The sequence below is a fragment of the Choloepus didactylus genome, chromosome 8, assembly GCF_015220235.1.
Source record: "Choloepus didactylus isolate mChoDid1 chromosome 8, mChoDid1.pri, whole genome shotgun sequence".
NCBI classification, from domain to species: Eukaryota; Metazoa; Chordata; class Mammalia; order Pilosa; family Megalonychidae; genus Choloepus; species Choloepus didactylus.
In genome coordinates this window covers 11,278,334-11,422,512 of record NC_051314.1, presented here as the reverse complement: position 1 = coordinate 11,422,512, position 144,179 = coordinate 11,278,334, and the positions used below count along the sequence as shown (strand labels likewise).

At 41.7% G+C, this 144,179-nt stretch overlaps 1 protein-coding gene and 2 pseudogenes across 4 annotated transcripts; 1 reads left to right on the top strand and 2 right to left on the bottom strand.

The window, feature by feature from the left end:
* Window positions 1–30,802: 30,802 nt before the first annotated feature.
* LOC119541892 lies at window positions 30,803–36,722 on the bottom strand (annotated as a pseudogene).
* An 11,311-nt stretch (window positions 36,723–48,033) lies between these two features.
* LOC119541891 (cytochrome P450 2D17-like) lies at window positions 48,034–130,467 on the bottom strand. 4 transcript variants are annotated; one of them, XM_037846242.1, is made up of 10 exons: window positions 130,133–130,467; window positions 125,757–125,928; window positions 125,244–125,396; window positions 125,021–125,178; window positions 124,599–124,775; window positions 124,282–124,423; window positions 123,850–124,037; window positions 123,494–123,635; window positions 120,894–121,013; window positions 48,034–48,125 (listed from the first exon to the last, which is right to left on the bottom strand). In XM_037846242.1, exons 1-10 carry the CDS (start codon window positions 130,319–130,321, stop codon window positions 48,049–48,051), a joined length of 1,518 nt encoding a protein of 505 aa, XP_037702170.1. In that variant the 5' UTR covers window positions 130,322–130,467; the 3' UTR covers window positions 48,034–48,048. The 4 variants fall into 4 exon arrangements, with proteins under 4 accessions (XP_037702170.1, XP_037702172.1, XP_037702168.1 ...); XM_037846244.1 differs by lacking the exon at window positions 48,034–48,125 and adding an exon at window positions 112,626–112,680; XM_037846240.1 differs by lacking the exon at window positions 48,034–48,125 and having other exon boundaries at window positions 120,770–121,013.
* On the top strand, window positions 65,950–67,032 carry LOC119541893 (annotated as a pseudogene).
* Window positions 130,468–144,179: the final 13,712 nt, after the last annotated feature.

Below are 144,179 nucleotides of genomic sequence, written 5' to 3'. Positions count from 1 at the left end.
TTTTGTGGTGTGTGCCTGTTATTTGAAGCACTTCCGTCACACTGGGTTGTCTGGGGCAGCTCTGGGCTATGGGACTGGTGATGGGCAGGAGTGTTTCCTGTCCACCAGGATGATGGCTGTGAGCGGACACCCCCCTTTTCTTGGGAAGTTGTGGTGTTTAGTGAATTTTGTCAGCCACTGGATTATTGCCTTTTGTCTCAGAGCTCTCTTAGTTGTGCTCTTGACTTGACCTGCCCAAATTGCAAGTCTTTGAAGCTTTCTGTATTGGGCTTCTTAGAGTAATTGTTTTAGAAAAAGAAAAAAGGATTAAAAAAAAAAAAAAGGGCCCTCCTCAGAGATCTAATGGGCCATTGAAATGCTAAGAGACAAAGCAACCAGGGCCATTAAGGAAAGGTCCACAGGGCAGAGAGATCAGCTTTTCTTCGGGATTTGCATATGTACCTCAGGGCCTGGGCTCTGCCCTTCCCCTTTCTATGTTCACCAGAACTCCAAAAATCCTCTGCTTTTATTTTGGAGTTTTTCGTGTTGTTTTTTTCTATGCCTGTCTCCTCTCTGCTGGGCTGGCTGCTCTCAGATTCTCTGGTGTCTGGTCTCAGTCTATCTATGGTTGGAGTTTGGATCAGTAGAATGAGTTTCTGATAAGGGCTGCCACTGCAGTTCTCCCTTCTCCTTCCCGGAGCTGACAGCCCCTCCTCCCACAGGACTGAGCCTGGCAGGGAGGGGCATGGGTCCCCTGGCCACAAAAACTTACAGATTTCGCTGATCTCAGCAGTTCCACGTTTTCATGAGTGTTGTATGAAGTATGCCCAAAGTCAGATTGCTCTGTGGTGTCCAGTCCACGCAGTTCCTGGCTTTCTACCTATTTTCCTGGGGGAGTAACTAAAACATACAGCTCACCAGTCCGCCATCTTGCCCCGCCTCCATTATTGGTTTTTAAAGCATGGGGCAAGCCCATAGAGGCAAAACAGGCAAAAAGGTGAGTACAAGCATGTCAAAATGTTTCACCGGTTTGTGCTGTGGCCCAAAGAAAGCCAGAGTATGTGTCAATGCTGACATGAACAGTGGCTAAGTGGCCAAAGGAAGGGATGTGAGTAACATCCATTTGCCATTAATCATTGGGGGCTAGACCATGAGGATTAACACCAGGATCCTGCAAAGGTGGAGCAGTAAGGAGCTGAAAATTAGGACAAGAAGAAACAATATGTTTAGCTTGTGTTCTAGTAAGGGAAAGTTGAGTCATGAGTCCTTGCACATTAAGATGAGTAAGCAAGTGAAAATGAGAAGCTTCTGAACTAACAGGCAGTAATAATTTATCCGCAGCAGCATTGCCAGCTGGTAAAGGTCCTGGGAAGTTGGTATGGGAATGAATATGGGTAACATAAAAAGGAGATACACGAACATGAATAGCTGATTGTAGCTCAAGAAAAAGGTTAAATAAACAAGGAGGCAACTGTTGCTTAATGGATGCTGTTTCAATTTTACTAGCTACATGAACAACATAGGCAGAATCAGATAAAATATTAACAGCCTCTGGAAAATCTGTTAAGATGGCTATTACAGCAGCCAGTTCAGCTTTCTGGGCAGAGAAATGAGGAAGATCTAAAACTTTGGACTTAGGGCCAGTATAGGCAGCTCGACCTTTAGATGACCCATCAGTAGAAACAATGGGAGCATTGATTAAAGGCTCACAAGAAGTATATTGTGTACATCGAATGAACTGGAAAAGATCAGTTTTTGAATAATGATTATCCAGCTGGCCAACATAGTCAGCTAGAGCAATTTGCCAAGCTAGATGTTGCAAAATAACTGAGTTCTTTAGCAGTTATAGGGAGCACAATTAAACGAAGGTCAAAACCATTGAGTTGTTTTGCCTTTTTACTGGCTTGAGCAACTAAAGTAGCTAAAAGATCTAGATAAGGGGAAATGGATTTTATGGAAGAATTGGGCAAGAAGATCCATTCTACAAGCTTATCGTTTTGCAAAAGCAAGCCTGTGGGGGATTTGGGAGTGGAAAAGATAAGTAGAGATAAAGTTTTTGTAGGATCAACATGGGATATCTGAGCTTGTTGAACTTTAGCTTACACTAATTGTAATTCCCTCTCTGCAGCTGAAGTTAAAGATCTAGGGCTGTTTAATTTAGAATCCCCACAAAGGAGAGAAAATAGGTTGGAGATCTCATAGTTAGCTATATCTACTTTGGGTGAAGCCAATTAATATCCCCTAGTAGTTTTTGTAAATCATTTAAGGTGGTAACAGCATCTTTGTGGAGTTGTACTTTTTGGGGTTGAATTGTAAGTCTATCGATACTAGAACCCAAATACTGTACAGGCAAAGTGTGTTGCACTTTATCAGTAGCAATATGCAATCCTACATTCTGTAAAGCTTTTTGAACAGCATAGAACAAAGCTTCTACTTCAGTCTCCTGAGGTGCAGAGCACAAAATTTCATCCATATAATGGATTTTATAAGTTTTAGGAAAATTTAAATAGACTGGCTGTAAGGCACGGTTGACATAATATTGACATATTGTAGGACTATTTAGCATACCTTGTGGTAAAAAACCTTCCACTGATATCATTTAGAAGGGGTTTTATTATTAAGGGACAAAATAGTAAAAGCAAATTTTTCCTTATCTTGACCAGCTAAAGGGATGGAAAAGAAACAGTCTTTAATATCAATGACCACTAAAGCCCAGTTTTCAGGAATCATGCTAGGATTTGGGAGCCCAGGTTGTAAAGGTCCCATAGGCTGAATAACAGCATTAACACCTCTTAGGTCAGTTAACATTCTCCATTTTCCTGATTTTTGATTTATTGGGAACACAGGAGAATTCCAAGGACTAAAAGACTCTTCGATATGCTGCAAGGACAATTGTTCTTGAACCAATTCATGTAAAGCCTCTAATTTTTCTTTTGTAAGCGGCCACTGCTCTACCCATACCGGTTTTGTTGTAGTCCATACTAATGGGACAGGTTGGGGAGGTGAATGAACAGTGGCCGCCACTAAAAAGGTTTATATCCTAAATCAAATTGATCACATTTTGGTGAGATTTGGGTGGGTGAAGGGGTACCTTGCAAATGTATGCCAAGCCCACAGCTAGAGGCATACCCCATATTTGCCATTATTTTGTGGCTTTGAACACTGTACACTCCACTAGGAGGAGGGAAATGTACAGTAGCACCCCATTGTTCAAGTAAGTCTCTGCCCCAAAGATTAAGAGGCAGAGCAGCCACATAAGGCTATAGAGTGGCCTTCTGTCCCTCAGGGCCAAGGCAAGGCAAAATATGAACACTTTGCATAAGTCCCTGAGGGGAGCCTAGGCCCACAACAGTAATTTGTGCCTCTTGCAATGTCCAATGTCGGGGCCAATGTTGTTGACTAATAATAGAGACATCTGCACCTGTATCTATAAGCCCAGTAAAGCTATGCCCATGAATTGTAAGAGTACACATAGGGTGCAGCTCCTCCAGAGCCTCTGTGAGAAAATTCCTGCCTTGTCTGTGCTACCAAAACTTCCACTTTCCCAATATTTAGAGGAGGAACCCAACAGGTACATAAGGTAATAATAAGAGTTGAGCAATTCTTTTGCCTTTATGGGCAGTCCATGGAATAGAAGAAGACATGACCACCTGAATTTCCCCAGTATAGATAGAGTCAATGACTCCAGTGTGTACACGAACACCCTTAAGATTGAGACAACTGCATCCAAGCAAAAGACCCACTGTCCCTTTAGGTAAGGGGCCATAATAGCCGGTGGGGACCTTAACATGATTATTGGGGAGAAGACATACCTCAGCATTGGCAGCGAGGTCTACTGCTGTGCTCCCTGCCGTAGCTGGGGAAAGCTCCAAGACAGAGGGCTTGGAGTTCGTGGAGGGACAGCACATGGCCTCCAGATCTCCACGCTGCCTGGATTCTGCCAGGCCCTGCTGTACACCAGAGAGGTGGGCAGGTTTAACTACCGGGGTACAGCTATGTGCAGAAAGAGGCAGCAGAGGAGGCAGAGGCCATTCCTCCCAGCAAGGCACAGAAGGAGGTTTTGGGCATTAACAAGAATAAAAAACTTTAGCAGATTTTACTGGATCTTTTTTACCCTTATCATCATCAGAAAGAAGATTGGGACCAGTATTGTCATCAGACTCATATTCTTCCTCGTCATCATCAGTTTTTAAAGGCTCAAGAACAGACTTAATTGAAGACCATGTAGACCAAATAGTAATAGGCAAATTAACTCCTTGCATATGTTTTTGTTTCAATTCCTTACCTACCCACTCCCAGTCATGCAATTCAAGGGAGCCAAGGGTAGGGAACCAAGAGCAGTATTTTTCAATAACCTGCAGCAATTCTAAGATTTGTGACTCCCCTGCCTTGACACCGCTGGCCCGCAGCAGCTGCCATAAGAGGGAAATATAGGAAACATATTTATTGTGTCCTTCAACATTACTCATTACCCTGCTTATAATGCTCGGGGTCATTCTACAAGGAACGCATACAAAAGACGGCCGTTACCTCCACCCGAGTTCCAGCGCCGCTGTGCCTCAGTCGTTCAAGCGATTCTTCTGTCAGGAACCAGGTCTGGTTCTTCGAGCCCCACGTTGGGTGCCACTTGTTGCTGACAGGGAGGCGCAGGAATGAGACACAGAGACAAAGTTAAGAATTAAGGGAGCAGGGGGCCCACTGCATCTCATGCTAAGTGGATGATAATGCACCTTTGCTCCAGTTATTTATTTCAGAAGATCAGGGAGTATATGCTAAATGTCCTCAGGCTCAGGAGAGCCCATGAGATACCTATGTTTACATCCTGTTGCATATCAGAAGGAACAATCTAGGTTTAGGACAATGGTAAACGTTGTCATCATAGTCACAAGACACATATCTTTACAGGGTGGGCCTGCACGGTGTTCCATGCAGGCCTGCGGCTTAGTGTTCCAAGCCACCACCCTAGATATGCCTAGGCAACATGGAAGACTCGGTTTCCCACATACCTTCACTAAAGGATGGTCAATGGCATCTGGAAAACCTGTTAGCTGGGAAGGCATGTGGCTGGCATCTGCTCTGGAGTTCTGGTTTCAAAATGGTTTTCTCCCAGGATTTCCTCTCTAGGCTTCAGCTTCTCTCAAATATATCACTCTCAGTTGCTCTTGGGGCATTTGTCCTCTTTTAGCTTCTCCAGAGCAAAAGTCTGCTTTCAAATGCCATCTCCAAAATGTCCCTTTAAATTTCATCTCTTCTCTCAGCTTCCATGCATTCTTCAAAGTGTCCCTCTTGGCTGTAGCAAGCTTGCTTCTTCTGTCGAGCCTATATGGTGCTCCAGTAAACTAATCAAGGCCCATGCTGAATGGGTGGGGCCACACCTCCATGGAAATTATCCAATGAAAGTTCTCACCCACAGCTGTGTGATCACATCTCCATGGAAACTTCCAATCAAAAGCCTCCAACCCAATCAACACCAATATGTTTCCTACCCACACAAGACTGTATCAAAGATAATGGCATTTTTGGGGGACATAATACATTCAAACTGGCATAGTGGGGCACTCCTCTCTTACAGATTTTTGTTTTTTGTAATTTTTATTGACTATTTTACTACCCTCCCCTTCTTCCTCCTTTGTGGATGCTTGATTGGATATGACTCAGGTGGGATCAGTTGGCTGCATCCTTCTCCCTTCTTTATAGATGCTGGTTATTCAGGTGGGATTGTTTGACCCCAGGTGATCTTTATTGCTGTTATTCTCAGCAATATCTTTCTCCTTGTGACCTGACTGCTTCTTGGAATTTATAGGTGGGGATCTGTCTCTCTGCTGTATGAGATTTTTAGTCTCTGTTCCCATTTGGAAGTGGGAGGGCTCATGGCCACTGCATCTAAGCATTTTTGGAGCTGCATGGGAATTAGTGAGGAGAATGGGAGAGGACCAGAGGGTCCAGGATGGAAGTTCCCTACCTGATATTTTCCTCATTCTTCAATTCAGCATTTGAGATCCTTCTCCAGTCTATACCTTCCTCCAGAGTTCTAAATGGATGAATTGTCCTTTTTTGGCTGAATCTCTGGGGAGAGGTTTTCAGCAACTGCCTTACAATTGGCAGGCTGATGATGTCACCCCCTACACATATTTTTATCTCTCCCTTTCATTTTCCTCATCCTTTAACCATCAATCCTCCCCTCTCCCACACATTTTCACTATGGAGACTGTGTCCATGCAAGCATCCAGTCCAACTTCTTGAGTCTTTTTTGTGTGATGTCACAGGACTGACTATGATGTAAGAATTTAGGAAGGATATGCTGTTATGGGTGAGCATGTCAGGACAGGGTGGGATGGGGGAGGTGGCTACACAGTAGGAGAATTTCCATGCCATGATGAGTGTTCACCACCTTCTCATCTCCACAGTCTCAACTGGAAGACACGAGAACAGAGCCAAGTGCTGAGACCATCCACAGGCTCTGCAGCCACAGCCCCTCCTCCACAGTGAGTCAGAGACAGCATTCTGCAGGGTTTCCATTCAGCATGGCAGCCCGAGATACCTCTGTAAAATGTGCTGCTTGTGTGGGAGACATCCATACCCAATGTTGGAGCCACTGATGGCAGACTGTGATCTGGAATATGCTTAAAGCAGTGGTGGTCTAGTCAAGTGTGATGGGCCTGATTCCACATGCCTTGCTGTGGTATGTCCTCCTGCCAAGCACAGGTAAGAGAATGGGGACTAGGAGGGAATTCCCTGACCCTCCAGCACTGGGGGGCTTCTCTGGACTAGGGCAGCTATGGATACTTTCAAGAACTGGGCTTAGTATTTTGGCAGCAGAATTCAGTCCCCTCAAAAGTGGAGAAGTCTGATGGTTAGTTCATGTGTCAGCTTGGTCAGGTGATGGTGTCCAGCTGTCTGGTCAGACAAGCACTGGCCTAGCCATTACTTCAATGATATTTGTGGCTGGTTAATAAACTAGAAGGCTGTTTATTAAATCATCAGTCAATTGGCTGCAGCTGTGACTGATTACATCAATGAAGGCTGTGTCTTCTGCAATGAGAATTTAATCAGCTGGATTTAATCCAATTAGTTGAAGACTTTTAAGTAAGAAAGTTAGAGGACCTTCACTCCTTCTTTGGCTGTCCAGTGAAGCATTTCCTGAGGAGTTCATCAAAGTTGCCAGTTTGTTTCCTGAGGATCTCATTGAACACCTTCATTGGAGTTGCCTGCCTTATGGAGTTTGGACTCATGCATACCCTCAGTTACATTAGACACTTTTATAAAATCTTGTATTTATAGATATGTCTTGTTGATTCAGTTTCCCTAGAGAACCCTAACTACTACAGCTTGGTACTGGGAGTGGTTCTTGAGAAACAGAATCTTAAAATGGGTGTTTACAATTGGTTTTGTACTCTGATTTGATTCAAAGGCACCAATGACTCCATTTCCAATAATCAAGAAGGCACTGACAGTCTATGGCATGGTTTGGCAATGGAGATACACAAAATATCATTGTTTGATTCTCCTAACTATACTCTTGTATGAAGCGAGGCTCTGGGTGACAGTGTTTTTGACAGCTTAGCAGCGTTTTGCAGAGTTAGGAGGTGTAATGATGTTGGCTGGTTGCTCTTAGATATGCTGGATAAACTTATAAGAGGAAGGGATGAGCTAAAGGCTTCAAATTTGAAACTTAAGCACCATAAGAGAGACGTAAAGGTTTCTATGTGTGCCCTAAAAGAAAATCTTATTTCCTGTGGCTGCAGACTTCAGATTTCTGAAAACCAGACCCAGAGTCTCATTGTGCAAGAAGCAGATTTACAATGTAAACTAAAATCTCAAACTTGCAGGTGCTTGCTGTTAAAATAAAGGCAGTGATTGGAAAAGAATGGGATCCTGAAACTTGGGATGGGGATGTATGGATTGATAATAATGGCAGTGAGGACATTGGAACCCTGGATGCTGCTGAGTCTTTGTTAGATATACCTGTAGTGGTCTGTCTGGAGGAAACAATCCCCACCTCCAGTCTGCCCTGAGGAGACAGCTATCCAACCTCCAGCCTACTTTGAGGAAACAGCTTCCCAACCTCTAGTGTGCTCTGAGAAGCCTGCCATCCAACCTTCACCTAAAGACATTATCCCTTCATGTCTGCTAAACCTGCAATCACCTCCCCTGAGGAAGCAACCCTCAGTCCTCTGGAGAGATTTATCTTGTTTCATGAGATGAAACTACAACAGAATGTACTCAGGTAAATGGCTTGAGGGATACTTCTAATTCTTTTCATGACCCACCCCCACCACCAGTCTTTTCTTCAAGATCTTTAAGTAAAGTCCCAACAGGCCCCAAAGGGTGAGGTACAAAGTGTGACCCATGAGGAAGTATGCTATACTCCAAGAGAACTGTATAAGTTTTCCAACTTATACAGATGGAAATCAGGGGAAAATGTGTGAGAATAGATATTAAAAGTGTGGGATAATGGTGGAAGGACTATCAAGTTGGATCAGGCTGAATTTACTGATATGGGCCCGCTAAGCAGAGATTCTGCATTCAGTGTTGTAGCTCCAGGGGCTAGAAAGGATAAGACTTTGGGAGGCTGACTGAAACATGGATCAAAAGGTGGCTGACATTACCTGAGGTTGAAATGCCAGAAATGTCCTGGTAAAATGTAGTGGGGGGGGGGAATTCAAAGGCTTAGAAAGATTGGAATGTTAGAGAGGATTTGTCTTGGAAGACCTGCTCACACACCCTGGTATGTCCAGAGGACACTCCTTTTACCAGGACTGGGAAGAATAAATTTGTGAAACTAGCTCTATCATCTCTGAAGAGCTCTGAAGTTGCCCTTCTCTGTAGGTCAGATATTACTGTGGGAACTACTGTCACTGAGCTGGAATTCTTAAACACAATGGGGATAATTGGATCCTGATTCAGTGGAAGCCACATGGCAGCAATTAACTGCCAAAAACAAGGTGGGCATGGCTACCATAATGGAAAACAGGCTCAAAACAGCAGTCAGAATAATCTGGCTTGCAGAGACTTATGGCATTGGCTAGTAGATCATGGAGTACCTAGCAGTACAATAGATGGGCAGTCTACTAAATTCTTGTTTGAACTGTATAAGCAGAAGAATTCTAGGTCAAGTGAACACAATCTACCTTGAATTACAAAAAACAGAGAGTCATGGCCTCTTAATTCCCAGAGTTGAGACAGTTTACACATCCAGAGCCCCTTGAATGAGGAGAAGGCCATGTACACTTGGGGAAGGACCCTGTTACACTGCCAAAATTTTATACTTTTAATTTTCCTCCCAGCCTTCCCCAGGGGAACCTGTGGCCTTTTGCCAGGGTACCTGTGCATTTGGGGAAAAGGAAATGATCAGATATTTTGTAGATTATTAGACACTGCTTCAGAAGTGATATTAATTCCAGGAGAGCAAAAACATCACTCTGGTCCATCAATCAGAGTTAGGGCTTATGGAGGTCAGGTGATCAATGGAGTTTTAGTTCAGGTCCATCTCATAGAGGGTCCAGTGGCTCCACAGACCCATTCTGTGGTTATTTCCCCAGTTCCAGAATGCATAATTGGAATACACTTACTTAGCAATTGGCAGAATCCTCACATTGGTTCCCTGAATCATGGAGTGAGGGCTATTATGGTGGGAAAGAGCAACTGGAAGGTGCTAGAACTGTCCCTGCCTAGCAAAATAGCAAACCAGAAGCAATACTGGATTCCTGGAGGGATTGCAGATATTAATGCTACTCTTATGGACTGAATGATGCAGGGGTGTTGATTCCTACCACATCCTCATTCAACTCTCCTATTTGGTCTGTGCAGAAAACAGATGGGTCATGGAGGATAACAGTGGATTGTCATAAGCTTAACCAGGTGGTGAATCCAATTGCAGCTGCTGTTCCAGATGGGATACCATTGCTTGAGTAAATCACACATCCCCTGGTACTTGGTGTGCAGCTATTGATTTGGAAAATGCTTTTTTCTCAATAGCTATTCATAAGGACCACCAGAAACAGTTTGTATTCTTCTGGCAAGGCCAGCAGTATACATTCACTGTACTACCTCAGGGGTATATCAACTCTCAAGCCCTATGTCATAATATTGTCCACAGAGATCTTGATCATTTCTTCCTCCACAAGACATCATACTCATCCATTTTATTGATGATATCACATTGATTGGACCTAGTGAGCAAGAAGTAGCATCTACTCTAGATTTGTTGGTAAGGTATTTGTATGTCAGAGGATAGGAGATAAATCCAACAAAAATACAGGGGCCTTCCATCTCAGTAAAATTTCTAGGTGTCCAGTGGTGTATGGCATGTCAAGATATTCTTTCTAAGGTGAAGGATAAGCTGTTGCATCTGGCCGCTCCTGTGACCAAAAAGGAGTGAAAACACTTGGTTGGCCTTTTTGGATTTTGGAGACAACATATTCCTCATTTGAGTGTGCTACTCCAGCACATTTACTGAGTGACCAGAAAAGCTTATAGTTTTGAGTGCAGACCAGAATAAGATGAGGCTCTGCCACTTGGACCATAAGATCCAGCTGATCCAATGGTGCTAGAAGTGTCAGTGGCAAATAGAGCTGCTGTTTGGAGCCTTCGGCAGTCTCCTATAGGAGAATCAGAATGCAGGTCCTTAGGATTTTGGAGTGAAGCCTTACCATCCTCTGCAGTTAACTATTCTTCATTTGAGAAACAGCTTTTGGCCTGACAGTGGGCCTTAGTAGAGACAATATGCTTAGCATGGGCCACCAAGTTATCATGAGACCTGAGTTACCTATCATGAGCTGGGTATTGTCCAACCTGCCAAGTCATAAAGTTGGACATACACAGCAGCACTACATCATAAAATGGAATGGTATATATGAGTTAGAGCTTGAGCAGATCCTGAAGGCACAAGTAAATTACATGAGGAAGTGGCCCAAATGCCCATGCTCCCCCCTTCCACCTTACCTTCTCTTTCCCAACACACAGCTATGGCATCTTGGGGAGTTCCTTAGTATCAGCTGACTGTGAAAGAGAAAACTCAGGCCTGGTTTACAGATGGTTCAGCACAATATGCAGGTGCCACCCAAAAGTGGACAGCTGCAGCACTGCAGCCCCTTTCTGGGATGTCCCTGAAGGACAGTGGTGAGGGGAAATCCTCCCAGTGAGCAGAACTTTGAGCAGCACACCTGGTTGTTCACTTTGTTTGGAAGGAGAACTGGCCCAAGGTGCATTTGTATACTGATTCATGGGTGTTGCCAATGGTTTGGCTGGATGGTCATGGACTTGGAATGAACATGATTGGAAAATTGGTGACAGAGAATCTGGGAAAGAGGTATGTGGATAGACCTTTCTGACTGGGCAAAAAACATGAAGATATTTGTGTCCCATGTGGATGCTTGCCAGAGGGTGATTCAGCAGAAGGCTATTTTAATCATCAAGTTGATAAGATGACCTGTTTGGTGGATAACAATCAACCTCTTTCTCCAGCCACTCCTGTCATTGCCCAATGGGCTCATGAGCAAAGTGGTCATGGTGGTAGGGATGGAGGTTATGCATGGACTCAGCAAGATGGACTTCCACTCACCAAGGCTGACCTGGCCACAGGCACTGCTGAGTGCCCAATCTGCCAGCAGCAGAGACCCACACTCAGTCCCCAATGTGGCACAATTCCCTGAGGTGATCAGCCTGTTACCTGGTGGCCATGAAGGAAGGGGCAGCAATATTTTTCTCACTGGAATAGACACATACTCTGGATATGGGCTTGCCTTCTTTGCTTACAATGCTTCTGCCAAAACTGCTATTCATGGACTTACAGAATGTCCTATCCACCATCATGCTATTCTGAACATTATTGCTTCTTACCAAGGAACCCACTTCATAGCAAAAGAAGTGAGGGAATGTGCACATGCTCATGGAATTCTCTGGTCTTACCATGTTCCCCATCATCCAGAGGCAGCTGGGTTGATAGAAAAGTTGAATGGTCCGTTGACTCAACTATAGCACAAAGTAGGTGGCAATACCTTGCAGGGCTGGGGCAGTGTTCTCCAGGACGCTGTGTATGCTCTGAATCAGCATCCACTCCATGGTGTTGTTTCTCCCATAGCCAGGATTCATGGGTCCAGGAATCAAGGGGTGGAAACAGAAGTGGCACCACTCAGTATCACTCTTAGTGATCCACTAGGAAAATTTTTGCTTCCCTGTCCCTGCAACATTAAGCCCTGCTGGTCTACAAGTCTTAGTTCCAAAAGGAGGAGTGCTTCCACCAGGAAACACACAATATTTCCATTGAACTTGAAGTTAAGACTGCCATCTGGCCACTTTGGGCTTCTTATGCCTCTGGATGGACAGGCAAGGAAAGGGATTACTGTACTTGCCAGGGTGATTGATCCTGACTGTCAAGGGGAAACAGCACTGCAACTACACAATGGAGGTAAAGAAGTTTTCCTGGAATATAGGAGATCCTCTAGGGTGTCACTTAGTACTTCTGTGCCTTGAAATTAAAGTCAATGGAAAACTGCAACAACCCAATCCAGGCAGGACCACCAATGGCCAAGAAACTTCAGGAATGAAGGTTTGGGTCTCCCCACCAGGCAAAGGACCATGGCCAGCTGAAGTGCTTGCTGAGGGTAAAGGGAACATGGAATGGGTAGTGGAAGAAGGTAGTGATAAATATGAACCATGACCACCTGACCAGGTACAGAAATGAGGACTATGATGGCATGAATATTTCATCCTTGTTTTTTTTTTATGAGTATGTTTTTATTTGTCTCTAAAGGAAATATCTTTGTTTTCTTCTCTATCTTATCCCCTTATCACATGACATAAGCTCTACTGTTCATTTTGCAGTATTTAAGTTAAAGGAAATCAAGTTTAAGAGTTAATGTCACCCAAGGACCTGCACCCTATTCTGGAGAGATTTAGTGTATTTCCAGTTATATGCAGAACAGTGGAGTATTTTTAGGTGAAATATATGCCTGCTGTTGTTCTCTACTTAGAGATAAAGTATGGTTTAAGGTGATGTGTATAACTGCCAAGTTGACAAGGGGTGGACTGGGACGGTTAGGTTCATGTTTCAACTTGGCCAGGTGATGGTGTCCAGGTGTCTGGTCAAGCAAGCACTGGCCTAACTGTTACTGCAAGGACATTTGTGGCTGGTTACTAAACTAGAAGGCTAGTTTATTAAATCATCAGTCAATTGGCTTCAGCTGTGACTGATTACATCAATGAAGGCTGTGTCTTCTGCAATGAGAGAATTTAATCAGCTGGATTTAATCCATATAAGTGAAGACTTTAAAGTGGAAAGTTAGAGGATCTTTACTTCTTTGGCTAACCAGCAAAGCATTTCCTGAGGAGTTCATCAAAGTTACCAGTTCATTTCCTGAGTATTTCATTGAACACCTCTATTGGAGTTGCCAGTTGGCTGCCTGTCCTACGGAATTTGGACTCATGCATACCCACAGTTGCGTGAGACACTTTTATAACATCTTATATTTATAGATATCTCTTGTTGATTCTGTTTCTGTAGAGAACCCTAACTAACACAGAGAAATCACTCAGGGTCCCACTCTTCTGGAGCCCCTAGAGGGCACCCAAAGTGTGTATGTTAACCATGGCAGGGCAGCTGTGCCTGAAACCATGAACACTAATACAATCTGTGGAGAAGCCTCCAGCTGATATGGTCACTGACACCTTACAAAGCAGGCCTTGGCTACACTGATGAAGAAGACAACTCTCATCCCTTTCTCTGCTGAGACAAGAGGCTCTCACAGAGCTGGAGCATGATCCCACTGTCTCCTAAGGAGCTCTAGGCCCTGGGGACCCACAGGCATATGTGACCTCTGGGCCTTTTTCATTTTCCAGCTTGGACTGAAGAAGGTGGGTCTGATCACTCTGTGGGGTACATGAAGTTGTACCAGGGGCCTCCTTGGAAAGCTTCATGGGCCATTACATGTTCAAACATCCAAGGGGAGGCACAGCAGTTCAGCAGTCTCCAAAAGAATACTGTTCAGAAAAATTAAACCAGAAGCCAGGAGCTGTGGTAGCTTCACCTCTTGCATGAACCTGGGGGTGGTGGTGGGTGGTGGTGACAGACTTACTATGCTTCTTCCTACAGCCCTCTTTGTGGCCCCCCAATCCCTGCAAAAAACCTCAGTAAAACCAAGGCATCTCTGTACCCTTTCTGTTTACAGAAAGCATACCAACATGAAAAAGAGGAAAGCTGATATTTGTGCACAGAGTGTGTGCAGCAAAAAATGTATTATTTAAAATCACATCTATAGAGAGTGATGTCATCAACATGGAAACATAAGACAGCTATTGAAAACCTCTCCCAAGAAAGTCAGTGAAGGAAAGGAAATTCTCCCTTGTTTGGAACTCTGGAGGAAGGCAAATGCTGGGGAAGGAGCCAATAAACACTTAATTGAAGAAAGAAAAAATCATGTAGGAAACTTGTGTCCTGGACTTGCCAGTCCTCTCTGCCCCCATGCACTTGGTCCCACAGAGCTCAGGAATTGTACAGGGGCATCAGCCAGGATCCCTCCCACCTCTCACTGGAGACACAGACTGTAAAATCTCTCATAGCAGAGAGACAGATCCCCACCTATACCCAGACACAGAGACCCAAGCCCGAAGGGACCCACAGCAAGACTCAACCTGCTGGGAAGGGTCAGCAAGTAAGGGCTTCCAAAGGGAAGACCAGGGAGGGAGCTAAAAACCTTTCCTAAAAACAGCCAGTAGCCAGGTAGAAACCCTCCAAATCAACTGTTTGTGGACATAGGGGACAGGGGAGGACATTTCAAGGCCCAATTCAGTGAAAGATGAAGAGTCTGACAAAATGTGGGCAAAGATTGTTTCCAGACCTGGGTCTTGGTGTCCATCCCAACCTTGATGGAAACAGCAGCAGGAGTTCTGATTCTTGCCTTGGGGAAGGCTTCGGACTGGGGCAGCTTGGGGAATTCTCTGCTAAAAGTATAGAGGGGGTCAAAGCCCCACATACAGCCAGATTTTGGCTGACAAAGTGAGAACAGAGCAACCCTCAGATTTCATCCCCACCAAGTTACATGCTGCTGGACTGCAGGAGGTAATTCAGCCCTGCTGGGTCAGACATCAACTGGGCTCCCTCAGGTTGTAATCCAGCCCTGCCAGCCTATACACTGCCAGAACTCAGAGGTAAACAGCTTATGAGTATGATTAAGTCACCAAAGAGTGCCATCTACTTGGCAAGCTGAAAAGTGCAAGGGGACTGCAGGACTCTTTAAAGCCTCTCCAGACCCTGTCCCAGGCACATTGGAGCTGTTCTGCACCCCCTGCATGGGAACCTGGCCCAGTTTTGGCTGAGAAATATTATGACCCAACTGCCAAAGCAGTGCCCTAATACAAACCCAGGCAACAACTAAATCCTATACTAGAGAGAGAAACCAACTTTCAGAATAGACCCATCAAGATAATAAGATAATCAGCAAAAGTTGTGAAGGCAATCTAAGATGGAAGAAAATATGACCCAAAGGAGCAATTAAAAAAGTTGGAGGAGACACATAATCTGGAACAACTAATCTAAGATATTCAAACAAATTTCATGTGTCAACGCAAAGAAATGTAGGCAATGTGTATAAAGAGATAAAGGATATTAAGAAGATACTAGAAGAGCATAAAGAAAAATTTGAAAGAATACATAGAAAAATACCTAGAAAAATAACTAAAATTTTGAAAATAAATAACACTGTAGATGAAATTAAAAGTATACTAGAGTCACACAAGAGCAGATGAAGAGGCAGAGGAAAGGTTCAGTGAGGTAGAAGACAGCACAATGGAATTCAAACAGGCAAAAGAACAAATGGAGAAAAAAATGGAAAAATTTGAGCCAGGTCTCAGGGTATGGATTGACAACACAAAGTGCACAAACATATACATCACAGGTGTCTCAGAAAGAGAAGAGAAAGGAAAAAGCCTAGGAAGGATATTTGAAGAAATATGCAAGTCCAAGAAGCCCAATGTACTCCAAAAAGAATAAATCCAAAGAGACCCACCCTGAAACACCTACTATTTAGACTGTCAAAGGCCAAAGAGGAGGAAATTCTGAAAGCAGCAAGGGAAAACCAGTTCACCACATACAAGGGAAGCCATATAGTACTAAGAGGTGATCTATCATCAGACACCATGGAGGAGACAAGGAAGTGCTGTGATATATTTAAGATACTGACAGATAAAATTGGTAGCAAATTAGTCTCTATCTAGCAAAGTTGTCCTTCAAAAATGAGGGAGAAGGCTTGCTCTTGTGAAATTTAGGACTATAAATGGGAGGCAAAGCCTTTCTTTAATTATGCTTAAGAGGCACCACCAGAAAACCTCTTTTGTTGCTCAGATGTGGACTTTCTTTGTCTGAGCCCAATACTACAAATATATTCATTAACCTCCCCCCTGCATGGAACATGACACCCAGGGAAGTGACTCTCCCTGGTGAACTGGGGCACAACTCCCAAGAATGAGCCTGGCCCTGGCACTGAGGGATTGAAAATGCCTTCTTAAACAAAAGGGGGAAAGCAAAGATAACAAAATGAGGTCACAGTGGCTAAGAGATTTCAAATAGAGTTGAGAGGCCCCTGGAGGTTCATCTTATGCAATCTCCATCTAGATATCCAAAATGGCCACAGGATATCAAGCCCTAACCTACAGTATTCCCCAAATATCTAGGTCCTTATCTGAGATTCTATAAAGGTTTCACTCACTAAGTTTACCTCTCAGCAACTTAAATCCACCAGAGTGTTCCTATGCCAGACTAGTCCTAAAATCCAGAAGCAACAGCCTCCTTAAGAACAACAACCAAATGCAGCCCCCCTCCACATAATGTTGACACTCTTTTCAATATGAACAAGTTAGGGTGGTCACTGCCTAGACACTCCTGAAAATTGGAAAGTGATTAAACAACAGGAAGGGGTAGTAGCAGAAAAGATGGTATTTAACAAAGGATTAGAAAAACTGAAACTTTATATAAATTTTTTGAGATGCTTGTATATTGTAATAGTTAGAAGGAATTAACTGAAATGGTGGAACCATAACTCATAACATACTTTGAAATTTGCTCTATATCTACTCATTAAATTGAACTTTGAAAGCTACCACATTTCTGTATATATCTTATATTTCACAATAAGGAAAGACCTGATACTGTGGAATTGTAACTGATAAAATTCTTTGAAATTACCTATATAACTACTTGTTAAATTGCACTTTGAAAGTTTTCACCTTTCTGTATATATCTGATATTTCATAATGAAAGAACTGAAATTTTGGAACTGTAACCCATAACATTCATTAAGATTACCTATATAACTACTTGTTAAATTGTTATTTGAAAGTTACCAGCTTTCTGTTATATGTTATATTTCACAATAAGGAAATAACTGAAGTTGGGGAACTGTAATTGATAATATTCTTTAAAATTTGGTCTCTAACTACTTGGTAAATTGTATTTTAAAAGTTATCACTGTTATGTATATATGTCAAGTTTAACAATAAAAAAGTATTAAAAAATGAGGAAGAGTTTTAAATATTCACAGATAAACAGAAGCTGAGAGAGTTCATTAACAGGAGACTGGCCCTACAAGAACTACTAAAGGGAGTTATGTTGGCTGAAAATAAAAGAAAGGAGTGTGAGGCTGGAGGAGGATACATAATTGAAGCATATTAGTAAGAGTAATTTAAAAGATAAAATGAGAGAAAAAATAGATCTAAGAAAAAAAGCTAATGGATCAAATGGTTGAAGGAAGCGCTGCCTTTACAGTAATAAAGTTGAATGTTAATGGATTAAGCTTCCCAATCAAAGGGCACAGATTAGCAGAATGGATTAAAAAACATGATCCATCTATATGCTCTTTATAAGAGACTTATTTTAGAACCAAAGATACAAATAGGTTGAAAGTGAAAGGATGGAAAAAGATATTCCACACAAATAGTAACTGAAAAAAAATGCAAGGGTAACTATGATAATATCAGACAAAATTGACTTTAAATGTAAAAATGTTATAAGAGACAAGGAAGAAAGGGGCAATTTGCCAAGAAGAAATAACAATCATAAACATTTATGCACCTAATAAAGTTGCACCAAAATACATGAGGCAAATACTGACAAAAGTGAAGGGAGTAATAGATGTCTATCATAATAGTTGGAGACTTCAATACACCACTTTCTTCTATGATAGAACATCTAAACTGAGGGTGAATAAGGAGACAGAGAACCTAAATAATATGATAAATGAACCAGATCTAGAAGACATCCCAAAACAGCAGGCTATACATTTTTCTCAAGTGCTCATGGAACATCTTCTAGGATAGACCAAATTTTTGGGCACAAAACAGGCCTTAATAAATTTCAAAAGACTGAAATTATGCAAAGCACTATCTCTGATCATAATGGAATGAAGCTGGACATCAATTCCAGAGAACCAGAAAATGCAGAACTAATATGGAGGTTGAACAACATGCTCTTAAACAATCAGTAGGTCAAAGAAGGAATTGCAAGAAGGAACTGCAAGAGAAATCAGTAAATATCTTGAAATGAATGAAAAGAACACAATATATGAAAACTTGTGGGATGCAGCAAAGCTCACAGTTAACATCATACTCAATGGTGAGAGACAGAAAGCCTTCCCTCTAAGATTGAGAACAAGACAAGAATGCCCACTATCATCACTGTTATTCAACTCTGTACTAGAAGTTCTAACTAGAATTAGGCAAGAAACAGAAATTAAAAGCATTCAAATCAGAATGGAAGAAATAAAACTGTCATTATTTGTAGATGACATGATCCTATATTTAGAATATCCTGAAAAAAACTTGACAGAATGACTTGAGCTAATAAATGAGTTCAGTGAAGTGGTGGGATACAAGATCAACATAAAAAAATGGCATTTCTCTACACTATGAATGAGCTATCTGAGGAAGTCATCAAAAAAATCCATTTCCAATAACAACTGAAAGAATACAATGTCTAGGATAAACTTAATCAAGAATGTAAAGAACATACACACAGAAAACTACAAAAGATTGCTATAAGAAATCAAGGAAGACCTTAATAAATGGAAAGACATTCCATGTCTTTCCTGAATGTCATCAAGATGTCAATTCTGCCCAAATTGATCTGCAGATTCAATGCAATACCAATCAAAATTCCAACAGCCTACTTTGCAGAAATGGAAAAGATAATTATCAATTTTATTTGGTAACTGTGCTGGTGTGGATATATTGTGTCCCCCAGAAAACCCATGATCTTTTAACCCAATCTTGTTGGGTGGAAATGTTTAATTGAATGTTTTCATGGGGATGTGACCACTTAACTGTGGGTGAGAATTCTGAATTGTTTCTACAGGAGTATTAAACCTGCCCATTCAGGGTGTGTGCTGGTTTGAATGTATTATGTCCCCACAAATGACATTATCTTTGATGCAATCTTGTGTGGGTAGATGTATTAGTGTTGATTAGATTGTAATTCTTTGAGTGTTTCCATGGAGATGTGACCCACCCAACAGTAGGTGATAACTCTGATTAGATACTTTCCATGGAGGCATGGCCCCACCCATTCAGCGTGGCCTTGATTAGTTCACTGGTGCCCTATAAAAGCTCATACAGGAGTGAGATTGCTACAGCCAAGAGGGACACTTTGAAGAATGCACAGGGGCTGAGAGAGGAGCTTCAGCTTACAGAGACATTTTGGAGACAGCCTTTGAAAGCAGACTTTTGCTCTGGAGAAGATAAGAGAAGACAAACACCCCAAGAGCAACTAAGAGTGACATTTTTGAGGAGCTGAAGCCTAGGGAAGAACATCCTGGGAGAAAGCCATTTTGGAACCAGAACTTCAGAGCAGATGCCAGTGATCTGCCTTCCCAGCTAACAGAGGTTCTCCAGAGCCATTGGCCATCCTCCACTGAAGGTACATGACTCTTGATGTGTTACCTTGGACACTTTGTGGCCTTAAGACGGTCACTGTGTAACCAAATAAACCCCCTTTTATAAAAGCCAATCCATTTCTGTTGTTTTGCATTCTGGCAGCATTAGCAAACTGGAACAGATGGGTCTGGTTAGTTCACTGGACTACTTAAGGGAGCTCAAGAGCAACACAGACACTTATGCACAGAGCTGTTTAGAGATACAGACAGAAGAACATTTGGAAATGCTAAGCTAAGAGATGAAGCCCAGAGTTTGCCCCAGAGAAGCAAAGAGAGGACCCCCAGATGCTTACAAAGAAACACCCTGGGAGAAAGAAGGAAGGATGCATAGGAGCTAAGAGAGAGGAGTGAAGACAGAAGACAGAAGGGGGTTTATTTGGAGAAAGCCATTTTGAAACAGAACCCAAGAACAAAGGACTAGCAGATGCCAGCCACTTGCCTTCCCAGCTGACAGAGGTGTTCCAGATGCCATTGGCAGTTCTTCAGGGAAGATATGCTTTTGTTGATTCCTTAGCCTGAACATTTTTATGGCCTTAGAACTGAAAATTTTTAACCTAATAAATCCCCCTTTATAAAAGCCAATCCTTGCCTGTAATTTAGCATAATGGCATTTCTAGAAAACTGGAACAGAAGGGAAAGGGGCCTTGAATAGCCAAAAAACATCTTGAAAAAGAAGACTGAAGTGGGTAGACACATGCTTCCTGACTTTAAAGCATATTTTGACTGGTGAAAACAGCATGGTTCTGGCATTAAAATAGACATAGTGATCAATGGAATCAAATAGACAGTTCAGAAATAGATCCTCAGATCTATGGTCAATTGCTTTTTTTTTATGGTGGCAAAAATTAGCTTTATTCTGAGTTATTCAAAAAAATTCTTTTTACAAGACAAAAAAGCATATCACGGGTGATGTCACCAACATGCCACCATAAACAGCTACTGAAAACTTCTCTCCAGAGATTCAATGAAAAAAAAGGACAATTCTGAATTGTTTGAAACTCTGGAGGAAGTTATAGACTGGAGAAAGACCCTGCAAAAGCCAATTTGAAGAAAGAGAAGAAATAGCTGGTAGGAATCCTTAATCTTAGACTAGCCAGTCCTCTCCCCTCCACCTCACTTGGTCTCTGAGGCACAGAATCACAGACAGGAAATCTGTGACACAGATTTAAAAATCTCTCACAGCAGTGAAAAATATCCTCACTGTTTGAAGACCTGGAGACAGATGAGGACATTTCAAGGCCCAGATAAATGAGGGACAAAGAGACTGAGAAAACATGGATGGAGACTGTTTCCAGCCCTGGCTCTGAAAGCCCTTCCTCCACCCTTGAGGGAAGCAGCAGCTGGCAGCTGTTTCCTTGCATTGGAGACAGTTGGAGTACTGGGTCGACTGAGGAAGTACTTTGCCATATGTGGAGCCCCACATTGAGCCAGATATTGGCTGGCAAAGTGAAAGCATAGGAATCCCACAGTTTCAGCACCACTGGGTCAGGAAGCCTGTGCTCAGAGGCACATTCATCCTTGGGATATTCTCCTTACCCAAGAGGAGTAAATTCTATGACTGCAGGAGTTCCTGTTGCATGGATACCCCTGGGATGTTAGTGATGCAAAATCAAGCAGTAGTCTGAGAAGGCTTATTGGCCCTAGAGAAGCAAAGAGGGGAACCCCAGATGCTTACAAAGAAACACCCTGAGAGAAAGAAGGAAGGGGGTCCTCTCTTTGCTTCTCTGGGGCAAACTCTGGGCTTCATCTCTTAGCTTAGCATTTCCAAATGTTCTTCTGTCTGTATCTCTAAGTGCATAAGTGTCTGTGTTGCTCTTGAGCTCCCTTAAGCAGTCCAGTGAACTAACCAGACCCACCTGTTCCAGTTTGCTAATGCTGCCAGAATGCAAAACACCAGAAATGGATTGGCTTTTATAAAAGGGGCTTATTGGTTACACAGTTACAGCCTTGTTGGGCTTTTGTCTTAACTTCCTCTTAGGGTCTTAGAGATACCAATAAAATGTTGGTGATTCACAAGAAAATGTGGAAAGAGATAAAGATTCAAGGGGCTTATCTGGACAGGGTGGACATCTTTAAATGGCTACCAAGAAATGGGATGAGTGAAGTGGACATTGAGGGGGTGAAACAAAGTCCTCATGTAGCCAAGTTGGAGGTTGACTTGACCAGTGGGGACCCCTACTGGGCCCCAACATTAAAGGGCTCTAAACAAATTTGCTCTATTTACCCCAGCTTGGAGGAATTTAAGAAACCAGGAGGCAAAGGTGACCATGAGAAACCTGACTTCCAGTGGCCAGAGGTGATGGTCTGGGGACAGACTGGAGGGCCACAGGCTTCTGCTGCATCTCCCTAGCTGGGCAGCCGTGGCCCATCCACACGTGTGGACAGGGGTGAGGAAATGGGGAAGAGACTATTTTGGGGGACTTTGATATGAGAGCCCAGTGCACTGTGGTTCCAAACCCTGCTGGTGATGTCCTAACAGTGACTATGGTTAGATTGGGAGAGTAAAGGGATGATGGGAGGGTAAGGGGAAACAATGGTCAATGGGATCAAGGGGAAGGTATGGATGAAAATTAGAATGTTTAGACAGACTTTTCATAAAGTGACTGCATCTCTTTTATCTGACTATTTTATTGGGATGGATATTATGTCTGGGTCGGGAACATTTCCTCAGTCATCACTGTAAAACAGAAGGCATGGAAGCTTGCCCTCCAGCCAGCATTAATTGGATATGCTAAGTGGGAACCTATCAAATTGCCTGAGCTCACACAGGTCAATGTGAAAAAGTAGACACTAGCTGGTGGATGAGAAGAGATTGCCACTTTAATCAATGATATATGTGGTAGTTTGAAGCTGTCATATGTCCCAGAAAAGGCCACGTTCTTTTTTTGAAAAAAAGTCTTTATCGTGATATATTCACAGAGCATAGAAGCCATCTGAAATGTACAATCACTGGCTACAGTACCATCACATGGTTGTGCATACAGCCCCATGATCAAAGTTAGAACATTTTTATTACTCCTGAAAAGAAATAAAAATTAAAAAGAAAACCCTTATCCTCCCATACTGTTTGTCCCCCCCATATTAATGATCCTAGTCAATAGTCAATAGTATTGAGGAGCTAAGATGGTGGCATAGAGAGGAGTGGAAGACTGTTAGTCCCCCTCTGGAACAATTCATAAAAAACCAAACAACTGGAAATAACCTGGAATAACTGTGGGGAGACAAACATGACTGTCCACTCATCATCCACCAACCTGAATTGGGAGGAATGCCTGAGATCGCAGCATAAAATCTGTAAGTAAAAACTGCAGACCTGCGCCGAGAGCCAAGAGCCCCTCCCTCATGGAAGCCTCGTGGTGCTAGACAGCAGCACTTTCTCAGCCCAGCTCCAACTGGGGTTTTAATGTTAACTGCTCAATACAGACAGCAAATCCCCAACAAGCAGACAGAAGCTTTTGGTGACAACTGACCTTGGGAGAATCAGGGGACATATCTGTCTCAGGACAGGGAACACAGAGGATCAGGTGCTATCTCTGGCTGACAGGTGAATCTGGGAGCTTTCTGTCCCTTTCTCTCTCTGTGGAGAAAGCCTCAGTCATCTTCAGACTGCAGTGCTTTATGGTAAAGGAAGCCTCAGCCATTTTAAAATTGCAGCACTTTGACTAGCAGAGTCAGAAAAACAAAGAACTTATTGACATGCAGATGACCTCTTTGGAGGGGGAATAGCTTCCCAAGAGGAAAGGGAGGGGCTCAGCTCCACTGCCTGCCTTAGCAGAACCATACCCCAAAGCTTGGGGAAAGAGAGCCAAGGGCCACACCCCCTTATACCAGTCAGTGACAGGCTGACAGGTGCACCTGCCAGGCAGAAAAACACAGGGTGTGTCAATCCTCTAAGAGAAACCATCAGGGAAACTGGATACTGAATATTTCCTCCTCTGTGACCTGAGCCTGTTCTCATCTGGGAAAACCTGATGGTGGTGGCCTAGGAGGTCAGATGCCTAGATAACAGAAAACTACAACCTACACTAAGGAAAACAAAGTTATGGCCCAGTCAAAGGAACAAATGTACACTTCAACTGAGATAAAGGAATTTAAACAACTAATGCTAAATCAATTAAAAAAGTTTAGAGATAAAGTCTATAAAGAAAACACTGGGGATACATAAGGCAGAAATTGAAAGTTCAAAAAAAAACAACTAGCAAAATCTATGGAAATGAAAGGCACAACACAAGAGATGAAAGACAAAATGGAAACATACAACAGCAGATCTCAAAGGCAGAAGAAAACACTCAGCAACTGGAGAAAAAACACCCTAAAGCCTACATGCAAAGGATCAGATGGAGAAAAGAATGAAAAAATATGAGCAACATCTCCAGGAACTTAAGGATGAAACAAAGTACAAGAATGTATGTATCATCAGTGTCCCAGAAGGAGAAGAGAAGGGAAAAGGGGCAGAAGCAATAATAGAAGAAATAATCAATGAAAAATTCCCATCTCTTATGAAAGACATAAAATTACAGATCCAAGAAGTATAGCATACTCCAAACAGAATAGATGTGAATGGGCCTATGCCAAGACACTTAATAATCAGATTATCAAATGTCAAAGACAAAGAGAGAATCCTGAAAGCAGCAAGAGAAAAGCAATCCATCACATGCAAAGGAAGCTTAATAAGACTATGTGTGGATCTCTCAGCAGAAACCATGGAGGCAAGAAGGAAGTGGTGTGATATATTTAAGATACTGAAAGAGAAAAACCACCAACCAAGAATCCTATACCCAGCAAAGCTGTCTTTCAAATATGAGGGATAGCTCAAAATATTTTCCAACAAACGGACAATGAGAGACTTTGTGAACAGGACACCCGCCCTACAGGAAATACTAAAGGGAGCACTACAGAGTGGTAGGAGAAGACAGGAGTGTGTGGTTTGGAACACAATTTTGGGAGACAGTATCACCGCAATGTAAGTACACTGAACAAAGATAACTATGAATATGGTTGAGAGAGGAAGATTGGGAGCATGTGAGACATCAGAAGAAAGGAGGAAAGATAAAGACTGGGACTGGGTAACTCACTGAAATCTAGTGTTCAACAATTGTGATAAAATGTACAAATATGTTCTTTCACAAGGGAGAACAAGCAAATGTCAACCTTGCAAGGTGTTAGAAATGGGGAGGCATTGGGGGAGGATGCAATCAGCGTAAACTAGAGACCGTAACTAACAGAATCATTGTATTATGCTTCCTTTAATGTAACAAAGGTGATATACCAAGGTAAATGCAGATAAGAGTGGGGGATAGGGGAGGTGTGTTAGACACTTGACATTGGCGGTGTTGTCTAACTCTTTACTCTACTTTGATTTAAGGTTATCTTTCCTTTTGCTGCTTCCGAGCTGTCATTTTGTTTCCTCTTTCTTTTTTCTTTTTCTTTTGCCTCTCTACCTTCTTTGACTCTCCCACCTGCCTTGTGGAAGAAATGTAGATGCCCTTATGTAGATACTGGTGAAGGAGGTGAACACATAAATATGTGACCATACAGAGAACCATTGATTGTTTACTTAGGATGGAATGTATGGCATGTGAATAAAACCATCTTAAAAAAAATGGGTTGATGAAGAAACTTTGAGGGCAATATAGTGAGTGAAATAAGCCAGACACATAAGGACAAATACTGCAGGGTCTCACTGATAGGAAATAATTATAATATGTAAACTCATAGAAATGAAATATAAGGTACCAAGATATAGGACAAGGCTAAAGGATGGGGAGCAGTTGCTTAGTATAAGCAGAATGTTCAACTAGGATGAACTTAAATGTTTGGAAATGAACAGAGGTGTTGGTAGCAAGATTTGAGAATAACTAACAGTGCTGAATGGTGCGTGAATGAGGTGGAAAGGGGAAGCTCAGAGTCAGTTATCTCAGCAGAAGGAAAGTTTGAGGTCAAAAGATGGGAATGTATAAAACTGAATCCTCTGGTGGGCAATGTCCATGATTAACTGTACAAATACTACAGTTAGTAGTATTTCAACATTCTTTCATAAACAGTAACAAATGTACTATATCAACACTAAGAGTCAACAGTTGAGAGGGGTTGGTTAGGGATATGGGAGGATTCAAGTTTCCTTTTCTTTGTTTCTTCATCTGTTCTTTTATTTCTTGTCTGTAGTAATGAAAAGGTTCTAAAAATTGAACAAAAATTAATCGTGGTGATGGATGCACAGCTGTATGAGGGTACTGGGAGCAACTGATTGTACACTTTGGATCTTTGGATAATTGTATGGTATGCAAACAATCTCAATAAAAATTGAAAAAAAATAGTCAATAGTGTTGGTTCAGTACGTTTTTAATGTTGATGAAAGAGTATTAAAATATTACTGTTAACTATAGTCCACAGTTTGTGATAGGTACTTCCCCTCCCCATATACCCCTTTATTATTAACTACTTACAATAGTGTCAAACACTTGCTCTAGTTCATGAAGGAAATTTTTAATATTTGTACAGTTAATCATGGGCATTGTCCACCAAAAGATTCACTGTGTTATACATTTCCATGTTTTAACATCCAGCTTTCCTTCTGGTGATATACCTGATTCTACACTTCCCCTTTCTACCACACTCATACACCATTCAACACTATTAATTATTCTTACAACAACATGCTACCATCCCCTCTATTCATTTCCAAGCATTTTAAGTTCACCCTAGTTAAACATTCAGCACATATTAAGCAATGGCTCTGCATTCTTTAGCCTCATTTGTATCCTGGTAACATATTCCGTATTGTATGTCTATGAGTTTACATATTATATTTAATTCATATCAGTGAAATCATGAAATATTTGTCCTTTTGTATGTGACTTATTTCACTTAACATAATGTCCTCAAGATTTGTCCATGTTTTCACGTGCTTCCAGACTTCATTCCTTCTTACTGCTGAGTAATATTCCATTGTATGTATATACCACATTTTGTTTATCCATTCCTCTGTTGATGGACACTTGGGTTGTTTCCATCTTTTGGCAATTATGAATAATGCTGCTATGAACATCAGTGTGTGAATGCCTGTTTGTGCCCTGCTGTCTGGTCTTCTGGGTATATCCTGAGTAGCGGGATTGCTGGGTTATAAGGCAACTATATACTTAGCTCCCTGAGGAACCACCAAACTGTTCTCCACAGTGGCTGTACCATTTTACATTACCACCAGCAGTGAGTAAGTGTTTCACTTTCCCCACATCCCTTCAACACTTGTAGTTTCCTGTTTGCTTAATAGTGGCCATTCTGTTAGGTGTGAGATGATTTCTCACTGTGGTTTTGCTCTGTATTTCTCTAATAGCTAGGGAAGCTGAGGGTATTTCTATGTGCCTCTTAGCCCTCTGTATTTACTCCTTGGAGAAACATCTATTTATTTCCTTTGCCTATTTTTAAATCAGGTTGTCTTTTTATTACTGAGTTGTAGGATTTTTTAAATATACAGGATATCAAACCCTTATCAGATATAAGGTTTCGAAATACGTTCTTCCACTGAGTCAGTTGCCTCCAAAAAGGTAATAGTCTCTTAATCTATTTTTGTTGGTGTAGATCTATTCTAGGTGGGACCTGTTGGTTTGGTTATTTCAATTGAGATGTTCAAGGTGGGTGTTAATCCTCCTACTAGAGTCTATAAAACTAGAGAGGATAAAACACATACAGAAAGAAGGAGATTAAATTAAGAGAAGCTCACAGAGAAAAGCCCTGGAGAAGCTCAAAAAGGACTCATAGAATTCAGAGAGGAAGCCACTGAAGCCAGAAGCTGAGAGGAACAAAACTTGGGGGAGAAGGACCAGCAGATGCCAGCCATTGAGTCCAGCTATCATCCTGTTGATACCTTCAGCTGGGATATTTTTGTGGCCTAAATACTGTAAATTGCAAGTTAATAAATCCCCATTGTAAAAGCCAAGCCATTTCTTGTATGTTGCACTCAGGCAGTGTTAGCAAACTGAAGCTGGAGTGCTGTTAACAACAGCTGCTCTACACAGTAGCCCTGAGTGGCCCATGAAACAGCAGAATACTCATGGAGCATATGCCAGTAGACTGTCAGGCTTGCATAAAGTAGAGCTGCTCATGCCATCAGCAGTTCTTGGTATGGTCTTAACCAGGCAAAAAATACAGCAGGCTAAAAACTCGCATTCAAGGACTGATGTGACAAATGCTCTTTGTGATGTGTGCATGAGTCTCAGTCTCAGAAAGGAGCTGACCATTGTTTGTCATCAAGTGGGAAGGTCCTTGATTTACACTTACTGTATTGTCACAGTATTACTGGAATTCAGCTTCTTGTCATAATTTAGCTAGATTCTGAATTCATCTGAGTCCCAAGTGTAATAATACACGATACTGTGAGTCCCAATGCCCTATGAACAGCTCCCTACTTAACAAAAAAGAGCTGCTTGGCTTATGGGTGGCAGTTACAAGCTGGACAGACAGCATCCTGTTTGGAAGGCCACTGCACTGACTGATAGATAGAAAACTCTGAAGAAGGTGAGACCAAATAAGCAGAATGGGCTGAACTGCATGCTGTTTTCCTTGCAGCGATGGAAGAACTGAACAGGAGTTTGTATGTTTGGGTTCTTACCGACTCATGGGCAGAGGCCACTGGCCTGGCCATGTGGTCAGGCAGGCAGGTAAAGGACAACTAGCCTATTCAAGGGATGTGTGGGTGGAGCACAGCGCTATAGAAATTCCCATGGGAATTTAAAGGCGCATTAAATTAGGACAGATCAGTTACCATCAGAACAATCTTCCAGGATTGGACAGGGCTTGAAAGCAACAAGTGGCTCTCTGGTGTGCTTATTTGAGGTGGCCACCTGGGCCTGGAGTACGAGTGGACATGGGGGAGCTGCAGCAATGCAGAGATGAACTGATGGTTGACTCATCCCTCTTGCACCATCTGTGAGCTGTAACATTGTGCCTTCACAAAGGAATCCCTAATGGACTGTATGGGTGGACTGTGCCTTGGCCCATCTGGCAAAGTCAGGGTTGACAGTGAGAGCTGCTGTCCTGCCTCATGGTAGAGGATCCACTGGTTCTGTGCCTGCGTGACCCTATTCTATACAAAGGAAGGGGACCTTGGGGAGGCTCAGGGCCTTACTGCTCCCAACATGGACCAGCACAGTGGGCAATTCAATGTTCCTCCCAAAGGTGGACATGTGTAGATAATACTCAGTGACCAATGGAGACAAGGAGAAATAGTAGCCGAGGAGAAGGAATGACTAAATGTGTCAGGCAATGAAGGAAGTCTGGTGTTACGTTGGTGTCTTGAGAGGGGTGCAGAGGAGGAGAATAATGTTGATTCTCAGCACACTTACACAGGATGCCCCAAAGGATGAAGTCACGTTTGCCAAGCTCGCTCCTTCTTTTGGATCCTGACAAGGTTGGATGGAAGCCTGCAGACCTGTGTGGCATCATTCTGGTCACACAATACAATGTTGAGCTGGACTGACTGTTGGAAGCTGTTTGGAACTCCACTAATGTGCACATTCTTTTGACTCTTATTGTTTGGGTTACAGATACTAAAAGGGTATCATCTGGCAGGAATCCGTGGGGATTGTTGGGTCACAGTAGGCTGATCACTCTGTGACTATAAACCTTGGTGACCCTGGTGACTGATTGCTTAGAAAGGGCCCTTGTTACTCCGGACAGGCCATAGCAGCAGCACACCCAGCACGCCACAGTGCTCCATGCACAAATACAGAGCACCTGCTGGGTGGTTGGAAAGCTACTGAACAGGACAGGCTTTCTGATGGGATGAGAGCAGGAAGGTGGTCTGAAGTCCCCTGGGGCACTGGCCAATCCTGAGACTCAACTGCCATGCGTGACTCTGCAGCCCCCTCCAATGAAATCACATCTGTGTGCAACTAGCACATATCTACTCCAGTATGGAGGCCCCAAAGATTATGGGTGCAAAGCATGTGTGCTAACTGGCTCAGGCCCTGAGGACAAAATGGCCACAGCATGCTATGGAACCACATGAGTATGGGGTTATGAGACATGAGTATAGCAGCTTTCCTAGTTCTGTAAGTGCTTCCAGCCAAGTGCTGAGTTCATGTGTTCTTGGGGACCATTGGTGCAGCCCCTCCACAGTCCCAGCCAGCAATTATGCCTGTCTTCTCAGCAGCACATTCCTGTCCCTACCCAGCCTGACATTCCAGGAGCAGAGACCGCTGTATCGATGTTGTCATCAACACTGGCAGCCAATATTGGGACTCAGTGGGTGATGTGGGAAGGAATGGAAGGGAAGCCAGGCACCCTCTGAGCCTCAGTATACCCTTCTGTCAAATAGAGTCACTTGGAAAGGGAGATGGAACAAATACTTGGGCAGGCAGCTGAGACCCCAGCAAAGCCAGTATCTGGATGAAAAATGAAATGGGAGATGCCAGATTGGTTTATTGTAGCTCAGGGACTCTGGGTGGGGTTGGGGGTTTTGGTCGTGGTGACCCATTCTAGCAGGGCAAGGCACAGAGCTGGTGGGGGATGAGGCCACCAAGGTGGAAGGGGGGCCCTGGTCGCTGGGCTGGGGCTGCCCAGCGGGCACCAAGAAGCTGAAGCGCTGCAGGAGGCAGGTGAAGAAAAGGAAGAGCTCCATGTGGGCCAGGGGCTCCCCGAGGCATGCACAGTGGCCTGTGGGTGGGCATGGGGGCTTGGTGAGGAGGGATGGCCAGGGAATTTCCCATCCCAGACCCTTTAGGAAGAGGGCAGGACCCAGCACCCCACAGGCACCTGCTGAGAAAGGTATAAAGGCCTCTGGCTTCACGAAGCGGCTCTGGGCATCCAGGAAGTGTTCTGGGTGGAAGCGGAAGGGCTTCTCCCAGACGGTCTCATCCTTCAGCACCGATGACAGGTTGAGGATGAGTTGCGTCCCCTGTGCAGGACATGCCAGGCCAGGGGTAAAAGTCCAGGTTTGGGGGATGTTGTGCCCTCTGCCACTGCATGTGCACAGGCACACGCACCATCTGCCTGGCACATACCTGGACTCATTCAAGACACGCTCCACCCAGGAAGTGTCCCTGAACTCTGTTCCCAGGCTGGGCAGGGTGGCCAAGCTCTACCTTGGGGATGAGGAAGCCTTGGATCTCGGTGTCACGAGAGGTCATGTGTGACAGGCCCAGGGGAATGATGTCCCCAAAGTGCTGCACCTTGTGAATCACGACTGTGGTGAAGGGCATGCGCCCCTGATCCGCCATCTCCGGCCGCCGCTCCTGCCCTATCACCTCATCGATCTCCCTGTGGATGCGGCCTGGCAGAGAAGCACCCCAAGTGGGTCAGAGCTCAAGATATTGGGCACTGAGCTTGCCTTGGCCACCCCTGACCCCCTCTGTAGGGGGCAGTGTCCCCATGGAGGAGGCACCACTGTTACAGGAGGCTGGGCCCAGCTCTGGGCAGTGTCCCTGGTGTCCAGAGGAAGCTCAGAAACCCCAGCTTGACACTGTCCACCCAAGCACTCCAGGCCCTACCCCCACCACGTTCCAGGCAGGGCTCACGCTGCACGTCCGGGTGCAGGATCATGAGCAGGAGGGCCCAGGCCAGTGTGATCGAGGTGGTCACTATCCCTGCGGTGAACAGGTCGGCCACCACCACGCGCAGGTTGGCATCACTGAAGCTGCTCTCGGGGTTCCCCTTGGCCTGGGCCAGGCAGAGAGGGCCAGCTCAGAGACAGAGGGCGGGTGCTCCCAGACAGGCCCCCATCCTGTGCCACTCAGCCTGGCTGCCTGTCCGCTGGGCAATGCCTGGGCCCACCATCCTGGCCCCTCTGGGCCCTCATGCCCACCCCCCGTGTGCTCCTGCCTCTCACCTTCTCCACTTCGCCCAGGAAGGTATCCGTCAGGTCGCGGGGAGGTTGGGCCAGATCCCAGCCCTGCCTGTGCTCGGTGAGCAGCTCGTCCAGCAGGTCCATGAGGGCAATCTGCTCCGGGAAGGCCCTGTCGACCATCCCAGGGATGTGCAGGAGCACTGGGAACGCGTTCACCAACTGTGTGGGGTGCAGAGCAGGGCCTTGGGTCCTCCATGCCCTCAACCCACTCCTTGGCCAGGCTCTGTCCCAGGCACGAGGGGCCCTGTCTCCTGCTCTGAGCTCTGGGCCTGTACTCTGGCTCTGCTGCTCCCACACGTGCCCTTCCTCCCCTGGCCCCCAGGCACAAATCCCCCTCCCCGGAGTGCCAGGGGCAGGGCAGCGGCCTCTTCCAGGACCGCGCGGGACTCCGAGGCCCGCCCCCTACCTCTGGGAGGAAGCCCGAATCCTCCTTAAGTGTGGCCTCCACCAGCCCCAAGAGCTTGCAGAATGTGGGGTCTGTGTACTCGAAGCGGCGCCCGTGGGTGAGGGAGGCGATCACGTTGCACGCGGCTTGGTTCAGGTGGCGGTTGGGACTAAAGGGGCGTCCTGGAGAGGGAGGGCTCGGGTCAGGGAGGGTCGCCCCGCGTGCCTCCGCTCCCTCAGCCCGGCAATCACCGTCATGGTCGGCGAAGGCAGCGCAGAGACAGGCGGCCTCCTCGGTCACCCACTGCTCCAGCGACTTCTTGCCCAGGCCGAAGTCCCGCATGGTAGACACGGAGAAGCGCCACTGCTCGCGCCACCCGGGTCCATAGCGCGCAAAGAGCACGCCTGGGGCAGGGCGAGTACTTGGGCGCATGAGTGGGTGGGCCCCCAACCTGATGCTTCTCCTTCTTGCTCTGGGAGACCCCAACTCTGCCTTCTGTTTCTGGGTATCCTATGTTGACCACCCCACCCACCCCTCTCAGGCCTCGCCTAGTGCCCCGCCTTCACTGAAGCCCCCCCCCCCCAGTCACGACTTGCTGACCCCTCCAGCTGCCTCTCACCACATGGGTGAGCTTTTTCCTTCCCCAGCTATGCCCTCTCCGCCCTGCCGACCCAGGGTCACTGCATTCTGTGGTCTTGCTGGGATGGGATCTTTGCCACTGCCAGCTTACCTTGTGCCCGCAGCCCGAAGCCCAGCCGCTCATTCATGGGCAAGGGTGGGCGATCTGAGGTGTCCTCACTGCGATGTACCAGAGCCTCGCGCACGGCCGCCAGCCCGCTGAACACGACCACGGGCGTCCAGCCCAGCTGCAGGCCGAACACGTCCCTGAAGCAGCTCCGCAGCTGCAGGCCCAGGGCAGAGGGTGACGTCAAGCCTGGGACCTGGCAGGCTGCTGGCCCCAGTGTCACTGTGCCAGCCTAGGGGACCACTAGGACATCTGGCCTCCCTTGGGGTCTCACCCTCCTCAGGAGTAGGACCTCACCTTGAAGTCCACCCTCCAGAGACAACTTTGCAAGAGTCACCAAAATTGTAGTAGGAATGAAAATGAGAATGTGACATATGAAAACCTGTGGTATGCAGCAAAGGTGGTACTGAGAGGGAAATTTATAGCTCTAAACACCCACTTTAAAAAGAAGAAAAGAGCTAAGACCAAAGACCTAACTGAAGAACTGAAGAAAGTAGAGAAAGTGCAGCAAATTAAACCTAAAGCAAGTAGAAGAACAGAAATAACAAAGCACAAGTACATGGATTGGAGAACAATAAAATGAGAGAATCAATAAAACCAAAAGTTGGTTCTTTGAGAAGATCAACAAGATTGAGAAACTCTTGACTAGTCTGAAAAAATGAAAAAGAGAGGACACAAATAAAATCAGAAATTAGAGAGGGGTCATTACCATGGACCTTCATTCTATGAAGCAAACATCACTTAATGCCAAAACCTGATAAAGATACTACTAGAAAAGGAAACCTCAGACCAATCTCTCTAATGTATATGTGTGTAAAAATCCTCAACAAACTACTTGCAAATCTAATCCAATGGCAATTGAAAGAATTACACACCATGACCAAGTGGGATTTATTCCAGGAATGCAAGGGAAGTTCAACACAAGAAAATCGACATAATACAACACATTAACAAATTGAAGGGGGAAAACCACATGATCATCTCAATTGATACAGAAAAGGCATTTGCCAAATTCACCATCTTTCTTGCTAAAAACACTTCAAAATGTAGGAATCGAAGGCAACTTCCTCAACATGACTAAGGGCATATATGAAAAAACTACAGCCAGCATTGTACTCAATGGTGCAAGACTGAAAGCCTTCCCCTCTAAGATTGGGAACGAGATAAAGGTGCCTACTGTCACAACTATTATTCATCATTGTGTTAGAAGCCCCAGCAAGAGCAATTAGGCAAGACAAAGAAATAAAGGGCATGCAAATTGGAAAGTTAGATATGAAACTCTCATTGTTTGCAGATGACGTGATTCCATATTGGGAAAATCCTGAGAAATCTACAACATAGCTTCTTGAACTAATAAACAAATTCAGCGAAGTGACGGGATACAAGATCATCACACAAAAATCAGTGGTATTTCTATGTACTAGTAATGACCTAATTGGTAGGAATTAAGAAAAGAATCCATCCACAGTAACAACTAAAAGAATGAAGTATCTAGGAATAAACTTAACCAAGGGTGTAAAGGACTTTTACATAGAAACTGTAAAACATTGCTAAAAGAAACCAAAGAAGACCTAAATAGGCAGAAAGATAATGGATAGGAAGGCTAAATGTCATTAAGATGTCATTTCTACCCAGATTGATCTACAGATTCAATACCAATCAAAATTACAACAACCTACATTGCAGACTTGAATAAGTTAATTATTACATTTATTTGGAAGGGAAAGGGGCCTCAACATCCTAAAAATGAAGGAAGTGGGAGGACATACACTTCCTGACTTTAAAGCTTATTATAAATACTAATAATACCAATACCACAATAGTAAAACAGCATGGTACTGGCACAAAGAAACACATTGATCAGTGGAGTTGAATTGAGAGTTCAGAAATAGTTTCTCAGATCTATGGTCAATTGATTTTTGACAAGGCCTCCAAATCCACGGAACTGGGCCACAATAGTCTCTTCAACAAATGGGGCTGCAAGAACTGGATATCCATATCCAGAGGAGTGAAAGAGGACCCCTACCTCACACCCTATAAAAAAATTAACTGAAAGTGAACAAAAGACCAAAATATAAGAGCCAGTACCATAAAACTCCTAGAAGATAATATAAGGAAACATCTTCAAGACTTAGTGATAGGAAGTAGCTTCTTAGACTTTACACCCAAAGCACAAGCAATGAAAGAAAAAAGTAGATAAATGGGAACTCCTTAAGACTGAACATTTCTGTGCTTCAAAGGACTTTGTCAAAAAGATTAAGAAGCAGACAATTCAATGGGAGAGAATATTTTGTAACCATATGTGGTATATACATATGATAGAATATTATGCAGCAGTAAGAAGGAATGAGGTCCTGAAGCATGAAACAACAAGGATGAAACTTGAGGACATAATACTGAGTGAAATAAGCCAGATATTGTATCATTTCACTAATATGAACTAACTAGAACAGGTAAACTCAGAGTCTTCAAGGGTAGAAGAGACCCTTGAGGGGACCTAGAGATAGACAGAAGCTAGTGAAGGGGAAGAGGTTGCCTGATATGTAAATAATTGTTAACAAGGTTGAACTTAAATGTTTGGGAATGGATGGAGGTTATGGTAGTTCAGTATTGGGATTATAAATATGATAGTGATGTATTGTAGGTGAATTTGATTGAAAGTGGTTGTTTAAAGTCATGTATGTAAATAAGTTCTTGCAGGAGCTACTACAAATCTAAAATAACATAATAGGGAGTATATGGGAAAAAACATAGCTATTGCAAATGATGGACTATAGTTAATTTTATGGATTATAGTAATATTTCAATATTCTTTCATCAACAGTAACAAATTAACTACACCAATACTATGGGAATCAGGGGTATAGGAGGATTTGGGTTTTATCTTTTATTCTTAGATCTGTTCTTGAGTAATGAAAGTGTTATAAAATTGATCATGGGCATGTATGCTCAACTATGTGATGATATTGTGAGCCACTGATTGTATAATTTAGATGGTTTGTGTGGTTTGTGAATATATCTCACTACAATTGAAAAAAAATTGTCAGTAGGCCTCAGTCAGTATCACATTTCACTGATGAGGAAAGAAGTTCAATGAGGTGAGCAGGGAGGCCACAGGCCCCGCAGTGGGGACAGATTGGAGCCCAGTCACTGAACCCCTCTACATCATGATTTCTTGATTTAAATGGAGCTCCCCAGTAGGAAACCCCTCCCACCACCTCTCCTACCCCCATTCCCAAGGCCATGTCTTTGGTTGTCATCGGGGGACTGACACAGCTGGATTTTCCATAAACCATGTGCCATCCAACTTGACCCCAAACCTGCTGCTGAGCCCCAACCACTTGCAGGCTTTGTTCTCTCCACACTTTGCTTTCCCAGCAAAGGTCCCTCCCCTGGGAGCCTCTGACCAGCTGCTTCTGCTGGACCTGCTTCTTGTGCAGCCTGTGGCTCTACCTTCCACCTCGTGACTGGTGCTAGGAGGGTGCCCAGGACTCCTGCTGTCCCTCAGCCCACCACCTCCCTCACCTTGTTGAAGCTGCGTGGCATGTCCTTGATGTTCATCTGCAGGAAGTTGCCCAGTCCTGTGGCAGTGCACAGTGGGCAGTGGCAGGGGGCCAGGTGGGTAGCGTGGGGCCCAGCGTACGTGCCGGTGCATCAGGTCCACCAGGAGCAGGAAGATGGCCATAGCCACGGCCAGGGGTGCCAGTGCCTCCCCTGTCAGCAGCCCCATGGCTGCCTCACTGCCCACCAGAATCCTGGGCAGGGGAGGAGGTGGGCATGCAGACAGCTGTCCTCACCTGGGACCCCAATAACACCTGGCACATGGGATCAGATCAGGAACTCACAGCACATAGATTGTGCCCTGCCCTAACAAGGAGATAAGGCCTGACCTATGCCCTCTGCCATTACCCAACCTGTTTGGAGCAATGATTGTGTAAGCAGGGAGGAGTCGTCCAAGTCAGTGTGGGGGAGCTCAATGTTGTTGCTCCTTCTGTCCTTCTCTGGATACCTGCCCAGGTGGAGTAGGAACTGGGGATCTGGAGGGGAAGCAGCATCCTCCCCCAGCTCTATGCAGACTGCTTGTAGGTCTGAGAGCTAATGCAACCTGGTAGAGCCTGAACTGACCCTGTCGCCTCCTGATGTGTTTACAACCTGGCCCTCAGAACATGCCCTCGCCCTTTGTCCCCTCTCACCTGCACCTCCTGGAGTGACATTCACTACCAAGGTGTGTCATCCATGCTTGGGGCATAGGGAGGCCAAGCTGGGCAACAGGGCTCTGGGTGGCAGGGGGACAGGGGAGAATGAGGTTCTCCAGTTGATCCCCACCTCACATGTGCACAATCAGTGTGCACAGACACCAACACATAGAACCAACCACCATGCATCCAGCCCTCAGCCTGGTTGTCCGGGCACTGGGGGAGGCCCAGGCCCCACCTGTCCTGGCCTCTCTGCCCCTTGCTCTGAGTGTCACCTCCTTGACAGGGTGGGGCCTCAGCCTCCTTCTTCCACAGCAAAAGGACTGGGATTTGGGCCAAGTTTTAAAATCAGTTAAGTTGATTAAGTCCCAGAGGCTGAGACCCAGTCAAAGGGGAAGGTGGGGGAGCCAAGAGGCAGGGCAGAAGCATTTCCCAGAACAAGGGGGCAGGGAGGGCCTGTCATGGCTGCTCCACCACAGGCCCTCTTGCTCCACCTGGGGGTGTATGAGGCAAACTCACTCTCTGTTCTGGAAAGAGCAGGAGTATTCAACTTGGGAGTTGGGAGGTGCTCTTCCCAGACTGAGCAGAGCCTGGAGCAGACCCCTGCCCCCAGCCCATTCCTGAACAGTAATGGACCAGACCTTTCCCAAGGTTCCCAAACAGCTAGTAGGCAGGTTACAGGGATTTATCATTTTAGAAAGTCATCGCATCTCAGCCTGCTCTCCATGGGGCTTCTGCTTTAGCAAAGCTTCTGGGGTTTCAGGGGTGAGTAGGATCCTCTGGCAACCAAGGGATTACCTGTGTCAGGGTAAAGTGCCTTGTGAAGTGAAGGGGCCTCTTCTCACTGCTTAATGAGATGTAAAAGTACATCAAGGAAGCAGGCAAGATGGTGGCATAGAGAGGTGTGGAATTTAGTTAGTCCTTTAGAGCAACTAGTAAATAGCCAGAAACAACTAGTAAATAGTCTGGAATAACAGTTGGGGGACATCCATGACTGGACATACACCATACACCAGCATAGAATGGGTGGAATGGCTGAGATAGCAGCATAGAACTGTAAGTAAAGCTCCCCAAACTGCAGAGATGGTGCCCCTCCCCCATCAGGACAGCAGGCTGAGTTCAAGAACTTCACCTTGGAAAAAAGAAGCCAGCCAACTTGGGAGAGGGACAGGAACTCAACCAAGCTTCAACCGCAGTTTTAATTAACAAATTTGGACTACTGAATACAAGCTACAGGCACAGATAAACCCAGAAGAAGCAGGAAAGGAAACTTGAGGTTGCTCCTGGCAGAGAGGAGGTGGGGCTGATGGAAAATAAATAATAAAAAAAAAAAAAAATGGAAGCCTTTGGAGATGGCTGAGCTCAGGAGACTGGAAAATGACTATGTCCCAAGAAAAGGGACACAAGGAACTGGGTACCAACACCAGTTGTCCAGTGAAACTGGGAGGCTGGGGACTGGCTCTGAAAAGGGGCTTTCTTTCTTCTTCCTTTTTCCCCCTCCCATTCCAAGTAGCTCATTTGAGAAAGCCTCAGGCAATTTCAATTGTCAGCCCTGACCCAGTGTGGAGTTAAGAGTCAGAGAGACAAAGGAAGAAATCAAGTGTATCAGATAACTACCTAAAGGGCGTATCTTCCCTAAGAAAAGGTTGCAGGGCCCAGCTCACATGGCTGCCCTGCCTCATGAAATTCAGACCCTAGGGCCTGGGGGTGGGGGGAGAGGACAAGAAACAGCTTAAGTTTGGCTTCTGACACCCTCTGCCCCTGGCTAGGACAGGGTCTGCTGAGAATTAAAGGCACCACACCTCTTTGCACCAGTGGGGAGCTATGGTCTGACAAGCACCACCTGCTGGACATAATAGGAAAAGCGCAGAGTCTAGAGATCTCACAGGAAAGTCTGACAACTTCCTCTTCAGGGAAACTTGATACTGAATACAACCTCTTCATGAGACCTGGGCCTGTCTGGTCTGGGAAAATCTGATTGGGGTAATCAAGGAAGCCAGATGCGTAGACAAAAAAATTACAAAAATATTGAAAATATTACATTAGGAAAAATGAACATATGGCCAGCTCAAAGGAACAAACTTACACTTCAACTGAGATACAGGAATTGAAACAACTAATTATTAATCAAACAAATCTCCTAAATCAATAAAAAAATCAAATCAATGAGTTGAGGGAAGATATGGCAAAAGAGATGAAGGATATATAGAAGACATTGGGCAAACATAAGGAAGAATCTGAAAGTTTGAAAAAACAATTGGAAGAACTTATGTGAATGAGAGGCACAACAGAAGACATGAAAAACACAATGGAGACATACAACATGAGATTTGAAGAGGCAGAAGAAAGGATTCATGAACTGGAGGACAGCACAGCTGAAATCCTACACATAAAAGAACAGATAGGGAAAAGAATGGAAAAGTATGAGTGGGGTCTCAGAGAGTTGAGTGACAATATCAAGTGCATGAATATATGTGTCATGGGTGTCTGAGAAGAAGAAAAGGGAAAAGGGGCAGAAATAATAATGGAGGAAATAATCACTGAAAATTTCTCATCTCTTATGAAAGACTTCAAATTAAAGATCCAAGAAGTGAAGCTTACCCCAAACAGAATAGATCCAAGTAGACCAACTCCAAGACACTTAATAATCAGATTATCAAATGTCAAAGACAAAGAGAGAATTCTGAAAGCAGCAAGAGAAAAGTGATCCATCACATACAAAGGAAGCTTGATAAGACTATGTGTGGTTTCTCAGTAGAAACCATGCATCTGAGAAGGCAATGGCATGATATATTTAAGATACTGAAAGAGAAAATTGCAAACCAAGAGTTCTATATCCAGCAAAACTGCCCTTCAAAAATGAGGGAGTGTTTAAATATTTTCAGGCAAACAGACACTGAGACAGTTTGTGAGCAAGATACCTGCTCTGCAAGAAATACTAGAAGGAGCACTACTGGCAGATAGGAAAAGAAAGGAGAAAGAGGTTTGGAAGAGTATAAAAATGAAGACTATTAGTAAGGGTAAAGAGAGAGAGAGGAAAAAATAAAAATAAAATAAGACATGACATATAAAATCCAAATGACAAAATGGTTGACAGTAGACATTATGTTGAGTGAAATTAGCCAGAAACAATAGGACAGATACTATATGGTCTCACTAATATTGACTAACATTGATGACTGAAATTTGAGATAGAGATTAGAGATCAGGCATTTGATGCTGAAGGAGTACAGAAGATTCAACAGGATTGATTGTATAGATACAGAAATGGAATGGATAGCATAATAGTGTGTGATGATAACACAATATTGTAAGTACTCTGAACAAAGATGAGTGTGAGTATGGTTGAAAGAGGAAGGCTAAAGGCAGGTATGATGCCAGATGGAAAGATAGAAGATAAAGACTGGGATTATGTAATTTAGCTAAACCTAGAGTAGTCAATGATGGTGATTAAATGTACAAATATAAGAATGCTTTTAAATCAGGGAGAACAAATGAATGACAACATTGCAAGGTGTTGAAAATTGGATGGTTTTGGGGAAATATGCAATCCATGTAACTAGAGTCTATAGTTAATGGCAATGTTGTAAGATGCTTCCATTAATTTTAACAAAGCCAGTATACCAAAGCTAAGTGTCTATAAGAGGGGGATATAAGGGAATGGTATGGGATTCTTGGCAATGCTGTCTGACCTTTTCATTGTATTTATTTTCATTTTTCTTCTGACATTGGTATATCTATTTTTCAATTTTTCCTCCTTTTCCTCTTTGGGGAAGAGATGGAAATGTCCTAATATAGATTGTGGTGTGAATGCAGAATTATGTGATTATACTGGGAATCACTGTTTACTTAGGCTGAATTGTATGGTATGTGAATAAAACTGTTAAAAAAAGCAGAGGGATAAAAGTGCTGGTGAAAATGTGGAGAGAGGGATGTACCTATTCCCTGTAGGTAGGGAAGCAGAATGGTGCAGCCCAGCTGGAGGGCAGTGTGATGGTTTGACAGGAAGCTAACTGTGGGGTTGCCATATAGTACTGCAACCCAGTTATTGGGTGTATATTTGGAAGAACTGAGAGCAGGGGCATGAGTGGACATTTCACAGAGGTGTTTATGGCAGCCATATGTATGATTTGCAATGGGTGATGGTGGTCTAAGGGTACTTTGGTAAACAGAGTGGTGAACTCTGGTGTATACACACAATGGAATACTGAGTTGCAACAAGAAGAAATGAAGTATTAGGTATGCACCTAGGTGAATGGACCTTGAAGACAGTATGTTGAGTGAAATAAGCCAGAATTGAAAACACAAACATTATAATGCCCCACTGCTATGAACTAACTATAATGTGCAAACTCTGAGAATTGAATCTGAGAGCATAGGTTATCAGGGGAGGCTTATGGTAAAGATTCCTAGATTGTAAGCTCTTGCAGCAGTCACATCTATTCATGAGTTGTAATGGATATCTCTAAATCCTGAGATGCTGAGCTGGTTGGTCCCTGTAAATTCAAGTATATATGTGACAACTGAGACACAAAGCCACAGTTTGGGAGCTGTGAATATCAGCACTACACAAAACAGCAAATGTTAAAAAAGCTGAAAAAGATCAGACTTCAATTAGAGACATGAATGAAATGGACTTGATTAGAACTAAGGTAAACCAGACTAAAGGGAAATGGATGATATTGAGTGCATTTTAAAACCTCAACTTCTATGTGAGACCAATGGAAGAGATGTTTATTTGGTACAAAATCTACACTTTCTGTAGCATGCTATATAATTTAACTTGTATGGTCAGTTTATTCAAACACCACAATTATTACATGGAACCTTGAAAAGGGGGTGATATCTGGTTGTTTTGTACAGGTTAGCATGAAGCCCTGATACATCCCAGAGTAATTTGGACAGAGAATAAAAAGTATTTGCAAAGCTCACTTGAGGGCCTGAGGGAAAATGCAGAAACATTAAACTTCCCACCTGGGGAATTTCTGGTATTCTCACAAGCATTGGGGACTACCATTGCAATGGGCCAAGTCCGTGATCGTGGGGCTTGCCATTATGAAGCTTGTTACTATAAAGGAGAGGCTAAGCCTACCTAAAATCTTGCCTCAATTTCACCCCCAGAGAAACTCTTTTATTGCTCAAATGTGGCCTGTCTCTCTCTAAGCCCACTTGGCTGGTAAACTCACTGTCCTCCCCCCTATGTGGGACATGACACCCGGGGATGAGCCTGGACCCAGCATTGTGGAACTGAGCAAATGTTCCTGACCAAAAGGAGGAAGAGAAATTAAACAAAATAAAGTTTCAGTGGCTGAGAGATCTCAAGTGGTGTTGAGAAGTCATTCTGGATGTTATTCTTATGCATTATATAAATATCCCTTTTTAGTTTTTAGTGTACTAGAATAGCTTGAAGGAAATACCTGAAACTGTTGAACTGCAATCCAGTATCCTTGATTCTTGAAGACAATCATATAACTATATAGGTGTTATAAATAAGCACTATACCCAAAAATGCTCGCCCGATTGTGGAGGAGAAAGGAATTTATTTACAATCTTGCAAGAGTGGGTGCACCACCAAAGAAACATGGCAGGTGCACTGAACAATAGAACACAGCAACATTTTATATCTTAAGTCTAACACGCAAGTCCCTCCCCTGTTTCTCCATTGGCTGGATACTCCAGAGGCTACAGCCTATCTGAGAGAGGTAACTAGTTCACCTTTGAGATTTTAAATTGTACAGCCTATCAGAGAGAGCTAACTAGTCTGCCTTTGGGATTTTAAATTGTACAGCCTATCTGAGACAGCTCATCCAGTTTAAACTTCCCACTGAGTGTTCCTGCCTTTGATTATAAGTAGTGCCATCTCTGGGCTTATGTCAGGGGCTCTCTCTTTCCCTTTAACCATGGAGCCCATGTGAGCCAGTCTTATGTAGTTTCCATTTTCCCTACTCCATGTTGCCTTTATGTGAAAGCTAAACTTAACCCTTTCTTACAGATTCCCTCCTCTTTCTATTTAAACTCTTTAGTTTTCACATTCTAGTTTCTCAAATTTGCTAAGAGCTTTTTTTTACATTCCTTGTTACAGGGATCTTTCTCTTTAATGGGGGTATAGATTGTTCTTCTGATACTGCAACACCCAACCACTGGGAATACCATGGCTGAAATGATAAGGGAAGTTAAAACAGACATTGCAACTCCTTTTCATTTCCCAAGCCAATTTTAAGGCTGTTAAGCCTTGTAAAGCCTTGGTGATATTTCCCTCTGGTGCTGTATTGTTGGGGATGAACGTGCAACAGCTTCCCCCAGTTATGACACAGACACCTTCCTTTTTAGTTAGCATCATGTCCAGGGCTATCCTATTTTTCCATGCCATTCAGCTAGTGACATCTAACTGTCCTGCTGTTCCCTTAATGACATCCCTGGTACAGTTGATAAATCTTTGCTGATTATAATAGATATTTTTGATCTAATCCATATTTTCATTGATGGTGACCCACCAGAATAAGAATGATTCAAATCCTGCAGCCACTTGATTTCTCACTTTAAACTCATCTGGAACTCCCCAGGGAATCCCTATGTTATCTAAATAGATTTGTTCATCAAAAGAACCAGGTACATTTCATACATTTTTTAAATCTCTTTTGCTTTGGGGTGGTACTTTTTCTTTACTTTCAAATGCCAGGGTGAATGGGATAGCCAATTGAACCAGACTGCAGGTTCCCTCCCACTTTTAAGGTACTGTGGGCCAGAGGACACCCCTCCTGCAGTACCAACAGAGGTCTGCTTGGAGTATAGCTAAGCTGGAGAAGTTGCCAGTACTATCCTTACTCATGTTCCACACTCGTGTGCAGAAGGCCATGGTTCCAAGATCTTGGAGCCCTTCTTCCTATCTGGAGAGACAGGCAGAGTGGTTTCTGGGACCAAGGCAAGAAGCTGGTATGGCCTTCACACTTCCCTTCCAGACTGGAGGGAAAAGAGAGGTCAATGTATTACAACTTTTATCAGGAGTAGCATTTTGAAAGAGGAGTATCATACACAAACTCCTTTTCATGCTTTTCCATACCCAAGGGGAAGGGCACAATCTGAGCAGTGGGTTGACCTGTTGCACATATGTAGCAGTTGCTTTTATTTAGACTCTGGATGGTATATTTGACACATTCTACCCAGCCATTTGTATCTCCATAACCTGTCTTTATTTCTATAGTCTGTTTTAAGTTTCTGGCCTCAAGTACTCTAATGACCTTGGGGTCATTTTGAACTGGAGAGTTGGACTCCAGTCAAGTTTCCCTTAATGGTTTTCCCTCTAATGTGGGTGAGACCCATCCCTTATACTGTGTTGTCCACCAAACAGTGTTTCAAGAGTAACAGGGGTTAGGTGACTCATAAGTTATACTCCCAAATGTTCACCCCCGCAACAATCTGGCTATCTGGACACTCTGCACACATAAATACTTATGTTCCTCCCTCAGTTGTCCCTGGATGTTTTAAATTCCCACAGTTAATTACCTGACAAGCATCAAACTGCACAGTTTGGGATTCTAAGCCCTTGTGTATTAGTTAGGGTTCTCTAGGGAAACAGAATCAACGAGAGGTTTCTCTGATTATCAAATTGTAAAAGTGACTCACGCAACTGTGGGTATGCATGAGTCCAAATTCTGTAGAGCTGTCAACAAGCTGTCAACTCCAAGGAAGATGTCCAATGAACCCCTCAGGAAATGAACCAGCAACTTCAACGAACTCAGGAAATGCTTCACTGGGCAGCCGAAGAAGAAGTGAAGGTCCTCTATCTGTCTTGCTTATAAGTCTTCAACTGATTAATTGGATTAAATCCAGCCAATTGCATTCTCTCATTGTGGAAGGCACACCCTTTGGTGAGTTATCAGTCACAGCTGCAGTCAATTGACTGATGATTTAATAAACCAGCCTGTTGGTTTATTAACCAGCCTCAAACATCCTCACAGCAATTGTTAGGCCAGTGTTTGTTTGACCAGACAGCTGGGTCACCTGGGCAAGTTGACACATGAACTGAGCCATCACACCTTGATTACATTTACAACCAATTTGATGGAACTCATTACACTTTGAACATGGAATATTACAACCAATATAAGTAATTTCATGTTAGATTAAATGGAAGGTATATGCATGTTCTAGTTTGCTAATGCTGCGGAATGCAAAACACCAGAGATGGATAGGCTTTTATAAAAAGGGGGTTTATTTCACTACACAGTTACAGTCTTAAGGCCACAAAACGTCCAAGGTAACACATCAGTAATCGGGTACCTTCACTGGAGATGGCCAATGGCGTCCGGAAAACCTCTGTTAGCTGGGAAGGCACATGGCTGGCGTCTGCTCCAAAGTTCTGGTTTCAAAATGGCTTTCTCCTGGGATGTTCCTCTCTAGCAAGCTTGCTCCTCTTAAAAACGTCACTCATAGCTGCACTCCGTTCAGTCTCTTTGAGTCAGCATGTTTTATATGGCTCCACTGATCAAGGCCCACCCTGAATGGGTGGGGTCACACCTCCATAGGAGTATCCCACCCAAGTCACCACCCACAGTTGGGTGGGGCACATTCCAAGCAAATCTAACCAGCACCAAAACATCTGTCCCACAAGACCACAATGATAATGGCATTTGGGGGACACAATACATTCAAACCGGCACATTCCACCCCCTGGACCCCAAAATGACATTATCTTTCCAAATACAAAATACATTCATTTCATCACAATATCACAGAAACTTACATCATCTCAGTAACAATAGTCAAGTACAAAATCCCATCAAAATCAAATATAGGCGTGGTCAGTCCTAAGGCATACTATTCCTTTAGCTTGGATCTACGGACTTAGAACAAGTTATATGTTTCCAATATACAAAGGAGGGACATTCATAGGATAAACATTTCCATTGCCATAAGGAGAAAGAGTAAGGAAAACAGGGTTAACAGGACCAAAACAGTTCTTAAAACCTGCAGGACAAACTCCATTAGATTTCAAAGTCTGAGAGTCATTAACAGAATAACGTTGCATCCTTGGGGCTTGAGAGAGTGGGAGCCTAACCCTTCCTAAGGGCCTTTTCGGCAGCCCTTTCCTCTCCAAACGCTTAGGTGAGTGCTCCAACATACCCACACATTGGGGAGACCACCTTCTCGGCCCCACCCTCCTCAAACATCGGGGCTGCTCCCGGATTCCCTTCCATCTCTGGGACACACGCTCAACCCCTTCAGAACAGTGTGGTGGCAGCCAGGCTCTCCCCAATTCCCTGGGAATGTGCTCCACCCTCTTTGGGACCTCGGGTGGCAAAACTCTTCCAGAGCATCGAGGTGGAATGCCCACCCTCGACCTCCGGGGCAAACTCACCCTTTCCATGCGTGTGGGCTGCTCCGCTCTCCCAGCCCAAGGCCTCTTGACTCCAGACCTCAACCTCCATGGCTCTGTCTTTGAAGAAATTTTTCTTGCAATTTGTTCTTTGTCTGTCCCCTCCAGTCCAGACTGGTAGCGGCTCCGTCTATAAAGTTCTCACAAAAATTCTGTTGGCTTTGCATGAAGCACACAGGGGTCAAAGCCATCAGACAATAGGAGTTTCCACAAATCCTTTCTGGATAATTCCATCTCCAATCTTGGCTTGTACTGAAATGGCGGCTGGATCCATGTTTGGTTACATCCTCATGTTGGGCTGTAGTTTCTGGGATTCCACCCACTGGAAGCCTGTAATTTTCCAAGCCATCAACTTCTGGTTTCTTTGAACCAAAGAGTTCAGTTCTAAGCTTATCTCTCTCTGCTCTCATTTTACTATAAGCTGCAAGGAGAAGCCACGATACATCCTCCACACGTAGTCTGGAGATCTCCTCAGCTAAATATTCCAGGTTGTTACTTCCAGATTCTTCCTTCCATCTGACACCAGGACTCAATTTTGCCAAATTCTCTGCCACTTTAAAACAAAGATCGCCTTTCTTCCTGTTCACAACAACACATTGATCATCTCTGTTCAAGGCCTCGTCAGAAGTATCTTTAGAGTCCATATTTCCACAAACAGTCTCTTTAAAGCAGTTTTGGCCTTTTCTATCAAGCTCCTCACAATTCTTCCAGAGTCTTCCCCTTATCCATTTGAAAAGCCGTTCCAACATGTTTGGCATTTGCAAACACAGCAGCAAAAGCACCCCACTTCTCTGGTACCAAAATCTGTCTTAGTTTGCTAATGCTGCGGAATGCAAAACACCAGAGATGGATAGGCTTTTATAAAAAGGGGGTTTATTTCACTACACAGTTACAGTCTTAAGGCCACAAAACGTCCAAGGTAACACATCAGTAATCGGGTACCTTCACTGGAGATGGCCAATGGCGTCCGGAAAACCTCTGTTAGCTGGGAAGGCACATGGCTGGCGTCTGCTCCAAAGTTCTGGTTTCAAAATGGCTTTCTCCTGGGATGTTCCTCTCTAGCAAGCTTGCTCCTCTTAAAAACGTCACTCATAGCTGCACTCCGTTCAGTCTCTTTGAGTCAGCATGTTTTATATGGCTCCACTGATCAAGGCCCACCCTGAATGGGTGGGGTCACACCTCCATAGGAGTATCCCACCCAAGTCACCACCCACAGTTGGGTGGGGCACATTCCAAGCAAATCTAACCAGCACCAAAACATCTGTCCCACAAGACCACAATGATAATGGCATTTGGGGGACACAATACATTCAAACCGGCACAATGCAAGCACAAGATTCAATGTACCCCCCTTTTCTTTCACAATATGCTTTCCTAATTACTGTCCTTTTTAGAGTGATTCTCAGGGGATCTGAGGTAGGATTTACTTTCCACTATTTGGGCTGAATGATTGGGCACTTATCATCTAGTTCAGGCACTAGTCCCTTTATTCAGGTGTAATGAGTCCAGTCACTTTCTGCTGTTCAGACTGCCGTTTCAGTCTTCAGCAAGACTTGATAGGGTCCTTTCCAGATCAGTTGAAATTTGGATTCTTTCCACAACTTGATTAGGACCCAGCTGCTGGGTTGGTGTTGATGGACAGCAAATTTGAGAGGCAGGGTCTGGGCCAGCAAATCACAATGCCTGAGGGATGATAAAGTAGAAGTCAAGGCCAGTATATAATTTTTAAGGAAGATATCTCTCATGTCTAGGGAAGGGAGTTCTCCAGTCCTCCTGGGAAAAGGCAAACCAAAAAGCATTTTGTAAGGGGAAATTCCCAGTTCTTTTAAAGGGGCAGTTCTGATCCTTAATAGGGCTATAGATAAGCAATTGATACAGGGTAACTTTGTTTCCAGGACTAATTTAGAAAGATGCTTCTTTAAGGTTTGATTCATTCTCTCCACTCTCCTGGAGAATGGTGGATGCCAGGGAGTATGGAAGTCACAAGTGACACCTAGGCTTCCCATAACATTCTGCAACACACGGGAGGTAAAGTGGCTACCATTGTCAGAATCTATATTCTCCACTAACCCATAACAGGGAATGATTTGTTTAAGGATAATTTTAGAAGTTCCTAATGCTGTAGCTGAGGCTAGAGGGCAGGCTTCCACTCATTTTGTTTATGGTCTACAATTACTGAAATATACTTTAGCCAACATATTGGGGGCATTTCAGTGTAATCAACCTGAATGCTTTGGAATGGTCTGAGGCCCTGCTTTCTTCCCCCTTGTACCTGCTTTCTTAAGACCTTTTTATTAATCTTTTCACAAATTATGCACTGTTCATATATATGTTCAGTGACTGTATAAAGGCCTACACATCCAAATTGTCTAAGTACTAAATCACACATGGCTTGTACCCCCCAATGACTCTCCTGGTGTAAAACTGCTAATGCCTCCTTCAGGTACAGACACTCCTGAACTCATTTGCATGAAGAGCAGCAAGAATTTACCAACATTTAAGGCTATTTACTGGTTAAAAAGAATGGAACAGTTAGACTAATGAACACAAAAGGCTCACCATTCTTAATCACCTACTCAAAATCTAGTCTTTAGTACACCTAGTTTAGTGATGCCTGAACATACTTGATTCACATATATGTACACCTTGAACACACACACAAGTTTTGCTGTCAGATGAATAATAACCCAGTTTCCAGGGAGAGGAGGACAAGTCTTGGTGTGTGGCATTTGACAATATATGTGGTGTCTCTATTCCCATCAGAACCAATTTCAAGCTAGCAACCTGTGATCATCAAACACAGAGCTGGGAAGAGATATGCACCACTCACTGTCCTAAGTTTGTTCAATTCAGCTTTAGTGACCCTCATACCCTTTTACAGGAACATGTGCATATAATCCACTTGCAATTTGAGTATGAACCTTTTGCTTTTGCCCAAAATATATTAGCAAAACCATACTACAAATCACAAAAACACACAGCCCCTTATACATCTGGAAAACATATATACACATATAACTTATATACACACCCATTACCATACAAAACATGCACACATTATGCCCATTTACAAGCACATACAGCCAACACATTACTATTACACATATAAAGAAAACCTCTACACAAACACAGTCTTTCTCACTCTTTTAGGTAGAGTTGTCTCATTCTCCACACTGTCATGAACCTGCACAAAATTGCCCAGCTCTAGAGTACACACAAACTAGTATATGCTACAAAGAAATATCCCCAGTCTTATTCTTATCCCACATCCCTGTATAAACACACAACCCAAACATCCATTAGATACACAAATTCTCAACTCCCAGAATGCATACAAATGACTTTCTCCTACAAAATCCAAATACACAGTCCAAGAAAATGTACATACCACTTCCTGTGCACCCTGAATACACACATTAATGAAATTTAAATGCAACTTCCATGTGCCTTAAATAGACTCGATTACACAACATACTAAAATCTGCAAATGTATCCACCAATAACTATTTAGACCATCACTTAAGTATATGAATAGAGAATCACAAAAACCTCATGCCACAAATTCCCCTATTCCTTTTAAACTGGCCCCAACTACTTCTCTGTCTCACCTCTGTTTCCTCCCTGCCCTATAGACTCTCCTAATAATGCCTCCAATGGCTTATCCAGCCATTCATCCATTTTCTGAATATTAGGCCAAAATCCCTTTATATAGCTGACCTTTAGCATTCACTGGGCTACAGGATCATTAGGATCCACTCCTCAGTATTTTCTCACCTGGTCTCTTAACCTTCTCAGGTAGGCTGAGGGGGTTTCATCTTTTTCCTGATTTACCTTAAAGGCTTTACTTAGGTTTTGGGATTTGGGTATGGCCAATTTTATTCCAGGCAGCTGTTCCCTTTCCCTTTCTCTCATAGCTACCCTCTTCACCATTCCCCTTTCTTCTCCCATAAAGGGGATATTTAGTATGGACATAAATTCAGACCAGGTATATAAACTGGGGCCTAAGAATTGATTTTATTGTTTGGCTAGCCCTGCTGGGTCTTCCATTAATGATTCTCACCCTCCTTTCCTAAGGAGCTTCTGGAAATGGAAATTTTGGATATCCCTCTTACACTTTTAATTCTTTACTAAACTGTTGGTGGGTTATAGCCAGTGGAGAAGCTGGTACTGACCATCTCTCTGATTACCCAGGGGCATGGACTGGTCCCACCAAATCTCCAGACTTCAATGGTTCCTGCCCCAGTGGGGGAGGGGAAACACAAAGTGGGGAATGCCCAACAAAGTTCCCAGGCTCCAGCCTCCAAAGATTCCAGGGCTTCAACTTCCATGTGATAAAACTGGTCTCCCCTCCCCACAGTCAGCACATGGCAAGCCAGATTCCTCCCTGGAGGAAAGCCTCCTTCCATCAACATAATGCATGAAGTTGGCACAGAGCCAACCCTTATCTGCCCCATATTTTGGCCAGAATACATTGGCAGCAAAATGCTTTCTTTTTTCTAAACATAAAAACAATATTATCCTTTTATCCTTTCTCTTGGTCTGATCACTTTCAGCCCAATGTTAAAACATTCTCCCCAATGGGCTATTTAGAGGAATGTTCACAGGGGACCCTACAGGTACCCCTTCCTTTTATCCCTGGCCAGCTGGCTGCCTCTATTCCCCATTCTTAGCCTTGTCTGAGTGTCTTGCCCTTAGGATCAGCTTCAGACTCATCAGAACATCCCCATTCTGAGTCTTGTCTGGGCATCTTTCCCTTAGGATCAGCCTCAGACTCGTCAGAATATTCCAACCACCAAGGCAATATTTAATAGTCTTTTTTTTTTCTTACCTTGGTCTATGCATAGAGTTACCTGGTCACTGTGAGGCACATTTTTCCTTCCCCTTTTCTTGTCCACCATTGGCAGACCTAAGCACCTGATCATGGGTCTCACCAGGAGTCAGAGGCAGGCCCCCAATGGCAGAGCCCAAGACTGCTCAAATGGCAGGGTGTACCTTCCCTTCATCCATCCCAGGGATCCCCCTTGATGCTTCAGATCCTGGGCAAGCTCCCATGTTGTTAGAAACAACACTATACCTAAAAACACTCACCTGATTGCAGAGGAGAAAAGAATTTATTCATGATCTTGCAAGAGAGGTTGCATGACCAAAGAAATATGGCAGGTGTGCTGAACAATTGAAAACAGCAACATTTTATATCCTAAGTCTAACACACAAGTCCCTCCCCTGTTTCTCCATTGGCTGAATACTCCAGAGGGTACAGTCTATCTGAGAGAGCTAACTAGTCCACCTTTGAGATTTTAAATTGTACAGCTTATCCAAGAGAAATCATCTAGTTTAAATTTCCCATTGAGAGTTCCCAACTTTGATTATAGCTAGTGCCAACTCTGGGCTTACATCAGGGGTCTCTCCTTTCCTTTAACTGTGGAGCCTGTGTAAGCCAGTCTTGTTTAGTTTCCATTTTCCCTACTCCATGTTGCCTTTATATGAAAGCTATACTTAACCCTTTCTCACACTCAGTGTGACTGTGTGATTGTGAAAACCTTGTGACTCACACTCCCTTTATCCAGTGTATGGATAAATGAATAGAAAAAAGAGGGACAAAAAGTAAATGGCTAATAGGGGTGAAAAAAGGAGTATGAGATGTTTTGGGTGCTCTTTTTTACTTTTATTTTTATTCTTATTCTTATTTTTTTGGAGTCATGAAAATGTTAAAAGTATTTATTGTGATGATGAATGCACAACTATGTGATGATACTGTGAACAATTGATAATGAACTTTTGGATGATTGTATGACATGCCAATATAAAACAGTAAAATTGAAATTTATAAAGCACATCAAACTCATAGGGGACACATCTGGTTTATGTTCTTGAAGAAGCTATTGCTTCTGGGTTTTGGGACTTAGCTGGCCTAGAAGTTCACTGGAGGATTTAAGTTTCTGAAGAATAAACTTAGTGAGTGAAACATTTATAGAGTCTCAGATAGGGATTCAGTTATACTTTAGGGTTTTCAGGACTACTGTTGACTTGGGCTCATCATACTGTGGTCATTTGGCAAATCTAGCTGAAGCTTGCATAAGAATAAACTCCAGGACAACCTCTTGACTCTATTTGAATTCTCTTAGACACTGAAACCTTATTTTATTACTTTTCTTTCCCCCATTTCATCAAAAAGTCATCATCAACCCCTGAGAGGCTTATTCCTGGAACCCCTGTCCATGTTGCCAGGGAGACTCATTCAGCTGAGGGATCCTGTCCCATGTCAGGGGGAGGTTGATGGGTTTATTTGCAAAGTTAGGCTTAGAGAGGGAAAGGCCACATTTGAGCAACATGAGAGGTTTATACAGGTGGGCTTAGCCTCCCTTTTACAACCATAAATTTCACCAGAGCAAGCCTCAAGATTGAGGGCTTTACTTATAAAGTAGGGGGTTTCAAAGTTAACATAGCATATGTTATGTCCATAATAATCCATCCATATCTCACATTATCATCACTTAGTTTTATAATCCTCATCACTCTCCATTTTAAACAATTCTCACAACCCAGTACACCTTGTAGTTCTTTTCAACTCTTAATTATTTGTCCCTGGTATTTGTGTGGTACTAATATGGTAACCCTACTAATTATAGTCCCTTGTATATATTAGGTAGATGTTTTCCTTATACCTTTCTGTTGTCAACTCTCTGTACTATTGTCATACCTTAGAAGTATGTCAGGTAAACACCTATCTATATTTGTAGTGCTGATCTGTGGAATACATGCCTTTAAACAGTCCCTTTCAATCCTATTTGCCTTCAACACAGCTCTGACACTTGTAATCCCATTAACAATCATCACCCCTATCAATTCCCATACCTTTGAGTTCACTATCATTATCATATTTGAACATGTTAGATTTTCATTCCTCCTTCACTAAGTTCTGTCTATCACTAGGTCCCCAATATTCTACATTATAATACATTCATTTTACATTGTTCAGGGAGGTCATAGAAGTGGTAACATACAGTATCTCTCCTTTTGTGTCTGGCTTTTTTCACTCAGCATTATATCTTCAAGGTCATCCATGCTGCCATATGTTTCAGGACATTGTTCCTTCTTACTGTTGCATAGTATTCCATCATATGTATATATCACATTTTGTTTATCCACTCAGCTGTTGAAAAACGCTTGGATTGTTTCCATCTCTTGGCATTTGTGAGCAGTGCTGCTGTGGACATCAGTGTACTAATGTCTGTTCATGTCACTGCTTTCAAATCTTTGGGTCTATACTGAGAAGTGCAATTGCCAGAGTGTAAGGTAATTCAATATCTAATTTTCTGAGAAACTGTCAAACTGTCTTCCAGAGTGGTTATACCATTATACATTCCCACCAGCAATGAATAAAAGTTCCAATTTCTCCACATTCTCTCCAGCACTTATTGTTTCCTGTTTGTTTAATGGCAGCCACTTTTATTGGTGTGAAATGGTATCTCCTTGTTGTTTTGATTTGTATTTCCATAACAGCTAGTGAAGATGAATGCTTTTTCATGTGTTTTTTTTTAGCTATTTGAATTTCCTCTTTGGAAAAATATCTTTTCATATCTCTTGCCCATTTTATAATTGAGCTGTTTGTCCTACTGTTGTTGAGTTGTAGGATTTCTTTATATATGCAGGATATCAGTCTCTTTTCAGATATATGGCTTCCAAATATTTTCTCCCATTGTGTTGGCTTTCTCTTCTTTTTGAGAAAGTTTTTTGAGGCACAGAAGCTATTGATTTTGAGGAGTTCCCATTTGTCTATTTATTCTTTTGTTGCTTGTGCTTTGGGTGTAAAGACTAAGAAGCTACCTCCTATTATTAGGTCCTAAAGATGTTTTCCTCTATTATTTTCTAAGATTTTATTGTGCTGTCTCTTATATTGATGTCTTTGATCAATTTTGAGTGAATTTTTGTGCAGGGTGTGAGGTACAGGCTGTCTTTCATTCTTTTGGTTTTGGATATCCAGTTCTCCAAGCCCCATTTATTGAAGAGACTGTTCTATCCCAGTTCTGTGGACTTGGGGGGCCTTATCAAAAATCAAATGACCACAGATAATGGGGATCTATTTCTGTACTCTCAACTCAATTCCATTGATCAATATGTCCATTTTATGCCAATACCATGTTGATTTGACCACTGTGGCTTTATAGTAGGCTACAAAGTCTGGAAGTGTAAGTCTCCACCTTTGTTCTTTTTTTTAGAATGTTTTACAATGTTTTTTTTTGCAATTTGAGGCTCCCTTCCCTTCAAATACGTTTGAATTTATTTGGAATTTGATTGGAATTGCATTGAATCTGTAGATCAGTTTGGGTAGAATTGACATCTTAATGATATTTAGTCTTCCTATCCATGAAAAATGTTTTTCCACTTATTTAGGTCCTTCATTATTTCTTTTAGTAATGTTTTGTAATTTTTTGTGTAGAGGTCTTTATGTTCTTGATTAAGTTTATTCCTTGGTACTTGATTTTTTTAGATGCTATTGTGAGAGGAATTTTTTTGATTGCTTCCTCAGTTAGGTCATTACTAGTGCATAGGAACATTACTGATTTATATGCATTAGTCTTATATCCCACCACTCTGCTGAATTTTTAATTAGTTCAAGTAGCTTTTTGGTCACATTCTTAGGATTTTCTAAATATAAGATCATATCATCTGCAAATAATAATTCCCAATTTGAATGCCTTTAATCCCTTTGACTTGGTGAATAGCTCTGCCCAGAACTTCTGGCACAATGTTGAATAATAGAGGTGGCAGTGGGCATCTTTGTCTTGTTCCCCACCCTGGGGAGAAGGCTTTCAGACTTTCACAATTAACTGCTATGCTGGTTGTGGGTTTTTCATATATGCCCTTTATCATAGTGTGGAAGTTTCCCTCAATTTTTACCTTTGGAGGTGTTTTTATCAAAAAGGGATGTTGAATTTTGTCAAATACTTTTTCAGCATCTATTGAGATAAACATTTGATTTTTCTGTTTCAATTTGCTAATGTATTGTATTACATTGATTGATTTTATTATGCTTAACCATGCTTGCACGCCAGGAATGAACTCCACTGGTTGTGATGTATAATTCCTTTAATTTGTCTTTGAATTCAATTTGCAAGTATTTTGTTTAGGATTTTTGCATCTATATTCATTAGGGAGATTGGCCTATAGATTTCCTTTTTTAGAGTGTCTTTATCTGGTTTTGGTATCAGAGTGATATTAGCTTCATAAAATGAGTTAGGTAGTGTTCCTTTTTCTTCAATTGTTTGAAAGAATTTGAACAGGAATGGTGTCAAATCTTTTTGGGAAGTTTGTTATAATTCCCCTGTGAAGCCATTTGGCTCTGGGCTTTTATTGGTGGGTAGATTTTTGATGACAGATTGACTCTCTTTGCTTGTAATTGATTTGTTGAGGTCTTCTATTTCTTCTTGGGTCAGTTTAGGTTGTTCATATGTTTCCAGGTTTAGCTTGGCATATAGTTGTTCATAGTATCCTCTTATGATTTTTATTTATTTATTTGGGATACATAATAATTATTCCCTTTCATTTTGGATTCTGTTTATTTGCATCTTCTCTTGTTGACTTTGTCAGTCTGGCTATGTGTCTGTCAATCTTGTTAATCTTCACAAAGAACCAACTTTTGGTTTTACTTATTCTCTCCATTTTTTTTTGGTCTCCAGTTTATTTATTTGTGCTTTAATCTTTGTCATTTATTTTCTTCTACTTCTTTAGAGTTAGTTTGCTGATTATTCTCTAGCCTCTTCAGTAGTTCAGTTAGGTATTTGGTTTTTGCTCTTTGTTGCTTCTTGATATATGCATTTAGAGCTATAAATTTCCCTCTCAGCACTGCCTTCACTGCATCCCACAGGTTTTGATATGCTGAGTTCTTGTTTTCACTCATCTCTAGATATTTACTGATTTCTCTTACAATTTCATCTTTGACCATGGTTGTTTGAGATTGTGTTGTTTAACCTCCATATATTTGTGAAAGATTTGGTTCTTTGGAGGTTATTGATTTCTGGTTGCATTCCACTATGGTCAGAGAGTGTGCTTTGAATAATTTCAATCTTTTTAAATTTATTAAGACTTGTTTTGTGTCCCAGCATATGATCTATCCTGGAGAATATTCCATGAGTGTTAGAGAAGAATGTATATCCTGGTACTTTGGGATGTAACAATCTATATATGTCTATTAAGTCTAATTCATTCATTATATTGTTTAGGTTCTTAATTTCCTTACTGGTCCTCTGACTACTTTTTCTATCTATAGAAGAGAGGTGTATTGACATCTCCCACTATTATTGTAGACATGTCTATTGCTCCCTTCAGTTTAGGCAACGTTTCTCTCATGTATTTCTGAGCTCTTTGATTAGGTACAGAAAAATTTATGATGTTATTTCTTCTTGGTGAATTGTCCATTTTATTAATATATAGTGTCTTTCTTTGTCTCCTATGATGTCTTTGCTTTTAAAGTCTATTTTGTCTGACATTAGTATAGCTACCCCAGCTTTCTTTTTGGTTGCAGCTTGCCTAGAATAATTTTTCCATCCTGTCACTTTCAGTCTCTTTGTGTCACAGGATCTAAGATGAGTCTCTTGTAGACAGCATATCATTGGGTCAGACTTTTTAATCCATTCTACCAGTTGGTGTCTTTTAATTGGAAAGTTTAATCCATTCACATTCAAAGTTACTACTGTGATCAGAGTTCCTGAACCAGACATCTTATTCATTGGTTTTCAGTTGTTAGATCTATTTCTTCCCTCTCTTTTTCTTTTTCCTTTAAGTTACCCTTACTAATCCTCTTCAATTCTGTGCCCTTCTCCAGACCTCTCTCTTCTTTCTTTTTCTCTCAGCTGATAGAGCTCCCTTTAGTATTTCTTGCAAGGCAGGTCTATTGTTAACAAATTCTCTCAGAATTTTTTTGTCTGTGAACATTTTAAACTGTCCCTCAATTTTTAAGGAGAGCTTTGCTGGATACAGAATTCTTGGCTGGCAATTTTTCTCTTTCAAAATCTCAAATATGTCATACCACTGACATCTTGCCTCCATTGTGCCTGCTGAGTAGTCAGTAATTAGTTTTATGTTGCTTTCCTTGTATGTGGTGAATGGCTTTTCTCTTGTTGCTTTTAGAACTTTCTCTTTCTCCTCAGCATTTGACATTCTAATCAGTATATGTGTTGGAGTAGGTTTATTTGGATTTATTCTATTTGGCATTCATTGGGAATCTTTGATTTGCATGTTTATGTTGTTTAGAAGGGTTGGGAAGTTTTCCCAACTATGTCTTGAAACACTCTTCAGAGCCCTTTATACTTCTCTTTCTGGGACACCAAGAACTTCTATATTTGTTTGCTTCATGTTGTTCATCATTTATCTGAGATCCATTTCAAAGTTTTCAATTTTTTTCACCATTTGTTCTTTTGTTCATTCACATTTGATTGCCTGTCTTCTAGTTCATCTATTCTTTCTTCTGCATCTTCAAAGCTGCTATTGTATGTCTATAGTATATTTTTAATTTGATCCACAGTGTCTTTTATTTTCATAAGATGTGCTATTTTTTGTCTACTCTTTCAAATTCTTCTTTATGCTCTTCTAGAGTCTTCTTAATTTCTTTGTCTTCAGCCATCTCATTGAAATTGTTCTGGAGATTTGCTTCTACTTCTTTAATTAATTGCTCTAAATTTTGTATTGCTTCTGGCTTTTTAATTTTTTTGTTTGGTTTGTCCATATCTTCTGGATTCTTCAAGTGCTTTGTGATTTTCTGTTGGCTTTAGTGCATTTCCTTGTCTTGACATGGCTATTTTGTAAAATGCAGGATTATTTGAGCATTTCTATATAATTTAGGAGAGCTACAGCCTGCTAGCATGGTTTCCCAATACTATCAGCCACTGGTGCTCTTGAGCTACTGCTTTCTGGAGTACGAGTTTCCCTATTATACCAGCAGGTAGCACTTAAGCCATTCTTTCTGGAACTTCTCCTGTGGAGCAGGTGGAGTCCAAATCAGGTGGGGAATCAATCAGTGCACCAGTTTTTCATGTGCACTGGGGACTGTCTGTCCTGGGGTGTGATGTGGGTGCTGAGCAGTTAGGCAGGGAGTCCACTGACTGGCGCCCTGCAGAACAAACTTGCCCTTTTCCTTCCTGCCATGGGCCCACAAGTCTCTAGGGTGTGGGAGGATTTTGTTGCACTTATAAGACAGCCTCTCCTATTCCTGACTTTCATTGGTTCACCACCCAGACTTCCATTGGGAGACAGCAAATGCTCCCAGCTGGGTTCCCTTGTGGGAGCTCCCAGACACCTGGCTGTGGAGGATCACCTCCCAGCTAACCACCAAGGTAAGTGCATAGGGTTGGAGAGCCACTGCTCTTGTCCTTGCCTGGTGCCAATCTCTCTGCTGCCAGCCTGGGAGGTGGTCCTGGCCAAAATTCTCACCCCATCTCTCCAATTGCCTTCTCTCATGCTTTTGAGCACATCCCCTCCACATAATGTTGGGGACCATATATAGCTGGTCACACCACAAAACTACAGTCCCATGTATCCTCTGGCCCCTCTACAGTTTCTTTCATGGAGAAGAAGCCTGTTCTGCCTCATGTTCTCTGCCATCTTCCTGGATTGGTGTTTATTAAGGGGATTTATTGTTACACATTTTCAGTTCTAAGTCCATAGAAGTGTCCAAACTAAGGCATCAACAAGAGGATATCTTCACTGAAGAACCTTCACTGAGGAAAGACTGATGGCATCTGGAATGCCTCTGTCAGGTGGGAAGGCATGGGGCTGCTATCTGCTGGTCCTTTGCTCCTGGGTTTTGTTTCAAAGTGGCTTTCTCCAAAATGTCTCTGGGGTTCTGTCTTCACTCTTCTCTCTGCTCCTGTGCATTCTTGCTTCCTTCTCCCAGGGCATTTCTATCTAAGCATCTGGGGGTCCTCTCTTTGCTTCTCTGGAGCAAACTCTGGGCTTCATCTCTTAGCATCGCCAAATGACCTTCTGTCTGTATTTCCAAGATCTACTTTGGCTCTTGAGCTCACTTAAGTAGTCCAGTGAACTAATCAAGACCCATTCTGAATGGGTGGTGTCCACAACTCCATGGAAATAATTCAATCAGAGTTATCACCCGCAGTTGAGTGGGTCATATCTCCATGGAAACACTAATCAAAAGGTTCAGTCCTAAGATTGGGTTAAAAGATCATGGCTCTTCTGGTGTCCATAACATTTTCAAACCAGCACAGAGCCCATTTCCAAAATGCATGCTCTCAGCTGCTGCTCTGGACATAAAATTCCCAAACACCTAGCAGGCAAGTTACGACAAGTTACTGGGAATTGTAATTTTAGAAAATCACCAACTCTCAGCTTGTTTCAGTGGTGAGTGGGATCCTCTGGCAGCCCAGGACAACCCATGTCAGGGTAAACTGCTCTGTACAGTGAAAGGGCTACCACTGAGTGAGCACAGCATTTACAAGCACATCAAGTGCAAAGGCCATTTGTGCTGAAATGTACAGAAGTTGTTTATGGCAGAAGGTAGAGTCCAGAGGGAGATGTGGATACAAACTACTACATGGTTAAAGGCCACTTCAGAAGCCAGTTAAGGAAAGACCTAGAATGAACCTGAGTGCCCAGCTCAAGTGTGGGCAAGTTGAAAAGGACAAAAGAATAAAATGCAAAATGATGAAGAAGCATTTGCTGTCAGGAAAATATTTTCCTCAAAATACATTTTTCAAGTTGTGTGACTTGGTATGTAACACTCAAAATCTATCCACTTCATTTTAACTGTGTTAAGGCCAAGAAAGGATGGGAACAGGAACCCAAGCAGCTCTAAGAGCCATCATGTCCATGCACAGACTGCTTGGCTGCTGCAGGTGATCCCACAGCTGACATCACACAGCCATACCTCCCTCCTGACTGAGCAAGATGAGAAATGGACCACACTGCTGATGGAATCTTTAAAACAAAATTAACCTGCCATTTGTGCAGACCCAAATTGATGTGCAAACAAGAACTCATTTATAATTGCTTATTTCTACTTCCCTACATTCCTCCCAGTATTTCTGTCCTCTAATAAAGTCTGCTAACATTGCATATTTTTTAATAACCTTCAAAATTAATGTTGTTTGGAATTATGTCATCATATCAGCTGAAGTAAATCTGAACATCCCCATGCATGGACTCCCACCCACCTCTCCTGGAGGCTAAGCAGTGGTTTGGGTCTGTGGGCTTGTTTCAGTCCAGGCTTGGCTCTAAGAGCTGCTTGGCCTGAAGGAGGCTGGAATGGGGAGAGGAAGAGACATATTTACTTTAGATGAAGTAGAAAAGGAAACATGGGTAAAATGAAGTTTACTATTTTTTTTCATTTTTAAAAAATAAAACTGTGTGTGAAACAGCTATTTTATCCCCATGGCAGAGTGATCCCTGAAAGATGCACTAACCCCTTCTTAAGGCCTTAACAAGATTTTTTTTTTATACTTTTTCTTCTTTTTGTAAAGTTCAGATATTTAAAAATTATACAATTTATGAAGCAAAACAAAACAACATAAAGAATCAATTAGCTTATGGCACCTCAACTGATGGTGCCCTTTTCTTTTGTAAAAGTGGAAGCAAAAAGAAAATAGGGTTAACAGGGTGTTCCTAGCCTGCTGAGCCCACACTGAACAACATGGACACTGGCCCCTCCCATGAGTCAGCACCTGTCCCCTCACCCTCCTGTTCCAGCAGCAGAGGTCGGGCCTCCCCCCTCAGTCTGGCCCAGCTGCCTGGATGGTACTCAGGAGGTGGGTCATCCCTTGGCCCCACCTGCCAGCCACACAGCCACTGTGACCCCCAACACAGCTCTGATCTCTGGGGCACCCACCATCTTCATCCAAGAAAAGAGTGTTCCTGGAAATGACAAACAATTTATTTTTGTGTTTAAACATCATTCTTCCACTCTTGAAAACATGGACCTTCCCACTTCCCTCTCCTCAGAAACCTTCTCACTTCAAGAAACAGGGTGATTTTGATATGGTTTGTTGGCTCTTTCAATCCTGGGTCTGGTGTTCTCTGAATTGGTGTGTAACAAGCTAAAGATGAAGGCCTTACACACTTCATCCTTTATGAGAAGAGAGTTTGTTCAGTTAAATTTCACATTTAAATTTTGCTGTCATTGGAACAAATTTGGAGTCAACTTGTAATTTGAAAATAGAATCAAATTAACAAAGTCTTTATACATATATATATTTATTTTTAGTCCAATAAAATAGATTTATATATATTTATTTTTAATGAAATTTTTTTGAGATATAGTCACATACCATACAAACAATCCAAAGTATACAATGAATGGCTCACAGTATCATCACATAATTGCACATACTTCTCCATGGTCAATTCTAGAACATTTTCATTACTCCAGAAAAGAAATAAAAAAGAAAGCCCTTATCCTCTCATACGCCTTATCCCCCACCTCATCATTGACTCATAGTATTGGTGTGATACATTTGTTACTCTTGATGAAAGAGTTTAAAAATATTACTGTTAACTATAGCCCATAGTTTGCAGTAGGTACCTTTTTTCCCCATATGCCCCTTGTTTTAGTTTGCTAAAGCTGTCATTATGAAAAATGTCAGAAATGGATTGGCTTTTATAAAGGGGATTTATTAAGTTACAAATTTAAAGTTCTAAGGCCATACAAGTGTCCAAACTAAGGCATTAACAAGAGGATACCTTCACTTAGGAAAAGCAGATGGCATCTAGAACACCTCTATCAGCTGGGAAGGAATGTGGCTGGCATCTGCTGGTCCTGTGCTCCTAGATTCTGGTTTCAAAATGGCATTCTCCAAAATGCCTCTGGGCTTCTGTCTCTCTTAGCTTCTCTCTCTCATCTCCTGTGCATCCTTGCTTGTTTCTCCAGGGCATTTTTCTCTAAACATCTGGGGTTCCTCTCTTAGCTTCTCCAGGGCAAGCTCTGTGCTTTCTCTCTTAGCTAAGCATGTCCAAATGTCTTTCTGTCTGCATCTCTAAGGGTCTTGGTTTATGTCAGCCCCTGAGCTCTCTTATAGACTCCAGTAAACTAAGACCCACCTGAATTATTGGGGTCACACCTCTGTGAAAATAATCTAATCAAAATGTTCCAACCACAGTTGGGTGGGCCACATCTCCATGGAAACAACCTAACAAACAAATCCCACCCACAGTAAGTCTGCACCCACCAGAATGGATCAAAAGAACATGGTTTTTGTGGGGGACATAATAGATTCAAATGAGCACATCCTTCTATTATTAATTCCTTGTAATAGTATTGTACATCTGTTCTAGTTCATGAAGAACTTTTTTGTATTTGTACAGTTAATAACAGACATTGTCAACAAGATTCACTGTGTCATACATTCCCATATTTTAACCTCCAACTTTCCTTCTGGTGATATACATGACTCTAAACTTCCCCTTATTACCACATTCACACAACATTCAGCACTGTTAATTATTCTCACAATAACATGCTACTGTCACTTCTGTCCATTTGCAAACATTTAAGTTCAACCTAGTTAAACATTCTGCACATGCTAAGCAACTGCTACCCAATCTTTAGCCTCATTCTATATCTTGGTAACCTACATTCTATATTTTATGTCTTTAAGTTTACATATTATAAATAATTCATATCAGAAAGATCATATAATATTTGTCCTTTTGTATCTGACTTATTTCACTTAACATAATGTCCTCAAGATTCATCCATGTTGTCATGTGCATCAGGACTTCATTCCTTCTTACTGATGAGTAATATTACACTGTATACGTATATCACAATTTGTTTATGCATTCACCTGTTGATGGACTCTTGAGTTGTTTCCATCTTTTCTCAATTGTGAATAATGCCACTATGAACATCATTGCACAAATCTGTTTACCTGCATTCAGATCTTATTATATTCTGAATAGCGGGATTGCCGGATCTTAGGGCAACTCGATACTTAGCTTCCTGAGGAAACCACCAAACCATCCTCCACAACAGCTGTATCATTTTATTTCTCACCAGCAGTGAATAAATGTTCCAATTTCTCCACATCCTCTCCAATACTTGTAGTTTCCTGTTTGTTTAATAGCGGCCATTCTAGTAGCTATGAGATGATATCTCATTATGGTTTTGATTTGCATTTCCCTAATAGCTAGTGAAGCTGAGCATCTTTTCATGTACTTTTTAGCCATCTGTATTTCTTCTTTGGAAAAATGCTTATTTGTGTTTTTCCCCATTTATTAATTGGGTTGTTGGCCTTTTATAGTTGAGTTGTAGGATTTCTTCATATATACAGGTTATCAAACCCTTATCAGATATGTAGTTTTGAAATATGTTCTCCCATTGAGTCTTTTCACCCTTTTGACAAATTCCTTTGAAGCGCTGAAATATTCAATTTTGAGGAATTCTTATTTATCTAGTTTTTCTTTCATTGCTTGTGCTTTGGTTGTATAGTCTAAGAAATTACCACCTATCACTAGATCTTGAAGATGTTTCCCTATATTTTCTTCTAGGAGTATTATTCTATTGGTTCTTATATTTAGGTGTTTGATCCATTTTGAGTTAATTTTTTAATAAAGTGTGAGATAGGAGGCCTCTTTTATTCTTTCGATTATGGGTATCCAGTTCTCCAAATAGCATTTATTGAAGAGACTGTTCTGTCCCAGTTGAGTGGATTTGGGAGCCCTATCAAAAATCAATTGACCATAGATCTGAGGATCAATTTCTGAAATCTCAATTTGATTCCATTGATCAATATATCTATATTTATTGCAGTACCATGCTGTTTTCTTTTTCTTTCTTTCTTTCTTTCTCTTTCTTTCTTTTTTTTTTTTTTTTTTTTTTTTTTTTTTTTTTTTTTTTTACCACTGTGGCTTTATAATATGCTTTAAAGACAGGAAATGTGATACCTTCCACTTCATTCTTCTTTTTCAAGGTGTTTTTGGATATTTGTGGCCCTAACTTTACAAATAAAATAGATAATTACCTTTTCCATTTTTGCAAGTAGGCTGTTGGAATTTTGATTGCTATTATGTTGAATCTGTACATCAACTTTGGTAGAATTGACTTCTTAATGACATGTACTCTTCCAGTCTAGGAATACAGAATGTTTTTCAATTTTAAGGTCTTCTTTGATTTCTTTTAGCAATATTTTGTAGTTTTCTGTGTACAACCCCATTACCTCTGTTCCAGTTTGTCAAAAAGCTGTCATGCAAAATACCAGAAATGGATAGGTTTTTAAAAAGGAGATTTATTAGGCTACAAATTAACAGTTCTAAGGCCATAAATTTGTCCAAACTAAGGCTTCAATAAGAGGATACCTTCACTGAAGAAAGGCTGATTTTGTCTGGAACACCTCTGTCAGCTAGGAAGGCATGTAGCTGGCATCTGCTGGTCCTTTGCTCTAGGTTTTCATTTCAAGATGGCTTTCTCCAGAATGTCTCTGGGCTTCTGCCTCACTTATCTTCTCTCAGCTCTCTGCTTGTTTACCCTGGGGCATTTCTCTCTAAGCATCTGGGGGTCCTCTCTTAGATTCTCTGGGACTAACTCTGAGCTTCATCGATTCTCTGGGACTAACTCTGAGCTTCATCTCTTAGCTTAGCATCTCTAAATATGTTTCTGTCTGCATCTCCAAGCATCTGGGTCTGTGTCAGCTCTTAGCTTCTCCCAGGTTCAAACCCTATATTACATATCTTAGCTTGTCTCCAAAGTGCCTCTCTTGGCTTCTCTGAGCTCCTTCTCTATGTGAGCTCTCTTAAGTAGTACAGTGAACTAATCACTGAATGGGATGGATCACACTTCCATGGAAATAATCTAATCAAAAGGTCTCACCTACAGTTGGGTAGGTAACACTTCCATGGAAGCAAATTAATCAAAAGGTCTCACCATAATCAAAAGACTAATAAGTGCCCCCACAAAACTGCCTTAAAGAACATGGCTTTTGTGGGGGATATAATAGATTCAAACCAGCACAACATCCTTTAAGTTTATTTATTTATTGGTGTTTTGCATTCTGGTAGCTTTAGGAAACCAGAACAGCATCCAAATTGGAAAGGAAGAAATAAAACTGTTTTGTTTATTAACAAATAAATAAAATCAGAAATGAGGGGGTGGCATTACTACTGACCCCACAGAAATAAAACACAATATAAGAGGATACTATAAACAGCCGTACACCAACAAACTAGATATCTTAGATGAAATGGACAACTTCCTAGAAACACTCAACCTACACCGACTCAAGAAGAAATAGAAGACCTCAACAGACCAATTAGAAGTAAAGAGATTGAATCAGTCATCAAAAATCTACCAATAAAGAAAATCCCATGTTTAAACAACTTCATACACAAATTTTACAAAGCATTACAAGAAGAATTAATACTATTCTTACTCAAACTCTTCCAGAAAATTGAATAAGAATGAACACTACCCAACCCATTCTATGAAGCCAGCATCACCCTAATACCAAAGCCTGATAAAGACATTATGAGGACACCTGGTCTTTGGTTATCCATGATTGACAAAACTTCACTGAAAATGTCTAAGCAACCAATGCAGTTTGTGAATCCAGAAACCCTGTCTATGTTGGATTTTCAAATTTCCAATCAAGTGCACTGAAAATCCATAAAAAATGAGTTCAAGTTCACAATAATGGTGGTTGGTGAATCAGGCCTAGGAAAATCAGCTCTCATAAACAGGCTTTTCCTGACTGATCTCTACACAGAAAAAATTACACTTGGAGCAGCAGAGAAAATTGAAAGGACTGTCCAAATTGAGGCTTTAATGGTTGAGATTGAAGAGTGAGGAGTCAAGCTGTGCCTGACCATGGTGGACATGTTGGCTATGGTGATGCCAACTGCAGAGACTGTTTTAAGACTATTATCTCCTACACTGATGAGCAGTTTGACCAGCACCTGCATGATGAAGGTGGGCTGAATTGATGGCACATCATAGATAATTGAGTGCACTGCTGCTTTTACTTCATTTCACCTTTTGGACATGGACTTAAGCCCTTGGACATGGACTCATGAAGGCAATCCACAAAAAGGTCAACATCGTGCCTGTTGTCACCAAGGCCAACATGCTGACTCTGAAGGAGCAGGAGCAGCTGAAGAGGAAGATTCTGGATGAAACTGAAGAACATAGCATCAAAATCTATGACTTATCTGATGCAGTATCAGATGAAGAGGATTTTAAAGAGCAGATGAGAGTTCTAAAGGTGAGCATTCCATTTTCTGTGGTTGGATCCAATCAGCTGATTGAAGCCAAAGGCAAGAAGATCAGAGACCATCTCTATCCATGGGGCATTGTGGAGGTGGAGAATCCTGAGCACAACAACTTCCTGAGCTGAAGACAATGCTCATCACCCACATGCAGGACCTGCAGGAGGTGACCAAAGACCTGCACTATGAGAACTTCCATTCAAAGCATCTAAAGAGGGATGGAAGGAAAGTAGAGAATGAGGATATGAACAAAGACCAGATCTAGCTGGAAAAGGAAGCTGAACTTCATTGCATGCAAGAGATGATTGTAAGAATGCAGGCACTGGTGCAGATGCAGATGCAGGGGGAAGATGGTGATGGCAGCACTTATGGGTCCCACATGTAAGGAACTAGTTTCCAAGATAAAAAAGAAAACATTCCAGAGGAGGGATACAGTTGCATGTTTTTCAAGATATAGTTGGAAATTCATCCACCCAAGTTCTTCAGAATTTAATTTTTAAAAAACTTTTGGTGTTTTTTTGTCTGAAATATTTTTAACATTTTTATTTCATTGCTTTGTTATACTTCATATTTTGTGAGGTGAGCTGTCCATTTTCACCATTTTCTTCCTCCTTAACTAACCACTGCTGTTAGAATTGTTTCAAGGATCAGACAGCATATTTAGTTAAATTGAATTTTTCATTTCAGCTGGACTAAATGACTCATCATTGATGAGCACTCTTGATTTGTATCTAGAAACAAGTTCAGAATTACTCAGAATCTTCCCGAGTGACTTAGTGCAAGGCCATTGTTTAGCAGTAGCACCATGCAGAAACTCTGCTCTCACTTCCTTGCTTTTGGGTGGGCACAACACCAAAACCAGTTTTGCTACTAGGATTCAACATCATTAATTCATCTGCACATTCATCTGTTTACCAACTAAAATGGAATAGAGTTATCCATTGAGATATATGTTTATGCTTAGCTTTTTTTAGAACAGGCTTTTAGAGGTGAATTTTTAAGAAGTGTCACAATTCTGATGCTACATAATTTTTAAAGCCACTATTGCAGAGAACTGGCCACTTTTGTAGTGTTATTCACTGGTCTTGATCATACTGTACTATGGAGAAAGTCAAAGTAGCTATCGGCTCCAATTTTCAGATTGCAACTGAAATTCTTTCTTATATAAGACTGAGAGTCATAAAAATATTTTTACTCAATTTAAAAATAGCTTTTTAAAGAAAATTAACCTGTTGAGAAGCCAACCATTTTGTAATTTTATACTGTCCTTTAATGTGTTTTTCTGTAAATATGTGTGGGGAATATCAGCCCCAGCTGTGGGAATTGGGCTGTGTAGATGTGCCTCTGTCCTCCTCTGAGTCCTGGGCCCCTAGAGGCCCAGAGGCCTGCCAGGTTTTCCCAGTTCCTGTTTCTTGCTTCTGCTGATCCCTTTTTGAATGGTTTTCTGAAGGGAGGCAAATAGTGATAATATTATGTGTCTCCTTCCTTTTCTATAAGGCACGTGTCTCACCTATTTGTCACCTCCTTCCTTTTGTGTAAGGTACATTTATCCATGCATCCTGTAAGAAGGAAAGACATTTCATATCCTAAGGACAGGCTGCTGGGCTTTCTGAGCCCTAGGCCAAGGCCCTCACCTGTCCCCCTCATCTTTCTGCCAACCAGGGGATCTTCTTCGGCCTTCTCTCTGATGCCAGCATGGGTGAGCAGGGTTCTGGTTCCACATTTCATTTCACCACAGTGGCTGGGGTTGAGAAATGTTTAATCTGAGGATGAGGATTGTTGCTTTGTTTTTTTGTTTTGTTTTGCTCAGACAAAAAAGGAAATGAGGTAGCAATATACTAGTTATGAAGGTGTAGTACTTGACACACTCATCTGATCTCATTAGCTTTGCCCTTTTACTATTGAATTGCATGTGGTTATAAGTTCTATGGTTAGGTGTCTTGGACAAAGTGTTTACCAAGGAAAAGGGTTCCATGACTATAGAATATATCCATACAAGGTCAATTGTTTGAGTTATTTTGGCTTTATTAACTATGCTTGAGAAAACCAAAAATGCAAAACAGCAAGTTGTCACTATAAGCCCTGTTTATGTTTGAATAAAAGTCCTACTTAGGGCAAACTGCCACCCGATAGGGGTCATTCAAGGGAACTGGATCCAAGTTACCCTTGTAAATCCCTCTCTGTTTTGCTGCCTGAATAGAAATATATACTTTTGCTAATGCATAATTGCTATTTTACTAAGAGGTAATCTCTACTTACAGAAATGTGTTTTGAAACACTTATTTTACACAGCAGTTTTATATCCATTAAAGCTAACCTTTAACCAATAAAGCACTCTCATTTATATATTAAAAAAAGATATGAGAAGAAACTCACAGGAACACAGGCTAAGATTAAGAACACATTTTTTTTCTGGCATATGCAACCCAATCTACCATATCAGTTTTGATAATTACCCAAGAGGAATTCTACAAGAGGGTGGGTTAGGGGAGATGGAGCAAAAAAAATCTCTGTGAAAAACACTAGTTAAAAGACAGAAATTGATCCAGAGCACCAGTTCCAGCAAGGCACCAACTGGACAAGGTCTGCTAGATCCACAAGGACTGTGCACTTGGTGAAACTAGGAGTCTGCATTCTGAAATAAGTGAGTGAGCCTACTGGAGAACCAGTGGCCATGCCATGGTCTGGGGAAACACAGGGTACACATTTGGAGTAGGGTTAGTTTTAAAAACCCAAAAGCAGCTGTGGATCTGGCAGCAAGAGCCACACAGTGAAGCATGGCAGGAGCTGCTTCCCCACAACCTGTGGGCATACCTCAATATCTGGCATGGATGATCGCCTTTTGCACACCTGCAGCTAATTATCTCAGAGCTAGGAAGGTGGAGGTCAGCAAAAAAGGGGAAAATAACCACGCCCCAGACATCTTCCTGGCAGGCTGGGAATGCTCCTGCTGGGCACCACAGCTCAGAGCTGTGCCACACAACCAAGCATGGTGAGAATTGTTTCCAACAACATGCACACATGTCCCAATAGCTGGCATGGACAATAGCCTTTCACACACCTGCAGCCAATTGCCCTGGAGCTAGGAATGCAGAAGTATCTGAAAAGGGGGAAATAAACATGCCCTATACAGCCATCCTTTCAGTAGGCTGGGAATGCTCCTACACAACCCTGCATCCCAGAACTTCCCTTTGGGGGCTGCACTCATTTGTGATGTAGTGCAGTCTTCCCTCAACAGAGGCCCTAGGAGGGCACTGCTTGGAAGAAGTCCCACTGGGAAGTCTCAGGGACCATACACCAATACCAGGGACTTATGGTTCAGTGGCAGACAAACTGTGGTGAGTCTGAACTGAAGGTTTAGACTCCAGCAACAGCTTTAAATCTCCAGGAACACCTGGAAGATTTGATTATTAAAGCCTCTCTCCCTTCCTAACCACTCAGACACTGTCTCCCATCCCCTCACATTCAGGGTGGGCAGCATCAACTACAAATGGAAACTCGGTGCACCAATTGGACCCCTACAAGATTCAGACTGCCACTCACCACAAAGACAAAGTTGGGGAAAATGTGACTTGTGGACACCACCTGTTAGAGAAAGTGTACTCCACCAAGCTGTAGATCAGACAAATTAGAGATAATTATTCTAATAAGCCTACATATCCTAAAAGAACCCTATCAAGTTAAGCAAATGCCAAGAGGCCAAAAAAAAAAAAAAAAAAACAACAGAAAAATTTAAAGCATATGAACAAACCAGACAATATGGATAACCCAAACACCCAAGTCAAAAGATCAGAGGAGACACAGTACATGGAGCAATTAATCAAAGAACTAAAGACAAACAATGAGAGCATGGCAATAGGATATAAAGGACATGAAGAAGACCCTAGAAGAGCATAAAGAAGAAATTGCAAGAGTAAATAAAAAAATAGGCAATCTTAAGGGAATAAAAGAAACTGTTGACCAAGTTAAAAAGATTCTGGATACTCACAGTACTAAATTAGAGGAAGTTGAACAGTAAATCAATGACCTCAAAGAGGAGAGAATGGAAAGTGAAAGAATAAAAGAAAGACTGGGGGGTTAAAAAAAAGGACCTCAGGGATATGATGGACAATACAAAACATCCAAATGTAAGAGTCATTGGTGTTCCAGAAGAGGAAGAGAAGGGTAAAGGTCTAGAAAGAGTATTCAAAGAAATTGTTGGGTAAAACTTCCCAAAACTCTTAAACAACATAAATACACAAAACATAAATGACCAGCAAACTCCAAACAGAATAAATCCAAAGAAATCTACTCTGAGACATATTCTGATCAGATTGTGAAATGCTGAAGAGAAGGAGCAAGTTCTGAAAGCAGTAAGAGAAAAGCAATTCACCACTTATAAAGGAAACAGTATAAGACTAGTTAGTAACTATGCAGTGCCCACCATGGATGCAAGAAGGCAGTGGCATGACATATCTAAAATACTGAAAGAGAAAAATTGCCAACCAAGAATTCTTTATCCAGCAAAGCTCTCCTTCAAATTTGAGGGAGAGCTTAAATTTTTCACAGACAAACAAATGCAGAGAGAATTTGCTAACAAGAGACCTGCCTTACTGGAGATACTAAAGGGAGCCCTACTGATGGAGAAACAAAGAAAAGGGAGAGAGATATGGAGAAAGGTTCAGTACTAAAGAGATTCAGTATGGTTACATTAAAGCACATTAAGAGAGAGTGGGAAAAAATATACCTGACAAACATAAACCAAAGGATAGGATGGCTGATTAAAGAAATGCCTTCACAATAATAATGTTGAATGTAAATGGATAAAACTCCCCAATTAAAAGATATAGATTGGCAGAATGGATCAAAAAATGAGAACCATCAGTATGTTGCATACAAGAGACTCATCTTAGACACAGGGATACAAAGAAATCAAAAATGAAAGGATGGAAAAAATTACTTCATGCAACCTACCACCAAAAGAAAGACGGAGTAGCAATATTAATCTCAGATAAAATAAACTTTAAATGCAAGGATGTTATGAGACACAAAGAAGGCCACTACATACTAATAAAAGGGGCAATTCCACAAGAAGAAATAATGATCATGAATGGTTATGCACCCAATCAAGGCACCCCAAAATACATGGGGCAAACATTGGCAAAACTAAAGGAAGAAATTGATGTTCCCACAATAATTGTGGGAGACTTCAGCACATCACTCTCTCCTATAGATAGATCAATCAGACAGAAGACCAATAAGGAAATTGAAAACCTAAACAATCTGATAAGTGAATTTGAATTAACAGAAATTTATAGAACATTACTGTGCCAGTTTGAATATATTGTGTCCCCGAAACATCATTATCTTTGATGTAATCTTGTGCAGGCAGACGTTAGCAGTGTTGATTAGATTGTAATTCTTTGAATGTTTCTTTGGAGTGTGCCCCACCCAGCTGTGGGTGATGACTCTGATTGGATAATTTCCATGGAGGTGTTGCTCCACCCATTCAGGGTGGGTCTAAGTTGATCAGTGGAGCCATACAAATGAGCTGACATAACAGAAAGAACTCAGTGCAGTTGTGAGTGATGTTTTGAAGAGAAGCTATGGCCAGGAGGGACACTTTGAAGAAAGCACAGAAGCTGCAGATGAAAGTTTGGAGATGGCCATTGAAAGCAGACTCCAGCTCTGGAGAAGCTGAGAGAGGAAAAATACCCCAAGAGCAACTAAGAATGACATTTTTGAGGAACTGCAACCTATAGAGAGGAATGTCCTGGGAGAAAACCATTTTGAAACTAGAACTCTGGAGCAGATGCCAGCCACATGCCTTCCCCGCTAACAGAGGTTTTCCAGACACCATTGGCCATCCTCCATGAAGGTACCCGATTGCTGCTGTGTTACCCTGGACACTTTATGGCCTTAAGACTGTAACTGTCTAACCAAATAAATTCCTTTTTAAAAAAGTCAATCCATCTCTGGTGTTTTGCTCTCCAGCAGCATTAGCAAACTAGACCAGATTTTGGTACCAGAGAAGTGGGGTGCTTTTGCTGCTGAGTTTGCAAATACCAAACATGTTGGAATGGCTTTTTAAATGGATAAGGGGAAAATTCTGGAAGAATTGTGAGGAGCTTGATAGAAAAGACCTAAACTGCTTTGAAGAGACTGTGGAAATATGGACTCTAAAGATACTTCTGATGAGGTCTTGAAAAGAAATGATGAATGTGTTGTTGCAAACTGGAAGAAAGGTGATCCTTGTTTTAAAGTGGCAGAGAATTTGGCAAAATTGAGTCCTGGTGTCAGATAGAAGGAAGGATTTGAAGGTGACAACCTGGAATACTTAGCTGAGGAGATCTCCAGATTACATGTAGAGGAGGTATCCTGGCTTCTCCTTGCAGCTTATAGTAAAATGCGAGTGGAGAGAGATAAACTTAGAACTGAACTCTTGGATTCAAAGAAACCAGAAGCTGACAGCTTGGAAAATTATGAGCTTCCAGGGGGCAGAATCCCAGAAGCTACAGCCCAATGTGAAGATGTAACCAAACATGGAACTCAGCTGCCATTTCAGTACAAGCCAAGATTGGAAAAGGAGTTAAGCAGAAAGGATTTGTGGAAAGTCCTATTGTCTGATGGCTTTGACCCCTGTGTGCTTCATGTGAAGCCAACAGAATTTTTGTGAGATCTTTATAGACAGAGCTGTTGTCGGTCTGGACTGGAGGAGACAGACAAGGAACAAATTGAAGGAAAAATTTCTTCAAAGACAGAACCATGGAGGTTGAGGTCTGGAGTCAAGAAGCCTAGGGCTGGGAGAGCAGAGAGACCCACACACATGGAAAGGGTGAGTTTGCCCTAGAGGTTGAGGGTGGGAATTCTGCCTTGATGCTCTGGAAGAGTTTTGTCTCCCCAGGTCCCAAAGAAGGTGGAGCACATTCCCGGGGAATTGGGGAGAGCCTGGCTGCCACCACACTGTTCTGAAGGGGTTGAGCATGTGCCCTGGAGATGGAAGAGAATCTGGGTGTTGCCCTGATGTTTGAGGAGGCTGGGGCCAAGAAGGTGGTCTCCCCAATGTGTGGATATGTTGGAGCACTTACCTAAGCATTTGGAGAGGAAAGGGCTGCCACAAAGGCCCTTAGGAAGGGTTAGACTCCTGCTCTCTCGAGACCCAAGGATGCAGTGTCATTCTGTAAATGACTCTCAGACTTTGAAATCTAATGGAGTTTGTTCTGTGGGTTTTAGGAACTGTTTTGATCCTGTTAATCTTGTTTTCCTTACTCTTTCTCCTTATGGCAATGAGAATGTTTATCCTATGAATGTCCCTTCTTTGTATATTGGAAGCACATAACTTGTTCTAAGTTCACAGATCCACAGCCAAAGGAGAATTATGCCTCAGGACTGACCACACCTATAATTGATTTTGATGGGATCTTGTTGTTACTGAAACGATTTAAGTTTTTGTGATATTATGATTGGATGAATGTATTTTGTATATGGAAAGATAATGTCATTTTGGGGTCCAGGGTGTGGAATGTGCCAGTTTGAATATATTGTGCCCCCAAATGTCATTATCTTTGATGTAACCTTGTGTGGGCAGACATTAGCAGTGTTGATTAGATTGTAATTCTTTGAATGTTTCTTTGGAGTGTGCCCCACCCAGCTGTGGGTGATGACTCTGATTGGATAATTTCCATGGAGGTGTTGCTCCACCCATTCAGGGTGGGTCTAAGTTGATCAGTGGAGCCATATAAATGAGCTGACATAACAGAAGGAACTCAGTGCAGTTGTGAGTGATGTTTTGAAGAGGAGCTACGGCCAAGAGGGACACTTTGAAGAAAGCACAGAAGCTGCAGATGAAAGACAGTTTGGAGATGGCCGTTGAAAGCAGACTCCTGCTCTGGAGAAGCTGAGAGAGGACAAATACTCCAAGAGCAACTAAGAGTGACATTTTTGAGGAACTGAAGCCTAGAGAGGAACATCCTGGGAGAAAGCTGTTTTGAAACTAGAACTCTGGAGCAGACGCCAGCCATGTGCCTTCCCCACTAACAGAGGTTTTCCAGACACCATTGGCCATCCTCCGGTGAAGGTACCCAATTGCTGCTGTGTTACCCTGGACACTATGGCCTTAAGACTGTAACTGTCTAACCAAATAAATCCCCTTTTATAAAAGCCAATCCATCTCTGGTGTTTTGCACTCTGGCAGCATTAGCAAACTAGAACAATTACATCCCAAATCACTAGGATACACATTCTTCTCTAGTGCCCATGGAACTTTCTCCAGAATAGATCATATGCTGGGACATAAAACAAGCCTCAACAAATTAAAAAAATTGAAATTATTCAAAGCACATTCTTTGATCACAATGGAATACAATTAGAAGTCAATAACCATCAGAGACTTAGAAAATTCACAAATACCTGGAGGTTAAACAACACACTCCTAAACAATCAGTGGGTTAAAGAAGAAATAACAAGAAAAATTGCTAACTATATAGAGATGAATGAAAATGAGAATACAACATATCAAAACCTATGTGATGCAGCAAAATCAGTACTGAGGGGGAAATTTATAACACTAAATGCATAAATTAAAAAGGAAGAAAGAGCTAAAATCAAATAACTAATGGAGCAACTGAAGAAGCTAGAAAATGAACAGCAAACTAATCCTAAACCAAGTAGAAGAAAAGAAATAACAAGGATTAAAGCAGAAATAAATGACATGGAGAACAAAAAACAATAGAGAGGATAAATAACACCAAAAGTTGGTTCTTAGAGAAGATCAACAAAATTGACAAACCCCTAGCTAGACTGACAAAATAAAAAAGAGAGAAGACCCAAATAAACAAAATAAGAATGAGAGAGGTGACATTACTGTGGATCCTGAAGAAATCAAAAAAAAATATGAGAGGATACTATGAACAACTGTATGCCAACAAACTAGGTAATGTAGAGGAAATGGAAAATTTCCTAGAAACATATGAACAACCTAGACTGACCAGAGAAGAAATAGAAGACCAATCACAAGCAAAGAGATCCAATCAGTCATCAGAAAGCTTCCCACAATATATGCCCAAATAAATGCCCAAGGCCAGATGGCTTAACAGGGGTGTTCTGCCAAACTTTCCAAAAAGAACTGATACCAATCTTACTTAAGCTCTTACAAAACATTGAAGAAAATGGAACACTTTTTATGAAGCTAACATCACTCTAATTCCAAAACCAGGCAAAGATGCTACAAGAGAGGAAAACTACAGGCCAATCTCCCTAATGAATATAGACGCAAAAATTCTCAACAAAATACTTGCAAATTGAATCCAAAAACACATTATTAAAAAAAAATCATATGCCATTGAACACAAGAAAATCAATGTATTACAACACATTAACAAAACAAAAGGGAAAAAACAAATGATCATCTCAATAGATGCTGAAGAAGCATTTGATAAAATCCAACATCCCTTCTTGATAAAAGCACTTCAAAAGGTCAGAATTGAAGGAAACTCCCTCAATATGATAAAGAGCATATATGAAAAATCCACAACCAGAATAGTACTCACAGTGAGAGGCTGAAAGCCTTCCCTCTAAGATCAGGAATGAGACAAGGATGCTCACTGTCACCACTGTTACTCAACTTTGTGTTAGAAGTGTTAGCCAGGGCAATCCAGCAAGACAAAAAATAAAACACATCCAAATTGGAAAGGAAGAAGTAAAATTGTCATTATTTGCAGATGATATGATCTTATATCTCAAAAACCCTGAGAAATTGATGACACAGCTACTAGAGCTAGTAACCAAATTTAGCAAAGTAGTAGAATACAATATTAATGCACAGAGAACCTAAGATCATGGCTAGGAGAGACAGGGGAAAAAACACTTCCATGAAAAATACTAGATAAAAGCCAGAAAGTGACCCAGAACACCAGTTTCAGTGATGCACCAGCTGGACAAGGTCTGCTAAATCCACAGGGACCGTGCACTTGGTGAAACTGGGAGTCTGCATTCTGAAACATGTGACTAAGCCTGCTGAATATCTGGCAGCCACACTGTGGTGTGGGGAAGCCATGGGTTGGCATTTGGAGGTGGACTAGTTCTTTTTTAAAAAACCCAAAAGCAGCTGCAGATATGGCAGCGAGAACTGCACAATGAAATGCAGCAGGAATGGGCTGTGCGAATGCCCCAGTATCTGGCATGGAAGATAGCCTTTCATACACCCGTTGCTGAATGTCTTGGAGTGAGGAAGTTAGAGGTTAGCCAAAAGGGGAAAATAACCATGCCCCTTGGAGCCATCTTCCTGGCAGGCTGGGAATGCTCCTGCCTGGTGCTGGCACCACAGCCCAGGGCCGTGCCAAAAAACCCAGTGTGACAGGAAGTGTTTCCAGCAACATGCACACATGCCACAATATTGTGTGTCGACAATAGCATTTTGTGCACCTGGAGCTGGGAAGTTGGAGCTGTGTGAAAAGTGGGAAATTAACATGCCCAATACAGCCATCCTTATAGCAGGATGGGAACACACCTACATGGCCTGGTGGCCCAGAACTTCCCTTAAGGGATGGCATGCACTTGTGATGTAGCACAACCTTCCCTCTACAGAGGCCCTAGAAGGGCATGGCTTGGAAGAGGGACCCACTTGGAAATACCAGGGACCATATGCCATTACCAAGGACTTATGGGTCAGTGGCAGAGACAATCTGGTGAGACTGAAATGAAGGTTTAGACTCTTGCAACAACCTTAAATCTCCAGGACCACCTGGGAAGTTTGATTATTAAAGCTGCCCTACCTCCCTAACCACTCAGACACACACCCCACATTCAGGGGGGACAGCACCAACAGCACATGAAAACTTGGTGCACCAGTTGGACACCACAATAATCAGGCCACACACACCACAAAGACAAAGTTGGAGAGAACTGATTCGAGGGGAATTGGTGACTCATAGACACCATCTGTTGGTTCATTAAAGTGTACATTACCAAGCTGTAGATCTGACAAAATAGAGATTAGTCTTTGAATAATCCTACGTATCCTAAAAGAACCCTTCCAAGTAAAGCAAATGCCAAGAGGCTAAAAACAACAGAAAATTTTAAAGCACATGAAAAAACCAGATGATATGGAGAACCCAAACCCAAACACCCAAATCAAAAGATCAGAGACACAGTACTTGGAGCAATTAATCAAAGAACTAAAGAAAAACAATGAGATCATGGCACGGGATATAAAGGACATGAAGAAGAGCATGGCACAAGATATGAAGGACATGAAGAAGACCCTAGAAGAGCATAAAGAAGAAATTGCAAGGGTAAATAAAAAAATTGATGATCTTATGGAAATAAAAGAAACTGTTGACCAAATTAAAAAGATTCTGGATACTCATAGTACAAGACTAGAGGAAGCTGAACAATGAATCAGTGACCTCAAGGGCCACAGAATGGAAAATGAAAGAACAAAAGAAAGAATGGGGAAAAAATAAAAAAAATTTAAATGGACCTCAGGGATATGATAGATAAAATAAAATGTCCAAATATAAGACTCATTGGTGTTCCAGAAGGGGAAGAGAAGGGTAAAGGTCTAGAAAGAGTAGTCAAAGAAATTGTTGGGGAAATCTTCCCAAACCTTCTACACAATATAGATACACAAAGCATAAATGCCCAGCGAACTCCAAGTAGAATAAATCCTAATAAACCCACTCCAAGACATATTCTGATCAGACTGTCAAATACTGAAGAGAAGGAGTAAGTTCTGAAAGCAGCAAGAGAAAAGCAATTCACCACTTACAAAGGAGACAACATAAGAATAAGAAGTGACTACTCAGCAGCCACCATGGAGATGAGAAGGCAGTGGCATGACATATTTAAAATTCTGAGAGAGAAAAATTTCCAACCAAGAATATTTTATCCAGCAAAGCTCTCCTTCAAATTTGAGGGAGAGCTTAAATTTTTCACAGACAAACAAATGCTGAGAGATTTTGCTAATAAAAGACCTACCTACTTCTGATACTAAAGGGAGCCCTACCAACAGAGACACAAAGAAAGGAGAGAGAGAGATATGGAGAAAGGTTCAGTACTAAAGAGATTCAATATTGGTTCATTAAAGCGCAATAAGAGAGAGAGGGAAAAAATATAGCTGACAAATATAAACCAAAGGATAGGATGGCTGATTCAAGAAATGCCTTCACAGTATTAATGTTCAAGTAAATGGATTAGACTCCCCAGTCAAAAGATATATATTGGCAGAATGGATAAAAAAATGAGAACCATCAATATGTTGCATAAAGGAGGCTCATTTTAGACACAGGGACACAAAGAAATTGAAAATGAAAGGATGGAAAAAATATCTCATGCAAGCTACAGCCAAAAGAAAGCAGGAGTAGCAATATTAATTTCAGATAACATAGACTTTAAATGCAAGGATTTTATGAGAGACGAAGGCCACTGCATACTAATAAAAGGGACAATTCAACAAGAAGAAATAACAATCACAAATGTTTATATGATCAATCATGGTGCCACAAAATACATGAGACAAACACTAGCAAAACTGAAGGAAGAAATTGATGTTCTCACAATAATTGTGGGAGACTTCAGCACATTACTCTCTCCTACAGACAGATCAACTAGACAGAAGACCAGTAAGGAAATTGAAAACCTAAACAATCTGATAAATGATTTTGAATTAACAGACATATATAGAACATTACAACCCAAATCACCAGGATACAAATTCTTCTCTCGTGATCATGGAACTTTCTCTAGAATAGATCCTATGCTGGGACATAAAACAAGCCTCAATAAATTTAAAATATTGAAATTATTCAAAGCACATTCTCTGACCACAATGGAATACATTTAGAAGTCAATAAGCATCAGAGACTTAGAAAATTCACAAACACCTGGAGGTGTTTATAATGTAGAATGTAGGGGAACTAGTGACAGAGAGCAATTAATGAAGGGGGATGAACAGATAAGCTATCATGGGTAAATTTAACATTCTGGGAATGCCCAGGAAAGACTGTGGTTTGTTAATTTCTGATGGGTATGGTAGGAACAAATTGACAGAAATGTTGCTATATTAGGTTATTTTCTTTGGGTAGAGTAGGAATATGTTGAACTCCCTTGTTATGGATTGTTTGAAAAATTTTTTTATTGTATGGTTTAAAATTTTTTTTTGATATAGTTGATTTAAAAAAAGAGTTAATTAAAAAAAATGAAAAAAATATGCAGAGCCCCATTGAGGAGCTGGTGGAGAATGCAGGGGTTTTGGACTCCCCCACTTCGATGGTTGCTGGTGTACTCACAGACATAAGGTACTGGTGGTTTGATGGGCTGACCCCTCTCCCATAGGACTTGCCGTTAGGAAGACTGTTGCTGCAAAGGAGAGACTAGTCCTCCCTATAGTTGTGCCTAAGAGCCTCCTCCCAGATGCATCTGTGTTGCTCAGATGTGGTCCTCTCTCTAGCTAAGCAAATTTGACAGGTGAAATCACTGCCTTCCCCCTACATGGGATCTGACACCCAGGGGAGTGAATCCCCCTGGCAATGTGGAATATGACTTCCAGGGAGGAATCTAGACCTGGCATCATGGGTTGGAGAACATCTTGACCAAAAGGGGGATGTGAAAGGAAATGGAATAAGCTTCAGTGGCAGAGAGATTCCAAAAGGAGCCAAGAGGTCACTCTGGTGGGCACTCTTATGCAGAATATAGGCAATCCTTTTTAGGTTTTAATGAATTGGAATAGCTAGCAGTAAATACCTGAAACTATCAAACTACAACCCAGAACCCATGAATCTTGAAGATGATTGTATAAAAATGTAGCTTATGAGGGGTGACAATGTGATTGGGGAAGCCATATGGACCACACTCCCCTTTGTCTAGTTTATGGATGGATGAGCAGAAAAATGGGGGAGGGAAAAAAAAGGCACCCAGTGTTCTTTTTTACTTTAATTGTTCTTTTTCACTTTAATTTTTATTCTTATTATTTTGTGTGTGTATGGTAATGAAAATGTCAAAAATTAATTTTGGTGAGGAATGCACAACTACATAATGGTACTGTAAACAATTGAATGTATGCTTTGTTTTGTGTAACTGCATGGTATGTGAATATATCTCAATAAATATGAATTAAAAAAGATTAATGCACATAAGTCAGTAATGTTCCTATACACTAGAAATGACCTAAGTGAAGAGACACTCAAGAAAAAGATACCATTTTCAACTGCAACTGAAAAAGTCAAGTACTAGGAATAAATTTAACCAAAGATGTAAAAGACCTATACAAAGAAAATGACATAACTCTACTAAAAGAAATAGAAAGGGACCTTAAAAGATGGAAAATATTCCATGTTCATGGATAGGAAGGCTAAATGTCATTAAGATGTCAATTCTACCCAAACTCATCTACACATGCAATGCAATCCCAATAAAAATTCCAAAAACCTACTTTGCAGACTTGGAAATCTAGTTATCAAATATATTTGGAAAGGGAAGATGCCTCAAATTGCTAAAAACACTAAAAAAGAAAAATGAAGTGGGAGGACTTACACTCCCTGAGTTTAAAGCTTATTATAAAGCTACAGTAGTCAAAACAGCATGGTACTGGCACAAAGATAGACATATTGATCAGTGGAATTGAATTGAGAATTCAGAAGTAGATCCCCAGATCTATGGTTGACTGATCTTTGATAAGGCCCCCAGAACCACTGAACTGGGACATAATAGTCTTTTCAACAAATGGGGCTGGGAGAGTTGGATATCCATATCCAAAAGAATGAAAGAGGACCCCTACATCACACCCTACACAAAAGTTAACTCAAAATGGTTTAAAGACCTCAACATAAGAGACAGTACCATAAAACTCCTAGAAGATAATGTAGGGAAACATCTTCAAGACATTGTATTAGGTGGTCACTTCCTAGACCTTACACCCAAAGCACAAAAAACAGAAGAAAAAGTAGAAAAATGGGAAATCCACAAACTTAGAAGTTTCTGTACCTCAAAGGAATTTGTCAAAAAGGTGAAGAGGCAGCCAACTCAATGGGAAAAAATTTTTGGAAACCATGTATCTGATAAATGACTTGTATTTTGCATATATAAAGAAATCCTACAACTCAATGACAATAGTTCAGATAGCCTAACTATAAAATGGGCAAAAGATATGAAAAGACAGTTCTCTGAAGAGGAAATGCAAATGGCCAAAAAAGCACATGAAAAAATGTTCAGCTTCATTAGCTGTTAGAGAGATTCAAATTAAGACCACAATGAGATACCATCTCACATCATTTAGAATGGCTGCCATTAAACAAACAGGTAACTACAAATACTGGATATTGGAATTCTTATTCATTGTTGGTGGGACTGTATAATGGTTCTGCCACTCTGGAATACAGTCTGACAGTTCCTTAGAAAACTAGATATAGAGTTACCCCTCAATCCAGCAATCGCACTTCTCAGTATATACCTGGACGATCTGAAAGCAGTGACAGAAACAGACATCTGCATGCCAATGTTCATAGCAGCAATATTCACAATTGCCAAGAGAAGGAAACAACCCAAATGTCCTTCAACAGTTGAGTAGATAAATAAAATGTGGTACATTCACACGGGGAATACTATGTGGCAGTAAGAAGGAAAGATGTTGTGAAATATATGACAACATGGATGAACCTTGAAGATATAATGCTTAGTGAAATAAGCCAGGCACAAAAAAAGAAACATTATATGCTACCACTAATGTTAACATTGAAAAAATGCAAAATAAATGGTTTATAATGTAGAATGTAGGAGACCTAGTGATAGATAGCAATTAGTGAGGGGGGAATGATAATCTAATAAGAACAGATAAGTTATCATGGATAAATTTAACATTCTGGGAATGTTCAGGAATGACAATGATTTGTTAATTTCTGGTGGGTATGGTAAGAGCAAGTTCACAGAAATGTTATCTTAGGTTATCTGTCTTTCTTATTCCTTTGCTGGGTTATAGTCTGTATATTTTCTTGGGGTAGAGTAGGAACATGTTGGAAGTAATAGTTATTTTAGGTTAGGTGTCTTTTTCTTATTCCCTTGTTTTGGTTTGTTTGAAATTTTTTATTGTATGGCTTTTTAATTTTTTGATATAGTTAACAATTAATTAAAAAAAAAAACAATGAAAAAATATGCAGAACCCCCCTGAGGACATGGGGGAAAATGCAGAAGTGTTGGGCTTCTCCACATGGATGGTTGCTGATGTGCTTACAAACATTGAGAACTGGTAGTTTGATGTGCCAAACTCTCTATCATGGGACTTGCCTTTGAGCAGCCTGTTACTGCAAAGAAGATGCTAGGCCTGCTTATAATTTTTCCTGTCTCCCCTGAATGCTTCCTTGTTGCTCAGATGTGGCCCCCTCTCTCTAGCTAAGCCAACTTGGCAGGTGAAATCACTGACCCCCCATGTGGGACCTGACACCCAGGGGAGTAAATCTCTCTGGAAACATGGAATATGACTCCCAGGGAGGAATCTAGACCTGGCATCATGGGATGGAGAACATCTTCTTGACCAAAAGGGGGATGTGAATTGAAATGAAATAAAGTTTCAGTGGCTGAGAGATTCCAAAAGGGGCTGAGAGGTTACTCTGGAGGGCACTCTTACAAATGATGTAGTTAACTCTTTTTAAGTTTTAATGAATTGGAATAGCCAGTAGTAAATACCTGAAACTATCAAACTACAACCCAGTAGCCTTGAATCTTGAAGACAATTGTATAACAATGGAGCTTACAAGGGGTGACAATGTGATTGTGAAACCCATGGGGATCAAGCAAAAATTTGTCTTTGTCAGTCTTGCTAAGGGTTGCCAATTTTATTGATCTTAAAGAATCAACTTTTGTTTTTATTTATTCTATTGTTTTTTTATTCTCCATTTCATTAATTTCAGCTCTAAGCTTTGTTATTTCTTTCCTTCTGCTTGCTTTGGGATGAGTTTGCATTTCTTCCTGCAGTTTCCCCTTTTGTTCAGTTAGCTCATTGGTTTACCTTTCTTCCTTTTTACTACAGGCTTTTAGGGTTATAAATTTCCCTCTCAGCATTGCCTTTACTGCATACCACAAGTTTTGATACATTGTTTTCATTCATCTCAAGATATTTACTGATTTCTCTTGCAATTTCTTCTTTGACTCACTGATTGTTTAATAGCATGTTGTTTAAGTTCCATATATTTTTGTATTCCCCAGTTCTGTTTGTTATTGATTTCCACCTTCATTCCATTATGATTAGAGAAAGTGCTTTGTATAATTTCAATCTTTTAAAATTTATTAAGACCTGTTTTTTGTCTCATCATATGGTCTATCCTGGAGAATGTCTCATGAGCACTTGAGAAGAATGTATATCCTGCTATTTTGGGGTGCAATGTTCCAAATATGTCTGTTAGGTCTAGTTCATTTATCATGTTGTTTAGGTTCTCTGTTTGCTTATTGATCTCTGTTTAGATGTTCTACCTATTGTAGAGATTGGTGTGTTGAAGTCTCCCACTATTATGGTAGAGATGTCTACTATTCCCTTTAGTTTCACTAGTGTTTGCCTCATTTTCTTGGAATAACCTTGATTAGGAGCACAGATATTTATGACTGTTATTTCTTCTTGGCAAATTGCCCTTTTATTAATATATAGTCATTCTTTATCTCTTTTTTTTAAATTCATTTTTATTGAGATGTATTCACATACCATGCAGTCATACAAAACAAAATATACATTCAATTGTTTACAGTACCATTATATAGTTGTGCATTCATCACCAAAATTAATTTTTGACATTTTCATTACCATACACACACAAAATAATAAGAATAAAAATTAAAGAGAAAAAAAGAACAATTAAAGTATAAAAGAACACTGGGTGCCTTTTTTTTCTTCCTCCATTTTTCTACTCATCCATCCATAAACTAGACAAAGGAGTGTGTGGTCCATATGGCTTTCCCAATCACATTGTCACCTCTCATAAGCTACATTTTTATACAATCATCTTCAAGATTCATGGGTTCTGGGTTGTAGTTTGATAGTTTCACGTATTTACTGCTAGGTATTCCAATTCATTAAAACCAGAAAGGGTTGTCTATATTGTGTGTAAGAATGTCCACCAGAGTGACTTTTTGGCTCCTTTTGGAAACTCTGCCACTGAAGCTTATCTCATTTCCTTTCATGTCCCCCTTTTGGTCAGGAAGACATTCTCCATCCCATGATGCTGTGTCTAGATTCCTCCCAAGGAGTCATACTCCACATTGCCAGGGGTATTCACTCCCCTGGGTGTCTGATCCCATGTAGGGGGGAGGGCAGTGATTTCACCTGACAAGTTGGCTTAGCTAGAGAGAGAGGGCCACATCTGAGCAACAAAGAGGCATTTGGGAGGAGGCTCTTAGGCACAATTACAGGGAGGCCTAGTCTCTCCTTTGCAGCAACAGTCTTCCTAAGGGCAAGTCCTGTGGGAGAGGGGTCAGCCCATCAAACCACCAGTCCCCTATGTCTGTGAGCACATCAGCAACCATAGAGGTGGGGAAGCTCAACACCCCTGCATTCTCCACCAGCTCCTCAAGGGGGCTCTGCATATTTTTTCATTTTTTTTTTTTGTTAACCCTTTTTTTTAAAAAAATCAACTATATAAAAAAATCTTTATCTCATAACATTTTGGCATTTATCTATTTTTTCTGGTGTTAGTATAGATACCCCAGCTTTTTCTCATTTACTGCTTGTGCTGGTTTGGGTGTTTTATGTCCCCCAAATCCCATGTTCTTTGATGCAGTCTTGTGGGACAGACATGTTGTTGTTGATTTGGTTGTGTTCTGGTTTACAGAATGCAAAACACCAGAAATGGATTGGCTTTTATAAAAGGGGATTTACACAGTTACAGTCTTAAGGCCATAAAGTATCAAAGGTAATGCATTGACAATTGGATACCTTCACTGGAAGATGGTCAGTGGTGTCCAGAAATCCTCTATTATCTGGGAAGGCACATGGCTGGTGTCTGTTCTGGAGTTCTGGTTTCAAAATGGCTTTCTCTCAGGATATTCCTCTCTAGGCTGCAGTTGCACTTCCAAATGTCACTCTTAGTTGCTCTTGGGGCATTTGTCCTCTCTTAGCTTCTCTGTAGCAAAAGTCTGCTTTCAGTAGGCATCTTCAAACAGTCTCTCATCTGCAGGTCCTCTCTCAGCTCCTGTGCATTCTTCAAAGTGTCCCTCTTGGCTGTAGCAAGCTTACTCCCGCTGTCTGAGCTTATAAAGTGCTCTAGTAAACTAACCAAGGCCCACACTGAATGGCCAAAGCCACTTCTCCATGGAAATTATCCAATCAGAGTTATCATCCACAGTTGGGTAGGGTGCATCTCCATGGAAGCAACCTAATCTAAACATTCCAACTTAATCAACACTAATATGTATGCCCTTACAAGAATGCCTTAAATAACATGGCTTTTTCTGGGGGACATAATATACAAAAACTGGCACAGGTTGTAACCTTTGGATTAGGTTATTTCCAGGGAGATGTGACCCACCCAACTGTAAGTGATAACTCTGATTAGATAACTTCCATGGAGGTGTGGCCATGTCCATTCAGCATGAGCTTTGATTAATTTACTAGAGCTCTATATAACAGCTCAGACAGAAGGAACTTGTTGCTGCAGCCAAGGGAAATATTTTGAAGAATGCACAGGGAGTGAAAGAGGGGCTGGAACACAACCTTGGATCAGCAGATGCCAGCTGTGTGCCTTCTCAACAGAGGTTTTCTGGACACCATTGGCCATCCTTCAGTGAAGGCACCCTACTGTTGATGCCTTAGCTTGGACACTATTATGGCCTTAAGACTATAACTTAACCAAATAAACCCTCTTTATAAAAGCCAATCCATTTCTGGTATTTTTGCATAAGGCAGCATTAGTAAACTCGAATGCTGCTTGTGTGAAATATTTTTTCCATCCTTTCATCATCAACCTATTTGTATTTTTGCATCTAAAATGAGTCTCTTGTAAACGGTATATAGATGGGTCATATTTTTTATCCATTCTGCCAATCTATGTCTTTTGATTGGAGAGTTTAATCCTTTAACATTCAAAGTTATACTGTAAAGGCAGTTCTTAATTCAGCCATCTTATCCTTTGGTTTTTATTTGTCATATCTATTTTTTCCTCTGTCTTTTATCCTGTAAGTAACCACTACCACCACTCTCAATTCTGGATGCTTCTCCAGAACTCTTTCTTCTGTCTTTCCTTTTCAGCTGGCAGAATTCTCTTTAGTATTTCTCATAGAGCTAGTCTCTTATTAAAGAACACTCAGCTTCTGTTTATCTGTGGATATTTCAAGCTCTCCTTTATTTTCTCCCTCATTTTTGAAGGACAGCTTTGCTCAATAGAGATGTCTTCTCTGGCAATTTTTCTCTCTCAGTATCTTAAATGTATTGTACCTTTGCCTTCTCACCTCTATGGTGTCTGATGAGAAATCAGCACTTTGTCTTATTTGACTCCCCTTGTATGTGGTGAATCATTTGGATATGTATTTCTTCAAATATTCTTCCTGGTCCTTTTCCCTTCTCTTCTTCTGGGATACCCATGATGCAAATACGTGTGTGCTTTATGTTGTCAAACATTTCCCTGAGAACCCACTTGAAATTTTCCATTTGTTTCTCCATTTATTCTTTCATCCATTTGACTTCAGTTGGTCTGTTAGAAAACAGACCTAACTCACTGATTCTTTCTACTGCCTCTTCAAATCTGCTATTATTTGTCTCCAGTATATTTTAAATTTCATCTACAGTGTCATTTATTTCTATAATGTCTGTAATTTTTCTATATGTTTTTCTAATTCTTTTTTATGTTCTTCTGGTGTCTTTTTTTTCTTCTTTAAGAAAGGCAGACTGCCACATGCAGCACCTCATTTGGATGTGTCTGTAGTCTTGGAAGATTGACTATGATTCATTCTCCTGCAAATGGGCCTTGAGAGCTTCTTTGGAGGTTCTAGCAAGGGAGCACAGCTTCTCATATACCCTTGACCAAAGAATGGTCCTCCTTGAGTGGGGAAGGTCATCCTCTTTGACAGAGCATGCAGCTTTGGGAGGGACACACAAGGAGCAGTCAGAGCGTAAGGGGACACCCCCTAGCTAGCTGATATAACCCTGGCAATCAAAAGGGTAACAGATGTTTTAGACAGATCACTGTCACATCCTAGTGTCTTCTAAATATCCTTTATCTCTTTATACACATTTTTCTTCATTTCTTTGAATTGATTCAGGAGATTTATTTGCACATCTTTGATTAGTTCTCCCAGATTCTGTGTCTCCTCTGACTTTTTGATCTGTTTCCTTGACTGGACCATTTCTTATTGAGTTTTAGTATGCTTTGTGATTTTTTGCTGACATATGGTCATATGACTATCTTTTGTATCAAGCAGGGGGAAAACTTTTAAAGTATGCATGCAGAGAAGGAACACATGGACACTCTTGCAAAGAGAGGTGAGAGGCAAGAGGCACTGGCAATGTGGAGCAATCTTTTACAGATTTTGTTCCTTTTGTAATTTTTATTAAATATTTTACTACACTCCCCCTCAGGTGGGGTCAGTCAACCCCATCCTTCTCCCTTCTTTGTTGATGCTAGATACTCAGTTTCTGCCTCAGAGATTTTCTAGCTTCCTTAATCTTTTTTATTTAAATTCAGTTTTATTGCAGTACATTCATATACCTTACAATCATCCACAGTTTAATATCACCTGTTCACAGTACCATCATAAGGTTGTGCATTAATCACTACAATCAATTTTTGAACATTTTCCTTACTCCAAAAAAAAATAAAAATAGGCATAAAAATTAAAAATAACACCCAAAGCATTTCATCCCACCCCAGCCAACCCTATTTTTCATTTAATTTTTGTCCCCATTTTTCTACTCATCTGTCCATACACTGAATAAAGGGGGTGTGAGCCACAAGGTAGTCACAATCACAGAGTCACACCATGTAAGCTACATAGTTATACAATCATTTTCAAGAATCAAGGTACTGGGTTTACAAATTTAGCTTAACAGAAGGATAGAAAATCTTTTTAAGATTATTGTGATATTTAATATGTTAAACTATTTTATCCCTTCACTTTTACAAGTTGAGAGACAAATCCTTTGTATGTAAGCTTATCAAATTTTAGTCAACATTATTATAATAAAAAAATTCACTTTTGAAAACTTTCTATAACTTTCTATATCCATTTAGGGATGGTGATTAGCCATGCCTACAACAAACAAAATTAACTTTCATACTAGGAATGTTAGTTCACAAAATAAACATATTGCAAGACTGTGCTCTGAGGTAGTTGGAGGTCAATAAGTTCTGCTGCTAAGACATTCTCAAAGATATGGGGAGTATCTCAAAACCTTTGGAGCAGCACTTTGTAAGTGAGTTGGGTGGTAATCCCATCCTTAAGTCTCTGTCATTTAAAAACAAATAGGTTTTGAGAGTCAGGATGAAGAGGGATAAAAAATGCATCTCTAAGATCCAGGTCTGAGAAACTGAATACAGACAGGAGCTACTCAGTGGGCTCTTCTTGAGATGCTTTCATCCCATACAGACAGGTCTATTTGTGCAATGATGTCCTTTGGGTTGCCAAGGTCTCGATCCAGTAGGGACCTTGGGAAAAACATGGGGGTAAATACCAGCCAGGTCTACTAGTCTTAAGGTGGCCCCCAGAGAGTAAAGAAGATACCTCCCTAGAAAGGGGGTGGGACATTCAGGGACAATGAGAAATTGAAGGGACACCAGAATGTCTCCAAGTCTACAAGGGAGAGGGTTAGTGAAGGTCCTAGTGTTGGCTTTTACCATTAACTCCCATAATTGGGAAAATTAGAGTGGAGTTAGGCCCTGAGTGGCAGTTCAGGATAGAGGGACTCTGGTGTTCATTAAGAATTTAATTTTACCTGCCACATCGAGTGTCACCCAAGGCTACTTTTGGTTGATGGTGAGATGTGAAGTCAGCAGAACCATACGTGGCCTCAGGCACTGTGCCAGTTTGAATGTATTACGTTCCCCAAAATACCATTATCTTTACTGCAATCTTGTGTGGGAAGATGTGTTAGTGTTGGTTAGATTTTAATTCTTTGAGTGTTTCCATGGAGATGCAACCCACCCAACTGTAGGTGGTAACTCCAATTAGATAATTTCCATGGAGGTGTGTCCTCACCCATTCAGCATGGGCCTTGATTAGTTTACTAGAGCACTGTATAAGCTGAGACAGAGGAGCAATCTTGCTACAGCCAAGACGGACACTTTGAAGAATGCACAGGAGCTGAGAGAATTGCTGCAGCTTACAGAGCAACATTTTGGAGATGGCCTTTGAAAGCATACTTTTGCTCTGGAGAAGCTAAGAGAGGACAAACACCCTAAGAGCAACTAAGAGTGACATTTTTTGAGGAGCTGCAGCCTAGAGAGGAACATCCTGGGGAAAAGCCATTTTGAAACCAGAACTCTGGAGCAGTCACCATCCACATGACTTTCCAGCTAACAGCTGTTTTCTGGATGCCATTGGCCATCCTCCAGTGAAGGTACCAAATTGTTGACTTACCTTGGACACTTTATGGCCTTAAGAATGTAAGTTTGTAACCAAATAAACCCCCTTTATAAAAGTCAATCCATTTCTGGTATTTTGCAATCTGGCAGCATTGACAAACTGGAACAGGCACATTTAGTCTTCTTCACTTGCCACGTCCTGCCACACCGCCAGCTTTGGGATACAGTGAAATCCCTAACTCAATGCCCATGTTTGTGGCAGTTGGGGCAAGGCCCTGGTGGGTCTCAAGGTTGTGGGTTGTCTCCAGGTTTCCAGCATTCTCTCTGCCAGTGACCCTCTGACCCATAATTGAAGCAAGGTTCTTGATGATTGGAGCCACAATTTTGGTGGCTTTGGGGGGGATGGGGCACTTTTAAAAGTGACAGCAATAGGCTGAGTCTATTCTCTGGTTTTCTTCTTACCTCTCATTGCCTTCTTGATTGTTAAAGGCAGAAAAGACAGTTTTTAACAGGCCATTAGTGGGAGTTTGTGGGCCCATGGGGAGCTTTTACAGCTTTGTCTAAATGTCAGGGGCAGACTGGCTGATGAAATGAGTGCCCAGAAAAATGTGACCTTCCTGGGAATCTGGGCTTACATTAGTCTAATTCTTTGAGGCTTCCATTTACCTACCCTGGAGTAGGGCCAGGTTTTTAACTTTCTCCTGGGTGATCCTCCTTAGGTTATTACAATTGACCTGTTTGGTGGTACATTATCTCATGCCTTTTAGCAAAAAATTTCCAAAAGGGGATTATTAAGAGATCTTTTCCTTTAATGGAAATTGAGACACGAACGTAACACAAACAACAAGTCCTTAGGTCCTTGTCTTGATAGAGAGCTATAAACATTTGGGCACAGAGTATCTCTGAACACTTTCCCTGTCTTTATAGACTAGAGAATGGTATTGTAATTAAGAGTCCCATTGGAGGGTTATGCTTCCCTACCTTTTAGCTTATATTGAATGCTTGCATTTCCCATTTTCTCTGGAAAAGTAAATAGAAGAATCCCAATTGCACCAGTGTGGCTGCTTGATGTCCCCATGTGCATCAGAGTTGAGCATTTTCCCCTACACCAGCCCAATCTCTTGGGAACATGATGAGTAAAGTCACTGGGTATCCTCAGGACAACTTTCCTGAGAGATATGTGGTCCTTCACTTCTGGGGGTTTCCCAGGTCTTGCCCAGAAGCATTCCAGGACAATACTCTTGAGGAGTCCTTCATCTCCACCAGCTCAAAGGTCTTGGAACATGGAGAAAAATGCTCCAGAGTTGGGGGCCCACCCCACCTGAGAGAAGTCCAGGACAATGCTCCAGGGAGTACCTTTGTCCTCTAGTGTCCTGTTTCCTGAGGACTAAAATGTGAGCATTCTCTACAAGAAGGGGAGCTTTATATTCAGCCACAAAGGGTCTCAATACAGGCTAAATGATCAGACTGGAGCAAAGACAATCTTGTTGGAAAGACCCCAATTCCCATGACCTAAACCAGAGGTGATTCCCTAGAATGTCAAATACAACATCTTGTTTGGTACAAGAATCATTAGCCCAGAATCCTGCATTAAAAATGATGGAATATCTCACAGGGTATTGTAAACCAGACAGATGTGAATGAAGGAGGTTCTCATGGAGGCAGGGTAGAGGACCTCTGCAAGGGTCTGAAGGGTAAGGAAATACTATAATGTGAGCAGGGATCAAGAGGTGGTCCCCAGAAGGGGGAAAAGAGAGAGTGTGGGAAAGTCTCAGAGAGAAAGGGGGAGAGGAAGAGGGAGTGGAGGACTTGATTTGGCTTCCATTTTACTCTTGCATGATATGAGGAGGTCTCCAGTCAGGTCTCAAGGGTAGCATCATCTGCTACTCTGCATCTCATTGTTGCTGCATGGCATGGAAATGGTCTCCTTTCACCTCCAAAGAGGGAGCCAGAGAACTCAGAGTAGACCAAGATTATGTCCTGGAGGGAGCTAGATCAGAGTCCTGAGATTCCTAGACACAGAGTTGCATGAGGATATAGGAGAGGATAACAATGAGCCAATTGAGAACAAAAAGGGAAAGCACATGGCCAAGCCTCCTGGTCAATAGCCATGAATTACCAGTCCAGATGGTCAGGGAGGAGAAGTGCCTCCTGGCTGGCCTGCCAAAGCATGTTGCTGGATTCAGGTTTCTAGTTCACAGTCATGCCATGAGAAATATTTCAAAGGCACAGCACAGAGTAAGCAGACAGAAAATTTAATAAGTACACGTGCAGAGAAGGAACATGTGGACACTCACAGAAAAAGAGAGGTGGGAGGTGAGAGTCCTGGATATCTTGATGGGTGTATTCTGAAGATTGGTTTCTCTCTCTTGTCTATGATTTAGTTGTTGCCTGGATTTGTATTATGGCACTGCTTTCACAGTTGTGTCATCCATATTTCTCAGTCAAAACAGGGCTGGGTTCCAATGCAGGGAATGTAGACCAGCTCCAATGGGCCTGGATAGGGTCTGGAGAATCTCTGAAAATCCCTGTAGTTACATTACACTTTCAAGCCTCCCAAGCAGGTGGCACTCTTAGGTGGATTAATTGTCCTCAGAAGCCCCTGCTGTGTCGGAGCCAGCTGAGTTACCTCTTGGAGCCCCAGCAGCATCTGTCGGGGTGGGACTGAACCTGTGGGATTCCTGTGCCCTCACTTTGTCTGCCAAAATTTGGCTCAATACAGGGCTGTGTCCCCCTCTCTACTTGTGGCAGAGGACTCCCCAGCTGCACCAGTCAGCAGCCATCCCCCAGACAAGGATCAGGCCTCCTGCTGCTGTTCTCTTCAAGAGTGGTGTTCTGGTTTGTTAATGCTGTCATTATGCAAAATACCAGAAATGGATTGGCTTTTATAAAGGGGATTTATTTGGTTACAAAGCTACAGTCTTTATAGCCATAAAGTGTCCAAGATAAGGTATCAACAGCAGGTTACCTTCACTGGAGAAAGGCCATTAACATCAGGAAAACCTCTGTTAGCTGGGAAAGCATGTGGCTGGCATCTGCTTGCTCCCAGGTTGTGTTTCAAAATGGTGTTCTCCAAAATGTCAGCTTTCAATGGCTGTCTTCAAAACATCTTTCAGCTGCAGCTTCTCTGAGCTCCTTCTGCCTGTGAACTCTTTTATACCACTCCAGTGATTTAATTAAGACCCACCCCAAATGGGTAGGGTAACACCTCCATGGAAATTATCCAATCAAAGGTCTTGCCCATAGTTGATTGAGTCACATCTCCATGGGAACACTCAATCAATAGTTTCCAAGCAAATCAATACTAATACATCTGCCCCCACAACATTGCATCAAAGAACTTGGTGTTTTGGGGGACATAATACATCCAAACTGGCACAGGTGGGGTGGGCACCAGGACCCAGGGCTGGAAACAGTCTTTGCACACATTTTCTTAGACTTTTTGTCCCTCATTGACCTGGGCCTTGAGATGTCTTCCCCTGTACTCTGCACTCTGAAAAGTTGATTTGGAGAGTATCTGCCTGGTTACTTGCTGATTTTGGGGAAGACTGTGGTTTCTTCCCTAATCCTCCATTTTGGAAGCTCTTCCTTGCTGACCTTTTGTATTCCACCCTCCCACAGTGGCATGAGTCCTGCTATGGGTCCATGTGGGCTTGGGTCTCTGTGTCTGGATATAGATGGAGATCTGTCTCACTGCTGTGAGAGATTCTACAGTCTTTGTCACTGGTGGTAGGTGGGAGGATCCCAGCTGCAGCATCTGAGCACTTCCTGAGCTGCTTGGGAATGAGTGTGGGACAGGGCAAATGATAGGTGGGTGCAGGATGGAAGTTTCCTACCTGATATTTTTCTTCTTCAGTTCAGCTTCTTGGATCTTTTGCCAGTCTATACCTTCCCCCAGAGTTCTAAATAGGTGAGAACTGTCTTTTTCTTGGCTGAATCATGGGGAGAGGTTTTCAGTAACAGCCTTACATCACCATGTTGACATCACCCCCTACACATGTATTTTTATGTATACCTTTACTTTCCCCCATCCTTTACCCACTAATCCTCCTGCTCCCCTACATTATCACTATGGAGATTGTGTCCACAGAAACAGTCATTCCAACTTCTTGAGTCTTTCTTTCCTGTGATGTCACCAGAATGAGTGTGATGTAAGAATTTAGGAAGGAAGTACAGGGATTGGCAGGCATTTTTGGGTGGGGTGGGGAGGGGTGGTGGCTGTAAGTAGGATAATTTCCATGCCACCGTGAGTGTCCACCACTTTCTCATCTCCATAGTCTCACCTGGAGTACAAGAGAACAGAGCCAAGTGCTAAGACCCTCCAAGGCTCTGCAGCCACAGCCCCACCTCCATGGTGGGACAACAACAGGTCTTTCTGTAGCATCCCCACTCAGCAAGGCAGACCCAGGCATTTCTGTGAATTGCTTATGATGTGGAAGTTATCCACACTCAATGTTGGAGCCACCACTGGGTGACTGCAGTCTGGAACACACTTAAAGGCAGCAGTGAATAGCCAGCTGTGTAGGGCCTGACTCCAAGTGCCTTGCCATGGCACATACTCAACCCAAGCACAGGTAAAGGGAATGGGGACTAGGAGAGAATTCCCTGACCTTCCAGCATTGAGGGATGCTCTTGACTGGGGCAGTTCTGGAGCTTTTCCTGAATGTGATTGTCCTCAGTACTTTGACTGCAGAACTTGGTACCTCCAGAAGTGGAGAAATAGAGATGACTTGGGCTCCCACTAGGCTGGAGACCTGAGAGGGCACCCAGAGAATGGATTTCATCCAGGACAGGGTGGCCATGACTGAAACCATGAACACTGAGCCAATATATGTAAGAGTCTCCAGCTGATATGGTCATTGACACTTAACAAAGAAGGACTTGGCTCCACCAAGAGGGAGGCTCTCACAGAGCTGGAGCATGACCCTCCTGGCTCCTAAGGAGCCTGAAGCCCTGGGGACCCACAGGCATTTCTGCTCTCTGAGCTTCTTTCATCTTCCAGCTCAGGCTGAAGATGGCAAATCTGACCACCCTGTGAGGTAGGTGGTATTGTACTAAAGGCCTCCTTGGAAGTATTCATGTGTCATTACATGTGCAAATGTCTCAGAGTAGGCACAGCAGTTCAGCAGTCTCCAAAGAATCCTGTTGGAAAAAATTAAACAAGAAGCCAGGAGTTGTGGTAGCCTTGCCTCTTGCATGCAGCTGGGGGTGGGGGTGGAGAGTGAGAGGCAGACCTACTATGCTCCTTCCTCAAACCCTCTTTGTGGATCCCCTGCAAAATACCTCAATAAAACCAAGGCATCTCTCTCCCCTTTCATTTTACAGAAAAATCTACCAACATTAAAAAGACTTAAGAAGACTGATGCTTTTGCACAGAGTGTGTGCAGCTAAAAATGTGTTATTTAAAATCACATCTATAGAGGGTGAGGTCACCAGCAGGGCAACATAAGGCAGCTACTGAAAAGCTCTCCCAAGAAATTCAGCAAAAAAAAAAGAAAAAAAAAAAAAGGACAATTCTCACTTGTTCAGAACTCTGAAGGATGGTAAAGCCTGGAGAAGGATCCCACAAATGCTGAATTGAAGAAAGAGAAAAACATCAGTAGGAAACTTCCATCCATAACACCCTGATCCCCTCTGTTCCTGCTCACTCAGTCCCATGCAGCTCAGGAGTGCCCAGAGGCAGTGGCTGGTATCCCTCCCACCTCCCATCGGGGACACAGAATATAAAATCTCCCATGCAGTGAGACAGATCTCTACCTATAGCCAGAATAGAGACTCAAGCCCACAGAGACCCATAGGAGGATTCAACCCACTGTGGAGGGCAGAATACAAAAGTTCAGCAAGGAAGAGCTTCAAAAATGGGAAGACCAGGGAGGGAACTGCAAAATCCCTCCTAAAAGCAGCAAGTAGCCAGGCAGAAACCACCCAAATCAACTGTTTGGGAATGCAGGGGGCAGGGGCAGACATTTCAAGGCCCAGGTCAATGAGGGGTGAAGAGTCTGAGAAAATGTGTACAGAGACTGTTTCCAGCCCTGGTCCTGGTGTCCATCCCACTCTTGAGGGAAACAGCAGCAGGAGGTCCAATCCTTCCCTAGGAGATGGCTGCAGGTGGGCGGCTGCAGGAATTTTCTGTCTCAAGTCCAGTGGGGGAGAAAGACCCACACTGAAACAGCGTTTGGCTGGCAAAGTGAGGGAACCACAACCCCGTATTTCTGCCTCTCTGGGTCACATGGTGCTGGGGCTCCAGATGGTAATTCTGTCTTGCTGAGTCAGACATAGCCTTGGCTCAAGGAGGTAATTCAGCCCACCCAGATCAGATGCTGCCAGGGGTCAGAGGTAAACAGCTTCTTAGGGCAATTAAGTCACCAAAGAGTACCATCTGCTGGGCAGGATGGAAAAATGCAAGGGGACTGGAAGCTTTTCAGAGCCTCTCCTGACCCTGTCCCCAGCCCACTGGAGCTGGTCTACCATGGGCAACCTCTTTCTGTTTTGGCTGAGAAATACAGATGACAGAATGGCCAAAATGGTGCCCTAATACAAACCCAGGCAACATGTGAACCTTAGACAAGAAAGAGAAACCACCTTTCAGTATAGACCCATCAAGATAATCAGATGATCAGATATCAGCAAAAATCTGAAGGCATACTAAAATTAAAGAAGAAATGGTCCAATCAAAGAAACAAGTCAAATAGTTGGAGAAGACATAATCTGGAACAACTAATCAAAGATGTTCAAACAAATTCCATGTATCCATTCAAAGAAAATAAGGAAAATGTGTATAAATAGATAAGGGATATTAAGGAGATACTAGAAGAGCATAAAGAAGAACTTGAAAAAATACATTAAAAAACTGATATTATGGAAATAAAGCAAGTAGTATGAAAGTATACTAGGGTCACACAAGAGCAGATGAAGAGACATAAGAAAGCTTCAGTGAGATAGAAGTCAGAGCAACTGAATTCAAACACACACACACACACACACACACACACACACACACACACAAACAAACAAATGGAGAAAAAAAAAAGGAAATATTTCAGCAGGATTTCAAGGAACTGATTGACAACACAAAGTGCACAAACATATATATCACAGGTGTTCCAGAAGGAGAAGAGAAGGGAAAAGGGCCAGGAAGAAAATTTGAAGAAATAATATCTGAAAATTCCCTAACCCTTATCAATGGCAAAAATATGCAAATCTAAGAAGCCCAGTGTACTCCAGAATAAATCCAAATAGACCCACTTTGAGACACATACTAATCAGACTGTCAAATGCCAAAGAAGAGAAAATTCTGAAGACTGCAAAATAAAACCAGTTCACCACATAAAAGGAAAGCCAAATAATATTAAGAGCTGATTTCTAATCAGACACAAGGGAGGTGAGAAGGCAGTGGTGTGATATAGTTATGATACTGATAGAGAAAAATTGCCAGTCAAGAATTCTCTGTCCAGCAAAGTTGTCCTTAAAAAATGAGGAAGAAGTCTTGCTCTTGTGAAACTTAAGGCTGTAAATGGAAGGCTAAGCCTTCCTATAATTATGCTTAAGAGGCACCTCCAGAAAACCTCTTTTGTTGCTCAGATGTGGCCTTTCTCTCTGTTCCAGTTTGCTAATGCTGCCATTTTGCAAAACACCAGAAATGGATTGGCTTTTATAAAGGGGTTTATTTGGTTACAAAGTTAGTCTTAAGGCCATAAAGTGCCCAAGGTAAGGCATCAACAATTGGGTACCTTCACTGAAGGATGGCCATTGACACCTGGAAAACCTCTGTTAGCTCAGAAGTCACATGGCTGGTTTTCCATTTGCTCCCAGGTTTTGTTTCAAAATGACATTCTCCAAAATGGTTCTCTTGGGGCATTTTGTCCTGTAGCTGCAGCAACTCTTCAAAATGTCATTCTCAGTTGGTCTGAGTTCCCTCTGTTTGTCAGCTCTTTTTATTGAACTAATCAAGACCCACCCTGAATGGGCAGGGCCACATTTCCATGGAAACATTCAATCAAGAGGTCACACCATAATCAAAAGTGTCACTCACGGTTGGGTGGGTCACTTCTCCATGGAAACACTCAGTCAGAAGTCTCCAACCTAATTAACACTAATACATATTCCACCACAAGATTGCATTAAAGAATATGGCTTTTTTTCTGGGGGACACAATATATACAAACCAGCACACTCTCTCTAAGCCAAACTTAGCAAATAAATCTATTAGCCTCCCCCCTATGTGGGCCATGACCCCAGGGAAGTAACTCCCTGGCAATGTTAGACATGACTCCCAGGAATGAACCTGGCCTTGGCATTGAGGGATTGAAAGTGTTTTCTTAAGCAAAAGGGGAAAAACTATGTAAAAAAAAATAAGATCACATTGGCTACAAGACTTCAAAGAGAGTCAAGAATCAATCCTGGAGGTTACTCTTATGAAATCTCTGGCTAGATATCACAAATGGCCATAGCATGCCAAGCCCTAACCAAGAGTATTCCTGAAATATTTAGGTCCCTATCTGAGATTCTATAAAAGTTTCACTCACTAAGTTTATATTTCAGAAACTTTAGTCCAACAGTCTTCCTATGCCAGACAAATCCTAAAACCAAGAAGCAACAGCCTCTTTAAGAACAACAACCAGATGCAGCCCCCTTCCCCATGATGTTGACACCCATTTTCAATATGAACAAGTTAGAGTGGTCACTGCCTAGACACCCCTGAAGAAACTGATTAAATGAGAGGAAGGGGTAGTAACAGACAAGATAGGATTTAACAAAGGATTACAAACACTGAATCTTTGTATAATTTTTTTTAGATGTTAGGGTATTAAAGTAGCTAAAAAGAAATAACAAAGGCTGAAACTGCAACCCATAACATTCTTTGAAATTTGCTCTACAGCTACTCATTAAATTGTACTTTGAAAATTATCTTTCCCTATATATCTTATATGTCACAATAAGGAAGGAAATGCAACTGTGGAACTGTAACCCATAACATTCTTTGAAATTTGACCTCTAACTGCTTGTTAAATCATACTTTGATAGTTATCACTATTAGGTATATATGTTTAATTTCACAATAAAGTGTATTTACAAAATGAGGAAGAGTTTTAAATATTTACAGAAAAACAGAAGCTGTGAGAGTTGATTAACAAAAGACCAGCCCTACAAGAATTACTAAAGGGAGTTCTGTTGGCTGAAATGAAAAGAGGGGAGAGAGAGGCCTGGAGGAGGGTACAGAAATGATGTGTATTACAGTAAATAAAAGGAAAAAGAGAGAGAAAAAATAGATTTGAAAAATAAAAGCCAAAGGATTAAATGGTTGAAGTACTGCCTCTGAAATAATAAAATTGAATGTTAATGGATCAAGCTCCTCAATTGAAGGCCACAGGTTGGCAGAATGTATTCAAAATATCATTAATCTATGTGCTCTTTACAAGATACTTGTTGTAGACCTAGAGATACAAATAGGTTGATAGTGAACATGTGGAAAAAATATATCACACAAGCAGTAACCAAAAACAAACAGACCCAAAAAAGGCTCAGGTAGCTATCCTATCAGACAACATAGATTTTAAATGCGAAAATGTTATAAGAGGCCAAGAAGAATGCTCTATATTAATTAAATGGGCAATTCACCAAGAAGAAATAACAATCATAAACATTTATGCACCTAATCAAGATGCCCCAAAATACATGAGGCAAACACTGGCAAAACTGAAGGAAGTAATAGACATCTCTACCATATAGTGGGAAACTTCTACACACCACTTTCTTCAATGATAAAACATGTAAACAGAGGATCAATAAGGAGACAGAGGACCTAAATAATATAAGTGAACTATATCTAACAGACAAATTTGGAACACTACACTCCAAAACATCAGGATATACATTCTTCTCAAGTGCTCATGGAACATTCTCTAGGATAAACCATATGCTGAGGCACAAAATAGGTCCTCATAAATTTCAAAAGATTGAAATTATACAAAGCACTGTTTCTGATTGTAATGGAATGAAGCTGGAAATCAATTATAGGAAACTGGAAAATGCACAAATATATGGAGGTTGAACAACATGCTCTTAAACAATCAGTGGGTCAAAGAAGAAATGGCAAGAGAAATCAGTAAATATCTTGAGATGAATGAAAACAGGAACATAGTATAACAAAACTTATGGGATTCAGTGAAGATAACAGCTAACATCATAGTCAATGATGAGAGACTGAAAGTTTTCACTCTATAATTGAGAACAAGACAAGGATACCCATTGTAGTCACTGTTAATAAACATTGTGCTAGAAGTTCTTGCTAGAGCAATTAGGCAAGAAAAAGAAATAAAAATCATCTAAATCAGAATGGAAAAAATAAAACTGTCTATATGATGATTACATGTTCCTATATTTAGACAACCCTGGAAAGATGACAAAGCCTCCTTGAGCTAAGAAATGAGTTCAGTAAAGTGCTGGTATACAGACCAACATGCAAAAAACAATGGTATTTCTATATACTAGTAATGAACTATCTGAGGTGGTCATCAAGAAAAAAAATCCATTTATGATAACAACTAAAAGAATCAAATATCTAGGTAAACTTAATGAAGGATGTAAAGGACTTATACACAGAAAACTGCAAAAGATTGCCATAAGAAATCAAAGAAGACCTTAATAAATAGTAAGACATTCCATGTTCATGAATTGGAAAGCTTAATATCATGCAGATGTCAATTCTACCGAAGTTGATCTACAGATCAATGCAATACCATTCAAAATTCCAACAGCTTGAGACTTCTGGGAAGATGGTAAACTAGGTGAAGTGGAATGGGCTTCTCCTCCATGAAAGTAACTAGAAAGGGGCCAGAAGACACCAAGGGACACTGTTTCAGGGTGTAAGTGGCCATAGAGGGACCCCAACAGTATGTGGAGAGATGGTGGCTCAAGGTACACAGTGAGTGTATTGTCACTGGATTACTCCCGGCTGGCAGCAAAAATGTGCCATTGGGCAAGGCATGAGCAGTGGCTCTTCACTCCCTTGCACCTACCTTTACAGTTTGCTGGGAGTGATCCTCCACGGTTAAACAGCAGGGAACTCCCATGAGGAAACCTGGCAGGCAGCATTTGCTCTCCCCCCATGGAAGTCTGGGGGGAGTGTGCAAAGGCAACAAGCAGGGAAGGGAGAGGCAGCACACTGATGATAAAGAGCTCCTCCCACACCCCAGAAACCCATGGGTACATGACAGGAATGGAGCAGGCAGGCAGGCCCACATTCAATCTGTGCATTGCCCTTGAGTGAACTCCTGCCTAAAGGCTCAGGGCCCACATTGCAGCCCCAGGACAGGCATTCCCCTGTGCACATGGAGAACAGGTGCACTGATTGGTTGCCCATCCAGTTTGTACTCTGCCCACTGCACAGAAATTCAGGGAAGACCTACTTTAGAGCACCACCTGCTGCTAGGTTAGGGGAACTGCGCTCAAGCAAGCTGTACCTCCAAGACCACCACTTGGAGGTAGGATTGGGAAACTGCACTTCAGCAAGCTATAGCTTTAAAAAATCATATATAAATGCTCAAATAATTCTGCACTTCCCAAAAGAATCCTATCAAGACAAGCAAATGCTCCAAAGCCAACAGAAAATTACAAAGTAGTTGAAGGATCTAGAAGATATGGACAAGCCAAATGAACAAATTATAAAGCTGGAAGAGACACAAAATTTGGAGTAATTAATTAAAGAAGTACAACAAATCTGCAAAACAACTTCAACAAGATGACTAAAGACATAAAGGAAATCAAGAAGACCCTACAAGAGCATAAAGAAGAATTTGAAAGAGTAAATAAAAAAATAGCAGACTTGGTGGAAATAAGACACTGTGGCTCAAATTAAAAATATACTAGAGACACACAACAGCAGATATGAAGAAGCAGAAGAAAGGATAAGTGAACGTGAGGACAGAGTAATTAAATGTGAGAACACAAAGAACAAATAGGAAATAAAATAGAAAAAGTTGAAATGGATCTCAGAGAAATCATGGACAAAATGAAGCAACTAAATATAAGAATCATTGGAGTCCTAAAAGAAGAGAAGGGTAAAGGGCTAGGAAGAGTGTTTCAAGATACAGTTGCAGAAAACTTCCCCAAACCTTCTAAATGACATTAATACACAATCAAAGATATCCAATGAACTCCAAATAGAATAAATTCTAATAAACCTACTCTGAGACATATATTGATTAGACTATCAAGTGCTGAAGAGAAGGAGAAACTTCTGAAAGCAGCAAGAGAAAAACAATTCACCACATACAAGGGAAACTACATAAGACTAAGTACTGACTACTCAGGGGCACCATGGAGGTGAGAAGGCAGTAGTATGATATATTTAAGATTCTGAAAGAGAAAAATTGCCAGCCAAGAATTCTGTGTCAAGCAAAGCTTCCCTTCAAAATTGAGGGAGATTTTAAAATTTTCACAGGCAAGCAAATGCTGGGAGAATTTGTTAACAAGAGACCTGCCCTGCAAGAAATAGTAAGGGGAGCTCTACCAGCTGAGAGGAAAAAAAAAAAAAAAAAGAAAGGAAAGAGAAAGGCACAGAAATGAAGAGTTATTAGTAAGGGTAACTTAAAGGAAAAAAAGAGAGGGAAAAATAGATCTAACAACTAAAAACCAAAGGATAAGATGGCTGGCTCAAGAACTCCCTTCACAGCAATAATTTTGAATGTGAATGGATTAATCTCTCCAATTAAAAGATACAGACTGGTAGAATGGATTAAAAAGTATGACCCATCAATATGCTGTTTACAAGAGACCCATTTAGACCCTGCGACACAAAGAGACTACAAGTGACTGGATGGAAAAGATTATTCTACACAAACTGTAATCAAAAGAAAGCTGGGGAAGCTATACTAATGTTGGACAAAATAGACTTTAAATGCAAAGATGTCCTAAGAGACAAAGAAGGACTCTATATATTAATAAAAGGGATAATTCACCAAGGAGAAATAAAAATCATAAATGTTTATGCACACAATCAAGGAGATCAGAAGTACCTGAGACATACATTGGCTAAACTGAAGGGAGCAATAGACATTTCTACAATAATAGTGGGAGACTCCAATACTCCACTCTCCTATAGAAAGAACAGTTAGAAAGAGGACCAATAAAGAAATTTAGAACCTAAATATTACGATAAATGAATTAGACTTAACAGACATATATAGATTGTTACATCCCAAAGTACCAGGATATACATTCTTCTTTAGTGCCCATGGAATGTTCTCCAGGATAGATCATATGCTGGGGCACATAACAAGTCTTAATAAAGTTAAAAAGATTGAAATTATTCAAAGCAAATTCTCTGATCACAATGGAATGCAACTAGAAATCAACAACCCCCAAAGAACCAAATCTTTCACAAACATACAGAGGTTTAACAACACACACCTAAACAACCAGTGGGTCAAAGAAGAAACTGCAAGAGAAATCGGTAAATATCTAGAGATTAATGAAAATGAGAACACAACATATCAAAACCTGTAGGATGCAGTGAAGGCAATGCTGAAATGGAAATTTATAGCTTTAAATGCATATATCAAAAAGCAAGAAAGAGCTAAAACTAAAGATGTAACTGAACAACTGAATAGGTTAGAGAATGATCTGCAAACTGAGCCTAAAGCATGTAGATGAAAAGAAATAACAAAGATTAAAGCGGAAATAAATGAGATGAAGAACAAAAAAAAAAAGAGAATAAATAAAACCAAAAGTTGGTTCTTTGAGAAGATCAACAGTATTGACAGATCCTAAGCTAGAGTGAAAAAGTCAACAAGAAAGAACACCTAAATAAACAGAATCAGAAATGAGAAGGGGATAATTTCTACAGATCCTGAACAAATAAAATCATAAGAGGATACTATGAACAACTGTATGCCAACAAACTAGAAAACTTAGAAGAAATGGACAATTTCTGGAAACATGTGAACAATCTAGATGACCCAAGAAGAAATTGAATACCTCATCAAACCAATCACAAGCAAAAAGAATACAATCAGTCATCAAAAATCTGCCTACAAATAAAAGCTCAGTGCCAGATGGCTTCACAGGGGAGTTTTACCAAGCTTTCCAAAAAGAATTGATGCTATTCCTGCTCAAACTCTTTCAAACAATGGAAGAAAAAGGAACACTGTCTAACTCATTTTATGAAGCTAATATCACTCCAAAACCCAAACCAGATAAAGACACTACAAAAAAGGAAAACTATAGGCCAATCTCCCTAACAAATATAGATGCAAAAATCCTAAGCAAAATACTTGCAAATTGAATCCAAAGGCACATTAAAGGAATTATACACCATGACCAAGTGGGGTTCATTCCTGGCATGCAAGGGTGGGTCAACATAAGAAAATCAATTAATGTAATTCAACACATTAACAAATCAAAAGGGAAAAATAAAATGTTCATCTCAATAGATGCTGAAAAAGCAGTTGACAAAATTCAACAACCATTTTTTTTTTTATAAAAACACTTCAAAAGGTAGGAATTGAAGGAAACTTCCTAAATATGATAAAGGGCATATATGAAAAACTCACAGCCAGCATAGTACTCAATAATGAGAGGCTGAAAGCCTTCCCCCTAAGATTGGGAATGAGACAAGGATGCCCACTGTCACCTCTAGTTTTCAACATTTTGCTAGAAGTTCTAGCCAGAGCAATTTGCCAAGACAAAGATAAAAATGATATCCAAATTGGAAAGGAAGACGTAGAACTGTCATTATTTGCAGAGGATATGATCTTATATTTGAAAAATTCTGAGAATTCAACCACAAATCTGCTTGAGCTAATAAAAGATCCAGCAAAGTGGTGGTATACAAGAGCAATGAACATAAGTAGGTAATGTTCCTATACATTAGTAATGACCTAACTGAAGAGGCAATCAAAAAATTACATTCAGAATAGCAACTAAAAAAATCAAGTACCTGGGAATAAACATAACCAAGAATGTTAAAGATCTTTACACAAAAAATTACAAAATTTTACTAAAAGAAATTATGAAGGACCTAAATAGGCGGAAAAATATTTTGTGCCCATGGATAGGATGACTAAACACTCTTAAGATGTCAGTTATATCCAAACTGATGCAATTCCAGTCAAATTTCAACTCAATGGGAGAAAATATTTGGAAGCCATATATCTAATAAGAGACTGATATCCTGCATATATAAAAAAAATCCTACAACTCAATAACAGTAGTAAAAACAGCCCAATTATAAAATGGGCAAAAGATATGAAAAGTTATTTTTCCAAAGAGGAAATACGTGGCTATAAAACACATGAAAAAGTATTCATCTTCACTAGCTATTAGGGAAATGCAAATCAAAACCACAATGAGATACCATCTCACACCAATAAGAATGGCTGCCATTAAATAAAAAGGAAACAATAAATGCTGGAGAGGATGTGGAGAAATTGGAACTCTCATTCGTTGCTGGTGGGAATGTATAATGGCACAGCCACTGTGGAAGAAAGCTGGTCAGTTTTTCAGAAAACTAAATATTGAATTCCCCTACAATCTGGCAATTCCACTTCTCGGTATATACCCAGAAGATTTGAGAGCAGTGACATGAACAGACATCTGTACACTGATGTTCACAGCAGTATTGTTCACAATTGCCAAGGGATGGAAACAATCCAAGTGTCCTTCAACAGATGAGTGGATAAAGAAAATTCATATATACATATGATGGAATACTATGCAGCAGTAAGAGCCAACAAAGTCCTGGAACATATGGCAACATGGATGAAACTTGAAGATATAATTCTGAATGAAATAAGTCAGACACAAAAAGAGATATTGTATGTTGTTACTTCTATGAATTCTCTGAACAATGTAAAATCAAGATCTTATGATGTAGAATATTGGGGACCTAGTGATAGAAGCTAGTGAGGGGGAATGAAAATCTAACATGTTCAGATATGTTAATGATAGTGAATTCAAAGGTATGGGAAAGGATAGGGATGATGGTTGTCTCTTAATGGGATTGTAAGTATCAGAGCTGTATTGAAGGCAAATCAGAGTGAAAGGGGTTATTTAAAGACATGTATCCCACAGAACAGCACTACAAATATAGACACATGATTGCATGATATACTTCTAAGGTATGACACTGGTACAGAGAGTTGACAACAGAAAGGTATATGGGAAAAATCTATCTATTGCATACTAGGTACTATAATTAATAGGAATACCATACTAGTACCACACAAATACTAGGGACAAATAATTCATGGCTGAAAAGAGCTATGAGGTGTTTGGGGTTATGAGAATTGTTTACAATGGAGAGAAATGAGGGTTCTACAAGTAAGTGATGATAATGTGAGATATGGATGGATTATCATGGACAGAACATATGCTCTGTGAACTTAAGAAATGCCTATTTTATAAGTCATGGCCTTGATATTGCGGCTTGCTCAGGTGAAACTTGTGGTTGTAAAAGGAAGGCTAAGCCCACCTATAATTATGCCTAGGATTCACCTCCAGAGAACATCTTTTGTTGCTCAAATACGGACTTTCCCTCTCTAATCCTAACTCTGCAAATGAATTCATCACCTCCCCCACCAATGTAGGACAGGACCCCCAAGATGAATGAGCCTTCCTGGAAATTTGGAACGTGTATTCTAAGAATGAGCCTGACCCTGGCTTTGAGGGAATGAGACGTCTTTTTGACCAAGAGGTGAAAAAGAAAGGCAACAAAACAAGGTTTTAGTGGCTAAGAGAATTAAAGTAGAGACAAGAGGCTGTCCTGGATGTTACTCCTATGCAAGCTTCACCTAGATATGCCAAATGACCACAGTAGAAGCCCAAGTCAACAGTAGTCCCAAAAACCTTAAAGGATTCATGGATCCCTATCTGAGATTCTATGACAAAGTTTCACTCACTATGTTTAGTTTTCAGAAACTTAAGACTTTCAGAGAAATTCTATGCCAGCTAAGTCCCAAAACCCAGAGGCAAAAGCCTCTTTAGGAACATCAACTAGATGTGTCCCATTTTATCACAAAGTTGACATCCCTTTTCAACATGAACAAATTAAGTTGGTTACTGCCTAGACATCCTTGAAGATCAGGAAAGTGATTAAATGAGAGGAAGAGATAGTAATAGACAAGATGGAATTTAAGAAAGGATTATGAATACTGAAACTCTATATAATTTTCTTTATCTTTGTTGCTAGAGTATTAGAATAGCTAGAAGGAAAGAATTGGAATGGTGGAACTATAACATATAGCATCCTTTGAAATTTATTCTAGAGCTAATTCTTAAATTGTAAATTGAAAGCTATACATTTTTGTTTATATGATATATTTCACATTAAGGAAATAACTGAAACTATGGTACTATCACAATAACTTTGGAAATTTTCTGTATATCTACTAGTTGAGTCATACTTTGAAAATGTTACCTTTTTGTATATATGTTATATTCATAATAAGGAAATAACTGAAACTCTGGAACTGTGTTTCATAATATTCTTTGAAATTTGTCCTCTAAGTACTTGTTAAATTGCACTTGGAAACTTATCACTTCTAGTTATATATGTTATATTCTACAATAAATAAATATGATTAAACAATTCCAAGAGCCTATTTTTCAGAAATGGGAAAGCTAATTATCAATTTTATTGGAAGGTGTGCCAATTTAGATATATTATGTCCCCAGAAAAACCAGGATCTTTTAACCTAATCTTCTTGGGTGGAAAGACTTGATAGAATGCTTCCATGGAGATGTGAACCAGTAAACTGTGGGTGGGAACTCTGAATTATTTCCATGGAGGTGTGGACCCCACTGATTCAGGGTGTGTCTTGATTAGTTCACTGGACTACTTAAGAGAGCTCCAGAGCCAACACAGATGCTGATGCTTGGACACACTTGGAAATGCAGACAGAAAAACATTTGGAGATGCTAAGCTAAGAGATGAAGTCCAGAGTTTGACCCAGAGAAGTTATAAGAGGACCCCCAGATGCTTAGAGAGAAACACACAGGGAGAAGGAAGGAAGGATACACATGAGCTGAGAGAGATGAGTGAAGACAGAAGCCCAGAGGCATTTTGAAGAAAGCCATTTTGAAACACAATCCAGGAGCAAAGGACCAGCAGACACCAGCCATGTGTTTCCCCAGCTGACAGAGGTGTTCTGGACAACATCAGTCATTCTTCAGTGAAGTTATCCTCTTGTTAATACCTTAGTCTGGACACTTTTATGGCCTTAGAACTGAACATTTGTAACCTAATAAATCCCCTTTATAAAAGCCAATCCATTTCTGGAATATTGCATAACAGCAGCTCTAGCAAACTGGAACAAAAGGGTAAAGGGCCTTGAATAGCCAAAACCATCTTGAAAAAGAAGATTGAAGTGGGTAGACTCATGCTTCCTGACTTTAAAGCATATTTTAACAGTGGACAAAACAGCATGGTTGTGGCATAAAGACAGAATCAAATAGTTTAGAAATAGATCCTCAGATCTATGGTCAATTGCTTTTTTTAAGGTGGAAAAATTAGCATTATTATGAATCCTTCCAAAGAGTTCTTTTTTATGAGATAAAAAAGCATATTGCAATCCTTTAACATCTGGCATGATGCTTTTGTTGGACTATTCTATGAATTACTTTTTTAAAAAATTGTGGAATATAACATGTTTACAAAGAAGTGATAACTTTCCAAGTGTAATTTAACAAGTAGTTAGACAGCAAATTTCAAAGAATGTTATGGGTTACAGTTCCACAGCTTCAGTTACTTCCATTTTTTGAAATGAAACATATGTTCAAAAGGTGATAACTCTCAAAATATGACTTCACAAGTAGTTATATAGAAAATTTCCAAGAATGTATGGGTTACAGTGCCATAGTTTTAATTATTTCCTTATTGTGAAATATAACACATATATAAAAACATCATAACTTTCAAATTACAATTTAAGAAGTACCTATTTAGCAAATTGCATCGAATGTTTTGGGTTCAGTCAATTGATTTTTGACAAGGCTCCCAAGCCCACTCAACTGGGACAGAGCAGTCTCTTCAATAAATGGGGTTGGGAGAACTGGATATACATAACCAAAAGAAGGACATAAGACCCTATCTCACATCTTATTGAAAAATTAACTCAAATGGATCAAAGATCTAAATATAAGAACCAGCACAATAAAATTTCTAGAAAGAAATATAGGGAAACAGCTTCAAGATATAGTGACAGGAGGCAGTTTCTTAGACTTTACATCCAAAGCAACAAGCAATGAAAGAAAAAAATAGATAAATAGGAACAGCTCAAAATTGAATACTTCTGTGGTATTAAGGACTTTGTTAAAAGGGTGAAAAGACAATTGACTCAGTGGGAGAAAGTATTTGGAAACCACATATCTGATAATGGTTTGATATCCTGTACATACAAAGAAACCCTACAACTCAACAATAAAGAGACAAACAACCCAATTTAAAAATGGGCAAAAGACATGAATAAGCATTTGTCCAAAGAGGAAATACAGATGGCTAAAAAGCACATGAAAAGATGATCTGCTTCATTAGCTATTAGGGAAATGCAAATCAAAACCACAAGGAGATATTATCTCACATCTACTAGAATAGCCACTATTAAACAAACAGGAAACTCAAACAAGTGTTGGAGAGGATATGGAGAAAGTGGAACACTTATTCACTGCTGGTGAGAATGTAAAATGGTACAGCCACTGTGAAGGACAGTTTGGTGGTTCTTCAGGAAGCTAAGTTTAGAGTTGCCTTATGACCCAGCAATGCCACTACTCAGAATATACCCAGAAGATCTGAAAGCAGGTACACAAATAGACATTTGCACACCAATGTTCATAGTGGCATTATACACAATTTTGAAAATATGGAAACAACGCCAAGTGTCCATTAACAGATGAGGGAAAAATGCAATTGGTATATACATACAATGGAATATTATTCAACAGTAAGGACTGAAGCCCTGAGGCATGCAACAACATGGATGAAACTTGAGGACATGATGTTAAGTGAAATAAATCAGATACAAAAGGACAAATATTGTGTGATCTCACTGATATGAACTAATTATAATATGTAAATCCATAAACACGAAATATAGAATGTAGGTTATGAGGATACAGAATGAGGCTAAAGAATGAGAGCAGTTGCTTAGTATGTGCAAAATATTTAACCAGGTGAACTTAAAATGTTTGGAAATGGGTAGAGGTGATTGGAACACACAATTGCAAGAATAACTAACAGTGCTGAATGGTGTGTGTGTGGTGGAAAAGGGGAAGTTTAGATTCATGTATGTCACCAGAAGGAATATTGGAGGTTAAAATATGGAAATGTATAATGGGGTGAATCTTGTTGTAGAAAATGTCTGTTATTAAATGTACAAATATCAAAAAGTTCTTTCATGAACCTGAGCAAAGGTATCACACTATTACAAGGAGTTAATAATAGTGGAGTGTAGGGGGGAAAATGTACCAATTGCAAACTATGGACTATAGTTCACAGTAATGTTTCAAAACTCTTTCATCAACAGTAACAAATGTACCACATCAATATTGTGTTTCAATGATAGGGAGAAATAAGGGGTATGGGAGGATTTTGATTTTGTTTTTTCATTTTCTTTTTGTGTAGCAATGAAACTGTTCCAGAATTTATCTTGGTGATAAATGTACAACTATGTGATGATACTGTGAACCATTGATTGTATACTCTGGAAGGTTTGTATAGGGTGGGAATATAGCACAATAAAACTGAAAAAAAAGCCAACAACAACAACAAAAACATATCTACATATAATCACCTTGCCAAAAGGAGATTCCTAACTGCTTGGTGAAAACAGGAATGAACAGGAAGACACTCTGCAGAGATGTCACTGCATTGTCTAATGGCTCAGGTGAAAGCAAACTTCTGGTCCTTCCGAGGCTGTAAGTGGTGATACCATGACTTCTGTTGACCCAGACCTGTGTTCTAACCCTGACACACCACTTCCTAGCCCTTCCCAATTTCCAAGTGGGTAGGCACCATCTCATGTTGTAAATAGGTATCTGTTCCCTAAAGTACATTTACTAAAATGAGCTGAGAGTGGCCAACTTAAGAGCAGTGACCCTGTGTTGAGTGCTGCAGAATGGAAGAGCATGCTAGTATTGCTACAGGACACACAGTTCACCACAGAACAACCACATGTGCTCTCCATGGTCCAAACACCCAGCAGGTCACAACTGAAGGACATGTCTGGTTGATTGGAAAAAAGTTGCAGGAAAGTTGGCTGACCCTGGGAATGGAGATTGTTCTCTTTTCAACACCAAATAGAATGCCCTTCATGGATCTGATGTTCTGGTGCCTGCGCTATTCTGGATTGGCCTTGATAACTGGCACACTCATCCCCAGGATATTCTTCTTACCCAGGAGTTGTAATTCTGTGACTGAGGGAGTACTTGCTGCATGGTCACCCCCTGGGATATTAATGATGCAAAATCAAGCAGTAGTCTGAGAAGGCTTATTGGATTTTTTTAGCTTCATCAGATTTTTTCTCTTACCTTCCTCTTATGGCTTAGAGATGCTAAGAAAATATTGGTGATTCACAACAGAACAGGGAAAGAGAAATAGAGTCAAAGGGCTCATCTGGACAGGGTGGACATCTTTAAATGACTAGTAAAAAATGCAATGAGTGGAGTGGACATTGATGGGGTTGAAAAAAGTCCTCATGTAGCCATGTTGGAAGTTGGCTGGACCAGTGGGGACCCCTACTGGTCCTCCAACATTAAAGGGCTCTAAATAAATTTTCTACCCCAGTTTGGAGGAATTTAAAAAGCCAGAAGGCAAAGATGACCATGAGAAACCTGACCTCCAAGTGCCAGGGGTGATGGTCTGGAGACTGACTGGAGGGTCAGGGTCTTCTGGCACATTCTCCCAGCTGGGCAGTCATGGCCTATGCACACCTTTAGACAGTGGCAAGGCAGTGAAGAGGAGACTATTGTAGGAGACCTTGTTATGACACCCCAATGCACTGTGATTCCAAACCCTGGTGACATCCTAACAGGGGCTATGTTTAGATTTTTAGGGTACAGGGATGATTGGGAGTGTACAGGGATGATATGAAGGGTATGGGGATACAAGGTGAAAGTGTGGATGAAAATTAGAATGTTTAGACAGATTTTATGTGAAGAAGGTGCATCTCTTTTATCTGTCTTATTGGGATGGATATTATGTCTCCTAGGGAACATTTCCCCTGCCTTCATTGTAAAGCAGAAGGCATGGATGCCCATCCTCCTGCCAGAATTAATTGGATATGCTAAATGGGAACATATCAAATTGCCTGAACCCACACAGGTTAATGTGAAACAGTAAATGCTAGCTGGTGGACAAGAAGAGAATGTTGATTTTATCAATGACATGTGTGGAAGTTTGAAGCAGTCATGTACCCCAGAAATGGATGTTTTCTTTTTTTTTTAAAGCAATTTTATTGCAAAATATTCATATAGCATAGAAACCATACAAAGTTTACCATCTCTGGTTCACAGTATCATCACATGGTTGTGCACATGGCCCCATGATAACATTTAGATCATTTTCATTACTCCTAAAAAGAAATAAAAAATTAAAAAGAAAACCTTTATCCTCTCATACTCCTCATACCCCCATACTAATGACCCATAGTCAATAGTCAATAGTGTTGGAGAGGTACATTTGTTACTGCTGATGAAAGAGTATTAAAATATTGCTGTTAGCTATAGTAACAGTTGATAGGTACAATTTCCCTCTTATACCCCTCTATTATTAACTACTTATACTAGTGTCATACATCTGTTCTAGTTCATGAAGGAACTTTTTAATATTTGTACAGTTAATCATGGACATTGTCCACCACAAGATTCATTGGGTTATAAATTCCCATGTCTTAACCTCTAGCTTACCTTCTGGTGACACACGACTCTAAACCTGCACTTTCCACCACACCCATACACCATTCAGTAAACTATTAATTATTCTTAAAATAACATGCTACCATCAACCCTTTCCAAATATTTTAAGTTCTTCTTAAAGATTCTGCACATAGCAAACAGCCACTCTCCATTCTTACCTCATTCATATCCTGGTAGCCTATATTCTATATTTTATCTCTATGAACTTACATATAATTAGCTCATATCAGTGAGATCATACAATATTTGTCCTTTTGTATCATTAATTTCATGTAACATAATGTTCTAAAGTTTCATCTATGTTGTTGCATGCTTCTGGACTTCATTCCTTCTTTCTGCTGAATAATGTTCCTTCATATGTATATACTACACTTTTTTTATCCCTTCATCTATTGATGACACTTAGGTTGTTTACATATTTTGAAAATTGTAAATAATGCTGCAATGAACATTGGTGTGCACATGTCTGTTCATGTCCCTGCTTTTCTAGACTTAGCTTCCTGAGGAACCACCAAAGTGTCCTCAACAGCGGGTGTACCATTTTCCATTCCCACCAGCAGTGAATAAGTGTCCCACTTTCTCCACATCCTCTCCAACACTTGCCATTTCCTGTTTGTTTAGTAGTCACAATTTTAGTAGGTGTGATTATAGTTCATTGTGCTTTTTATTTACATTTTCCTAATAGCTGGGGAATCTGAGGATATTTTCTACGTGCCTCTTAGCCCTCTGTATTTCCTCTTTGGAGAAAGGTCTATTTATTTCCTTTGCCTATTTTAAAATTGGGTTGTTTGTCTTTTTATTACTGAGTTGTAGTTTTTCTTTTTTATGCAGGATATCAAACCCTTATCAGATATGTGGTTTCCAAATATGTTCTTCCATTGAGCTGGTTGCCTCTGAAAAGGTCATGTTCTCTTAATCCATTTTTGTTGGTGTAGACTGATTGTAAGTGGGGCTTCTTGGTTAGATTATTTCAGTTGAGTTGTGACCCACCACATTCAAAGTGGATTTTAATCCTATACTAGAATCCTTTATGAGAAGATAATGTCACAGGATAATATCTCTAGTGAGGAATCTGATAATGAGAACATTGACTCTCTCTCTATGCTGCCCTCATATACCACCTGATGTTTTCTGTTCTGGTAGTGAAGAACCAGTTATTCCTTCTGATATAGAAGCAGATTTAACAGAAATTTACCTAAAAAAACTCAAGTACAATTTCCAAATGATAAAAGTGGAAAGGCTTTACTATAATAACTGGGACAGATGTTTCATACCCTTCAAGTCCCATATTAGAAAATCATACTGAAGGAGAAGCTAAACAATTAAAAGAACTGAGTATTTTTCAAGAAAGCAGAAAGGCCCTCTCAACCTTCTTAGATACAGATAACTAGGTACTTGATTTTTTAGTTGCTATTGAAAATGGTATCTTTTTCTTGAGTGTCTCTTCAGTTTGTTCATTTCTAGCATATGGAAACATTACTGACTTATGTGCATTAATCTTGTATCCCGCTACTTTGTTAAATTTGTTTATTAGCTCTAGTAGCTGTATTGTTGATTTCTCAGGGTTTTCCAGAAATAAGATCATATTATCTGCAAACAATGACAGTTTACTTATTCCTTTCCAATTTAGATGCATTTTATTTCTTCATCTTGCCAGATTGCCCTGGCTAGCACTTCCAGCACAATGTTGAATAACAGTGGTGACGGCAGGCATACTTGTCTTGTTCCTGATCTTAGAGGGAAGGCTTTCAGTCTTTCACCATTGAGTACTATGCTAGCTGTGGGTTTTTCATATATGGTCTTTATCATATTGAGCAAGATTCCTTCAATTCCTACCTTTTGAAGTGTTTTTATCAAAAATGGATGTTGGATTTTGCTGAATGCTTTTTCAGCATCTATTGAGATGATCATTTGATTTTTCCCTTTTGATTTGTTAATTTGTTGTAATACATTGATTGATTTTCTTATATTGAACCATCCTTGCATGCCTTGTCATGGTGTATGATTTTTTAAATGTGTCTTTGGATTCAATTTGCATGTATTTTGTTGGATATTTTTGCATCTATATTCATTAGGGAGATAGGCCTGTAGTTTTCCTTTTTTGTAGCATCTTTGCCTGGTTTTGGTATTAGATTGATGTTAGCTTCATAAAATGAGTTAGGTAGTGTTCCATTTTCTTCAATGTTTTGAAAGAGTTTAAGATTGGTGTCAGTTCTTTCTGGAAAGTTTGGTAGAATTCCCCTGTGAAGCCAACTGCCCCTGAGCATTTATTTGTGGGAAGCTTTTTGATGACAGATTGGATCTCTTTGCTTCTGATTCATTGGTTGAGGTCTTCTGTTTCTTCTCTGGTCAGTCTAGGTTGTTCATATGTTTCCAGGAAATTGTCCATTTCCTCTACATTATCCAGTTTATTGCCATACAGTTGTTCATAGTGTCCTCTTATAATTTTTTAAATTTCTTTGGGATCCACAGTAATGTCACCTTTCTCATTCATTATTTTGTTTATATGGGTCTTCTCTCTTTTTTATTTTGTAAGTCCAGCTAGGGGATTGTCAATTTTGTTGATCTTCTTAAAGAACTAATTTTGGTGCTATTTATCCTCTGTTTTTTTTTTTTTGTTTTGTTTTGTTTTCTATGTCATTTATTTCTACTTTAATCCTTGTTATTTCTTTTCTTCTACTTGGTTTAGGATTGGTTAGCTGTTCATTTTCTAGCTTCTTCAGTTAATCCATTAGTTCTTTGATTTTGACTCTTTCTTCCTCTTTAATATATGTGTTTAGTGCTATAAATTTCCCCCTCAGTACTGCTTTTGCTGCATTCCATAGGTTTTGGTATGTTGTGTTCTCAATTTCATTCATCTCTATACATTTAGCAATTTCTCTTGCTATTTCTTCTTTAACCCACTGATTATTTAGGAGTGTGTTGTTTAACCTCCAGGTATTTGTGAATTTTCTAAGTCTCTGATGGTTATTGATTTCTAATTGTATTCCATTGTGGTTAGAGAATGTGCTTTGAATAATTTCAATCTTTTTAAATTTATTGAGCCTTGTTTTATGTCCCAGCATATGATCTATTCTGGAGAAAGTTCTGTGAGCAGTCGAGAAGGATGTGTATCCTGGTGATTTGGGATGTAATGTTCTATATATGTCTGTTAAATCCAATTCATTTATCAGATTGTTTAGGTTTTCAATTTCCTTATTGGTCTTCTGTCTGGTTAATCTATTTATAGGAGACAGTGATGTGTTGAAGTCTCCCACCATTATTGTGGAAACATCAATTGCTTCCTTTATTTTTGCCAGTGTTTCTCTCACACATTTAGTGGCACCTTGATTGGGTGCATAAACATTTATGATTGTTATTTCTTCTTGTTGAATTGCCCCTTTTATTAGTATGTAGTGGCCTTCTTTGTCTCTGATAACATCCCTGCATTTAAAGTCTATTTTATCTGAGATTAATATTGCTACACCTGCTCTATTTTGGCTGTAGTGTGCATGAAATATTTTTTTCCATCCTTTCACTTTCAATTTCTTTGTGTCCCTGTGTCTAAGACGAGTCTCTTGTATGCCACATATTGATGGTTCATTTTTTTTTAATCCATTCTGCCAATCTATATGTTTTAATTGGGGAGTTTAATCCATTTACATTCGATGTTATAACTGTGAAGGCATTTCTTGAATCAGCCATCCTATCCTTTGGTTTGTTTGTCATATATATTTTTTCCCTCTCTCTATTAATATCCCTTAATTTACCCATAGTGAATCTCTTTCGTACTGAACCTTTCTCCATGTCTCTCTCTCCTTTCTTTGTTTCTCTGTCTGTAGGGCTCCCTTTAGTATCTCCAGTAGGGCAGGTCTCTTGTTAGCAAATTCTCTCAGCATTTGTTTGCCTGTGAAAAATTTAAGCTCCCCCTCAAATTTGAAGGAGAGCTTTGCTGGATAAAGCATTCTTGGTTGGAAATTTTTCTCACTCAGAATTTTAAATATGTCATGCCACTGCCTTCTTGCCTCCATGGTGGCCGCTGAGTAATCACTACTGAGTCTTATGCTGTTTCCTTTGTATGTGGTGAATTGCATTTCTCTTGCTGCTTTCAGAACTTGCTCCTTCTCTTCCATATTTGACAGTTTGATCAGAATATGTCTTGGAGTGGGTTTATTTGGACTTATTCTATTTGGAGTTCACTGGGCATTTATGATTTGTGTATTTATGGTTTTTAGAAGATTTGGGAAGTTTTCCCCAACAATTTCTTTGAATACTCTTCCTAGACCTTTACCCTTCTCTTCCCCTTCTGGAACATCAATGAGTCTTATATTTGGATGTTTTATATTATCTATCATATCCCTGACGTCCATTTCATTTTTTTTGATATTTTTCCTCATTCTTTCTTTTGTTCTTTCATTTTCCATTCTGTAATCTTCCAGGTCACTGATTCATTGTTAAAATTCCTCTAGTCTTGTACTATGAGTATGCAGAATCTTTGTAATTTAGTCAACAGTTTCTTTAATTTACATAAGATCATCTATTTTTTTATTTACTCTTGCAATGTCTTCTTTATGCTCTTCTAGGGTCTTCTTGATGTCCTTTATATCCTGTGCCATGGTCTCATTGTTGATCTTTAGTTCTTTGATTAATTGCTCCAGGTACTGTGTCTCCTCTGATGTTTTCATTTGGGTGCTTGGGCTTGGGTTATCCATATCGTCTGTTTTTTTCTTATGCTTTAAAATTTTCTGTTTGTTTTGGCCTCTTGGCATTTGCTTAACTTGATAGTGTTCTTTTACAATTTGTAGACTGATTGAAATCCTTATCTCTAATTTGTCAGATCTACAGCTTCGTAGAGTACACTTTCTCTAACTAACTAGCAGGTGGTCTCCGCAAGCCACCTGTTCCCCTCAAGCCAGTTCTCCCCCACTTTGTGGTGAATGGGGGAGTGAGTCTTGTGGGGTACAACTGGTGCACCAAGCTTGCGTGTGTAGTTGGTGTTGTCCACCCTGTATATGCAGCATGTGTCTGGGTGGTCAGGGAGTGGGGGAAGATCTAACAATCAAATGCTCCTGGAGTTTTAAAGCTGCTGCAATAGTCTAATCTTTCAGTTCAGTCCTGCCACAGTTTGCCACTGACCCACAAGTTCTTGGTATTGATGTATGGCCCCTGAGACTTGTGAGTGGGTCCCTCTTCCAGGCCGTGAACCCCCTGGTCCTCTGTTGAGGGATAACTGCTTTGTCACAGGTGAGTGCCATTCCCCCAGGGTGGTTCTGGGCTGCAGGGCTGTGTAAGGGAGGCTCCCAGTCTGCTGAAAGGATTGCTGAACGGGATGTGTTAATTCACATTGCTCCACTTTCCCAACTCTGGGACAACCAGCTGAGGGTTCAGGGAAGGCTAATGTCCATGCCCAATTTTGTGGTGTGTGCATGTTTTTGGAAGCACTTGCATCACACTGGGTTGTCTGGGGCAACTCTGGGCTATGGGACCCGTGATGGGCAGGAGTGTTCCCTGTCAACCAGGATGATGGCTGTGAGAGGACCCCCCTTTTCTTGGGAAGTTGTGGTGTTTAGTTAATTTTCTCAGCCACTGGATTATTGCCTTTTGTCTCAGAGCTCTCTTAGTTCTGTTCTTGTCTTGACCTGCCCAAATTGCAAGTCTTTGAGGCTTTCTGTATTGGGCTTCTTAGAGTAATTGTTTTAGAAAAAGAAAAAAAGATAAAAAAAGGGCCCTCCTCTGAGATCTAATGGGTTATTGAAATGCGAAGAGACAAAGCAAGTAGGGCCATTAAAGAAAGGTCCAGGGGGCAGAGAGACCAGTTTTTCTTCTGGATTTGCATATGAGCCTCAGGGTCTGAGCTCTGCCCTTCCCCTTTCTCTGTTCACCAGAACTCCAAAAAGCCTCCACTTTTTATTTTTGAGTTTTTCTTGCTGTTTTTGCTATCCCTATCCCTATCTCCTCTCCACTGGGCTGGCTGCTCCCAGATTCTCTGGTGGCTGGTCTCAGTCTATCTATGATTGGAGTTTGGATCAGTAGAATGAGTTTCTGATAAGAGCTGCCACTGCAGTTCTCCCTTCTCATTCCAGCCCTGATTGCCCCTCCTCCCATGGGACTGAGCCTGGCAAGGAGGGGTGTTGGTGCCCTGGCCGCAAAAACTTACAGATTTCGCTGATCTCAGCAGTTCCACGTGTTCATGAGTGTTGTATGAAGTATGTCCAAAGTCAAATTGCTCTGCAGTGTCCAGTCCACGCAGTTCCTGGCTTTCTACCTACTTCCCTGGAGGAGTAACTAAAACATACACCTCACCACTCCACCATCTTGTCCCGCTTCTCTCTAAAATTATTTTTTAAGTTGTGAGGTTTTTTTATTAAGCAGTGATATCACTACTTTTTATTATTTTCTAACTTTCACCACAGAAATAAATTTTATTTTCCACAAACTTTCTGCAAATTCTGCAAACTTTCTGCAACTTTCTGTATCCATTCAGGTTTTCTCCCACATTTTTTCTTTTTCTCCATTCTGAAACAACCAGTTATTTAGGACAAAACTACTTTCTTTTTCCTTTTAATTAAAACATCCTTTATATATCTTATAAATAAGTTTCCCTTTCCACAAACTTTTTGCCACTTTCTGTATCTATTCAGGTTTTGTCCCACATTGTCTCTTTTTCTTCATTCTGAAACAACTAGTCATTTAGGATAAAACTACTTTCTTTTTCCTTTGAATGGAAACACATCCTTTATACCTTATATACTTAGGTTATCAGAATCATTTTGGCAACTGTTTTTAAGCAAACGCTTTATAATATACAGTTACTATTAAAATTAAACTTGTTAGAATAATGAGGCTGAATTTTTATTAGTAGATAGAAGAGTTTTAGGTAAGGGGGTTTAAAATATGATATATTTTTTCTATTGTCTTATCTGCTACTGCAAGAGTTATGCAAGGCTTTGCATGACAGATTATTGTGGGGCCTCGGGTGCTTTCTGGGCACCTTCAGTTTTCTGCTGCTAGTCCCAGCAGCTCTGGGAGGTTAAAGTTGGGGGTCTTATTTGGGTGAGTAACTGATGTCCCTGTGCCTTAAGAGGCTTGGGGGCAGTCAGACTTCCAATGACCCTCCTGCTTGCAGAGCAGGTACAGCTCTGGAATGGTGAAGGGGTTGGATATTTGGGCACTGTTTCACTCAGTGCCTGGGCTGTCTGCATTTAAAGCAGGCTCCTGGCAGTGTTTTTCCTTTCAGGTTAGTAGGGTTTTGGGATTTTTTCAGTGCTGAGGCAAGAAGCTGGTAAGCTCCAGTGTGAGATTTAGTTTTGGCTTTCCCTTTAAGATTTTCCTGCTTCCTTTTTTTTTTTTTTTTTTTTTTTTTTTTACATTTCTATTGTTAAAGACTTCAAAGGTTTTGAAGTTTTTCAGCAGATGGCAGATGTTAGGGACTAAATGAGGAGGAGGAGAATTGAGAAGTTACTTGGAGGAATTGAAGGAAGAGTGTGGAAGAGAAGGAGAGGGAGTGCTGGGCTTAGAGATAGGCTGTTTTGGGAGAGGGGACTGGAGAAGAAGGATTTGATAAGTAGAACAAGTTTGGTAGAGAGACAGGCAGGGAGAGGGGGTCACCAATGCAGATTGAAGAAGGCCTGGACATATGGGACTTCACTCCACTTGCTGAGATGGCAACAATAATTGTACTGCAGCTAAGTGCTATTGTCATATTAGAATGAGGGTGACAGCATAAAGAGAAACTTCAGTTAAGTACAGGGGGAGTGGAGGGAGGTGGTTTACCATCTCACTCACTCCTAGGGTCCAGGACCCTACAGAAGCAACTCTCCCTCATCAAGGAATATTGTCCTGGAACAGAAAGAGAGTGCTGGAAGGGAAAGAGCAGGCACTTTCTCCTTACCCTGAGGTGATTCACCAGAGTTGATGATGAAGTCAGGCAAGTGAGTTTTGAACCTTCTGATGGGGATTTTGTCTCCTGTATTGGTCCCAGGTTTTGGCACCAAAATGTTAGACTTTTTGTCTAGGAAGAGAAGACACCAAAACTTGATTGGAGGAAGTTTTATTTATGCACAGGTGGGCTAAAGCCAAAAAAGTGCGACATTCCCAAGCAAAGAGGGGAATACAATTTTATAGCTTTTGGGAGGGGGGTTGGTTAACATAGAGAAGTAAGGAGTTGACATCAGGGGATTGGCTTGCTCAGGGCATGTAAGATAAGGAGTTGATGTCAGGGGATTGATGTGTTCAGGGAAAGATAAGGAGTTGACATCAGAGCAGTTATATTGGGGGTGGGGAGTTTTGTCTAACACACACTTTTCAGCCCATAGTGTTCATCAGTGGGCAAGAGCTACCTCCTCAGATGGATGCTGCAGGTTCCATTTCATCCTCAGGGTGGAAGTGGTTTGAAAGAGGAGTGAAACAGACAACTAAGATATTTGTTACCTAAAACAGGGAGCACTAAAAGCATGAAGGACTGGCTAACATGCATTCATGAAAGTGTGCTCACATTTGAGGGGACCACAGGACAGTGTCTTGATAAATTCCTCCACTTTTTTGGATGATCCAGGGAGGAAGGTGTCAGGTGCTGGTATGGCCTGGTATCCAATTCTTCTCACATGACTTCAACATCCTTTTTTCCTACAGGTGTAGCAGTCCCTAAGCAAGAAGCTGTGAGCTGCAACATTGTGCCTTCAGGAGGAACCCTTAATGGCCTGTTGGGGCAGACTGTGCCTTGGCCCTATCTGGAAAGGTTGGGGTTACAGTGAGAGCTGCTGTCCTGCCTTGCAGAGGATGGCCTGCTGGTTTGTGTCTAAGTGACCCTATTCAACATGCAGGGAGGGGACCGAGGGAAGGCTCAGGGCCTCACTGCCACCAACCTGGACCAGCACAGTGGGCAATCCAATGCTCCTTCCCAAGGTGGACACATATAGGTAAAAATCAGTGTCAAATGGAGAGAAGTATGATAGTAGCCAAGGGGGAAGGAAAGAAATAAATGGGTCAGGTGATGAGGGAAGTACAGTGTTACATTGGTGTCTTGAGGGAGATGCAGAGGAGGAGAATAATGCTGACTCTTGGCATAATTCTGCAGGATGCCCAAAAAGATGAAGTCATGTTCACCAAGCTCGCTCCTTCTTTTGGACCCTGACAAGGTTGGAAGGAAGACTGCAGACCTGCATGGCATCATCCTGGTCACACAAAATGATGCTAAGTGGACCAACTGTTGAAGTTTTTTTGGAACTCCACAAATGTGCTCATATTTTTTGACTGTCATCATTCAGGTTACAGACACTACAGAGGGTATCATTTGGCAGGAATCTGTGAGGACCTTTGGGTCACAGCAGGCCAATCACTGGGTGACTATAAACCCTGGTGTCTGCTTACAAAGGGACTTGGTTGCTTGGTACAGGCCATAAGAGTGGCACACCCAGCATGCCACAGTGCCCTGTGCACAAATTGAGAGAAGCTGTTGGGAGGATGGAAAGCTAGTAAACAGGACTGGCTTTCTTATGGGACAAGAGCAGGGAGGTGGTCTGAACTCCCCTGGGGCACAGACCCACCCTGAGTCTCCATGGCCATGGGACGCCCTGTGGCACACACCAACGAAATCACATCCAGGTGCAACTAGCACTCATCCACTGTAGTATGAGGAACCCAATGATTCTGGGTGCAAAGCACGTGTGCTAACTCACTCAGGCCCTGAGGACAAAATGGCTCCAGTGTGCCATGATAGCACACTAGCTATGAGATATGAGTATAGGAGCTTTACTGGTTTTGTAGGTCCTTCTAGCAAATTGCCCAGTCTCATATGTTCTTGCGGACCACTGGTGCAGCCCCTCCCCAGCCCCAGCCAGCAACTGTGCCTGTCTTCTCAGTAGTCCATTCCTATCTCTACCCAGCCTGACATTCCAGGAACTGAGACCTCTACTGTATCATCCTTGTTATCAAACCAGGCAGCCAAGAGTCAGACTCAAAGGGTGATGTGGGGAGGAAGAGAAAGCAAACCAGACACCCTTTGAGCCTCAGTATATCCATCTGTCAAATGGAGCCATTTGGAAAGGGAAATGAAAAATACTTGGGCAGGGGGCAGGGGCTGGCCCCAGGCAGGCAGCTGAGGCCTCAGCCCAACCTGGACCTGGAGGAAGAGTGAGGTGGGAGCTGCCAGATTGGTTTATTGTAGCTCAGGGTCTCTGGGTGGGTTGGGGGTTGGGGTCCTGGTGAACCTCCCTAGCGGGGCAAGGCACAGAGCTGGTAGGGGGATGGGGTCACCAAGAAGTTAAAGACCCCATGGTCACTGGGCTGGGGCTGCCCGGCGGGCACCGAGAAGCTGAAGTGCTGCAGGAGGCAGGTGAAGAAAAGGAAGAGCTCCATGCGGGCCAGGGGCTCCCCGAGGCATGCACGGCGGCCTGTGGGTGGGCACACGGGTCTTGGTGAGGAGTGGCGGCCAAGGACTTGCTCATCCAAGACCCCTCAGGAACAGGGCGGGACCCGGTACCCCACAGGCACCTGCTGAGAAAGGTAGAAAGGCTTCTGGCTTCACGAAGCGGCCCTGGGCATCCAGGAAGTGTTCCGGGTGGAAGCGGAAGGGCTTCTCCCAAGCAGTCTCATCCTTCAGCACCGATGACAGGTTGACCATGAGTGTTGTACCCTGTGTAGGAGGTGCCAGGTTGGGAGGAGGGAGTCCTGGGCTGGGGGGTGCCCATGAGTGTGCTGGGGTGTGCCGTGATCACTGCCACTGTACATGCATGGGCACATGCACCCTCTTCCTGGCACACACCTGGAATCCTTCAAGAGAGACTCCACCCAGGAAGCTTCCCTGAACTGTCCCCAGGCTGGGCAGGGGGAGGGTGGCCTGGCTGTACCTTGGGGATGAGGAAGCCCTGGATCTCAGTGTCGCGAGAGGTCATGTGTGGCACGCCCAGGGGGATGATGTCCCCGAAGCGCTGCACCTCGTGGATGACGGCTGTGGTGAAGGGCATGCGCCCCTGGTCTGCCATCTCAGGCCTGCGCCCCTGCCCTATCACCTCGTCGATCTCCCTGTGGACACGACCTGGGCAAAGAAGCACCCCAAAGTGGGTCAAAGCCCAGGCAGCTGGGAGCTGACATTGCCCTGACCACTGTATCCCCTCTCTGTTGGGGGCAGTGTTCATGTGGAGGAGGGAAAGCTGCTACAGGATCCTGGGCCCAGCTCTGGGCAGTGTCCCTGGTGTCCAGAGGAAGCTCAGGAACCCTGCTTGACACTGTCCACCCGAGCACTCCCAGTCCCCACCCTCCACGTCCCAGGTGGGGCTCACGCTGCACGTCCGGGTGCAGGATCATGAGCAGGAGGGCCCAGGACAGCGTGATCGAGGTGGTCACCATCCCTGCGGTGAACAGGTCGGCCACCACCAGGCGCAGGTTGGCATCATTGAAACTGCTCTCGGGGTTCCCCTTGGCCTGGGCCGGGCACAGAGAGCTGACTCAGTGGCAGAAGGAGAGCTCTCCCAACAGACCCCCACCCTGTGCCACTCATCCTGGCTTCCTGACCACTGGGCATGCCCAGGTCCCATATCCAGGCCCCTCTGGGCCCTCATGCCCACCCGTACGTGGTCCCAGGCAGCCCGCCACTCACCTTCTCCACTTCGCCCAGGAAGGCATCGGTCAGGTCACGGGGGGGTTGGGCAGGGTCCCAGCCCTGCCTGTGCTCGGTGAGCAGCTCATCCAGCAGGTCCATGAGGGCCTTCTGTGCCGGAAGGACCTTCAGGACCAGCCCCGGGATGTGCAGGAGCACCGGGAATTCATTCACTACCTGTATAGGTCGCAGCATGGGGCTTTGGGTCCTTTCCATGCTCAGTGCACTTTGGCCAGGCCCCGTCCCAGGCTCCAGGCGCCCTTCTCCTGCGCTGAGCTGGGCCTGTTCTTTCGCTCTGCTTCTCCCAGACGTGGCCTTCCTCCCCTCGCCCCCAGGAACAAATCCCCCTCCCCGGAGTGCCCTGCGTGGAACGGCGGTCTCTTCCAGGATCATGCCGGTCTCTAACGTCCGCCTCCTCTTACCTGTTGGAGGAAGACCGACTGCTTAAGTGTGGCCTCCACCAGCCCCAGGAGCTTGTGGAACGTCGGGTCTGTGTACTCGAAGCGGCGCCCGTGGGTGAGGGAGGCGATCACGTTGCACACCGCTTGGCTCAGGAGAAGGTTTGGACTGAAAGGGCGTCCTGGGTGGAGAGGGGATGGTCAGCGTGGGTCGCCCCGCGTGCCCCCCGCCCTCGGCCGCACTCACCAGCATGGTCGGCGAAGGCGGCACAGAGGCAGGCGGCCTCCTCGGTCACCCACTGCTCCAGCGACTTCCTGCCCAGGCCGAAGTCCCGCATGGTGGACACCGAGAAGCGCCGCTGCTCGCGCCACGCGGGCCCGTAGCGCGCAAGGACCACACCTGCAGCGGGGCGGGGCAATCGCGGGGGCGTGGCTAGTGCAGGACTCCGCCCTTCACCCCCACCCAACATGCTTCTGCTGCTTCTTCCTCAGGGAGGCCTCAGCTCCTCCCTCAATCCCCTGCACATCCTGCCTGGGCATCCCCACCAGTCCCTCTCAGGCCACGCCCAGTGCCCCAAAGTCATGGAAGCCCCTACCACGCAGACCTGCTGCACCCTCCTGCTGCCTCTTCCCACTTCGGTGGTCCTTTTCCTGCTCCACAATGCTCACACCAGCTACACCATGTCGACCCTGCTGACCCCTGGGTCACTGCTGTCCACGCTCCCACTGGGATGGGATCTCTGTCACGGCTAGTGCTTACCTTGTGCCTGAGCCCCGTAGCCCACCTTCTCGTTAATGGGCACAGGAGGGCGGTCTGAGGTGTCCTCACCACAGTGTACCAGCGCCTCCCGCACAGCTGTCAGCCCGTTGAACACGACCACAGGCGTCCAGGCCAGCTGCACGCTGAACACATTCCCGAAGCGGCCCCGTAACTGCAGGCCGAGGCACGAGAGTGCCGTCAAGCCCGGGATCTGGCTGGTTACTGGTCCCAGTCTTACCATGCCTGTCCTGGGGACCCCGAGGACACTTGGCCTCCCTTGGGGTCTCCCCCTCCTCAGGAGTATGACCTCACCTTGGAGCCCACTGTTAAGAGATAACTTGGCAGGAATCACTAAAATTATCAGTAGCCAATGAAAATGAGAATGCAACATCTGAAAACCTGTGGGATGCAGCAAAAGCTGTACTGAGGGGGAAATTTATGGCTCTAAATGCCCACTTTAAATAGGATAAAGGAGCTAAAACAGAATCTAACTGAAGAACTGAAGAAACTAGAGAAAGAACAGCAAACTAACCCTAAAGCAAGTATAAGAAAAGGAATAAAAAAGATTAAAGTACCAGTAATTGAATTGGAGAACAATAAAACAAGAGGGAATCAATAAAACCAAAAGTTGATTCTTTGATAAGATCAACAAGATTGAGAAACCCTTAGCTAGACTGACAAAATGAAAAACAGAAAAGATGCAAATAAAATCAGATATGAGAGAGGGGTCATTACCATGGACCCCAAAGAAACAAAAAAGATCATAAGAGGATACTGTGAACAATTGTATGCCAACAAACTAGAGAACCTTGAAGAAATAGATGATTTCCTAGAAACACACAAGCAACCTTTACTAACTGGAGAAGAAATAGAAGACCTCAACAAACCAAACACAACTAAAGAGATTCAATCAGTCATCACTGTCCCTACAAAGAAAATCCCAGGGCTAGATGGCTTCACAGGCAAATTTTACCATTTCTGCTCAAACTCTTCTGAAAAATTGAAGGAAAGGGAACAGTACCTAACTCATTCTATGAAGCCAACAACACTCTAATGTCAAAGCCTGATAAAGATACTAGAAGAAAGGAAAACTTCAGACCAATCTCTCTAATGTATATGGATGTAAAAATCCTCAACAAACTACTTGCAAATGGAATCCAACAGCACATTAAAAGAATTGTGCCCCAGGAACAAATGGGGTTTATTCCAGGAATACAAGAGAATTTCAACAGAAGAAAATCAATGTAATACAACACATTAACAAACAGAAGGGGAAAAACCACATGTCCATCTGAATTGATATGGAAAAGGCATGCACAAAATTCAGCATCTTTCATCCTAAAAACACTTCAAAAGCTAAGAATCAAAGGAAACTTCCTCAAAATGATGAAGAGCTTATATGAAAAACCTGCAGCTGGCACCACACTCAATGTTGAGAGACTGAAAGTCTCCGTAAGATGAGGAATGAGACAAGTGTGCCCACTATCACCACTGTTATTTAACATTGTGCTAGAAGATCTAGTGAGAGACTTTAGGCAAGACAAAGAAATAAAAGGCATGCAAATTCGAAAGGAAGATGTGAAACTCTGATTATTTGTAGATGACATAATCCTATATTTGGAAAATCCTGAGAAATCTATGCCATAGCTACTTGAGCTAATAAACAAATTCATCAATGTGGCAGGATACAAGATCAAGATGCAAAAATCAGCATTTTTTCTATATACTAGTACTGACCTGACCAAGATACCATCACGAAAAAAATCTATTCAAAATAACAACTGAAATAATGAAGTATCTGGGAATAAACTTAACCAAGATGTGAAGGACTTGTGCAAAGAAAACTAAAAACATTGCTAAAAGAAACCAAAAAAGACCTAAATAGGTTAAAAGACAATGGATAGGAAGGCTAAATGTCATTAAGATGTCAATTCTACCCAAATTGATCTGCAGATTCAATGCAATACCAATCAAAATCCAAGAACATACTTTGCAGACTTGGAAATTAGTCCGTAAATTTATTTGGAAGGGAAAGGGGACTCAAATAGCCAAAAGCATCCTAAAAATGGAGTGGGAGGACTTATACTTCCTGATTTTAAACCTTATTATGAATACTAATAATACCAACACCACAATAGCAAAATAGCATGGTATTGTCACAAAGAAAGACATATTGTTCAATGGAATTGGATTGAGAGTTCAAAAATAGGCCCTCAGATCTATGGTCATTTGATTTTTGACAAGGCCTCCAAATCCAGTGAACTGGGACAGAATAGTCTTTTCAGTAAATGGTGCTGGGAGAACTGGATATCCATATCCAGAGGAATGAGATGACCCCTACCTCACACCCTCACAATTAAACTAAAACAAAATTGAATCAAAGTGAAAAAAAGATGAAAATATAAGAGCCAGAACCATAAAACTCCTACAGATAATATAGAGAAACATCTTCAAGACTTAATGATTGGTGGTAGGTTCTTAGTCCTTACACCCAAAGCACAAGCAATGAAAGAAAAAATAGATAAATGAGAACTCAGGACTGAACTCTTTTGTGCTTCAGAGGACTTCATCAAAAAGGAGACAAGGAAACCAACTCAATGGCAGTGAATATTTGGTAACCATAAATCTGAGAAGGATTTGATATCCAGTATACACGGGGAAATCCTACAGCTCAATGATAAAAAGACAACACAATTAAAAAATGGGCAAAGGATATGAATAGACCTTTCTCCAAAGAGGAAATACAGATGGCTAAGAGGCACATGAGAATATCCTCAGTTTCACTAGCTATTAGGGAAATGGAAACCAAAACCACAATGAGATATCATCTCACACCTATTAGAATGGCCGCTGTTAAACAAAAAGGAAACGACAAATTTGGAGAGGATGTGGAGACAGTGGAACACATATCCAATGCTTGGGGGAATGTAAAATAGTACAGCTGCTGTGGAGGAGCTTGGTGGTTCTTCAGAAAACTCAATACTGAGTTGCCCTATGATCCAGCAACTATGCTACTCAATACATACCCAACAGATCTGAAAGCAGGGACATGAAGAGACATTTGCACATTGATGTTCATAGCAGCATTACTCACAATTAACAAAAGATGGAAACAATCCAAGAGTCTGTCAACAGATGACTGGATAAAGAAAATGTGGTATATACATACAATAGAATATTATGCAGCAGTAAGAAGAAATGAGGTCCTGAAGTATGTAACAAGGATGAACATTGAGGACATAATGCTGAGTGAAGTAAATCAGTTATTTTATGATTTTGCTAAAAGAAACTAACTAGAACATGTAAACTCAGAGTCTTAAAATGTAGAATCTAGGGGAACTGTAGACAGATAGACAGAAGCTACAGAAGGGGGAGGGGTTACCTAATATTTAGAGAATTGTTAATGAAGTTGAAATTAAATGTTTGGGAATGAATAGAGGTTATAGCAGCTCATCATTTGGATTATAAGTATAGTGACATGTTGTAGGTGAATTTGATTGAAAGTGGTTGTTTAAAGTCATATATGTAAATAAGCTCTTGCAGAAACTACTCCAAATGTAAAAAAAAAATAACAGAAATAGAGGGGTATATGGAAAAAACATAGCTATTGCAAACAGTAGACTATAGTTAACAGTAATGTTTTAATATTCTTTCATCAACAGTAACAAATTTACTACACCAATACTATAGGTAAGCAATAAGGGGAATCAGGGGTATGGGAGGATTTGGGTTTTATTTTGTATTCTTATTTCTGTTCTGGAGTAATGAAAATATTACAAAATTAGTCATGGGCATGTATGCTCAACTAGGTGATGATACTGTGAACTAGTGATTCTATAATTTTGCTGGTTTGTGTGGTGTGTGAAAATATCTCAATATAATTGGAAAAAAATGTTCAGTAGGCCTCATTCAGTATCTCATTTAACTGATGAGGAAAGCAGTTCAATGAGGTGAGCAGGGAGGCCACAGGCCCCACAGTGGGGACAGATTGGAGCCTGGTCACTTTACCCCTTTCCCCCATAATTTTTTGCTTTAAATGGGGCTCTCCAGTAGGACCCCCTCCCACTGCCTCCCTTCCTCCATTCCCAAGGCCTGTTCTTTGGTTGTCATCAGAGGAACTGACTCAGTTGGATCTTTTATAACCTATGGGCTGTCCAACTGGATCTCAAACCCACTGCTAAGTCCCAACCACCTGCTGGCTTTGTCGTTTCCACACTTTGCTTTCCCAGCAAGGGTCCCTCCCCAGGAAGCCCCTGACCATCTGCTTCTTCTGGTCCAGCTTCTTGTCCACCCTTTGGCTTCACCTACCACCTCCTGTCTAGTGCTAGGAGGACTGCCCAGGACCCCTGTTTCCCCCAGCCCACCATCTCCTTTACCTTGCTGAAGCTGTATGGCATGTCATTGAAGTCCAGCTGCAGGAAGTTGCCCAGTCCGGGCAGTGGTAGGGGGCCTGGTGGGTAGCGTGGGGCCCAGTGTACGCGCCTGTGCATCAGGTCCACCAGGAGCAGGAAGATGGCCACGGCCACAGCCAGGGGCACCAGCGCCTCCCCAGTCAGTAACCCCATGGCTGCCTCACTGCCCACCAGAATCCTGGGCAGGAGAGGAGATGGGCACGCAGAGAGCCGTCCACACCTGGGACCCCGATCAGACCAGGCACCTTGGATCAGACCAGGAACTCCCAGCACAGTTTCCACAGTTGTGCCCTGCCTTTAAAGAGGAGTCAAGGATTGACCTATGCACTTTGCTCTTGCCCAACCTGTTTGAAATGATGATTGTATAAGCAGGGAGGAGCCATCACCATCTGTGTGGGGGAGCTCATGTTTATTGCTCTTTCTGCTTGTCTCTGGATACCTGTCCAAGTAGAGTAGGAATGGGGGATCTGGAGGGGAAGCAGCCCCCTCCCCAGCTCAGTGCAGGCTGCTCAGAGGGCTCAGAGCTAATACAACCCAATAGAGGATGACTTGACCCTGTTTCCCGACTGAGGTGTTTACCACCTGGCCCTCAGAAAACACCCTCGCCCTTTCTCCCCTATTACCAGCTCCTGCTGGAGTGACCTTCACTACCAAGGTGTGTCTTCCACACTTGGGGCCTTAGGGAGGTCATGATAGTCAGCAGGACCCTGGGCAGCAGGAGACAGGGGAGAATAAGGTTCTCCAGGTGACCTTCCAACTCACACGTGCACACTCAATGTGCACAGACACCAACACACAGAAGCACCCACCACTCACCACCCCTCACACTACACCACTCAGCCTGGGTGTTTGGGCTCTGGGGGAGGTCCAGGCCCCACCTGTCCTGGCCTCTCTGCCCTTTGCTTTGAGCGTCACCTTCCTGACAAGGTGGGGCCTTGGCCTCCTCCCTCTATAGCAAAAGGGCTGCACTTTGGGCTGAGTTTTAAAATCAGTTAAGCTGATTAAAATCCAGAGGTTGACACCCAGTCAAAGGGGAAGGTGGGGGAGCCCAGAGGTGGGGCAGAGGCATTTCCAAGTGCAGGGGAGCAGGGAGGGCCTGGCATGGCTGCTCCACCATGGGCCTCCTCACCCAGCCCAGAGGCTTGTGAGGAAAGCTTGTTCTCTGTTTCTTAAAAAGCATGAGTATTCAACAGCTTGGGGTTGAGAGGTGCTCTCTGTGAGCCGAGGCAGGGACTGGAGCAGCTCCCCCCCCACCACCCATTCCCCAACAATAATGGACCAGACCTTTCCCAAGGTGCCCAAACAGCTGGTAGGCAGGTGACAGGGCTATGTCATTTTAGAAAATCATCATATCTCAGCCTGGTCTCCACGGGGCTTCTGCTTTAGTGAAGCTGATGTGGTTTCAGGGGTGAGCAGGATCTTCTGGAAACCCAGGGATGACCTGTGTCAGGGTAAACTCCTCTGTGTAGTGAAAGGGCCTCTGCTCACTGCTGAGTGGGCACAGCATTTAAAAAAAACATCAAATTCAAAGGCCGTTGGTGTTGAAATGCACAGAAGTTGTTTACTGCAGAAACTGGAGTTGGGAGGGAGATGGGTTGGTTTTACTTTTTTATTCATATTTTTATTGTAGAATATAACACACATACATAGAAGTGATAACTTTCCAAGTGTAATTTATCAAGTAGTTACAGAGCAAATTTCAAAGCATATTATGGGTTACAATTACACAATCACAGTTTTTTTCCCTATTGTGAAATACAACATGTATGCAAAATGGTAATATGTTTCAAAGTATGATTTAACAAGTAGTTAAATAGGAAATTTCCAAAACTGTTGTGAGTTACAGTAGCATGGTGTTCCAGTTTACTAATGCTGCTGGAATGCAAAATACCAGAAATGGTCTCGCTTTTGTAAAGGGGGTTTATTTGGTTACAAAGTTACAGTCTTAAGGCCATAAAGTGTCCATGGTAATGCATTGATAATCATGCACCTTCACTGCAGGATGGCCAATGGTGTCCAGAAAACCTCTGTTAGCTGGGAAGTCACATGGCTTGCATCCACTTGCTCCCAGGTTGTGGTTCAAAATGGCATTCTCCAAAATGTCTGCATCAGCTTTCAACAGCTGTCTTCAAAATGTGTGTCTCAGCTCCTGTGCACTCTTCAAAGTGTCCCTCTTGGCTGTAGCAAGCTCTCTCCTCTGTCTGAGCTAATATAGTGCTCTAGTAAACTAATCAAGGCCCATGCAGGGCCTTGCCTCCATGGAAATTATCTGATCAGAGTTATCCCCTACAGCTGGGTGTGTCGCATCTCCATGGAAACACTCAAAGAATTAGAATCTAATCAACAATAATAGGTCTGCCCACAGAAGATTGCATCAAAGATAATGGCATTTTGGGGGACATAATACATCCAAACTGGCATACATGGTTATTTCCTTATTGTGGAATATAACATATATACAAAAGGTGATAACTTTCAAATTATAATTTTACAAGTAGCTATAAAACAAATTTCAAAGGATGCTTTGGTTACCATTGTGCCATTTCAATTCTTACCTTCTAGCTCTTCTAATATCCTAGAAACTATGAAGTAGAAAATTATATAGAGATTCAGTATTAATAATCCTTTGTTAAATTCCATCTTGTCTCTTACTAGCCCTTCCTCTAGTTTAATCACTTTCCCAATTTTCTAGATGTCTAGGCAGTAAGCACCCTAATTTTTTCATGTTGGAAAGGGGTTTCATCATTATGGAAAAGGGGACATATATAGTTGATGTTCTTGAAGAGGCTATTGCCTCTGGAGTTTGGGACTTAGCTGGCATAGGAGCTCTCTGGAGGATTTAAGTTTCTGAAGAATAAACTTAGTGAGTGAAACTTTTATAGGGTCTCAGATAGGGATCCAGGTATTCTTTAGGGTTTTTGAGACTACTGTTGACTTGGGCTTATCATACTGTGGTCCTATGGCATATCTAGCTGAAGCTGGCATAGGAGTAACATCCAGGACAGCCTCTTGGCTCTCTTTGAATTGTCTTAGCCACTGAAACCTTTTTTGTTGGCCTTCTTTTCCTACTTTTGGTGAAAAAAAGCATTGTCAACCCCTAATGCCAGGGTCAGGCTCATTCCCAGAATCCATGTCCACATTGCCAGGGAAACTCATTCTTCTGAGGAATCCTGTCCATGTCAAGAGGAGGCTGATGAAATTATTTGCAAAGTTAGGCTTAGAGAAAGACCACATTGGAGCGATAAGAGAGGTTCTCTGGAGGTGTCTCCTAGGCATAGATATAGGTGGGCTTAGCCTCCCCTTTAGAGCCATCAATTTCACCAGAGGACGGGGCCCCAAGTTGGTGGATTAGGAGAGAGCACACAATTCTCCATGACAAGCACTAGAGAAAGGACAGAAAGTGCTTTAAAACAGCATTTAAAGGGTTTCACCAGCTAGGCTGAGACTTCTACACCCACAGTTACTCTGTGCTTAGAGAAACTGAGAGGCCGGTACTCCCAAGGTCTCAGAGTTGGAAGCTCCTGTTCACCATAATCATGTGTTTAAAGACCATCTGAGGAGCTCAGTGAGAGGGACTCAGTCTCTGGGTCTCATTCTAGCAAACAAATGGACTTGATTTTCTTCATTTATGTTTTAATTCTCTTAATGACATGCTGTGGAGTCAGTGATGCAGTGTGTACCCGTGGGTTAGCGGGGTAGTCTTTCAACTCGGTATTTCTGAGTATGTGTTTCTGAAGACTTACCCACAGTTCAAATGGCATGGGTGGCACCAAAATAATTTATGGTGCATGTTTGTTATCCATTTGTTCTTATCACAGACACTGGAGGCAACTCAAATGTAATACAAAACTATTTCCTACAGCAATATTCTCCAATTTTTTAACACATTAAATGATTGGAGTGAAAAAAGCATGGGCAAAAGAGGAAATACAAGTGGCTAAAAAACACACAAAAAAGTATTCATCTTCCCTAGCTATTAGGGAAATGCAAATCAAAACCACAATGAGATACCAACTCACACCAATGAGGATGGCTGCCATTAAACAAACCGGAAACAATAAATCCTGGAGAGGATGTGGAGAAATTGGAACTCTTATTCATTGCTGGTGGGAATGTATAAGGGAACAGCCACTGTGGAAGAAAGTTTGGCTGTTTTTCAGAAAACTAGATATCGAATTACCCTACGATCTGGCAATTCCACTTCTCGGTATATACCCGGAAGATTTGAAAGCAGTGACATGAACAGACATTTGTACACTGAAGTTCATAGCAGTATTATTCACAATTGCCAAGGGATGGAAACAATCCAAGTGTCCTTCAACAGACGAGTGGATAAAGATAATGTTGTATATACATATGATGGAATACTATGCAGCAGTAAGAGGTAACAAAGTCCTGAAACATATGGCAACACGGATGAAACTTGAAGATATAATTCTGAGTGAAATAAGTCAGACACAAAAAGAGATATTGTAAGTTAGTACTTATGTGAACTCTCTGAACAATGTAAAATCAATGTCTTTCTTATAATGTAGAATATTACGGACCTAGTGATAGAAGCTTGTGAGGGGCAATGAAAATCTAACATATTCAGATATGTTAATGATAGTGAATTCAAAATTATGGAAATGGATAGGGATGATGGTGGTCTGTTACTGGGATTGTAAATATCAGAGCTTTATTGAAGGCAAATCAGATTGAAAGGGGTTATTTAAAGGCATGTATCCTACCGGCAATTACTACAAATGTAGATACATGCTTGCATGATATACTTCTAAGGTATGAGACTGGTACAGAGAGTTGACAACAGAAAGGTATATGGGAAAAATCTACCTATTGTATACTATGGATTATAATTAATAGGAATACCATATAGTAGCACGCAAATACTAAGGACAAATAATTCAGGGCTGAAAAAAGCTATGTGGTGTTTGGGGTTATGAGAATTGTTTGAAATGGAGAGTAATGAGGGTTCTACAAGTAAGTGATGATAATGTAAGATATGGATGGATTGTCATGGACAGAACATATGCTCTGTGAACTTAAGAACCCCTATTTTATAAGTCATGCTCTTGATGTTGAGGCTTGCTCAGGTGACACTTATGGTTGTAAAAGGGAGGCTAAGCCCACCTATAACTATGACCAGGATTCACCTCCAGGGAATGTTTGTTGCTCAATTGTGGACTTTCCCTCTCTAATCCTTACCCTGCAAATGAATTCATCACCTCCCCCCACTTATGATGTAGGACAGGACCCCAAAGATGAATGAACCTTCCTGGCAATTTGGGACATGTATTCTGGGAATGAGCCTGAACCTGGTGTTGTGGTATTGAGAATGTCTTTTTGACCAAAACTGGGAAAAGAAAGGGAACAAAACAAGGTTTTAGTGGCCAAGATAATTCAAGTAGAGACAAGAGGCTGTCCTGGAGGTTACTTCTATGCAAGCTTCACCTTGATATGCCAATGACCACAGTATAAGCCCAAGTCAATAGTAGCCCCCAAAATCTTAAAGAATTCCTGCATCCCTATCTGAGACTCTATTATAAAGTTTCACTCACTATGTTTATTCTTCAGAAACTTAAATCTTTTAGGGAACTCTTATGGCAGCTATGTCCCAAAAACCCATAGGCAATAGCCTCCTTAGGGACATCAACTAGATGTGTCCCATTTTCTCATAAAGTTGATGCCCCTTTTCAACATGAACAAGTTAAGTTGGTCACTGCCTAGATATCCCTGAAGATTGGGAAAGTGATTAAATGTGAGGAAGAAGTAGCAACAGACAAGACAGAATTTAACAAAGGATTATGAATACTGAAACTGTGTATGATTTTCTTTGTCTTAGTTGCTTGGGTATTAGAATAGCTAGAAGGAAAGGATGGGAATGGTGGAACTGTAACACATAGCATCCTTTGAAATTTGTCCTATAGCTACCTGTTAAATTGTAATTTGAAAGCTATACCTTTTTATTTATAAGATATATTTCACATTAAGGAAATAACAGAAACTATGGTACTATAACTCATAACATCTTGGAAATTTCCTATGTATCTACTTGTTGAATCATACTTTGAAATATATTACCTTTTTGTATATGTGTTATACTTCATAATAAGGAACTAAGTGAAACTCTGGAAGTGTATCTCATAATATTCTTTGAAATTTGTCCTCTAACTACTTGTTAAATTACACTTGGAAACTGATCACTTCTAAGTATATATGTTATATTCTACAATAAATAAATAAGATTAAAAAATTCCAACAGCCTACTTTGCAGAAATGGGAAAGCTGATTATGAATTTTATTTAGAAGTTGTGCCAGTTTAGATATATTATGTCCCCAGAAAAACCATGATCTTTTAACCCAATCTTGTTGGGTAGAAAGATTTGATTGAATGATTCCATGGAGATGTGAACCAGTCAACAGTGGGTGAGAATTCTGAATTATTTCCACGGTGATGTGGACACTGCCGATTCAGGGTGTGTCTTTTTTTTTTTTTTTCATTCTATATATACATAGAATGTATTATACAATGTGAAATTCCACATGTATTCTACATATTTCTTTGTAAGGAAAGAATTTCTCACATTTTTTCATTGAGTAGCCACTCCATCAAATATTATATCTTGTTGTACTAGAATACTCTCCTCCTAGTAAGGATATTTCTGTCCTTTTTTATGGTTTAGGATCATTCCTACTCTGAGCTACACTTGTATACTGAAGGATGGAGCCAAGCTGAAATTTATTATAGGTAATTACACACTTTTAGTTCACCCTAAAATAGTAAAATCACATTATTTAAAGATAGATTGTAAATAAAAGCATTTACCCATTTATTACATTGAGAGATATTTATTACACTCCTGTGTGAATTCTTTTATTTTAAATGTTAGAGCTGTGGCTGAAGAGTCTTCCATAAGCAAAACATATTTAATGAGTTCTCTGATGTCCAACAGCAGAATAAGTTTTTAAGCTTTTCCTACTTAGATGGGAGAAATGTTTTCTCTCCAGTGTCAATTACCTTAGGTCATCTGAGACTATCAGTGAAGCATTTCCCACGTATGTGGCAAGTGTATAGTTTCTTCTCACTGTGAGTTCTTTCATGTAACCTAAGTTTACCACATAAATGGAAGAGATTTCCCACATAGATGGCAGACTTATAGTTTCTCCACAGTGTGAGATTTCTCATGTCACCTAAGTTTACTGTGTACATGTAAGGATTTCCTGCATAGATGGTGGACATGCGATTGCTCTGTGGTGTGAATTTTCATGTCGCCTAAGGGTACCACATTGACTGAAGGATTTCCCACATATATTGCAGACATATGGTTTCTCCCCCGTGTGAATTCCTTCATGTTGCCTAAGGCTACCACGATGACTGAAGGATTTCCCACATATATTGCAGATATTGGGTTTCTCTCCAGTGTGAACTCTTTCATGTTGTCTAAGTGTACCACAATGACTGAAAGATTTCCCACATATATTGCAGACATTGGGTTTCTCCCCAGTGTGAATTCTTTCATGTTGCCTAAGGGTACCACAATGAGTGAATGATTTCCCACATATATTGCAGACATTGCGTTTCTCCCCAGTGTGAATTCTTTCATGTTGCCTAAGGTTACCAGAATGACTGAAGGATTTCCCACATGTACTGCAGACATATGGTTTCTCCCCAGTGTGAATTTTTTCATGTTGCCTAAGGTTATCAGAATGACTGAAGGATTTCCCACATATATTGCAGATATTGGGATTCTCTCCAGTGTGAATTCTTTCATGTTGCCTAAGGATACCACATTGACTGAAGGATTTCCCACATATACTGCAGACATATGGTTTCTCCCCAGTGTGAATTCTTTCATGTTTCCTAAGGTTGCCACAACGATTGAAGGATTTCCCACATATATTGCAGATATTGGGTTTCTCTCCAGTGTGAATTCTTTCATGTTGCCTAAGGATACCACATTGACTGAAGAATTTCCCACACATATTGCAGACATATGATTTCTCCCCAGTGTGAGTTCTTTCATGCTGTCTGAGTGTAGAACTACCAGTGAAGTTTTTCCCACATAGATGGTAGCCATATGGCTTTTCTCCAGTGTGTATCTTCTCAAGTTGCCTAAGGCCAGAACTACTTCTGAAGACTTTTCCACATAAATGACAGTTATATGACTTACATCCAGTTTGAATTTTCTTATTTTTACCAATGAATGAATGATAATTGAGAACTCTTTGAAACTGTTTGTTTACATTGGGTTTCTTTCCCATGTCAGTCATTGTGGAGTGAGTGAAATATTCTCCCAAATCATTACTTTCAAGGGGATCCTCTTCAGTGTGAGAAATCTGCTTTGTTTGGTTGGTAGATGTGTCCTTCTTAGAGATATATTGCATGGTTATTATTTCTTCTTTTTTATGGTCATTTTCCCTGCCTGAAATCTGTACTTGGAGAAACCTTAATCCTTCTCTCCACAGTTCTCCTTGTTCTGACTGTGAAAGCACTTCTGATGTGCAGGCCTGATACCCCATGAACACCAGATGATTGATATTCTCCAGCATAACATCTCTGAACAGCTTTCTCTGGTTCATGCCCATCATGGCCCACTCTTCCTTGGTAAAGTTGATAGCCACATCATTGAAGGTCACTGATTCTGGGGTCTCCAGGGCCTGGCTACTCCCCACCACCATTTCCACAGAACTTTGCTGCCATCAGTGGAAGCCTGGGTGCCAAGGAGGCGCCAGGCACGGGGCGCCTCAGGGTGTGTCTTGATTAGTTCACTGGACTACTTAAGAGAGCTCCAGAGCCAACACAGATGCTGATTCTTGGACATGCTTGGAGAATCAGACAGAAGTATGTTTGGAGATGCTAAGCTAAGAGATGAAGACCCAGAGTTTGACCCAGAGAAGTTATGAGAGGACTCCCAGATGCTTAGAGAGAAACACACTGGGAGAAGGAAGGAAGGATGCGCAGGAGCTGAGAAAAAGGAGTGAAGACAGTAGCCCAGAGACATTTTGGAGAAAGCCATTTTGAAACAACTCAAGAGCAAAGGACCAGCAGACACCAGCCATGTGCCTTCCTAGGTGACAGAGGTGTTCTGGACAACATTGGTCATTCTTCTGTAAAGGTATCCTCTTGCTAATACCTTAGTCTGGACACTTTTATGGCCTTAGAACTGAAAATTTGTAATGTAATAAATCCCCTTTATAAAAGCCAATCCATTTCTGGAATTTTGCATGACAGCATCTCTAGCAAACTGGAACAGAAGGGTAAGGGGCCCTGAATCGCCAAAATCATCTTGAAAAAGAAGATTGAAGTGGGTAGACTCATGCTTCCTGACTTTAAAGCATATTTTAACAGTGGACTGAACAAGCATGGTTCTGGCATAAAGATAGACATAATGATCAATGGAATCACATAGTTTAGAAATAGATCCTCAGATCTATGTTCAATTGCTTTTTTTAAAGTAGAAAAATTGCATTGTTATGAGTTCTTCCAAAGGTTCTTTTTACAAGATAAAAAAGCATATGCAATTCTTTAACATCAGGCATGATGGTTTTGTTGGACTATTGTATGAATTACTTTTTAAAAAAAATTGTGGGATATAGTGTGTTTACAAAGAAGTGATAACTTTCTAATTTAACAAGTAGTTAGACAGCAAATTTCAAAGAATGTTATGGGTTACAGTTCCACAACTTCAGTTACTTCCATTTTGTGAAATATAACATCTGTTCCAATGGTGATAACTTTCAAAATGTTTTAACAAGTAGTTATATAGGAAATTTCTGAGAATGTTATGGGTTACAGTACCATAGTTTTAGTTATTTCCTTATTGAGAAATGTAACATGTAAGAAAAATAGTATAACTTTCAAATTAGAATTTCAGAAGTACCTATATAGCAAATTTTATAGAATGTTTTGGGTTTGTAAATTGATTTTTTTTAAACAAATGGTTTTATTCACACACCATACAATCTATCCAAAGTGTACAATCAATGGCTGTCAGGGTTATCACAGAGTTGTGCATTCATAACCACAATCAATTTTAGAAACTTCTCATTGCTCCAAAAAAAGAAAAAAATCCCTTACCCCTCATACTACCCTATTCTTGACACTTACCATTGGTATCATACCTTTGTTACAACTGATGAAAGAATATTTCAATATTACTGTTTTCCATAGTCCATAGTTGTCATTAACTGTATCTTCCCATATTGGATATGCTTCCTTTTTAATTCTATTTTTTATATTCATTTTATAGAGATACATTCACATACCATGCAGTCATATAAAACAACTCATACACTGAATTGTTCACAGTAGCATTACATAGTTGTGCATTCATCACCAAAATCAATCCCTGACACCTTCATTACCACACACACAAAAATAACAAGAATAATAATTAAAGTGAAAAAGAGCAATTAAAGTAAAAAAGAACACTGGGTGCCTTTGTTTTTTTTTCTTCCCCCATTTTTCTACTCATCCATCCATAAACTAGACAAAGGGGAGTGCGGTCCTTATGGCTTTCCCAATCCCATTGTCACCCCTCATAAGCTACATTTTTATACAATCATCTTCAAGAATCATGGGTTCTGGGATGTAGTTTGATAGTTTCAGGTATCCACCACCAGCTACCCCAGTTCATTAGAACCTAAAAAGAGTTGTCTAGATTGTGTGTAAGAGTGATCACCAGAGTGACCTCTCAGCTCCTTTTGAAACCTCTCTGCCACTGAAGCTTATTTCATTTCCTTTCACATCCCCCTTTTGGTCAAGAAGATGTTCTGCATCCCACGATGCTGCATCTACATTCCTCCCCAGGAGTCATATTCTGTCCGGCGCTGCCCCGCTCGGTCCCCGGTTCCCGGCCGGCGAGGGGAAACAGGGAAGGAGAGAGAGAGATGCAGACTGCGCGAACTAACCTGGTCATGAATCACGACTCGAACCACACGGCAGTTGTGAAAGCAAGCCCTTTACTACAGCTAGATGAACATTCTGTGTTACTGGTTCCCACACGGGGCACGGCGCCTCGTGGGAGAGCAGCCTCGATGTGGCCGTCAGGCACGGCTCCTTGTGGGCTGTCTCACCCTACCCCGTCCGGGTAAGACCTTTTATACACAATTAACAACCAATAAGCTTCTAGGCTAGTATCGCGTATACAGGATTTCGATTGGTAGGAGCGGGTGGCGGATACATGCGTCACTATGCGGAAACAGGATGCAGGCGCCATCTTGGCTCACTCGATGGGCGGGGGTAACTCTAGAGCAGGCTGCAGCGCATACGCTAGGCCCGATTCGGGAGGCGGCTTTCCACATCTCCCCCTTTCTTATTTATTTTTGACCCAGTGTCTCCAGTGATGAGCGTGCTCCCGTGAACCCAAATGGTTCACAACCTCTTTGGTGCTTTGGGGAGTCTGGACTAGGCCTCAGCCATCCAGCGGCGGAGCCTCTAGCACCAACCAGAATGCTCACGTCATATGGAGACCGGAGAGTCCGTAAGCTGGAAGCAACGTGACTCTCCCTGCAGTGCTTTGCCTGGCAACTGGGGAACAACGACGGGGGCAGGAACAGCAGTAACCAGAGTCGGGGGTGTCACTAGGTGTCTCTGTGCAATGGCTAGGGTCCAGTCTGGCCACAACTAGGACTCTGCCCTAGAGACCCACCTGAGACAAAATTATGACTACTGGTGTCGCCTTTTACACCCGAGAAACAGCCATGCGATTCGCTACAAATTTTGCTCCAAAGCGCCCCACCTGAGGCGACCAGGAAGGGGTATGGTTAATAAATCGGTCACTATCGGGGGTAACAGAGGTGGGAGTCATAGCCATCATAGTGGTAACACGCAATTGCTGCTGCGCTTGAAACAGGCGTTCTAGCAAACATTTAACAACGACTAATCCCACCAATAATCCCACTGCAATGAGGATCCAATTAGTTAAATTGGGCCAAGAGAACCAGGAAGAAACACTGTGCAATAGTTTCTGTAGAACCTCGCCTAACCCGGAGAGATCGACTTTAACGGGTTTTAACTTGATCCCCCCAATTGTGTCTAAACTAGATTCCACCTGTTGGGAGAGATTAACAAATTCAGGAAAATATGACCTTTTCAGCCAATCAGAGACTCTGGAAATGCTTCCGGTCACGTTGGCCCTGACAGGAGTGACACAGAGTTTAACCGTAAGCCACCGGGTGTCACATGTTTGCTGAAGCACTCTCCAGAGTCCATCTATTTCCAGTCCAAGTTCATCTATCTCCGCTTGGAGTTTCTGAATGGCCTGGAAATTTAAGTTCAGCATCTGATTGTGGCGGCGTAGCACGTCTCGGGTAAGGTTGACCAAGCCATTTACCGTTTCCATCGTTATGGCGAGCTGCCGATCTGTCCATGCTTGTAGCACAGCCTGCCCGATCGTTGGGACAAACAAAGAGGAAGCTACACTGGCAGCATTCGATAGCCATTCTTTTATGCCTCTTGGACGCCTAGACTTAGAGAAGGGGATATTGTTAAGTGAAACAACTTGAGAAACAGGGCCAACCCAGTCGGTTGCCTTGACGGGGAGCCAGACATAACTTGGGCGATACACTAGGATAGCGGGGGCGGCGAGGCATCCGGGTCTTTGGAACGGTTGCAGACTGTAGGAGCAAGCCCTGGAAGGAAAAGGCACCTTTGAGTCTCCTTTTTACTCAAGATCCCTTCACAAGACTGGCGGCTCTTCCCTGTAACGTTAAGAAATTCAAGCAAGACTCCCTTACTTAACTCGCCATTACCAGTTTCACAAGTAGCATTCGCCGCAACTGTGGTGTTGACAACCTTGACAGAGAGGTTAGCAAAAGAGAGGATCAGTGTGTCATTGGTGAGGGGGAAGGACTCGTTGAAGCTTGTGGAGGAAATATAGTTCCACTAAAAAGAAAAAGGCAGATTAGAAGGATTGCTATAGGAGAGCAAAGAACAGAGTTACCGATCCTCTTTTTGGGCAACCGCGGGGTGGTCAGTCCTACTATTATCGTCTTGTCGGTCGTCGCCATCATCAGCAGGGTCGGAGGCTTGGTCTAATGGTTCAGGTTGTATATTTGTTGGCGTTTCTGACAGCTGTTCCTTGGCTTCTTCAGGTGATGTCACGGTTCTCACCAGTCTTTCCGGAACCCACACTGGTTGACGTCCTGGTTCCTGGGGAAAAACACAAACAGAGCCTCTGGCCCAGCTGAGCACCGGGTCAGGGCCTTTCCACTGCCCCGACAGGACACCCTTCCAACGGACTAGACCTCTATGCGGAGGACTCGGGGTGGTGTGTTGCAGGGCAGGTGTCATTCCTTGTGAATTTTCATTTAAAAAATTATATGTGAGCAAGGCTACAGACAGTCGAGCTTTTGGGGACAGGCCGTGGCCTATACCCTCTTTCTGTTTTTTAAGCAAGTCTTTGAGAGATCTGTGCGCTCTTTCAATGATTCCTTGCCCCTGAGGGTTATAGGGGATGCCATGTTTTAATTGGACATCCATGTTGTCACAAAATTTTTGGAAGGATTTACTAGTGTAGGCAGGCCCGTTATCCGTCTTTAACGTCTTTGGCTTACCCCAAGCTGCCCATGCAGCAAGGCAGTGTGCAATGACGTGGGAGACTCTTTCTCCTGGTTCAGCAGAGGCAAATAAAACTTGGGAGCATGTGTCCACCGACACATGTAAGTACTTGATCTTACCATACTCTGAATGATGAGTGACATCCATCTGCCAAGTATCCCCTGGGGTGAGACCCCTAGGGTTGACCCCAACCGAGGGGACTGCTCTCTGCTCTGCACAATTGTTGCAGGCTCGGACAATATCTCGAGCAGCTGCACGTGGTATGCTGAACCGCTTAGCTAGGGTACCTGCATTGATGTGAAACTTGGCATGGAATTCTCGGGCTTGTTGATACGGTACCAGCGTCGGAAAGATGTGCAGCTGTCGAGTGGCTACATCTGCGCTATGGTTCCCCTGGGCCATAGGGCCAGGCAAACCTGTGTGGGCTCTAATATGGGTTATGTAAAAAGG

Bases quoted from the DNA above. Each gene is read 5' to 3' on its own strand.
- LOC119541891 (XM_037846240.1), bottom strand. From the start codon at position 130,321: ATGGGGTTACTGACTGGGGAGGCGCTGGTGCCCCTGGCTGTGGCCGTG. The intron at 124,424-124,598 runs GTGAGTGGCGGG...TGCCCGGCCCAG, and splicing joins TCCTGGGCGAAGTGGAGAAG to GCCAAGGGGAACCCCGAGAG. The intron at 123,636-123,849 runs GTACAGCCAGGC...CCTCCTACACAG, and splicing joins AGGGCTTCCTCATCCCCAAG to GGTACAACACTCATGGTCAA.